The 128,275-nt window shown below is 54.2% G+C and overlaps 8 protein-coding genes and 1 long non-coding RNA gene across 13 annotated transcripts; 2 read left to right on the forward strand and 7 right to left on the reverse strand.

The window, feature by feature from the left end:
- The first annotated feature begins 2,574 nt into the window (after positions 1-2,574).
- IFI30 (IFI30 lysosomal thiol reductase) lies at positions 2,575-7,876 on the forward strand. Its single transcript, XM_060295542.2, has 7 exons — positions 2,575-2,784; positions 3,806-3,988; positions 4,074-4,148; positions 4,398-4,490; positions 5,308-5,460; positions 5,641-5,694; positions 5,779-7,876. The coding sequence occupies exons 1-7, from the start codon at positions 2,668-2,670 to the stop codon at positions 5,839-5,841; spliced, it is 738 nt and encodes a 245-aa protein (XP_060151525.2). The 5' UTR covers positions 2,575-2,667; the 3' UTR covers positions 5,842-7,876.
- Positions 7,877-11,297: 3,421 nt separating this feature from the next.
- On the reverse strand, positions 11,298-15,261 carry LOC132597051 (uncharacterized). Its single transcript, XR_009563329.2, has 3 exons — positions 14,609-15,261; positions 13,717-13,867; positions 11,298-11,768 (listed from the first exon to the last, which is right to left on the reverse strand). It is a non-coding gene; the product is annotated as an uncharacterized lncRNA (long non-coding RNA).
- Positions 15,262-15,424: 163 nt separating this feature from the next.
- Positions 15,425-18,619, forward strand: MPV17L2 (MPV17 mitochondrial inner membrane protein like 2). Its single transcript, XM_030880121.2, has 5 exons — positions 15,425-15,660; positions 16,289-16,459; positions 17,161-17,237; positions 17,398-17,526; positions 17,847-18,619. Exons 1-5 carry the CDS (start codon positions 15,474-15,476, stop codon positions 17,943-17,945), a joined length of 663 nt encoding a protein of 220 aa, XP_030735981.1. The 5' UTR covers positions 15,425-15,473; the 3' UTR covers positions 17,946-18,619.
- RAB3A (RAB3A, member RAS oncogene family) lies at positions 18,422-24,052 on the reverse strand. Its single transcript, XM_030880122.2, has 5 exons — positions 23,893-24,052; positions 22,519-22,746; positions 21,257-21,375; positions 20,503-20,627; positions 18,422-19,262 (listed from the first exon to the last, which is right to left on the reverse strand). Exons 2-5 carry the CDS (start codon positions 22,744-22,746, stop codon positions 19,072-19,074), a joined length of 663 nt encoding a protein of 220 aa, XP_030735982.1. The 5' UTR covers positions 23,893-24,052; the 3' UTR covers positions 18,422-19,071.
- Positions 24,053-27,415: 3,363 nt separating this feature from the next.
- On the reverse strand, positions 27,416-46,538 carry PDE4C (phosphodiesterase 4C). Of its 4 annotated transcripts, none has more exons than XM_060296893.1 (15): positions 45,642-46,538; positions 36,966-37,157; positions 36,241-36,277; positions 36,082-36,155; positions 35,799-35,851; positions 35,387-35,499; positions 35,213-35,306; positions 34,512-34,675; positions 34,214-34,312; positions 33,618-33,782; positions 33,433-33,532; positions 32,645-32,799; positions 30,640-30,762; positions 30,201-30,383; positions 27,416-29,674 (listed from the first exon to the last, which is right to left on the reverse strand). In XM_060296893.1, the coding sequence occupies exons 1-15, from the start codon at positions 45,881-45,883 to the stop codon at positions 29,285-29,287; spliced, it is 2,184 nt and encodes a 727-aa protein (XP_060152876.1). In that variant the 5' UTR covers positions 45,884-46,538; the 3' UTR covers positions 27,416-29,284. The 4 variants fall into 4 exon arrangements, with proteins under 4 accessions (XP_060152876.1, XP_060152878.1, XP_030735979.2 ...); XM_060296895.1 differs by lacking the exon at positions 45,642-46,538 and adding an exon at positions 40,774-40,840; XM_030880119.3 differs by lacking the exon at positions 45,642-46,538 and adding an exon at positions 40,160-40,312.
- Positions 46,539-56,525: 9,987 nt separating this feature from the next.
- On the reverse strand, positions 56,526-60,398 carry CIST1 (colon, intestine and stomach enriched 1). The gene is given in 6 exon segments (XM_060295544.1): positions 56,526-56,709; positions 57,234-57,244; positions 57,777-57,938; positions 57,941-58,042; positions 58,044-58,087; positions 60,311-60,398. Coding segments are annotated over 6 exon segments (591 nt in total).
- A 905-nt stretch (positions 60,399-61,303) lies between these two features.
- IQCN (IQ motif containing N) lies at positions 61,304-86,824 on the reverse strand. Of its 2 annotated transcripts, XM_060296896.1 has the most exons (6): positions 85,800-86,824; positions 82,941-83,042; positions 72,295-72,356; positions 68,841-70,747; positions 67,645-67,803; positions 61,304-62,278 (listed from the first exon to the last, which is right to left on the reverse strand). In XM_060296896.1, exons 3-6 carry the CDS (start codon positions 72,335-72,337, stop codon positions 61,379-61,381), a joined length of 3,009 nt encoding a protein of 1,002 aa, XP_060152879.1. In that variant the 5' UTR covers positions 72,338-72,356; positions 82,941-83,042; positions 85,800-86,824; the 3' UTR covers positions 61,304-61,378. The 2 variants fall into 2 exon arrangements, with proteins under 2 accessions (XP_060152879.1, XP_030735977.2); XM_030880117.2 differs by lacking the exons at positions 82,941-83,042; positions 85,800-86,824 and adding an exon at positions 76,445-76,504.
- A 139-nt stretch (positions 86,825-86,963) lies between these two features.
- On the reverse strand, positions 86,964-88,788 carry JUND (JunD proto-oncogene, AP-1 transcription factor subunit). The gene has a single exon (XM_030880115.3). The coding sequence runs from the start codon at positions 88,663-88,665 to the stop codon at positions 87,628-87,630; it is 1,038 nt and encodes a 345-aa protein (XP_030735975.1). The 5' UTR covers positions 88,666-88,788; the 3' UTR covers positions 86,964-87,627.
- Positions 88,789-104,706: 15,918 nt separating this feature from the next.
- LSM4 (LSM4 homolog, U6 small nuclear RNA and mRNA degradation associated) lies at positions 104,707-116,783 on the reverse strand. Its single transcript, XM_030880114.2, has 5 exons — positions 116,666-116,783; positions 112,582-112,623; positions 110,367-110,465; positions 107,307-107,490; positions 104,707-105,355 (listed from the first exon to the last, which is right to left on the reverse strand). Exons 1-5 carry the CDS (start codon positions 116,666-116,668, stop codon positions 105,264-105,266), a joined length of 420 nt encoding a protein of 139 aa, XP_030735974.1. The 5' UTR covers positions 116,669-116,783; the 3' UTR covers positions 104,707-105,263.
- Between the last annotated feature and the right edge of the window lie 11,492 nt (positions 116,784-128,275).

Raw genomic sequence — 128,275 nt, forward strand, 5'->3', positions numbered from 1 at the left:
TGCTGGGGGGACCCCAGGCAGACCCTGGCCCAGCTCCTCCCTGGCCCCCAAGTTTGAGTTGGAGTTCCGGCAATCAGCCACCAGCCCTACCCTCCAGAAAGTCACCTCCCCTCTGATGTGTAGCTTCATTGCCAGGCAGGCTTAATAGTCACAACCCCTCCCGTGACACCCAGAGGAGTCTGCAGTGCCAGCCCCTCCCTGCTGACCTTCCACTGACCCCCTCTCCACACCTGTCCCTGACGCCGACTGCCATGTCCCAGGGGACACTGAGCTGGGTACTCCTGCTGTCTTTCTTTCTTTATTTACTTATTTACTTTTTGCAGTACGCAGGCCTCTCACTGTTGTGGCCTCTCCCGTCGCGGAGCACAGGCTCCAGACGCGCAGGCTCAGCGGCCACGGCTCACGGGCCCAGCCGCTCCGCAGCATGTGGGATCCTCCCGGACCGGGGCACGAACCCGTGTCCCCTGCATCGGCAGGCGGACTCTCAACCACTGCCCCACCAGGGAAGCCCCCTCATGCTGTCTTTGATGCAGATTCATGTTCACCATCTTCTTCCTCCCAAAGGTCCCTGTCTCTCTATCCTCCCCTCTCACACCCCCGGGGCTGGGAACCTTCTGACCTTTCTTCTCCCCATACAGCACCTGTCAGGGTCCACCATGCCTGAGGCAGCCCCAGGTCGATGAAGGAACCAGGCTGCCTCTGACCCATCTCTCCACTGCGCTCTCAGAGGGACAGGACTTGCTTCCCTTGGCCTCAGAGCTCTGGTCCTTCCCAAGCACTGTCCCCGCTGAGTGGTCAGTCAGGAGGCACCCCATAAATAACTCCAGCCCGGACTCTGCCCCCACTGCGGTCTTCACCCACTGCATGGGTGGACGCAGGGTAAAGCTCACTTTCTCAGTCCCATGAGTCCAGCCGGGTGGAGCCTGGGGGCACAAGAGAACAGCCCACAGAGCCTCTAGCCGGTCCCCACACTCAATCAACTGTGTTTTCTCAGAGACATCACCTCCCCTCTCTGATCCTGCTTCCTCTTACCAAGTAGGGTCAATAGTTTCTACCCCTGCCCCCAGTGGACACCTCTGAGGGTTCCATGATCAAATGGGTGAGGTTACATTTATGAATTCCTCCAATAGGGCTGGTGTTTCATAACCACCGGAAAAATAGTAGCAATTATAGTTATTGCTATTTCTTCTGTCCTGCCCAGTACAGGACCGAGCACACACTAGTTCCCCAAAGTTGTGTTGTTTAGTCTTGCAGAGGTTTCACAAAGGAAATGGGTTTTGTTAAGGGTTCAGAAGAATGGGGTGGGGGGATCATCCCGCAGTGGAGACTTCAGGGGAACTCCAGCTCCCAAACCTGCTGCTATGAATGTGGCCACGTGGGCCAGGGTTTCCCCAGAACTGAAGCGGGACACGGGCTGTGGAGCGGAGGACTGGGTTGTTTTCCTGCTCATGGGTGAGCATTTTCTCTGGTGGGGTCCGAATCTGTGTCGTGTCAAGGCCTTGAAGTCTGAACGTCTCGGTTACTTCCCCCAACACTACCAGCGCCAAGCCCTTATCTGGGCTATTCTCCCTGCCCGCTCCACTGTCCTGTCAACACCTCCCCAGGCTCACCTTGTCACCTCCACACCCAGCCTGGGGCAACTCTCTCTGCTCCGAGCCCTCTATGGTAGCTTTATTCCCCAAACCTCACTTCTCCCGTTTTACAGAATGAGTTGAGGCTTCATCTCTTGAGATGCCCACACCGTCCCAGAGCTGATTCCTGTGGGTTTGGGTCCTACGGGGCCAATCCTCCACCCCTGCTCCACGTACAGAGTACAGGCTTCAGATAATGACTGCTCCAACCCGGGCCTCTTCTGACAAGGGCGCTGGCTGAGGACAGGGGTGGCCCCCTCCTCAAGCCTTTGGATAGTGGAAAGAAGGAACACCAGCTTTTTTCTCTCCCCAGTCCCCAGCCAGGGGTGAGGGAGCCAAGAGAAGTGAGCCCCTCCCTGCTCTGGCTTCTGCTTTCTGGCCCAGCTGTGGCCAAGCCTGAGTCAGCCCCATGGGACCATGCTGGTGGATCTGGAGGGTCTGGGCTCTGGAGCCTGAGAGGGGGAGGGGGTGGAGGTTGAGAATGAGGGGGGCCCGGGCCAGGCTAGGGGAAAGGGCCCGGGCTGCTCAGCTGCTGCCCGCTCCCAGGCCAGGGATCACCTCACCAGAGCATGGGATGGGGAGGCGGGGTTCCCGGGCTAGGACCAGGGGCCTGGAGCACCCTGGCGGCCCCCAGAGGGATCCGTGGACCCATAGAGATCCTCCTATCTCTTGGTCTCTCCGTGTCTCTGTCTCTAAGCCCCCGCCTATCCTGCGCCCAAGGTGCTAAAGCCCCAACCTCACAGGGCTGGACGGGGCTGATTACAGGGAAGTGTCGGGGAAGATCGAAGGGCAGCCCGTTGTCCAGGGGATTGGGGGCCCAGAACCTGGCGGGCGGTGGGATGAGGGTGGGGTCGGGGTGGAAAGAAAGACCCAGAGAGAGAGAGAAAGTAGAGATCCCTGGAGACGTCAGCCCCGGCCCCCGAGAGGCGTGTGCACCGGGAGGCGGGTCCGGCCTGGGGGCTGGGCCACCGCCTGGTTAAAGGCGGCTTCCTCCCCGGAACGCTGCTCCCGCCGTCGCACTTTCGCCCCCACTGTGATGGCCTCGTCGCCTCTCCTGCCGTTCCTGCCTCTCCTGCTGCTGCTGCTGGAGGTCGCCGCTGCGGCGCGGGCGTCCCCGCTGGAAATACTCCCCGAGGGGGCGGCCCCCTGCGAGGTAGAGAAGGCGACGCGGCGGTCGGGCCGGCGGGGACCAGCGCCCGGGCGAGGTGCGCGCGGCTCCTCCCGCACCCCAGACTTCGACGGGGATGACCGGGGTCCGGAGGGGACGCTGCCCGGGTCGGTGCCGGCCGCCCCACCCCCCACCCCCGCTTCAATCCTGACACTTTGGCCATACTTTCCTTTCCCTTTCCGTTCCCTAACTGGAGTCTGAGTCGCTCAGCTGTCCCCCCACCCCATCCCCCCGCAACTCCCCCCGCCCCCCCAGGGTGCATTGAGCACCTACTATGTACATCTGGAGCAGGAATCAGAGTCTCCTCTTTTAGGCCAGGGGAAGCCAGACTAGCTACGCGGCTTGCGCGTGGCCACCGCATTTATTAGGGGCTCCTTATTGGGTGCATTTCGGCCGGGGAAGAGCTCGCGTGCTCCTGGTGCGGAGTAAGCAGATGCCCTGGACGCTGACCGACTCGCTCACAGACGCGACCGCCCGCCACCCCTCAGCTGTAGTCGGAAGTCAACACCTATTAGGCGCCGCCTCTGCAGTAGCCTTGGGAGGGGTTCAGTGGGCCCGTTGAGAGGAAGAATAAATGAGTCAAGCGGGTATGTAGGGCCTTGCTCAGCTCAGGGCCAAGGCTCTAGGGATGAAGTGGAAACGAATGAGCCTGCCTTAGTGGTATGCCTCATGAGAAGGCAGGATTGCGGCAGAGACCAGAAATGTGCATGCCTTGAATTCTTACTGCATGGCGTCCCCTGGGTGAGGAGTTTCACGTCACCTGGAGGAAGAAAGCAAGACTTGTGCATTCATTAACTGCCTACTGTTTGCAAATCTTTGTCACATCCATTCTGCAGACAGACTGACATTTAGGAATATTTAGGAATGCCATAAAGTCTCAGAGTCAGGATTCCACCTGGCAAGGTCTGGAAGGAGTGTGAGATAGAGCACCTACTGTTTGCAGCTCCCTTCCTGCAAGAGAACCAAGCAGAGCTGCATTTGAATCACATCCCTCCCTTCCATGCAGGCCGGTGAGCTGTGCCTGCAGGCGCCCCTCTGGAAGTCTGACCCTCCGCCCATCAACGTGAGCCTCTACTATGAGTCACTGTGCCCCGGCTGCCGGTACTTCCTGATCCGCGAGCTCTACCCGACGTGGCTGATGGTCTGGGAAATCCTCAATGTCACGCTGGTGCCCTACGGAAACGCTCATGTGCGTGGGTACAGGTGAAACTGAGGCCCGTGGCCAGGGGAAGGGGGTCGGGGGGGCAGCCAGCACTCACCCCACTGCTTTTCAGGAACAGAACATCAGCGGCAGGTGGGAGTTCACGTGCCAGCACGGCGAGCAGGAGTGCAAGCTTAACAAGGTGGAGGTGAGCAGCACCCGGAGTTCCCGGGGGGGGGCACGAGGCTGGGGAGACTGCCCACCATAAGGAAAATGGAATCAAGGCTCACAAGGGATGGACTGCAACCAGCTCCGTCCCTTGCCTGTGCGCCTCCACTTAATCACGTCTTCATTCTCCGCTTCATTAGTGGACACTCGTGGTTATTCCCGGAGTGGTCTTGGGGTGCTCTGGGCCACCCTCACATCCTTGCCTGTCCCCCCCCACCCCGCCCACCAGGCCTGCCTGTTGGACCAGCTGGAAAAGAGCGCGGCCTTCCTGACCATTGTCTGCCTAGAGGAAATGGATGACATGGAGACAAATCTGAAGCCGGTGAGCAATGCCCCTCACTCAGCCTGGGTCGGAGGGCCCTGGCCTTCCTGCATCCAGACAGACCCAGGTTCAAGTGCTGGCCACGACTACCACTCTCCGTGCAGCCCCAGGAAAACAGCCTCCCCTCTCGAAGCCTCGATCTCTGAAACGAGAGAACGAAGATCTTCTGGGGTCGTGGGTAGATCAGGGAGGGCTTCCTGGACAAGATGGCTCCGAGCTGGGCTCGGACAAACAGGAATGTGCAGGGACACAGATGGTGACCCTTCTCTGGGGTAAGGAGATGACAGGACAGGCCCACTTAACTCCCTGGGGGGTTATGAAAAAGAACTCCCAAAGGAGTGACTCATCTGCCCTGATTGATTATTCATTTATCAAACATCTGGGCTACCCAAGAGACCTGAGCCACCCTGAGACACCTCCAGGCCCTGCAGAGTCATAGTATGGAGTGCAAAGGATGAGGGGACACTCAGGAGACTCAGGGGAAGGGGAAGGAAAAGTGCTCCTGGCAGAGGGAAGAGCAAGTACGATGCTCTCAGGAAAATAAAACACTATAGGGCTCGGGCTGCGGGTCTGGTCTTATGGGAGACAGGAGCAGCCTGAGCCCCTGCCTTGGGGGCCTCCACTCAGGGATGTATTAAGCACCCATTGTTTATGGGTATTGCTGCGTCCCTGTGAACCCAACTGTCTCCTGTTGCTAGTGAGGAAACAAAAGCTTGGCTTGGGTTGGGGGGTGGTGCTAGTGGGAGGACCGTTGGGGAGATAACAGGGAGGAAGCTGAGACAATACCCCAGCCGGCCAGCTCCCCCTCTGCCCTCAGTGCCTGCAGATCTATGCTCCGGAGGTGTCCCCTGACTCCATCATGGAGTGTGCCACAGGGGACCGTGGCATGCAGCTCTTGCACATCAATGCCCAGCTCACGGACGCTCTGCAGCCACCCCACGAGTATGTGCCCTGGGTCGTCGTCAATGGGGTAAGAACTCTTGCAGCTCTCAGGTCATCCCCCAGGCAGGGACTGGGTTGATGGACGTGACCCCTGGGCTGGGAGGCAGGAGGCAGGGGCCAGACTTGGGGCCATTTGCAGCCCCTTCTGGGCCGAGCACGGGTCGGTTGGGGCAGGTGGGACTTATGACCTCCTGTCTTGCTTGTGCAGAAACCCATGAAAGAGAAGGACCAGCTCTTACACCTCGTCTGCCAGTTGTACCAGGTAAGCTAGACAGGGAGCAGAGGGACTCAGCTGGTGGGGGCAGGGTCTCCTTTCAGGACCCCAACTCGTGGCCATCTCCTCCAGGGCAAGAAGCCGGATGTCTGCCAACTCATAGCCAGCTCCCACAAGGAAGTCTGCTTCAAGTGATGGCCGGTGCCCTGGGAGGGAACTGATGCAGGAAGAACAAGATCCCACCTGCCCTCATTTTTTGATCCCTGACTCAGCAGCCACTACTTATCATCCAGATAACTTCTACACATTCCACGAAGCCGAGACCCAAAATTCTGCCCTGAGGTCAAGAATCTCGCCCCACTGAGAACGGTGCTACACTGAAACTAGTTCAATAAACACTTCTGGATGTTGTGGTTCATTTGATAAGTCAGCAAATCCCCTTTTCCTGGATCTGCACAGTGCTGGAATCCCTGAGAAGCCCCCTGTCCAGGGGATGCAGAGCCAGACAGACATTCCTAGTCCCATGGGGGCAGGGATGGGCTAGAGGGGGAGGCACCAGCACTAGAGAACCCAGAGGAGGAGTGAACGTTCTGCATAGGGAGGAGGGACATTGGGACTGGTGTTTTGAAGGGTGACTAGGAGTTCATTGGGCAGAAAATGTATTTATTAATTCAACAAACATCCCTAGCTCCCCTTTTTTGTTGCCTCACATTGGGTGTTATGGGTTAAGCCAGAGAATGGTAACTGGAGCCAGGCAAGGCCAGAGGATGGGGCAGGGACCTTGTCTGGGGAGTTTGAAAGAATATGTTCACTGGGGGGGAATCATGGCGTTTCAGGGAAGGGGAACCAGTGTAAAAAGGCCCAGACAGCAGCAAAATCAGGAGTTAGAATGGCAGGCTGAGGGACTTCCCTGGTGGCGCAGTGGGAATCTGCCTGCCAATGCAGGGGACACGGGTTCGAGCCCTGGTCCGGGAAGATCGCACATGCCGCAGAGCAACTAAGCCCGTGCACCACAACTACTGAGCCTGTGCTCTAGAGCCCGCGAGCCACAACTACTGAAGCCCACATGCCCTAGAGCCCGTGATCGTCAACAAGAGAAGCCACCACAATGAGAAGACGGCGTACCGCAGCGAAGAGTAGCCCCCGCTCTCCACAACTAGAGAAACCCCACGCGCAGCAACGAAGATCCAACTCAGCCAAAAAATTAAAATAAATAAAAAAATAAAATCTCAAAGAAAGTCCTTCCTTGACAGGTTTCATGGGATTTGCCCTGATTATTTTACACAGGTGCAGCAGGTGTTCAGTTTGCTTTACTGGAAGTTTCTGTAAGGAATCTCAGGGTGGACTTCTAAAAGCCTCTATCATTTGTTAACTGGAGATAACAACTCGAGTTTCACCTGCAGTTTCATCTGTGCCTTTTGGTGAATTTCTCTCTTCTTTGATGTCCTCAAAGTATGGCAAGGATCTTGGTTGGCCAGGCTGGACCTGTAGGGCTGACCCTCAAGCCAGGGACAAGCCAGTTTTCCCGTGAGGGTTTTGTAAGCACTGGCTCCCAAAAGTCCAACTTAGTTTCTTGAAACTGGCTGGTGAAACTGTATCTGGAAACAGTCTGTCTTCCAGGAGGTGGAGCTTAATTCCACCCCCCCCCCCAACACTCTAGCCCTGAGAGTGGACTGGATTTTGGAACTCAATTCCAAAGAGTAGGGAAAGGGAGAAATGGTAACCTGACAGTGGAGTAGAAACACCTGGCAGACGTCCCTTAATCACGTGAGCCAGCTGAGCCTCACGTGACCCTGGTTAACATCATGTGATCCGAGTTAGAGGCACTGGGGTAAATCACGTGATATCACACGCACCATCTGACGCAAGGAGGACACCACCTCTGTGGGATTCTCCCCAAAAACCCAGAACCCCAGTCTAACCACAAGAAAACAACACCCGAACCAAGATGGAGGGACATTCTACAAAATGTCCCACTGGTCCTCTTCAAAAGTGTCAAGGTCATGAAAAACAAGAAAAAACCCAGAAAGAATCACAGACCAGAGGAGCCTGAGGGGATGACTAAACGCAATGTGGTGGGATCGTGGCCAAGTTCACACTTGAATGAGTAACTGGAATTAGGATTGATAATGCTGTCCTGTGGTTCCCTAACATCAGCCAATGCACCTTCAGGAATCTGCCAAATAGAATTGTATCACAGGGACTTCCCTGGTGGTCCAGTGCTTAAGAATCTGCCTTCCAATTCAGGGGATGGGAGTTCGATCCCTGGTCGGGGAACTAAGATCCCACATGCTGCAGGACAACTAAGCCCGCGCACCACAACTACTGAGCCCACGCTCTCTTGAGCCCACACACCACAACGAAAGATCCCACGAGCTGCAACTAAGACCCAAACGCAGCCAAAAATAAAATAAATAAATAAATACTAAAAAAAATTTTTTTTAAAGAAATGTATCACAGAGCTAAAAAATACAACCAAATACTGAATGTAACAAAAAAGAAGCAGAGTGGCATGGACATATATACACTACCAAATGTAAAATAGATAGCTAGTAGGAAGCAGCCACATAGCACAGGGAGATCAGCTCGGTGCTTTGTGACCACCTAGAGGGGTGGGATAGGGAGGGTGGGAGGGAACGCAAGAGGGAGGGGATATAGGGATATATGTGTATGTATAACTGATTCACTTTGTTATGAAGCAGAAACTGACATACAATTGTAAAGCAATTATTCTCCAATAAAGATGTTAAAAAAAAAAAAGCAGACCTCACAGATATAGAGAAGAAGCTAGTGGTTACCAGTGGGGAGGGGGAGGGGAGAGGGGCAATATAGGGGTAGGGGATTAAGAGGTAGAGACTGTTAGGTATAAAATAAGCTACAAGGATATATTCTACAACACGGGGACTATAGCCAATATTCTTTTTAATTGTATTTTATTTATTTTATTTTTGGCTGTGTTGGGTCTTTGTTGCTGCACGTGGGCTTTTCTCTGGTTGTGGAGAGCGGAGGCTACCCTTCGTTGCGGTGCGCAGGCTTCTCATTGCGGTGGCTTCCCTTGTTGCAGAGCACGGGCTCTAGGCGCGCGGGCTTCAGTAGTTGTGGCATGCAGGCTCAGTAGTTGTGGCTCGCGGGCTGTAGAGCACAGGCTCAGTAGTTATGGCGCATCGGCTTAGCTGTTTCGTGGCATGTGGGATCTTCCCGGACCAGGGCTCGAACCCGTGTCACCTGCGTTGGCAGGCGGATTCTTAACCACTGTGCCACCAGGGAAGCCCAATCTTTTTTAAAAAAATATTTATTTATTTGGTAGCACCAGGTCTTAGTTGTGGCAGGTGGGCTCCTTAGTTGTGGCACGCAAACTCTTAGTTGTGGCATGCATGTGGGATCTAGTTCCCTAACCAAGGATCGAACCCAGGCCCCCTGCATTGGGAGCGGGGAGTCTTATCCACTGAGCTGCCAGGGAAGTCCCACCAATATTTTATAATAACTACAAATGGAGTATAACCTTTAAAAGTTGTGAATCACTATATTGTATACCTATAACATATCATATTATACAACTATACTTCAATTAAAAAAAAAGAAATGCATCACAGTGAGGGCACTAACCAAGCTCCTTTTTAATTAACTGACTAGGGTACTTATGCCTACAAAATCCCTTCTAAAAATTAACACAACACTGTAAATCAACTATACTTCAGTAAAATAAGTTTTTAAAAAATCCCTTCTACAATACAACATAACGTCATATTTGCATTTTATCATATTCACAAGTTCTACCTACACTTGAGGAGGATGTACTGGTGTACATCTGAGGCAGAAATCTTGGGGCCATATCTTAGAATCCTGCCTCTCACACCTCCTGGTGTAGAAAAATACAACAAAACATAGTGAGAAGTAAAAGCCTTCTGAATTACAGACCAATAGGTATGCAGACAGAGTTTAGTGGCTCCAAATCTAAAATTCCAACCATGGTTCAAGAGGAAACACGGTGTAGGGGAAATAAAATTTAGAATTTGATTTTGGGAAGTTTGTCCAGAATGTCAAAGATTTGAACACTAGGTTAAATTGAACACTAGGTTAAAGTAACACTAGGTTAAATGAAACAATACTTAGTTACCTATTTAACCAAAGTGACAATAAAAGATGTGACAGGCAAATACAGTAACATAATAAAAGAAAAAGCTCCAGCTCTTTTGAGACGACTCAGTTTTCCTAATTAAAGACTTGATAAAGACAACATTTTGATAAAACAGAATCTTTGTTTTCTATATGAATTACTTAACAGGTAAAGAAAAATCTCTTACAATAATCCAAGAAAATGTTATTCTTTTAACAGAGAAAGAAAGTCAAATTCTAGTTTTGCATAGTCACATTATTGATATTAAAGCTCATTGTTGATAACCAACAAGGACCTACTGTACGGCACAGGGAACTATACTCAATATCTTGTAATAACCTATAATGAAAAAGAATTTAAAAAGGAATAGATAGGTATATATGTATGTATAACTGAATCACTTTGCTGTACACCTGCAACTAATGCAACATTGTAAATCAACTATATTTCAATAAAAACAATTTTAAATAAAGCTCATTTTTTAAATTCTTATAATAATCCATTTAATTTTTGCCAATTTGACCACACAAGATAAGATTTCCTCTTTCTCCCTCTCCAACTTTCTAAATCCATTTAGGTTTTTCTCCTTTATTTTCCTCTTTTGTATTTTGAGACAATCACTAAATACCCTTAAACAAGGACAAAATTACTCTTCTTTTTCCTTCCTAAGAACGCATCCTTGGACTTCCCTGGTGGCTCAGTGGTTAAGAATCCGCCTGCCTATGCAGGGGACAAGGGTTCAATCACTGGTCCAGGAAGATATCACATGCCGTGGAGCAACTAAGCCCGACTGCCACAACTACTGAGCCTGTGTGCCACAACTACTGAAGCCCACGCGCCTAGAGCCTGTGCTCCACAACGAGAAGCCACCACAATGAGAAGCCCGCGCACCGCAACGAAGAGTAGTCCCCGCTCGCCGCAACTAGAGAAAGCCCATGCACAGCAGCGAAGACCCAACGCAGCCAAACATAAATAAATTACATTAAATACTTGCTAATTAAAAAAAAAAAGAGCGCATCCTTCATACCTCATACTCTTTCCTGCAGAAACGCATCTTATTTTCCATGCACACTTCACATACAGAGTTTTTTTTCTGTAACTTTATTATTCCTAGCAGTTTCATTTACTTACATTGATTATAATTCATAACCCTAAGTTCCAGTGAAAACTAGGAAGCAAGCAATTGTAAACTGCCTGTGGCCATACCAACATTCTATAGTAGATTAGCAAATTTATGAATACATCATTTCATAATTTCTAGAAGCATATGCTTCCTTATAATACAATTTTTTGATGTGGCAAAGGACGTGTTTACTAACGGAAACATCACTAGTCCCTTTGTAAAAGTTAAGAAGCCAACGAGATAAACTTATGTTTAGTGATTAATATTTCAGTATTTTCTCATATTTGAAGATTATCTACATATTCAATGAATATCCACCATTTCACTTAACTTAGTATAAGGTTTCAAGTTTCCAAAATGATTCTGGAAACTTTTTTTTTTTTTTTTTTTGCGGTACACAGGCCTCTCACTGTTGTGGCCTCTCCTGTTGCGGAGCACAGGCTCCGGACGCGCAGGCTCAGCGGCCATGGCTCACGGGCCCAGCCGCGCCGCGGCATGTGGGATCTTCCCAGACCGGGGCACGAACCCGTGTCTCCTGCATCGGCAGGCGGACTCTCAACCACTGCGCCACCAGGGAAGCCCTAGAAACATTTTTTTTTTAATTTATTTATTTTTGGCTGTGTTGGGTCTTCGTGGCTGCACGCAGGCTTTCTCTAGTTGTGGCGAGCAGGGGCTACTCTTCGCTGCGGTGCACGGGCTTCTCATTGCGGTAGCTTCTCTTGCTGCGGAGCACGGGCTCTAGAGCGCAGACTCAGTAGTTGTGGCGCACGGGCTTAGTTGCTCCGTGGCATGTGGGATCTTCCTGGACCAGGGATGGAACCCATGTCCCCTGCATTGGCAGGCAGGTTCTTATCCACTGCACCACCAGGGAAGCCCTAGAAACTATTTTTAAGGAGACATTATAAAACAAAATTATTGTTGAGAAGTTCACTTATAAACTTTTATCCTATTTACATTTATTACTTAACTTGTTTTTAACAATTATGCTTAAATTATTCATGAAAATTTCATGAGTCATTAAATAGCTAGCCACAATCTTGTTATTTTTCTTGTTGATAAATCAAGCAAGTATCAAAAATCACAGAAGAATGTAAAAAGTTAAATAGATGACCTCCTTTATTTTAAAATTTACTATTGTGCTTGATATACTTCAAGCAATTAACTTTTATTGTCTGTTTTGTTCTTAGTTTGAATTTACAGTTTTATAATCTAAACATCTAGTAGAGACAGTATGACTAATCAACTTACATAAGCACTTTTTTTAAAGCCAATTAAATAGAGCTCTTTTACAAGTTAATTTTTAGCAATACTTCCCAGAGGTAGAAGAATAGCACATGTATATAGACAAACATAAACCTAGAGACAGAAGCAGAGATCTTATAACTTTTATTTTTAAATTTTAGCCATGAGACAGGTACAAGAATTTTAAACTCATTATTGAAGAAAAAAAAAATTTGGATCCAAAGTGTGTTTCTGGCAGATGGATCAAGTTACTAATATTTGTGAAGAAGCCTTTTTAAACTTTTTTTCTTGCCGGTGTATTTCCAAATAGCCCTCTGAGTACATAGTTCCATTTTAGCTTAGGAAAGAAGAAGGCCTTGAAAATAGTTCCAGTCAGGCTCTGAATGTCTCCAATAAAGCCAATTTCTTACATCGAGTTCCTTTTAAAAAAAAATCCTTTCAATATCTTATCATCAGGTTTCAGCCCAGACAAACAGTAAATTTTCCCGGCAGTATTGAACTCTCTTTTTTTTTTTTTTTAACTTCTTTTTTTAACCAAAAGCATACCAAGTGATTCAAAACCAAAACCAATCAGGCTTCTATGACTAAACCATAGAGGGGTCCCCAAAGAGGGTGCAAAAAAGGCAGCTCTCTCAAGTTCCACAGCCACTCCCAAAGATGGGCAGAAGAGAGAAAGACTTAGACAATTCCCCTCAGAGGCTGGCAACAGTGGTCCAGTAGTCGGTAGGACCCTAGCCACAAATGGGGTGCAACCCACATTTCTTTCTGGCCATCTACATATTCTCAGGGCTCTCACCTGATGGTTGGACATGTAGGACCAAAACCAGCATGGCCTAGCAGACAGAAAGCCAAGCCAAGCTCTCGGCACACAAGTCTCTGGCTGAGACTGACACACAAGACAGATTAACAAGGGAAAAGCATAAAAAATTTATTTACATGTACGTGGGAGTCTTCGCAAGAAAAATGAAGACCCAAAGACTTGTTATTTACTAGGTTAAACAGAGCGTCAACTGCAGAAAAGCAACTAAAATACATGGGGGAGACTAAAGGAAGATAAGAGTTATTTCAACAAGACCTGTTTGTACAGATTTCTCTCAGCTTTGACTCCCTGTCTCTGGGGATAAGAGGGTTTCTTCCTCCCAGTAGAGGGAGGGCACCTTTGCCATGGGAATTTTATTTCCTGCTTTCAGTAAGAAAAAGGAAAGACCAAGAGCCCTTCTTGCATCTTGCAGTCTTACTAATGCCTTTAACTCAAAATAATCAATCTGCCAGAGGAGCTTATTTTGCGGTGGCATGTTCTGAAAACTCCTTCAAGAGAAACACCCAAAATCACAGGTCTAGACGTCAAAAGCTGTTCCTCCTGGTGGGCACTCAATTCTTAATGGATTCTCCATTGCTTTTCAGCCAGTAAACCAGTAATACATTGATAGAGATTGCCAAATGGTCAGACCATAAAGCCAAATTCCCAGTCCCTGATGCCTCTAATGCTGGTGACATTACCCATCATAAAAACATCAAAAACAAGGCACCTATCTAGAGAGAGGAAAACACAGATGAGAAAAATAGAGAATCAGCGAGATTCTCTTACCTCTTGGAGTTGCCAGGGCTTCAGCCACCATGAAATGCACTTCTCTGCTGAAAAAGTTGACCTGACTCTGTTTCGTGAATCATAATTTGACTTTTCCCCCTCTTTTAACCATTTTGGAGGTTTTCCACAAAAATGCAGTAAAATCTGGAACCTGGAATACCAGACTGAGTTACTTGACAGCAGTAGGAAGTGTTGAAGGATAATTTTCCCAAAAAAGGTAAAAATCACGACTCTCATACAGAAATAAAAATGAGCATGTGTTAAAAATTGTTAACTCGTTGTTAATAAAGGGAACTAACTGGTCAGGCGTTAAACCCAATTCAAAGAAGAACCAAACAACAAGACAAAACAAGCACAGTAAAATGCATGTGCAAATGAAGGCAAAAAAATGGGGGGTGGGCGTCTCTCCACTCAGCAGAATTCATTTGCATGTCTATAGGGAAGAATTATTTTTCCCTGTTATCAGTTATAACCACAGGGTTTATAAAATATCTCCCATAGAATCAAAATCAGAAAACCCTGAAGGGTGTCCTCTAACAAAGAGGAAAAAAATTTTTTTGTAAAGAGTCAAATAGTAAATAGTTTAGTTTTTGCAGACCATACAATCTTTGTTGCAACTGCTCATTGTAATGAGAGTAGACAATAAAGAAACAAATGGGCATGACTGTGTTCCAACACAGCTTTATTTATGGATTCGGAAATTTGAATTTCATATAATTTTCACATGTCCCAGAATATTATTTGGATTTTTTCACCGACCAATTTAAAAAGGTAAGAGAATTCTTAGCTCGCGAGCCTCACCAAAACCGGCGCCGACAGGATTTGGCCCACAGGCTACAGTTTGCGACACCCTGTTCCTGTAGGTAACGCATAGATTTCCATTGAAACTCACATTTTCCCCTCCAGGAACACAGGAAATAACAAGGTGATAAAACTGTCCCTGCAGCAACACAAAGTTGCTGTGAAATGTCTTAATGCACGTCATGTGCCCAGAACAGTGCCTAACGTTTTAATTATATTATTCTTGAACTGAGGTCAGATACCCAGCAGTCGTCAGGACCAAGGTCAACGTCTACACAAGGATCCCAGCGGCCTGCGCGCGCCGCAGAACTGTAGCCCCGCCCCCACTTTCTCGAGTCTCTGCGGGATTGGACTTCCGCCCCGGTAGTCATGGCCACAGTCCGATCCCCTTTTCAGGAATTTCGGGAGAATCTGGAAATCTGGAGGGCAACTACAAGAGAGAACTCGGTAGAGTTGTTCAAGATTGGCCATCTCAATGCGGGACGCAGGACGACAGTCAATGATTTGCCAGCCTAACGATAGTCAGCGAGGGTCTCCGATTGGCCAGTTCAGTACTGGGCAGGCAAATAAGGGTGTGGAGGCGGTTACCCATAGGCCAGAGCTGATAGGGGCGGGAAAACGAGGTTAGAACGACAGCAATTGGCATGCGCGGTGTGACGCAAAGCCTATTTGCGATTGGCCCGTAAGGCGCGGAAGGCGGTGTGCGGCTTCGTTCGGCAATTAGCCTCTAGACGGGATACCGACTTTTGATTGGCTAATACCTCTCGGGGCGGGCAAAGTGAAGAGGTAAGCGGTCGGCGATTGGCTGCAGTGACTTGGGGAAGCATGCAAATCACGAAGGCAGCGTGCGATTGGGTAGCACGGCGCGAGGCGGGGATCCGGGACGCGGGGTGACTGGGGATTGGCCGGCATGGGCAGGGCGGCCGGGTGTGCCGGTTCCTAGGTCCCGGCAGGCGATGGCGTCCGGCGGCTGGTGCTGGCTGCGCGGCCTTTGGGCCGCGGGGCAGCCCCTGTTCCAAGGCCGTGCGTTGCTCGTCACCAACACGCTGGGCTGCGGCACTCTCATGGCGGCCGGGGATGGAGCGCGCCAGTCCTGGGAGATCCGCGCCCGGCCCGGCCAGAAGTTTGACATGCGGCGCTCAGGTGAGGGGGCGAGTGCTGCTGGCCTTTGACCCCAGAGGATTTTTGGCCCCAACCTCAATTCGGAGACCTGTGACCCGGACCCGCGTGCCGTGACCCATGACCCGTGACCTCAGTCCCTGGCAAGACCCTTGACCTCAGCGTGCACCCTAGACAGCCCCTCCCTGATCTCTGTCCCCTCCCCCCTCGGAGGTCTTCATCCCCTATCATACGTGGGGTTTCTGTTCGCTCCCATCCTGAGGGTCAGGTCCCCGCCCAACCCCTGGTCCGCTTCCCTCTCTCTTGCACTGAGAGATCTAGCGTTGAGCACAGGATGCTGCACCCGGGGTAGTCAAGGGCGCAGCGTCTGGCCCCAGCCAGCCTAGGATCGCGCCCTGGTCCCACACTTCCCTACCCGCTGTGCCTCTGTTTCCTCCTCTGGAAAGCGGGGCGATGGTAGAACACTCTGCCACGGTGGTGAGGGAATGAGGGAAGAAAATGCAAACGCAGCTCTTGGAATGGTACGTGGCAGTGGGGCTAGTAATGGGTTGGGCTCTGGGAGAGTGTCAGGCTTACCCAGGTCTTAGGGAGGGAGTGAATTGGGGGCTTTGCTGGCCTAACATGCACCCCCTGACTCTTGGACTGCCCACAGCGAGCATGTTTGCTGTGGGCTGCAGCATGGGCCCTTTCCTGCACTACTGGTACCTCTGGCTGGACCGCCTGCTCCCTGCATCTGGCTTCCGTGGCCTCCCAAACGTCCTCAGGAAGGTCCTCGTCGACCAACTGGTGGCCTCTCCCATGCTGGGCGTCTGGTACTTCTTGGGTAAGGAGCCCCGTGAGCTTGGGCTTTGCCCCTCATAGGTCGGGAGGGACAGAGCCAACTTTGTGTTAAGGATGTGTAGACCCATTACTGATGCACCTCCTGAAGGCTGGGGTACAGTGGTGATAGGACAGACTCAGTGGAGGCAAGTGTCAATGGCAGAATCACAGAGAAGGATGCTAAATGTAGGAAGGATGAAGACAGTGTCTGATGGGGCTGCCCTGGGTTGGGAGAACGTCCCAAAGGAGAAGACACTCAGCTGAGACTTGAAGAAGGAGCCAGCAGGCAGGGGGAACAGCCCACGCAAAGGCTCTGAGGCTGGAGGAAGGGGAGCTGAGACTGACGTTGACAGGGCACAAGCATCCTAGGACCGGTAATAAACTAGCCTCAGCCTCAAGAAGGGTGTGTGGCGTACGCATCCCTCAGGGTACGCGATTATTCACGACAGACCTCTCTCCTCTCACTTGCATCCCTCAGGGTACGCGATTATTCACGACAGACCTCTCTCCTCTCACTTCTCCCCGACTTGACTTGTTCTGTTGTTTAGCCACCCTGCTGTGCTGCCCTTCCCACTGCAAGGCTTTTAAATGTCCTGTTTCCTCTGCCTGAGACACTGTTCCTCAGGGGTCCTACCCCACCCGCTCTACTGTCGTACTCCGTACTCCCCAGCCTCTGACACTCTCATCTCTTGGTTTCCTTCCTAGGCCTTGGCTGCCTGGAGGGCCAGACCCTGGGCGAGAGCTGCCAGGAGCTGCGGGACAAGTTCTGGGAATTCTACAAGGTGGGCGTGCCTGCCCAGGCCCCGCCTATCCTTCATCTCCGCCCCCTTGCATCTGTCCCTCCTCTCCCTTTCACAGGCACCCCCTTTCAAAGCCCCACCTCTCACAGCCACCCGGCCCCGCCCGGCCCCGCCTCTCACTGCATTCCACCCCTCCCCGTAGACTGACTGGTGCGTGTGGCCTGCTGCGCAGCTGGTGAACTTCCTCTTCGTGCCCCCCCAGTTCCGAGTCACCTACATCAACGGCCTGACGCTGGGCTGGGACACATACCTCTCCTATCTGAAATACCGGGTAAGCGCAGTGGGCAGACCAAGTACCCAGGGGACTCCTGGGGGGCCACATGTGTGAGCCCCAAATGGCAGTACAACTACGCTCCAGGGTGCGAGTCTCTTGTGCCCGGGACAACCTGCACCCCATGGTGGGTGGGTGGGTTGCTGATCAATAGCGGGGTGAAGACCAAGCCCACGTCTTCTGTCTGATGTGACCTCGGCCAGGTCCCTGCCGCATCTGTCCGGCAAGGCTGACCCCAGCCCTGACGGGTGGAGGAGGGTTCAGTGAGGAGCCCAGAGGGATGAACAAATGCCTGTAACCAGATCCTCTTGTGTGGACAGATCCCAGGCCCCCCAGCGCCCCCAGGCTGTGTGGCCCTGGGCACTGTGCAGACTGAGCTGCCCCACACTGCCACCACATGCCAGCCAGGGCAAGACTGACCCTCAGCTGACCAGCCGCCTGGGCAGGAAGGGGAACGGATTGCTGGGCCCAGTCCTAGGCCCACCCTGATTCCTAGGCATCCGGCTGGGCTGCCCCTTCCAAGCCCACTGCCGGGCCTCCGTTTCTCCATCTGGAACACAACCATGAAGATGGACCGTCATCCCCCAACCCTTCTGGGAGAGCCTCAAGTGACTGGTGACAGACGTTCCACCCTCAGCACTGGGCCTCAGCCAGCCAGCTAGTACCAAGCCCTCAACACTCCTGCGGGCTGGACTCTGGGACCAAGGTGGGGACATCGCCCATACACTTGGAGCAGGGCCCCCAGAATTTGGAGCCTTGGTTGGGGTATGTAGCCTCCAGTCTCATCCTCTGTTCGTGGACTATGGAAGTATAGAGAATTAAATTCTCTTTGTAATTGAAAATCTTGTGGATGAGCAAAGCCAGCACTGGCAGGCCGGCGCTCATAGGGACACTGTGTCGTCCATTCACTTTATTGGGTGTGTGTAGTGTTGTCATGACATCTCCTGGGGGGACTGGGGGGCATGTTTGACACTCATGACATCAGAACAGGTCTGGTGAGAGGTGGTGTCCCAGGGTGGTGAATATCCACAGCAGCCCCCACCCCCCTCCAAAAACAGGTACAACCTTGGGGGCGAGGAGCCAGGCGGGCCATTTCCTGGCTCTGACACACCCCGTGGTCCACGTCGAGATGCCTGCAGTCACCTGGACCTACCGTGTCACAGCCAGGAGGCTGGCAGGTCTGGCTACCTTGCATCATGCAACCAGACTGCGCTGGGGTGTCATCCGGCCCCCACTTAAAAACTGATAACTGTTGATGGGGGTGAATTTATAAAAAGGTGGGGTCTGGAGAGAAGGGTGAGTGGTGAGTTCACGGGGCCACAACACGCCACTGCAGAGCGGGAACAGGGCTCTATGTACAGGGTGGGGCACGGAGCAGGTGGGGTGCCCGAGCCCCTGGGGGACATCTCCAATAAATAAATAAATAAATAGCTACGATAATAAATAGGGTGATGGGCTAAATCAGGGCAGGGGACTCACGCCCATGGCCAGTAGGGGCCCTGGCTCAGGCCCAGAGGGCGGGGCCAGGATGGGGCGGGGCAGCTCTCAGCAGGCGCAGTCCTGGTGCGGGGGCGCCTGCTGGTCCGTGAGCTGTGGGCCCTGCTTGGTGCCCGTGACTGCAGGATCGGCTGTGTCCAATGATTCGGACATCTTCTCGCAGATGACATCCACCAGCCGCTCAAAGGTCTGCTTGACATTAATGTTGTCCTTGGCGCTTGCCTCAAAGAACTCGAACCCTGTGGTCAGGGAAGGGAGGGGTGAGGACCCTGGTTCCCCCACGCCCAGAGACACTTTTCTGAGGGCAGGTAACACCTGGAGATTCCCAGTGCCAACTGCATGTTAAAGGCACTGACAGGTCCCTTGGGGAAGCAACACTGGACTGAGTCAGCCTTTATTTCCTGCACTCCTTTCTTCACCCTAAAACTATCCCCTCTCATTGTCCCCAGAGCCCTGGTAAGACCCACTTCCCTGCTTCCACCATCCAGCCTAGCCCTGGCCCTGGCGGCATCTGACATTCAGACCCAGGCCTTCCCCTGCTCACACACTCTCCATGGCTCCCTATTGCCCTCTGAAAGGTCTGGCTCCTCAGCTCGTGCTTCAGGCCCTGCGAGATCAGCCATATTTCCTCCAAGTGACCCTCATGCTGCAGTCACATAAAACTTTGCCAAAAGGATCTTTCCCATGTCTGGCCTTTGCCCACACTGTTTCTTCTGTCTGAAAGACCTCCTTTTTCTTTAAGTACCAGATCCAAGGCCCACTTCCAGGAAGACTTACCTATGCCAGGCAGAGCCTGGCTCCGCCAGCTGAGGTCCTTTCCTCTCTCACAAAGCTGGAGGCCTCTCAGGGGCCCAGCAACACCCAGCACAAGGCTGAGCAGTGAGAGTATCAGAATGAATCAGAAACTTCCTGCAGAGCAAACTCCTAAGCATCCATCAGACTCAACCTCAAGGGGCTTCCCTGGTGGCGCAGTGGTTAAGAATCCGCCTGCTAATGCAGGGGACATGGGTTCAAGCCCTGGTCAGGGAAGATCCCACATGCTGCGGAGCAACTAAGCCCGTGCGCCGCCACTACTGAGCCTGTGCTCTAGAGCCCGCGAGCCACCACTACTGAGCCTGCGTGCTACAACTACTGAAGCCTGCGTGCCTGGAGCCCGTGCTCCGCAGCAAGAGAAGCCACTGCAATGAGAAGCCCGTGCACCGCAACAAAGAGTAGCCCCCACTTGCCGCAACTAGAGAAAGCCCGCGCACAGCAGTGAAGACCCAATGCAGCCAAAAATAAATAAATAAAATAAATTAATTTCAAAAAAAAGAGACTCACCTCAAATGGCCCCTGGATCAAGGCCAGCTTGCAGAAAGTATGAATCATCTGGACTCGAATCCTGGCTTTGCTGTGAGACTTTGGGTGTGTCTCCTCCCCTTTCAGGGCCTCAGTGTCCCTTTCCTAGCCTGTGGGTGTCCAGCCTCACTGGGTACTCACCCAGGTGGTCAGCCAGCTGCCGACCGCGTTCCGACGACACCACCCGCTCATCCTCCATGTCACACTTGTTCCCCACCAGCAGCACCTGGGCATTGTCCCATGAGTAGGTCTTGATCTGGGTTGACCTGGAGGAGGTGGTGACAGAGGAGGGTTAGGGCTTGGAGAATCTGAGCTCTGCCCCCCTCTCCCCCTTCCCCCCATCCTCCCCCCACTCCAGCCCCCACCTCCCATTAATTCTTTAATTCTTGAGGGAGGCAGGCTCGATCCTCCTCCCTGTCTTTGTCCTGCCAGGAACACTCTGCAGGTGTCTGCTCCCACAGTTCACTGCTCTTGAGAGTCCCTCTTTCAAGCAGCTTTTCCCATCCTTCCCAGATACCCCCCACCCCCAGAGAAGGATTCTCGCTCTTAAACAAATTCAAACATTTTCTCAAAATGTATCATTACTCTAGTCAGAAAATGTCAATGTTTATATCCTCTAACCTATGCAAACTGTCTTCATATTTTCTGTCCCTCCCAGATTTTTTTTCCTGTATGTTTACAGTTTCATTTTTCCACCTGAAACCCTGCTTCCCATTATTTTGAGCTGATGCCACACTGTTTTAATGATTATAGATTGATAGCAGGGCTGGGACCCCAATATTGTTATTTACATTTCTGCCAAGCGGCTGGGGCTCCCTGATCTCTGCCTGTACCCCAGGCTTTACACCAAGCCTAGCTCAGAAGACCATCTGTGAGCAGGTGGGGGCACGCTCACCAGTCCTGCACCGCATTGAAGGACTCCTCGTTGGTGATGTCGTACATGAGGATGAAGCCCATGGCGCCCCGGTAGTAGGCTGTCGTGATGGTCCGATACCGCTCTTGCCCCGCCGTGTCCTGGGGAAGAAGAGACAGGGTGTCAGAGAGGACACACACGGAAACTCCTCAGAGTGGGTATGAACTCTGAGATGGTCAGGTCCAGCGCCCTCGAGGCCCAGAGGAGCAGGGGCTTGCCCAGAGGCACAGTGGGTCAGGGAGAGTGAGCTGGCTGCCTGCACTGGGAATGTGGTACCCAGTCATCCTAAGGTACCTACAGAATCGTTCCCTCATTCAATCAACACATGTGTACCTGTGCCACACCCTGTGCTGGGCACTGGGGACACAGCTGTAAACAAAATGGACCAAAATCGCTGCCCTTGTGAAACTGACAATCCAGTGCAGGAAACAGACAATAAACCTGTGAAAAGGTAGAAAATGTATCGTCAGAGGGTGGCAAGGACTGAGGAGAAAAAAGCCCGACAAGGATGGGCAGCGTGGGCTGCCTTCAATTTTAAACTTGAAGGATGAGGGAGGGAACCATGTGGGGATCAGAGGAAGGACGGTCCAGGCAGAAGGCACAGCCCGGGCAAATGCCCTGAAGTGGGACTGCATTTGGTACATTTGAGGAGCAATGAAGAGGCTGAGACAGAGATGGAAGGAGACATGAGATGGGGTAACAACAGGGGCAGACTAGGCAGGGTCTGGCTGCCTGGAGGGGTGCAGGTTTTACCCGGAGTGAGGTGGGAGCCGCGGAAGGACTGTGGGCAGGGAACGAGCAGTTCTGACTTGGCATTTGGCAGGCTTCCTCAGGCCTCGGGGGCGTTGAAGAAAGTGGCCAGAAGACCCTGACGGAGGAGCCTGCTCCTGTCCCAGGGAATGAGGTTGGGGGTCAAGATCCCTCTCAAACCTGATACAGACACACATGGAGGAACTTGAACACGGGGAAACTGAGGCACCAAGCAAATGATGCATCTGATGATGTCAGGGTCAGGAGAGGACCCAGAATTTGCTCCTTCCCCACCCCTGAAGAGCACTGATTAGGCACTGATGGAAGAACAGGGGCACTCTCTTCAGTGCCTCTAGCCCCTTGTACACAGTAAGTGCTTGATAAATGCCCAGTGTGTAATGAATGAATCTAGACAGGAAAGAAATAGGCAAAGCTGGGGCTGCTATTCTCGGGAGGGAGAGTGATGAAGCCAGAAGCCCCCCAGCTGGACCCACCCAGATTTGCAGCTTGATCCTCTTATCGTTTCGGTAGATGGTCTTGACCTTGAAGTCAATGCCTACAGTGCTGACAAAGGCAGGCGTGAAGGAGTCGTCTGCGTAGCGGAAGAGGAAAGACGTCTTGCCCACGCTGCTATTTCCGATGATGAGGATCTTGAACATATAGTCGAAGTTCTGGTCCGAGGACTCCTTCTGCCCATAGCGAGAGTCTGTGGCGGATGCCATCTGGGGGTGCGGAGCGTAGACGAGCGTGAGGGGTCTCCCTCCACCCCCAAACACTCAAGCCCAGGCTCAGGATGGAGAGCTCCCAGAGGGGGGCGGAGGTTACCCTTATCCCATCAGGAGCCCCAGTAGTAACGGTGCAGCCCACGGCAGAGGGCGGGCCATGACCTTGAAAGGCCCGAGGTTTCAGGGGAGAACCTCAGAACGCAGGGGATGGAGACACCCCTGCAGCCCCCTCCAGCACGCCTGTTCCCCAGGTCCGGCTGTAACCTAAGCACTACAGCTGCGCCTGGAGGGGTGACTACGGCCGGCCCCGCCCCCCATCAATCATTCATGTTCCTCAGAACTGAGCCACGCGGGCGCACGTGCACACGCGTGTACGGTACCACAGGGACGCGTGTCCGCAGTCCTCCTCCCAGACTCCCAGGCTGGGAGAGCTCGGGCTGAGACAGCTACATCACGTGATAGGAGCGGGGCGTGCACACGCTCACGTGCACACAGCAGGGCACACACTCGGACACGCTCGTGCATATCTGAGCGTCGAACACACTCGGTGCACGGGACGGAGCCTGTCTGCTCACCGACATGCATATACAAATATGCAAACCCACCCGTGCGCACTGCGTCCTCCACCCGTGCAGCCGAGTACACGTCACCCACACGGGCACGCATCTCCGTGCACATATGCACATTGCTGTGCACGCACACGCACAGTCCACGCGTCTCCCTCCACATGCCTGAAACACGCACAAACTTGGATCGGGACCTCCAAGGGGTCACACGAGAATACCCTGGTACACAAGCAAGGGTACACACAGATCCGCCCGCACAGGCGGGCGCGCACACGCGTGTGCACACCACACGCACGCGCACGCACGGAGCCTCCCGCGCGCACAGCTTCCCGCAAGGCACTGGTCTCGTCTCCCCTCCCCCTCCGCCGCAGAGCCGGGGGTGGAGGGATGGGGGTGGGGGGTGAGGATAGGGCAGGTAGAGGAAGCCGGGGCCCTACCCCTCCCCAGGCTCGCGACCGCCGCATCCTTCCCCTCATTTAACGCCGGCCAACTTCGTCCCCCTACCCCAGCCCATCAGTCAAATGAAGGTTATGTATGTGCTCCGAGAGGGAGCGCACCGGACCGTCCGGGAGCTCACCTTGCCCTACACTGATGCGGCGGCGACCCTAGCGGCAGCGACTTTTTTGGCAGCGGCGGTGACAGGGCCCCCAGTGCGCTGATGTGGGGCTGCGTGTCAGCGGAGGCGACGGCAGCGGCTCAGGCCCCTGCAGTCCGCGGTGACGTCCTGCACAGAGGGGCGGGGCTTAATATGCAGATGAGGTCGTGACGCCATTCTGGGGAGGAGCCACAGATGGGGAGGTGGTCCACGGTCGCACGCAGAGCCGGGAGGGGCGGGGTTCTCACGCAGATTGACATGAGAATGGGGCGGGGCCCAGCGAGCTCATCCAGTAGCTAGCAGAAGCGGTGCGGGAGGGGTGGAATCGCCTGCCGGCTCCACCTCTCTTCAGCGTTAGGGAGGCGGGGCTACGCGGCGCCTCCTCATTGGCTTAAGTTCTCGAGCGACGGGCTAAGTAGCCAATCAAAGATTGTCACGCCCTCCTCCTGTCCAATGGCGGTTCCCGAGCGGTTGAAGGGACGAGAGGTTGAGGCCTGGGCTGAGCCTGGGTCTTCTGGGGGTGTTCCCCTTCCCCGCCCCCATGCACCCAGGTCGGAGACTCAGGAGGTCCCCTTTCAGTCCAGGGTGCTGTGACCTCTCCTTAAACGCTCCCTATTCCCAATTTCAGAAAAGAGGCACAGAGGTTCGAGAAGATGCTCCACGTCTCCTATTTATTGGGTTCAACATAAGTAGAAAAGAAGAAAAAGCGGAAATAGGGGTCAAGATAGACTCCGTCTAATTTCAGCTGTAAGACCCAAAAAGAAAGAAAAAAAAAAAAAAAGAAAGAAGAAATTGGGATCAAGAGAGTCACCCTTCCCCACCAATTTCCAGAAAAAAGGAAGGGGCTAACGAACGCTCCAGGAACCCCTTTCCTTCCTGCTCCCCATTTTCCAGAGAAAAATTCAACGAAATGCAGGAAGTAGGGCAGAAAAACGGCCTGTCCCTTAAACTCGCAAAGTCTGCGGTAAAAAACCTGGGAAACAGGGAGGATACGAGCGAGGTTCAAAGACCCAACAATAAAGACAAGGGGTGGGAGATGCTTTACTCCTCCCTGGTTCCTGAGTTTAAAAAGACAGGGACAGAGAGTCCTCCTTCCTCCATCCTGGCAAAATGAGACTCAGAGATGGAGACTTTGGAGTCCAAGGTGACCTGTCACATCCGTCTTCATGTGAAAAAGTCAGAATTGGGGGAGGGGAGGAAGAATGAGACCTTGGCCTCCATTCCAGGTCTCTGCCCTGACCCCAACTCCGGTCCCCACACCCGGCAGGGGGCGTGTGGCCCCAGGAAAATTCTGATCTCCCTGATTCCTCCTCAGGAGACGAGGGGCGGGGCTTGTCTTTTTTATAAAAAGCTCGCCAGCTGCAGAGGCGCCTAGAAACCAGAATAACTTAGCGCCTGGAGGCCGCCCACTCCCCCCACCCCCGCCCCCAGCGCCCCGGAAGTGCGGAGACGTCCCTCCAGCTCTCCTTGCAGTTGGGAAATCTATTTTTTTCTAAGGATAACATTTTTGTCCCTCCTCTTCACTCAGACTATAAAAGTATCACAAACCCACTGCGGAGAGCTGGGAAGATTCAGAAAAAGATAATGAATAAATATAAATCCACCTCCAATCTCTCCCCACGGGAAGACCAGCAGTCGAGTTCCCGCTTTGGGGTGGGGGATTGGGGGGGGGGGGGCTCCAGGCGCTGCCCAGGTGGAGGGGAGGGCGTGCAAGGCAGCTAGGCTCCCTGACCTCCCAAATGCATGCTTCCGGGTTTGTACGTGGGTGTCGATCGGAAATACCCACTTATTTTTTTCCCAAAGGGTAAAGGCCCACACCAATGTATACGAGCTTCTGCACAAAGGATTTTGTATTTTATTTTATTTATGTATTTAATCATTTATTTATTTGGCTGCGCTGGGTCTTCGTTGCTACACACGGGCTTTCTCTAGTTCCAGCGAGCAGGGGCTAATCTTCGTCGCGGTGCGCGGGCTTCTCATTGCCGTGGCTTCTCTTGTTGCGGAGCACGGGCTTTAGGCGCGCGGGCTTCAGTAGTTGTGGCACACAGACTCAGTAGTTGTGGCACATGAGTTTAGTTGCTCCACGGCATGTGGGATCTTCCCGGCCAGGGCTCGAACCCGTGTCCCTTGCATTAGCAGACGGTTTCTTAACCACTGCGCCACCAGAGAAGTCCCAGGATTTTGTATTTTAAAATAAAAATAATGGAAGGATTTATTGTTAAGAATAAGCATAAGGCTCTGGAATTAGGGATGGTCGAATTGGAGGTGAGGACTACAGACTTGAGGGGAGATGTTCTGTGTGGTCCGAGCAACAGAGCTGCATAGGAGAAGGGCCCCAAACCCTCTCAGATCCCATCCACTACCTCATCTTTCTCCTCTCCCTCCTCGAGGTTCCAGGTGCAACCTTGCCTCAGGGCCTTTGCACCTGCTGTGTCCTCTTCCCCAGATATTTCTGTGCCTGGCTCTCTCATCCCCTTCAGATCTCCAATCAACACCCACCTCCCTCCAGAAGTTCTGATTTCACCATGTCACCTCCTATCATGTCACCATAGTTTTCCTTCTTGATACCTCCCCATTAGAAATGATCATGTTGACTTATTTATCCAATAGCCAGCTGTGAGCTTTGAAAGGCGGGGATCGGTGTCCCCAGCACCTACACCTTTGGACACAGTAGGTGCCCTGTGATGGTATGACATGAATGAATGAACAAATGAATGATTGGAAGGAGCGTGACTTTGGCCACTGAGGTTAGGGAAGACCTCTCTGAGGAAGTGACATTTGAGCAGGAATCTGAAGGAGGAGAATGAGCTGGCCACTGGGAGAAGTGGGGGAACAGTGCTCCAGACAGCAAGAACAGCAAGTTCAAAGGCCCTGAGGCTGGAACTCACTAAACAAGCTCGAGGGACAACCCCTCTCCAGCTCTGTGAGGAAGGGGGGCCAGGCAACATTTTCTTCCTCAACAGAGGGCAAACTGAGGCCCTACGAGTCACCCTAGGAGTTCACAAGGGCTGAAAGTTCCCAGGGGCCCTAAAGATCTTCTCCCACCCTCCTCTTTGGGTCTAGAGTGGGCCACAAAGGCAAGGATTATGTCCCTCCGGAAGGACCCTAAACGGGAGGAAATGGGAGACCTGGAGCATGTGAGTGACTTCTTCCTCATCCCCTCTGTGAGCCTCAGTTTCTATACCTGTGAAGAAAGAGCTCAGGACATGCTTTCCTCAAACAATACCTGTTGTTACAATTCTGTGATCCTCACGAAGAGCACATTTTACCCGCGAAATGACAAAGGCTCGGGGAGGTTAAGAGATTTGTTGACATTGGCAAAGACTGCCAGAGAGCTTCCACCAGTGCCAGCCTGGGGTGGGAGGGGGAGGGTCAGGAAGGACTTCCTGGAGAAGGGGATGCTGAGCTGAGACCCAAAGCGGGAGGATGAGGGAGAGAAGTATTCCAGGTAGGGGGCACAGCATGTGCCAAGGGCCTGAGGTGGGACTGTGCTTGGGGTGTTAAAAAAACAGTGTGGGTAGCGTGCAGTCAGTAAGGGGAAGAGGGAGGAATACCTGTGGCCCAAAATGAAGGGGGACATATGAGTGTTCTTATGAATGGGTAGAGAAAAAAACAGAGGGAAATAAGGTGAAATGCTGAAGGCAGATGATCTGTGGGTGAGGTTACAGCAGAATTTTATTTTCGTCTTTACATGTTTCCATTATTTTCGGATTCTCTACAGTGACATGTATTACTTGCAAGGTGGAAAGGATAAAATATATATATAAATAAAAATCCCATAAATCTCTGCCTTTTAAAACTCCCATAAATCTCTGCCTTTTAAAAGTGTGGAAGGAAATGCACCAAGTTCATGATCCAGATGCCTTTAATTCTCCCTCTGTGGCATTTGATCATTAATTGTGATGACGATGAATCATCAATGGAATGAAATTATTAATGAAATTATTTAGGAATGAAGCCTGCTGTTCTTGAAGCCAGGGGCTGCTGTGATGACTTGTGCCATGTATAAATCATTAGACACGCGGGGAGGGAGGCTAGGGGGTGGGGGGTGGGGTGGGATGGGGCGATAGTGAGGCCTCCGGAAGCGAGAATTGAATCTGAGACTTGAGCACAGAGCCGCCTCACCTGCTCTGCGCCAGGCCGGCACCCTCAGGGTGAACTCAACCAAGCTGGGTGCGGGAGAGACTTCTGGCAAAGCGAGGAAGGGCCCCGAATTCGCCCCGCCTCCCCGCTGTGCCTCCAGCCACCAGGGGGCGCCGCTGGCTAACGTCTGCCCCCCAGCTACAGGGCCCTGAGCCCTCAGGCCACAGGACCTCTCCGCTCCTGTTTCCCCATCCGTGAAACGGGCACGGTACTAATTATGGGTGATAGAGTTTATTTAAACCCAGAGAATGCCCCATATTTCTAAGATATTTCAGGGAGGTCACAAACACCACCCTCCAACCAAAGTTTACCCAAGTACTAAGGATCAGGCCATGGAGGGGAAACTGAGGCCCAGAAGGGGCTGTGACTCGCAAGAAAGCATCAGAGGCCTCCTTTTCCCTACGGGGAATCTGATACAGCCTCAGAATCAGAAGATCGAGAGACCTTCCCTGGGGGAGAAGTCTGTGTTGCTGTTCTAGAGAGGGAGAAAGTATAAGGGAGCCAGCAGGGGGTCCTGGGACCAGGGAGAACTAGGATCCTTAGACCTGAAGACAGAAACCACAGCAACTTAAAGCAACAGCCAGTGCACAAGCAATGAAGGCTAAATCAGTCTTCAGAGACAGTTCCTGACACACAGCCCTCTCTTTCATGGCCCCCTATCACCCCCCACCAGAGCTCCAGAGCCAGAACTGGGTCTGGATGAAGCTTTGGTGCTGAGAATTCTCCCATTCAAGTTCTTGTTCTCTTGTAATGAGCTGCCTTGCAGATGAAGGGGAGGTGTCTCGGGGAGGGGGGAACTCCTTGAGGCTGACTCCCCACCTCCTTGTGCAGGGCTAACCCAGAGGCACATAAGAGGCACAGGCCTGGCACACAGTAGGTGCCTGGTAAATATCGGATAAAGAATGAAAAAATAAAGTGATTGACGTGGCTGAAGAGTGACCACTGGAGAAGATGCACAAGGGGCCTGGCAGATACTCCCTTTCTACACCAGGGGTTGAAGTCCAGGAGGGAGAACTCAAGGGCCCTGGAAGAGGCTGCCCCCAGCCCAGCTCCTTGGAGAGCTCTCTCAGCTGAGCTCAGGGTCAGAATGGATCCCGCCAGGTGCCTCCAATTCAACCCTGAGACCTGTCTGTAGCTAAAAGCCTGATTGTCTCCCTCAGTGGGTGGGGAAGGCAAAGCAGGGGCCACCTGGGACCTCTTCCTGGAAAGTCTACACACCCTTCAGGGGCCACTAGGTGCCCAAAGGCTCAGCCATCACATTGCCCTCATGGTCCACACAGGGCTTGCCCACGGTCCTCTGGTTGTCCAGGTATAGGGCCCCAGGGTCTGGGCTGGCCTCAGGGGACAGGAGCTCAGTGTCAGGTGACTCTGAGGCCTCCCCACCCAGTGCTCCCTCCTCAACTCCCTCCTCCTCTTCTGCCTCCTGCAGAGTCAGCTGAAACTGGAATCTGTCGGGACCACCCTGCTCGGGGCTGGTGGGCTCCACAGGGCTGCGGGGGATCTTGCTCTGGTACCACTCGCGGTTGTCCTCCAGAGTGTCCAGCAGGTCCTGTGCATCTGGGTGTACCAGGTCAGCCCACGTCTCCCACAGTGGGTGGGCGATGTAGTCAATGAAACCCACCTGTGGGGTGATACAGAATTGGGGGATAGAGGTTGCTGGGTGGTGAGTTACCATGGAACCTAGACCCAGTCCAGCCCCCAGGCCTTTGCCCAGGTTGTTCCCTCTGCCTGGAATGCCATTTCCCAACTCCTACACATCCTTCGAAACCCTCTTCAAATAACCCCTCCTCTTGGAAGACTCCTCTGTCCCTTTTGAGCTCCCCCAACCCCTAAGTCTTTCCCTCTACCTCAGCTCTGACTCCTCAGAGCTGGATGAATGTGTCCCCCAGACTGGGAGCACCTCAAGAATATCCTATGTCACTCAGAACAGATACTTCCAAACTCCACAAGTGAGTGAAGATCTCTCTTTCGACAGCCCAGAGGAAATACATACCAGGCCTGACTCTGCACAGCCCAGTGCAGACCCTTAGGCCACATCCCCTCATTTGCCAGCCAGGGGTCAAGCCAGGACTCGTGGGGTCAGCTCAGCCACTCCTTTCCCTCCCACCTCCCCAGTGCCCACCAGCTCGGCTCATTCACCCTCAGACCTGGGACTTCTCCACTGAGGCCGTGTGCTTATCGCACATAGGGCTGATGTCCAGGCCTGATTCGCGCTCACGGTCGCCCTGCTGGAAGAACTCAGCCATGATGCGGTCTGTCCACTGGCGGTAGAGCGGCAGCGGCTTGGTGGGGTTGCTGAGGTCGGCACAGTGCACCAGGCTCTGCAAGACCTGGTGAGACCGAGGTTCGGGAAGGCTCAGGCCAGGCCACCCCAGGCCTGGTACCCACCCCAGAGGCTGGCGCCATGGACATACCCATCTTACAGGTGGGGAAACTGAGGCTGGGCAGGGGAAAGGGTGGTTAAGGCACAGCCACGTGACCGTATGTGCCTCCATTTCTCCAAGTTGGGCACGCAGTTGGCACTTCATAAATGCAGTTGAATGAGAGTGTGGAAACCAAGACCTTAGGGCTGGCCCAGCCACACACCTGGATGTGGTCGGAGTAGTTGTCTAGCAGCAAGACTCCAAGGCTTGTCACCTTCTTGGTCTCCACCATGGTCTTGAGGTCAGCCAGGATGTTCATGTGTTTGGACATGTCTGTGGCCAGCACCTGGGGGAAGGTGAAGGAGGATGGCAGGTATGAGGATAGCGCCTGCCCCACCCCCACTCCCCACTTCCCAGATGCCACACCCACTTGGATCCACAGCCCTCTGAGCCTCAGTGTCCTCATCTGTCAATGGGGGCATGTATCAAGATTTGCTGTAAACCCAGCTCACAAGAGAAGCTGAGTCAATAGTCCCTTCTCGGGCTTCCCTGGTGGCTCAGTGGTTGAGAGTCCGCCTGCCGATGCAGGGGACACGGGTTCGTGCCCCGGTCCAGGAGGATCCCACATGCCGCGGAGCGGCTGGGCCCGTGAGCCATGGCCGCTGAGCCTGCGCATCCGGAGCCTGTGCTCCGCAACGGGAGAGGTCGCAACAGTGAGAGGCCCGCGTACCAAACACACACACACACACACAAAAAAAGTCCCTTCTCCAAGGTTGCTGGGCTTGTGGGGTGCATCCCACATGTGGGACAGGGCATGAGGGAGGGAGATTAGACCTGGGGGTTGACATGAAACACGCCTGAAGCCCAGCAGATGACTTGGCCAGTGCAAAGGTCCTGAGGCTGAATAAGCTGAGGAACATAGAGGAGAGAGTTGTGGCTAGAACAAACGAGTGCAGGAGCAACATGGGAGCAAGTGAGGGTGACAAGAGTGGGGAGGGCCTCAGGGAGGAGCGGGGGATTTATCCAGAGGGCTGTGGGAGCCACAGGTGGACTGAGTGCTCCCCAAACCTTCCTGTGGCTGCTGCGTGGCCGGGAGGGCTGTTTTTAGCCACCGGAAGGGAAGTTCAGCTCTGAGCACAGCTGCTTAAAAATCATTTAGCTGGACCCATGCGGACCCAGCCCAGGAATGACCCACGGGCTTCTCTGAGAATCAGACCGAAGTCTCAAAACTTCTCCCCAGGGGACTTCCCTGGTGGTCCAGCAGTTAAGACTCCATGTTCCCAATGCAGGGGGTCTGGGTTCGATCCCTGGTCAGGGAACTAGATCCCTCATGCCGCAACTAAGAGCCCGCATGCCACAACTAAAGATCCTGTATGCCACAACTAAAGATCCTGCATGCCGCAACGAAGATCCTGCACACTGCAATGAAGATCCCTCATGCGGCAACTAAGACCCAGCACAGCCAAATAAATAAATAAATATTAAAAAAATACTTCTCCCCAAACCTTCCATCTGGACCAAATGATGCTTCCACTGGGAGTGCCCACTGCCCAGAGCCCCCACTCTCCCTCAGCAAACTTTTAGTTCCTCTTCACTTGGAGCCTGGTTTCCTCTGAGCCCTCCCCACATGCTGTTCCCTCTGCTGGGAACACTCCTCCCCACCCCATGGTCCTCTACACTCTTCAGGCCCTGACTTCAGTGTTCTCTCCTGGGGAAGCCCTCCTCAACCTTGAGCATCTCTCCATCACAGCTCTGTCTACAGGTCCCCCATCATGGTTCTGCTTGTGGGCCCCCCATCATGGCTCCCACCTATGTGTCCATCTCCCCCACAGACTGTGAGTTTCATAAAGGCCAGAATTCTAATGGTCACTGTCACAGGACAAGCACAATGGATGCCCAATAAATGCTTGTTCAATAAATGAGTTGATGCATAAGACCCCAAAACGTACTGGTGTCTCCCAACTTGAAAAATATCAAATGCACAGACTTAAGGGTCAGAAAAGTTGCACCTGAAACCCCAGAAAGTTTCCACATTGTTTGCACGTGAATCACATCCAAGACCTGATTAGCCTGACCAAGGGCCTAGTCACCCCTACCCAAGGCTTGGACAGTCATTGCCCCATTTTACAGACCAGGAAGCTCGGACTCAGAATGGGGACATGCCCTGGTCCAACTGAACCCCCAGCCATATCAAGATCGCCCCACCCCATCCATCGTTGTTGTCTCACCATGTCGATGACCATCCTGCGCAGACTCAGCCGCTGCTTGGTGGTGAGGTTCTGGAAGATGTCACAGTTCTCTGCCTGCAGCAGCTTGAAGCCCACAGCCAGGTGGTGGTTCTCCAGCATGGAGGTATCATTGTACATAAGTGCAAGCTCTGAGTCTGTAGGGGAGGTGGAGCACCTCAAGACCTGCCCACCCAACCCACTCCACCCAAAGGCCGGTTCTGTACATTCTCGGTAAACTCCTACTCATGCATTGAAGCCCCAACTCCAATGCCCCATCCTCCAGGAAGCCTTCTAGGACCCTGTCTCCCCCCGTGGCCCTGCCCTGACTCTGCAGGGCTGGGGGCATCTGTGTTTAGCTCTACCTCCTTGAGACTGGTGACTCCTTGGGGACTTGGCATGGCGGGAGACAGTGCTGTGTGCTGGTTGAGTGAACTACCAAGTCTTTGTCTTATTAGACCCTGGGATCCTCAAGTGAGAGGGCTCCACTCTTATCTCCAGCTCTCCAGGGATGTATATAAGAGGTACCCAATAATTGCTTGTTGACTGAGTTTTTCTGACACCACAAAGGATCCTAAACTTTAAAATCTCAGTGGGCCCAAATCAGCTCTGTCACATTTGTTATTCTCTCATTTACTGAGTATCTACTGTATATCTGGGTCTGCTCTCAGCATCTAAGGGAGGGAAGATTGTGGCAGTCATTTCACAAACAGGGAGACTCAGAGCAGGAACGGGACCACCTAACATCACTTGATTGACAGGTGGCGGCAGGGCCCAGCCCCCTAACTCACTGGTGTTAATGAGAAACTGATTGGAGACCCCAGGATGATCCACATCATGGATGGCGCTTGCAAAGATGGCAGCCAGGACTTCCAGGTCAGTGAACACGGCCTGAGTGGGCACGGAGCATAAGAGGTGAGGGGCAGGCTCTCTGTGCCCTGCACGCACCAGGGCTCCTGCAGCTGTAGGGCCCTACCTCAAGCGCAGGTGTGGCCAGCAGCACATGTGTAGACTGGGCCACGTCAGCGGCGTGTAGGCTATTGTGGTAGGCCACGTCGTTGTGGTAGTGACCCTCCAGTGTCAGTAGGTAGGTGGCAAGTGTGTCTGCTGGGATCCGAAATGTCTTGAGCAGGTCCCGTTCCTGGTGCATCACAGGGCCCCAGTCAGGGCCTCGGCCTCTGGGTGGCAGCACACACTATTCCTATGCCTTCTCTCCTTCTGAATCCCTATCCATCTCTCAAGTGCCCCCTCTTCCAGGATGCCCTCCCTGCTCTCCCTCTGAACTCCCCTGGTCTCTGTCCTTCCCCTCTGGCTCATCTCTGACCCCACAGTTGTTCCCTACAGACTGGGTCTCTTCAGGCCTGGCCCAAGGCTGAGGCTTGAGTCTTGTTGCCAATCAGCAGTGAACTTTTAAACCTAACAAATGCCTATCCATCCTTCAGTGCCCCTGCTCAAATGACCCCATTCAGGGATGTTAGGGAGGATTTGAAGAATATGTGTCCCCTGAGGTCCTGAGGTAGGAAGGAGTGCAGGAAACACAAGGGTATTAGAAGCCAAGGGCAGGGGAGGTACCTGAAAGATGCTGAACATGATAGCTGTGAGGGGCCGGTTCCCACTTAGCTCTGCCACCTTGAACACATCAAGCCCCCACTTCTTGGTGTCTTCCAGCTCCTAAAATGTGAAGGACTGGAGCTTAACTGCAACCCAACTTCCCCAGACTCTGGAGCCTCAACCCCCATCCCCAGGCCTCAGGTCCTACGCTGAGCCCCACCTGGTCAGTATATAGGTGGGCAAACTGAGGCCCCAAATAGGGTAGCCACACAGAGCCAGGATTCAAACCTGGGTCTCAGCATTCCTATTGTAAACCCACCTTGGCCAGTTGTCCCTCCTGATCAGTCTGGACCCCAAAGCGTGGGACAGTGGCTGCAGAAAGGCTGGTACTGTGGGGGAGTCCACGCAGGCCGCTGATCTGGGACATGGGCCTTGGGGGCTCCGTGGGGGTCACCCTGGGCAACTCCACCTCAGTCTGCTGGTCTGTAGATGGGGCAGGGTAGGGCTCAGAGAAGTCAATTCACCTGCTAGGGTTGGCCTGCGTGGCCTCAAGTACTGGACCTTGCCAAGCCTCAAGATCAACCTATTTCCTTTTTACCTGGACCAAAGTAATCTCAGAGTAAAGTCCTTTCTGGCCTGTAGATACCCTTCTCCTCTGTTCAAGGCTGATCTCAGTGACCTCTTCTGCTGGACATGGCCCCTGGGCACCTGGAGCTTAGTATTTTTCCCAAAACAGTCAAATGTCCTTTCCGTCTCCCAAGCTGGAGACCCAGCTCTGTCGTTCCCTCTATCTCCTCCTTGGCAAACTTCTACTCACGCTTCAAAACCCTAACTTTAATGTCCCCCTCCTCCTGGAAGATCCTTCTGTCCCTCCCTCTGGTCCAGCCCTGCCTCATGGGGCTGGGGGTGTCCGTGTCTGGTTCTATCTTCCTCAGTTGAAGTCTGTAGCAGAAGTCTTTCCTTCCCTTCCCTCTTCCTACCTCTGTAATGTGGCCTAGTCAGTGACCCACCATAGCTCACCCAGGAAGGTTCGGGATATGTACTCAGACACTTGGTTCCCAGAGCTGCTGGCTTCAGACAGGTGAGTCAACTCCCGGTTCAGCATCCACTTGAACTGCAGGGGAAGGTGATGTCAGTGATGATGGGGGCACTGTGGACATAGGCAAGTGATCTCAGTTATCTGGCCCTACTAACCTTGTTGGAGGCCATCTCCCCCACCGAGTGCCGCGCCTGCAGTGTCTCCAGTTGATCCAAACACCAATCCAGCTCGTCCAGTGTCTCCAAAGCCAGCTTCTTCCCAGTGTCCTCTGGGGGCCAAGCTGGTCAGGGGCCTGCCCCACCCCTACTTGGGAACCCTGTGTCCCTCCTGCTCCCATCTGTGCATCTGGACCCTGGATGCCTTCCCAATGAGAATGAGGCCACTCAGGACCCCAGGATCTCCGCATCCCCAAGGGTGTTTGGGCGGGGTGGGGGGGTGGCGGGGTGGGGTGGGGGGGAGGTTTACAATTAGCACAGCCCAAGGATTCATGGGCTGGGGAGGTCCCCATAGAGAGGAAGTTCACAGCTGTCCCACAGTGGAAGGAGGGGATAGCAGCAGGCGCATTACCTGTTGGTGGAGGGGGCTGACTGCCAGATGGGGTGTTCCCGACGCATGCCTGCCTGCAGTACAATCGGCTCAGGAGCGGCCTGCCCCACCCATAGGGCCCCGCCCCCCAAGACCTCCTGGCCCCTGCCCCTCCTCCTCTTCCCCCATCCCCGAATTGCCAGCCGCGCCCCTTCCGCCCGTGCCCCGCCTCTGCTTCGCCCACCTTGTCTTCTGATCCCGCCCCTCTCCGCCAGGCCCTGCCCTTCTCTCCGCCAGGCCCCGCCCAGCCCCGCCCCCTGCGTACTTGGCTGCCCCGCGGCCTTGCAGGTGGGCAAGGGTCGCAACGTTGCTCCGAACCGTCCTCAGACTGGCCAGGACCTGCGAGGGGGGGTGGCCAGCGTTGGGAAAGAAGGGTCGGCTCTACCTGCCCGGCACACGGGAGAAAGGAGAGGTGGGTACCCACCTGGGCAAAGGGTGTCACAATCACGTCTTCTCCGTGTCTGCGGGGAGACCAGACATCGAAGGGCGGTCAGAGGGAGCCCTCCCACACGTTCCCATCTTCCAGTTTTTTCTGGGTTTTTTTTTTTTTTTCCTTTTTTGCTCCACGCGGCATGCGGGATCTTAGTTATTGAACCCGTGCCCCCTGCAGTGGAAGCGCAGAGTCTTAAGCACTGGACCGCCAGGGAAGTCCCCCATCTTTCAGCTTTTACCCACACTGTGCCCTCAGCTGAGGGCATCCTCCTGTCCCGACTCCCTCTTTTGGGTGTCTTCCTAGTAGTTCCTGGACTCCCCTCACCTGACTCTTCTCTGAAAGCAGCCACAGCCCCTCTGACCAATCACTCACTTTATCCCCACCTCACAAATGGAGAATCTGAGTCCCAGGGGCAACAGGAGTCTTAGTAGAGGCAGGAAATTATTGCTACCAGAAAGCTCAAATCAAAGTGTACGTTCGGTTGCTGTTAATTGGACTTAATGTCACTGGATTGCCACCCAACCCCAGCCTAAAGTGAAGCACAGAGGATCACTGGATATCATTCTTAGCATGTCCTACTGAACAAGCAAATAGGCAAACTCCTACATAAACTTTAAGGCCCACCTCAAACGGTCATTTGAAGGAGGTGTGCCGAATGGAGGAATAAAGGAAGGAAGGAAGTAGAAAGCGGTATTATCCCCCAGCCTCAGACTCACAGGTCGCTAGCCACAGAGGAGTTCCGGGACATGGTCTTGGACGAGAGTTCGTAGTCACTGTCTGAGCGGTACAGGAAGGACTCCCGCCTCTGGCTGTGCTGGGCAGGGGCTTGGATGACCCGGCCAAGGCCAGACCCAGCCTGATGGTCCAGGGCGCTTCTTCCGCATGATAGCCCATTTTCCAGGTCCAAGCTGAAGGAAAAGGAGTCACAGTCAGAGCCGAGGGTCCTGGCATATGGATGCTGGGTCATGGCCTATATCAGTTTTGTCACATCCTCCCTGGGGCCACGCGGTGGGCTGGGCAGGAGTGGCCTGCAGCTTGTCCATCTGTCCCACGGTCACACCCCCACTCAGGGACACTGCCGCGTCCCTCACGCCTCCATCTCCACCTCTGTACCCCAGAGTCTTTTCCACTGGGACTAATCTGGACTCCAGGACGTGAGGTTCAGATCTGTCTCCAAGTGGCTGTTGTGACCATGGGTAGGTCTCAGCTTTTCTATGGACATCAACAACTTTGTTTCTAATATGGGTGTGGTAGTCTTCATCCCCAGGGTGCTTTTAGGGAGCTTTTTAGGGTGCTTTTACCGAGCACCTGAGGAGAGCGACAGGGCTCCCGTATTACTAAGGAGTAAACTGAGGTCCAAGTCGCAGGGTAAGTTCATGGGGATTGGAAACGACTTCCTGGGCTTTCCTCTCTGGAGGGGACCTGGGCCCCGCCTAGACGGGGCACACACGAAGGCTCCTCACAGCCAGGAGAGGCCCCATCCCCAGCCAGCTTTGGCTACGCCCTGGACCACCTGTCCCCTTTCCCCAGCTCCAGCCCATATGGCCCCACCCCAATCTCACCAACCATGCCTCCAGCTCGCTCTGGCCCTATCCTTAGCTCCCCAGTTCTTCTGCTTTATTTTTGGCCTGAACGCTCTGCCTGTTCTCTTCCACCTCTGGGCCTTTGCACAGGATGTGTCCTCTCCCCAGAGCACCGTCCTCCTCCTGTTCCAGGCAATCCCCAATCGCCCCTCCCATCCCTCCCTCCAGCCACACTCTGACGGAATAAGGGGGATCTACTACTCTCATCCTTCGAGTCAGAGGTCAGAGAAAGAGTGGCAGGGGGCATGGGGCTAGAACAGAAGTGTGGGAGGGCGAGTTAGCAACCAGGGAGAGGGGCTGCAAGTGAGTCACAGGTTTCTGAGAAGGGAGCGGGCAGGAAAGACGGAGACAGGAAGACGCCAGGGGCCGCCCCTAGACACGCCCCTCCTGGCCGAGGGCCAGTGTCCACCTGGTCCCCCTCTAGGTCACCCCATCCCAGTCCACGGATGGGATCGGCGCCTGCCGGAAGATTCCGAGCAGGGAATTCGGCTCAGACCGGGTTGGGGGTGGGGAATTCGGCAGGATTCTGTCCGGTTCAGCTGGATTCGGTCCGGCTCGGTCAAGTACGGCCAGGTTTGACTAAGCTGGGTCTGATCGTACAGGATTGGACCTCTTCCCCTGAGTTCTGTCGGGTGAGTTCGGTAGAATTCGGCTACAACCGACCGCATTCGGGTAGGTTCGGATGCGTTCGGGCGTGTTCGGCTACGTCCAGTCGCGCCAGGTTTTCGAGCAAGTCCGGGTGGCACTCGGGCCAGGTCGGGCATATTCGGCTTAGTCCGGCCTCACTCGGGTGTTCGGCTATGTCCGACCGCTCTCGGTCTGTTCGGGTTCTGGGTCTCCTGGAGAAGCCCCTCAAGTCCAGCGTTTCTGAGTTCCCGCTTCGTGACGTCACCCGGAGGGGCGGGACTTCTTAGCTCTTACCCGGCCTCCGAGTGTGCCCGGTGACTGGAGGAGAGACACTCTTGGGGGCGGGCTAGTGGCGGTGGATACCCTAAACCTGTGCTCAGAGGGGGAGGCCTGGGAGTGGCTACCACCTACCCCTCCCTCTCATCTCCCCAAAAGTTCTGGGAAAAGCACACCTATGGATGAATAGGGAAACTGAGGCCGGGAGAGGCCACAGCGTGCTGGGTTCGAATCCAAGTAGCGAGCACGGAGAGTTAAGGGCTGAGCCGGGGTTTTGTCGCTACGGGGGAAGCTGTTTTTCTTTCTGCTCTAAACTTAGCCGAGAGCTGCTGGGTCAGGCCGTGGTTCCATGACGCGGGCAGCGGGGAGGAGCTCGCACCGACTGTGGGAACGGCGCGTCTGTCCATCTGTTAGACAGGTAAACTGAAGCACAGGGGCCTCGGAGAGACCTGCCCTCGCCCAGCCTCACGCCCTCGACGTCCTCGACGCCCCTGTGCTCACTCCGGAGCCCTCGGCGGGGACCCCTCTTCGCAAGCTTCTGGTGCCCTGGGGGCGCTCTCCCGGACCCGGGACCCCAGTCTCGGCCTGAAATGGCCCATCAGGGACCACCGTCACAACTGCCCCCCTCTCCACCAGCTGCCACTGGCCGTGTGACCTTGGAGAAGGGACCTTTAGTCTCTGAGCCGCAAGATGCCAAATTACCAAGTGAGAAAACCGCACGAGCCAAGCGCAAGGTATGAGACCCAGTCGGCGCCCACCAGCCCCACCTCCAACCCCAGCCTCTGCCCTGCGACCCACGATGTGACAGTCGCTTCCTGAAGGGCCGGAATTCGAACCTAAAGCGGCGGAACGAGTCCTTGGAGAACGCAGCCGAGTGGGGCTGCGCAGAGGCGGCGCTCTGCGCGGGTGCGCAACAAGCTCTCTTACACCGCGAACACCCTGCCTCAAAGGCCTCCATCAAATCACTTCTTCCTCCGCGGAGATCGAGGGCTTAGTGTGAGGCCACCAGGCCATCCCGTTGCTGGCGCCAGAACGGATGGCGGGGGCAGACCAAGGGGAGGAGTGACCCTCTTCCCTCCACCTCCAGGACTCTCAGCCCGCCTGCCCCGGGTTGGCGAGGGTCAGAAGGAGACGTGAGCCTCAGCCCGTCCTGCTCCAGGCCGCACAGCTGGAGAGGGACAGACGGCTGGTCCCCTGGGCGTGTGTCCAGGCGGTGGGTGGAGGGAAACAGAGATGGAGAGAGACAGTCATCAACTAAAAGAGACAGAGATAGGACAGAGGGAGAGAGATACCGAGAAAGGGCAAAGAGGCAGAGCCTTTATGCCCTGACCCCCAACCTGGCCCCAGCTGTCCTTGACTCTGCCCTTCCCACCACCAGCCCGGCTGTTCCCATGAGCCCTGCGAGGCCCACTGTCTCGCCTCACCACAGCGGATGGGCCACGGTGAAGCGCCGCTGCAGGCGGATGCTCTGGTTCACCAGGAGCTTCCTGAAGAGCCCGGGGGAGCCGCGCGGGGAGCCCCGGGGGGAGCTGGGCACAGGGGCCGGGGCGGACGCAGGGGGACCCTGCATCGCCAAGACCGCGTGGAGGCTGGACGGAGTACAGGCTGCGCGGGACCTTTTCTGGACAACCACGGGGGCGGGGCCCGGCGGGGAGAGGGCAGGAGGCGCACCCGCCCCGCCTTCGCCGCAGGACCGCTCAGGGACGCCCTCACCGGGACAAATGGGGAAACCGAGGCACTGAGCTAGACGGGACACTCTCTGCTTCCCCTTTGGGGGAGCCCAGAAACCGCATCTTATACCACTTCCCTCTGCCACCATGGCACCCAGTAGTGCAGCTTGCTCAACTGATAACTCGGCTGAAAAGAGATACAGAAGTCAAAAAAGGAAGCGCTCTCCATTATCAGGGAGTCACCGAGACACAGAGTTTGCCGAGGGGCTGCCCAGATCCCACACAGTGCTTGCAATACCCCTCTACCCATTTTCCAGATGGAGAAACGGAGGACTGAGCCACCAAGGGGCTGCTCAGAAACTACAAACCCTTAATCCTCTGTCAGGTGGGGAACTGAGGCTTGGAGAAAAGCGGTAACAGACGCGTCTTCACGGCAAGGCAGCTCCCCCTCTTCCTGTCCCCCTCCACAAGTCCCCACATGACCTCCACCTGCTCTGACATTCCCCAGGCCCTGTCTCTGGATCGTTTCCCCTCTCCCGCTGTCTCTACTGGACAAACATCCGTACTCCACTCCTGCCAGGCCTTCCGGTCCTGTGAAGCTTCAGCTGCCACCGCCCACCCCAGGAAGGACCCTTGGAAAGGGAAGCCTTGCCCCTGGTATCAGGCGGGGCTGTTCAGGGGTCTGTACCAGCTGGCCTACCCTCAGAATGCTGGGGTTGGGTGGTCTTGCCCCATTCTTCAGAAAAGGAAACCAAGTCTCGGAGAATGTCACACTTGGAGGCAAGACCCAGGACACCCACCTCTCAGGCAGAAGCAACCGAGGCCCACCTGAGGCCACACAGAAGCTATGGGCCTGACTGTGTCCTGCTGTGGGATAACAAGCCCCCTGCCTGGGCCTTGCCCCAGGGGACGGCACTAGTTTTGGGAGTCCCAGACAAATGCCACCCAGGTTTCTGGCAATCCTGGGGGGATGTGAGATACTATTTCGGGAGATCAGGGCTTCCGTGGTGAGACCCTGACCCTCCCCTGACATCTCAATCATACTATGGTCCCCGTTGCATAGATGAGAAAACGGAGGCTCACAGAGGAGTCACACTGGGGCTCAGAAGGACAGAGAGTCTCAAGGGTCTGGCTGGGAACCCCCTTCTGTCCCTGTGGCCCTGCAACCGGACACCTGGTGGGAATCAGACTCTCTGTCCCCAAGACAAAAATACCATCTGTAGCTGCTGTGGCTATACCTAATTATAGCTTGTCCCCAGGGGATAGAGGCCGCCAGGATCAGTCTAGTGGAGAGACTGGGGCTGGGTCCAAGGAGCCTTGACACCACCTCAGCCCCATGGGGGAGACTCACAGCGTTCTCATATCCCCAAGGAGAGACTGAGGAGATGCAGTCCTTCTCCTGAATTCACAAACATAAAATGGAAGGTTAAGGCTAAACACATGGGTACGAACTGAGCACTCCTTGCTCTCCCGGTGCTGAGCCAAGGGCTGTGCATGTAAAAGTCATTTTATTTTCAGAGCAACTCTATAAAGTGGGGACTATTATTCCCATTTTGTGGATGGGGAAACCGAGGCACAGAGAGGTGTGCTCATTGCCTGAGGTCATTCAAGCCTAGGTTGGCAGCCTCCCCAGCCTCTCCCAATGGCTCCATCTCCTCTGCAGTCCCAGGTGCTACTCTGACATTAATGCTTTATCAATAGTTTTAATATTAATGTTTCATTAATAGATTCAACTTTAAATACTTTATAACCAGTTTTAACGGTAATGCATTATCAATAGCTTTTTGGATGGAGAAACTGAGCCACACAGCCAAGATTCAGCATTCAAAACCTGGCCTGCCTGACGCTGGGAGATGACCCCAAGCTTCACTCAAGAAGGGGCAGAGGCCAAAGGAGGGGTTGACGTGACTTTGTTTCACTCTAACTTTGTCCCTGCACGCTATGTGACCTGAGGAGGTGCCCAGCAGCCTCTAATGTCCTTAACATTTCGGTGTCTCAATTTCCCCTATTTGAGCCTCTTCCCTGGGCAAGCACTTGTCTCCTCTGCCACCAGGTGGCCCCCGTGAGACAGGAGGTGGGTGCTGTTACACCCATTTTATGGACAAGTATACCATAAGTCTGACGCTTTGCACATTCTGTTCCTTCTGCTTGGCATACCCTTCCCTGCACTCCTCCCGGCTGACTTCTCTTTACCCTTCAGGCTAAGCTTAGATGTCACCTCTTCCGAGCAGTCCTTCCTCACCCCCTACCTCCAAAAGCTGGGTCAGAAGCCTCCTCTGGGCCCCACGGCACCCTGATCTCTCTCCATCACAGCACAGATCACTCTGTGTTGTCTCCAGCTGGTATGAGTCTGTCTGGAGAGGAGAGATGACTTGCCCACGTCCGCCTGAAGAATCTAGTTATCTTTTTCTGTTTTTCTAAAAAAAAAAAAAAAGTTTTGGCCCCACTCCAGGACATGTGAGATCTTAGTTTCCTGACCACGTATCAAACCCGCACCCCCTGCCTCGGAAGCGCAGAGTCTTAACCACTGGACAACCGGGAAAGTCTCCCTTTGAAGAATCTAGATAGAGAGAGGAGGGTGGAGGCTGAGTCACATGTGCAGATGGTCACATGGGTCAGATCTCACCCTCCTCTGCTCCAGGTCCTCCTGTGGCTCTCCATTGCCCTCACTTCCGAATCCATACCTCCCTGGACGCCTGTGTGGCCTCACTCCTGCCGGCCTCCCCAGCACACTCCTCTTGGCTCACTCTGCTTCAGTTTCATCATCCCCTCCCCACTTGCTGTTTTTCAAAGCATCCAGGCTCATTCCTATCCCATGCCCTTGCCTGAAGGCTCTTCCCCTGCTAACTTTTTTTTAAATTTATTTGGTTGCACCGGGTCCTTAGTTGCGGTTCACGGGCTCCTTAGTTGTGGCATGCGAACTCTGAGTTGTGGCATGCATGTGGGATCTAGTTCCCTGACCAGGGATCGAACCCAGGCTCCCTGCACTGGGAGTGCGGAGTCTTAACCACTGCGCCTCCAGGGAAGTCCCCCCTGCTAACTTTTTTGTCTTTCAGGTCACAGTTGAAGCGTCACCCCCTGCAGGAAGCCCTCCGTGACCAGCCAAGTAAAATAAATATTCTCAGAACACCCTCCTCTCATGGGTACAATTTCACATTTACTGTCCTGATTATTTGATCTGTGTCTGCCTCACCTGCCAGCCCCTTGAGGGCAGGACCAGGTCTGCCTTGCTCCCAGTTGTGCCCTCAGTGCCCAGCACTCAGTAGGTGCTCAGTAAATGTTTGTGAGATGAATAAGAGCCTCCCCTCGCACCCTCCAGCCACACTGATCTGTGTTCATGTCCTCATATATCTGATCCTCTTGAGTCTGACGCTTTGCACATTCTGTTCCTTCTGCTTGGCATACCCTTCCCTGCACTCCTCCCGGCTGACTTCTCTTTACCCTTCAGGCTAAGCTTAAATGTCTTCTTCTTCCGAGCAGTCCTTCCTCACCCCCTACCTCCAAAAGCTGGGTCAGAAGCCTCCTCTGGGCCCCACGGCACCCTGATCTCTCTCCATCACAGCACAGATCACTCTGTGTTGTCTCCAGCTGGTATAAGTCTGTCTCTACCTTTAGCCTATGAGCACCTGCTTGCCCTTGGGCTGTGGCCCCAGTACAGGGCCTGGTACATGGTAGCTGCTAAATAAATGCTTGCTGAACAAGATGCTCAGACCCTCCCAGACCCATGTGATCCACCCGGGGTACTGGGGAGGAGGGCCACAGCTGAGGACCGTGCTCTGGCACAGACCGTGCATGACAAAATGCAGAAATTACGGGTTTGTGTTTGCATCTCACTGATGACACAGGCTCAGGGAAGCACCACCGCTTGCTTGGCAGTGCACAGAACATTGGCCTTGAACCTAGCTTCCCTGAAGGCTGAGCCTCTCCCACCACATCAGCACGTATATGCATGGGCAGGACACACACACACACTCACAGGAACACAACCCACCACTCCTGCCTTCCAGAGCCACGTGGTTCTCCCCCGAGATGGGCCCAAACCTAGTCTCTGTTTGTTCTTTCTTGAAGATGGAAAGTCATGAGTCACGGGGAGAGAGGGGAGGAGAAGCTGAGGGCTGGAGGGTGGAGGCAAGGGGCCTGCTGGGTCACCTAGGAAAGCTCCAACCCTTCTGGGCTGTGGGGCCCTTCTGCCCCAGACACCAGCCAGGGCTGCTGGAGGGCCAGGCTGGGGTGTTAGGCCAGGCTTGTTGATCAAGAAGTCTGTGGCCCCGGGAGGTCCAGGGACCAAGGCAGGAGAAAAGTCCAGAGAGGAAAGAAAGCGACTCACCCAAGGTCGCTCAGCCTGGCCTCAAACCCAGGGCTCTAGATCTGGCCTGATTTAGCTCCCCCTCCCATCCAAGGAGGGCCTGGGACTCCTGGATCCTGCTCTTTGGTGGCACTGAGGCCCCTCTGACCCCACTAAGGCCCTTGTTTTTCTGTGTTTCTATTCTGTCTTTGTCTTATTCTGCCCCCCTCCCTCAGTTTATATGAAACGGGAGCAGCCCCTCCCCCACCTCTACTCCCCTCTTCTCCACCTCATTCTTGTGTGGAAGAAACATCCTGTGCTCAGGCTTCCCAAGAGGCTTCCCTCTGACAGCAGGGGACACGTGAGTGTGTGCGTGTGTGTGTGTGGACACGCCACAGAGGAGGCTCCTCCCCCAGCACAGCAGACAGCCTGCCCTGGCCCTCTCATATACCCAACCCAAGCTCCCCTGAAATGCTTGCCGTGGCCACAAACCCACAAACACCCGAGGACACTCCAGGGTCTGGAGGGCCCTTGGACACCGAACTGGATCAGAGCGAGGACAGTCGCGCCCAGCCACACACACGGGCACCACAAGGGGAAACACCCAAGCACGTAGGTAACTGGTATACACACACCTGAACACATCCCCATCACCCACAGACACACAGCCAGCTGTGGACACTCACACAACAGATAGGAGCACACACGGGGTCGCAACTGCTCAGATTCACACGCATTCGGATGCAACGGCACTTGGGCACACCAGGTCACACAGACCCATAAGCGATCATGGCACTGCCACCCCCCAGCTCCACCCTCCTCTAAAGCGCCAGCCTCAGCCAAGAGGCAGAGACCCCCGCCCCTGGAAAAGCAAAGACCCTCCCCTACTCCCGCCAGGCCCTGCGCGCCCCTCCCCCACTCCGCGGGAGGGGCCTGCCCCCGCCCACCTACCGCCTGTGGAAGGAGGAGGGCCAGGAGCGCAGCGACTTCTCGAGCGCCGGCCGCGGGCTCAGGTCCCGCTCCCTGCGGCCCACAGACTTGTCCGGGTCTGAGTGGAAGCGCCGCTGGATGAGGATGGGGTGCCGGGGCTGCCGCCACAGGTGCATCGGAGCCCTGGCTATGCCTTGGCGGCTGCGAGCGCGGTTCAGCTCGCGGGATGTCTCTACCCCTTCTTGGACCCCTGGGGTCTCCATGCGACCGAGCGGGGGAGCAGGCAGAGAGCAGGGCGCGGGAGCGGTCCCCGGGAACGAAGTGTCTGAGCCCGGGTCCGGCCAGAGCCGGGGGTGGAGAAGACAGAGAGGAGCTGTCCGCGCCGGAGGTGCTGAGGCGGGAGAAGGTAGACCCAGGGGCTCAAGGTGGGGCTGACACCGAGGAGCTGTCCTTGTTGAGAGGGTGCTGAAGGATAGATAGCAGGGGAAGAAGAACTTGGGAGTGAGGGTTGAAGACAGGATCTGGGGAGATCCCCAGCGCCAAGGATGGCCTGAGGTCCCTTCTGGTGCTGAACGAAATAGGATCAAGACATGGACTTGGAGTGAAGACAGAAATTGTCCTCCCGATTGCTGCTGAATGGAGAGCGGGAAAACAGGGGCTCTGGAGACCCCCAACACCAAGGCACTGCCCCGACTCCTGATGCCGAAAGGAAAGAAGGCAGTAGATTCAGGAGCTCCGGGTGGCTGAGACAGAGAGGAGCTGTCCGCGACCTGTCGGTTCTGAAAGGCAGGGTAGACTGCCCAGGAGGTGCTGAAAGCAGTGGTGGGTCCTCAACCCTCCCCCATGACTGTAGCAAAGACGAGTCTGGAAGCAGAGTCAAGGGCTCAGGTCTTCAGTGGTAGGCACAGATGTCAGCCTCTGCTGAGGAAGGTAGGCTTAGTGGTTCAGCCCCAGATGGGGTCTCTCTGGGACCTTAAAACGCCCATACACGCAGGGCAGGAATCCGGGATGTAAAGAGAGACGGGGGAGGGCTGTGGCAGGGCTCTCCAATGCCTGGGATGGGCACACAGAAGCTGCCTCTGGTTGGGATTGCCAACAGTGGGGGTGGGTAGAGAGGGGCACTTATTTATAGCCACACTGACACTCAGATCCTCAGCAGACATGGTAGGATTTCATTTGCCCTGTGACACCCTGGGCCCCACCTCACAGTCACAATTCCTGCCCTCAAATCCCAGGCCTGCCCCTCCCTTCCACAGTTCTAGAAACTCAAGGCCCTGCCCACAAGGCATTCTAATCTCAGGGGTAATTTCCTGGGAAGTGGCAAAGGGAGGGCGAGAATATTTTAGATCACGGTTAACAGAAATAGACATGGACAAGAGCAGGGCTGAGAAGGTGGGTGTGGCTGGGGAAGGGAAGCATTTGCAGCCATTTGGGAGCAGAGAGCTCACAAGGACATCTCAAGGATATTTCCCATGAAGACTGTCTACCCTCTACCCCAGTTCTCAAGGCTGTTTCCCATGAAGACTGTCTACCCTCTACCCCAGTTATGTCCCCAAGTTGGAGGAATGGAAAATGCTTGGGCCAGGGATTCAAGCAGACTGAGCTCCAGCCCCAGTACTACCACATCTTGCTGGGTGATGCGAAACAAACTGCTTATCTCTGTCCATTACATATGGCTCAGTCCCCTACCCTCCAAAGCTGACAGTGGGAGACAACTGGGTCCAGTGGTGGGAGATGTGGGCTCTGTCACTGGCTGGCTAGCACTTTCCCTCCACAACCCTGTTTTCTATTCCAGAAAATGGGGATAATGATGGTGTTCCCACCTCTTGGCATTGTTGCGAGGATGAAAAGAAATGTCCCATGTGAAGGGTCAACGACCAAGAGCTGCCCATACCAGTCCCCGCTCTCTCTCACCCCCTGCTGGTGTCCACCAATGCCTGATGTGTCTACTTCAAAAATAACCTACTTCTCTCTAGCCCATGGCTCCTGTCCTGGTCCAAGCACCACTGCCCAGGCCTCTTCGTTGGGCTCCAGCTATTTCCACTCCTGTTCCTGACACTTCTTCCTACAGCAGTCACAGGGAAGTTTTTTAAATGCCAATCTCACACCCCTGAAAACCCACCCATGTCTCCCCATTACACCCCATGAAGTCTTGTGTGGTCAAGCCCCTGCCCACCTCCCCAGGCTCCCCTCCTACCCTCCAGCCGCAGTGCACCTGATCTTCTTGAGTCCAAGACCTTGCACATCCTGTTTCTTCTAATTGGCACACACTTCCCTGTGCTCCTCCTGGCTGACTTCTCTTCATCCTTTAGGCTAAGCCTAGATGTCACTTCTTCCAACCAGTCCTTCCCCCACCCCTGCACCCCCCCGCGCTGGGTCAGAAGCCTCCTCTGGGTTTCCACAATGCCCTGATCTCTCCAGCTAGTGTGAGTCTATCTCCACCATCTCCCTGTGAACACCTACTTGCCCACGGCTGTGTTCCCAGTACAGAGCCTGGCTCACAGTAGGTGCTTAATAAATGCTTGCTGAACAAGTTAAAGAAAGGTTCAGCTAGACAGAGTACTCTCCCTCTCCTGGGACAGGGCCTCTTGACCCCCCACATGCCTCCTCACCTGCCTGGGGCCAGGCTGTGGCTTTGCTCATTCCCTCCAGCCTCGATGTTGAACACCACACAGGCACTGGGCTCCACGTCTCCAGTGGTCCCGAGACGGCTCGACAGTGGTGGCAGCAATGGGGTCCCTGAGAAGCACCTCCGGATGACACCACTGCCAAGGGGATTCATGGGGGCCAAGCCAGAATCCGCCGACTCCCAGACTGACTGGGGAGAGAGTGACAAGATATGAGCCAGTTCCCAGGCATGAGACCTCTCTGGGACCCTGGGGACCATGAGACTCTGAGACGCCCTCACCCAGATTCCTGGACTGACCCGGAGAGTTGTGTATCTCAGTCCTACTTATTCCCTGAATGAATTTCCTTCTCTGAGCCACAGTTTCCTCATCTATGAAATGGGGATGTGGATCTCACCTTTGCAGGATATGAAGAATGCCTGGCCCACAGTAGGCTTTGCAAAAATACTTATTTATCAATCAATTAATACACAGTATATTCATTGTTTATAACATTATATAATATATGGCCAGTTATTATAATAATACGCACTGTAATTGTATTCTAGCATAGTATATTATTTATTAAAATATAAAAATAAGATATGCAATAAGTAAACAAGTGAATAATGGCAGTACCAATAGGTAATCTTTCTTGTACACTCACTCCAGATAAGTGGTGTTCTAAGGGTCCCTCATGGGTCAGCTCACAAGAACACAACGAGACCATTTTATACAATTATCCTCATCGTACAAACAAGAAATACCGAGGCTCAGAAGTTAAGTAACTTGCTCAAGGTTGCCGTTGGTAAGTAAATGGTGGAGATGGGATTCTGAATTCTGAGCTTTGGTGACTCATTTCTTGAAGGAAGGACTTAACAGGAAAAATTAAATGAGATGGTGTTTGCAAGCATGTGCTGGGTAAACACTTGGGACATTTAAAACTCAAACAGAATCGGGATGAGTTGATGAGTCGGGAGTGTGCGCTCTCCAGCCCAACAGATCTGGATTCAATCCATGCCATGTGGTCTAGACCAAGAATGCCTCAGTGTCCCCATCTGTGAACCAGTGATGAAATCCAAACAGATTCCTTGGGGTTGTTGATAAGAAAAGGATTCGGCCGGCATGGGCCAGTCGTAGGCTGGGAGCTGTCCGCAGTGCTGACCCCAGGCAGTGGCACCAAAACTGGAACCCACAGCCATGGGGGTAGGAATGGGAGTCAAAGGAACAAACATGGGAGAGGCAGAGCTCAGAGCCAGCCTTCTCCTGCTCTGCCCCTGCACCTCACAAGTGAGTCTGTCTCCATCAGACTCAACATTCAGATGGGGAAACTGAGGTCCAAGACCACAAGGCTAATCAGGGAAGAGCCAGGGTAGGGGGGTGGGGAAGAAGATGAGAGAAGGGGACATCAGTTGAACCTCTACTATGTTTATTTCCTTCCTTGTGAGGTGGATCTTCTTATTCCCATATCACAGAGGTGGATGTTAAAGCTCAGAGAGGAAATGACCTGCTGAGGGTCACACAGCTGGGGGCGGCTCATGTTCCCCCTCTCCCTTCAAATCTTTGCACGAATCTTCTCCTCCTAGGACCTAGGATACCTGACTGTTCCCTGACACACACCCCATTCGAGCACTACCGTCACCACCCTCTCCCAAGGGCGCCTGAATTCTAACGCGAAAATCGAAGTGTTCCATCTTAGACCTCCCCAGGGAGGATTCCTGGCAGCCGGGAGGATGTGCAGGGAAAGCTGAGGGTGGGGTGTATGGAGACAGTGGGCCCCTCCCAGAACAGGAGGCTCACTGAGATGTCAGCTGTCTGTTTTCTTCTTGAGGAAACTGAGTTCCAGATGGGAAAACCACTTGCCCACATGTATATTCATTCATTTATGCATTCAGTACAAAAAGATAATTCGTATGGTGCTGGAAAGAAAATTAAACTATGTTAGAGCCTGGAGAGTGATTGGGGGAGGGGCCAGTAATATTGCTCAGGGGTAGTTAGGGGCCCTTCTGAGGAGATGACTTTGAGCTGAGACTGGAAAGAGGAGAAGGAGCTGGCCAGGAGAGAACTAGGAAAAAGCATACCTGGCAGAGGGAACAGAATGTGCAAAGGCCCCGAAGTGGGAACAAGCTGGTGTGGTTTGATGAACAGTGAGGGGAGGCCGGAGCGGAGTGCGGGGAGGTGGGTTGGTGGGGAATTGATGTGGGACCTCAGGGGTGGTTCTGGGAGTGGATTGAGAGCTTTCAAGAGATGCCACTTGTGGGACTTCCCTGGTGGCGCAGTGGTTAAGAATCCGCCTGCCAATGCAGGGGACACGGGTTCGAGTTCTGGTCCCGGAAGATCCCACATGCCGCGGAGCAATTAAGCCCATGCGCCACATTAGCCTGCACTCTAGAGCCTGAGAGCCACTACTACTGAGCCCGTGTGCCACAACTACTGAAGCCCACGCGCCTAGAGCCCGTGCTCAACAAGAGAACAAGAGAAGCTGCCGCAGTGAGAAGCCCGCGCATCATAACGAGGAGTAGCCCCCAGTCACCGCAACTAGAGAAAGCCTGCACGCAGCAACGAAGACCCAATGCAACCAAAAACAAGTAAGTAAATAAACACCGATGAGTTTTGTTTTGGTTTTTTTTTATATAAATTTATTTATTTTTTGGCTGTGTTGGGTCTTCATTGCTGCGCGTGGGCTTTCTCTAGTTGCAGCGAGCTGGGACTACTGTTCTTTTTCTTTTTCTTTTTTTTTTTTTTTGCGATACGCGGGCCTCTCACTGTTGTGGCCTCTCCGGTTACGGAGCACAGGCTCCGGACGCGCAGGCTCAGCGGCTATGGCTCACGGGCCCAGCCGCTCCGCGGCATGTGGGATCTTCCCGGACCGGGACACGAACCCGTGTCCCCTGCATCGGCAGGCGGACTCTCAACCACTGCGCCACCAGGGAAGCCCTGGGGCTACTCTTCATTGCGGTGAGCAGGCTTCCCATTGCGGTGGCTTCTCTTGCTGCAGAGCAGGGGCTCTAGGCGCGTGGGCTTCAGTAGTTGTGGCACGTGGGCTCGGTAGTTGTGGCTCGCGGGCTCTAGAGCGCAGGCTCAGTAGTTGTGGCGCACGGGCTTAGTTGCTCCGCGGCATGTGGGATCTTCCCGGACCAGGGCTCGAACCCGTGTGCCCTGCATTGGCAGGCGGATTCTTAACCACTGAGCCACCAGGGAAGCCCCCGATGAGTTTTTAAAAATTAAAAAAAAAAAGGGGGCTTCCCTGGTGGCGCAGTGGTTGGGAGTCCACTTGCCGATGCAGGGGACATGGATTCGTGCCCCGGTCTGGGAGGATCCCACATGCCGCGGAGCGGCTGGGCCTGTGAGCCATGGCCGCTGAGCCTGCGCGTCCGGAGCCTGTGCTCCACAGCGGGAGAGGCCAGAACGGTGAGAGGCCCGTGTAGCGCAAATAATAATAATAATAATAAAATTAAATTAAAAAAAAAAGAGATTCCACTTGCTTTATGATTTTAAGAAGCCTCCTGTGTCTGCATCAGGGACCATTGGGGGAGGATAGAGGCTGGGGCAGCATCTGGGTGGGACATGGGCCAAGGTCGGGCCCATGAGTGGATGCGGGACGTGTTTTGGTGGCTGAGAGATGGGCCATAGCCATAGCGTGTTCAAGAAGATTCAAGGGTAACTCGTGATTATGATGGGTGACTTGTCACACAGTTCTCTGGATGGGTGGGGCCACCATGACCTAGATGGGGAAGATTTGGCAGGAAGCACCACGATCTGGTGAATTCAGGTTCCACATGGCCTCCAGGGGGAGCCAGAGGAGGCAGTTTGATGTTTGGGTCTGGGCTTGTGGGGAGCCTGGCTAGTTTTGGGGTGAAACAGACAAGACAGGCCCTAGGGGGAGCAGTCGACAGCATCTGCAGGGGCTTGGGTGGTGGATTCTTCAGCAGGCCCCGACTCCCAGGATCTAGCCCAGCTGCTCCCCCACCCCCGGGGTAGTGTAAGGTAAGGATGGGGGCTCTCAGAGCTGCAGGTGGGGAGTGGAGGGTCCTCCGGACCTCTCAGCTGCAGCGTTAATCAACCTGCCACCCCAGACTAATTGCTTTCCTCCTTGAGAGTCTGGAGTGGGGACAGAAGGCCTGGCGGGATGGGTGGGGAAGGGATTGCAGGGAGGCTGAGAAGCTGTCTTTGGATTTGTCCATCTCTCCTGTCTCTGAGATCCTGATATGAGCTAGCTCTGGCTGCAACCCCAAGTCCTGCCTCTAAGACAAACCCTAAATCTGTCCCTTGACTGATCCTAACCCTCCCGTGGCCTCCAGCACCCCTAGATCACAATCCACACCCCTCACCGCAGCCCCCAAGACCCCACGTGCCCTAGTCCCTGCCCTCCATCACCTCTCATCTTCCTCTTCTCCCCTCACTCAACCTGCCTCAGCCTCACCAACCTTGTCGTAGCTGCTCCTTAAACCTGCCTCAGGGCCTTTGCACAGGCTGTGCCTTCTGTAGGAAATTCCCTTCCCCCAGCTCTCCCCATGGCTGGCTGCTCGTTTTCATCCATTCTTCAGCTCAAAAGTCACCTCCACAGAGAAGCCCTCTCTGCCCGGCCTGGGCAGCCTTACTCACATTCACCCACCTCCAGAGGTTATCCTTTTTCTTGGTTTAATTTCTGTCTGCCCAGCCTGTGAGCCTCCATGTTCCCAGGCCCAGCACAGTAGGCACTCCATGTGCAAGTGGAAGGACTGATGCTGTAAACTGAGTGTTTGGAGGAGCATAATGTGGTCCCCACTTTGCAGAGGAGGAAGGTGCGACTTGGAGAGGGAGTCAGCTGCCTGGTCACACACCACATTAAACAGGGGGGCCAGGGCTTGTCCTGGGTGGTTGGAGCAGTTGGGGGCTCAGCTCAATGGCAGGGGTTCAGAGCACAGACAAGGGTCCCAAAGACTCAGGTTCAAATCTTGCTCAACCATTCACCTTAAGGGAGAGGTAGCCTCTCTGGGCCTCAGTTTCCTCATCTATAAACTGGGACTACCCTTATCTTTCTCCTCCTTCCACAGACAGCTGGGGCGTGACTCAATGAGTTAAAAGCATGTGGGACCTTGCCTGTTGCCGGGGCCCACCTCACCCTGACTTCTCTCCAGCCACAAAATTTTAGCCCCCACCTTTTTTTACACAAGCATATAGAGTCCCAGAGAAGTTAGCAGCCACTCAGGCATCAGCCTGGGATTCAGATCCAGCTCCTGCCCAGTTCCCCACTCACTACTGTCATTTTCTTCTGCCTCAGTTTCCCTGCCCCGAATGTCTGGCCTCACACCCTCCCCACCCTGGACTGAGGGCATCCAGGCCCCCTTTCCCTGCGCAATCAAAAACCTTGCATCCATACCCAAAGGGTCCCTAGCGCCCTCCCTCCCCCATGCCCCCCACCCCGGTCCCCTGCTCCCAAAGCAATGGCTGCAGCCCGGGACTGGATACTTGGATCGAGGCTTAGTGGCCTTTATGGGCCTCAGTTCCCCCATCTGTAAGTGGGTTTCCAGGCAGCTCTGGGTGTTTCCAAGTACTGGAACCCCCCCTCCCCCATGGCCTGGACAAGAGCACCCCACTTCAGTCACAGCCCTCTCCCCACTGCTCACCTCGTTTAGCGGGAAGGAGAGCGCTGTTCTGCTGCGCCTCATGGCAGCACGAGTTGTCTCTGAACCTGGGGAGATGGACGTGAGACCTCTGGGCTCTGAGAGCCCTGCTGTACTCCTGTGAGAGCCCCCCCCTAGACAGGGAGCCCACTCCCATACCCTGCATCCTCTCCTGGAGCCCGCAGACACTCAGTCAAGGTAACCTGGGCCAGACCACAGGCACCAGTGTGGGGCAGCCACCCGGTCCTCTGCAGGGGCTTCCGTCTAAGGGCAGTGGGCTCGGTGCCCAGACATACTCCCCAAGCCCCCTCCCAGCTCCCTGCCCAAGTCAGCAGCTTTGGAGCATCCGGACCCTCAGGAGGAAGTCCCCTGCCCCCATGGGGGATCCATTTAGCTCCCAGCCAAGCTCTGGAGGGTGCAGAGACCCCAGCCCACTACTTGAGAACCCCCCAAACTCACACCAGCTCTGCGAGGCCTGGGTAGGCCTGACGCTCACTGCCACCACTGAGTCCTGCCTGAGTCCTGTGACCTCGCAGGCAGCGGGGGAGGGGAGGACTTAGCCTGCCCAAGTGGCGGCCCAGGGTCCCCGCCCAAGTGGAGCCCCTTAACTGTCTGAGCGCCAGGCCTGAGCAGGATACACCCAGCCGGGAGGTGGGGGGCAGAGCGACTGGGAGGGTGTGAGGGTGTCACCAAGAAGGTGTGAGAGAGAGTGGCCAGGAGCGAGTGACCACGTGTGTTTGCAGGGGGAGGGAGGGTGGGGCGAGGGGCGGGCCCAGAGTGGGCAGGTGTTAAGTTGAATTGATCTAGCGTTTGCTTATGAGAGATGGAGGGAGCCAGAGAGAGAAGAGGAGAGACGGGGAGAGAGATGGAGAGAGACAGAAAGATGGAGACAGAGACAGAGAAAGAGAAGCAGAGAGACAGAGAGGCAGAGAGAGGTGCAGTTTTGAGGTCAGAAGAGGAGGATTTTACCAGCTTGGGGTCTGGGACATGGGCTTCACAGCCAGAGCCCATGAGGTATGTCTTCAGGAGTTTGAAGATGGCCTTCAGGAGGTCCCTGGAGGCTCCGGGAAAGTTGCCCACCGTGCTCTGCTGCCCCAGGCAGATTGATGACACTCTCTGGTCCTCTGGTCAACACTCTCTACAAACAGTGGGGGCTGGAGCTGCAGCAGGAACCTGGGGCCCCCAGGAGGGGTTGTGGGGTGAGGAGGGCTGTGGCCAGGGGAAAAGGGTTCATGTGACATTGCCACTTCCCAAGCTGCCATGAGTTAATGTTTCACCAGACCTGCTGCCTGCCTGGGAGGCCCTGCTGTCCCCTCTGCCCCCAAGAATCATCAGAGCATGACCCTCCCCTGGGCGGGCTTCACCTCGATGTGCTGGGTAACTTTGACCCCCAGCCTCTCTGACCACCCATCTCACTGTGGGTTAAACTCAGCCTTGAGGGGGCAGCTCCAGGCCGGAGTCATGGCCAAGGCACACGGTCGAGACCCAGCCTGCAGCCTCGGTGTCCCAATCTGCTAGAGACGCCTGGAAAATCCCTGGGGGCGGAGTGGGTAGAAAGAAGAACCCACAGACCCACCAGGGTCCCCAGTCCCAGGCCTGCCCCTCCCCAAACTCAGTTTTCCATCCTGTACAATGGGAGGGAAGAGAGTGGACGCCCATGCTCAGACCCTGGGAAACAGAACTGAGACAGTGGGAGTCGAGGAGGGGAGGGCATTTTGACTCCCTGTTCTCTGCATGCTTCTGGCCCTTTCCAGTGTCTAAGCGTTTGCACAGGCTGTCCCTGCCTCCTGGTTACCCCTGCTGATCTGCCCTCCTAAAGACTTGAAAGAAGACCGGTCAGATTCTGGAACTTGCTGGCTGGAGACTCCCCCATGGTGTTCTGGCTAAAACTCACACTTCTTCCCATAGCCCACCTGGTGCCCCACAGATCCCTCCCTCACCCAGCTCTGACCCTGCTCACCTCTTTGTTGTTTCCCAAACACCCCTAGTTTTTCCTACCACAGGGCCTTTGTACTTGCCGTGCCTGCTTCCTGGGACACCTTCCCTGGTTTTCCCCAGGGTGGCTCCTTCGCCCTTTCAGGTCTTGGCACAAATATCACCTTCCAGGGACTTCCCTGGGCGGTCCAGGGGTTAGGACTCTGCGTTCTCACTGCCGAAGGCCCGGGTTCAATCCCTGGTCAGGGAACTAAGATCCCACAAGCCTCGTGGTGCACCTTCCAGAGAGACCTCCTTACCCTCTCTGCAAACCTGGACACATGGGACCCTGGGATCCAGCCACAACCCCAATCTGTGACTTTCTGGCCCTCAGCCATCTGAAATTATGTCACTTGATCCCCTGGCTGTCGTCAGTCTTTCCCCTTGAGACCGTTGGCTCCGTAAGGGTGGAGAAATGGTCCCCGCTGTGACCCCAGCACATAGTACACACTCAAGAATGTTTGTCAAATGAATCCATGATTCAGGATGCCTCAGAGGAACAGCAGGGGCTTTATTCCCAAAAGCCTTGCCCCTCTCCAGACACCCCAGCCCCATCCAAGCCCCCCATCCCAGCCTCTTGAGGATCACTCGTGTGTGACAGGCAGAGGATGACCTTCAGCTCACAGCCCCTGAAGGAGGAACACACACAGGAGGTTGTTCAGGCACCAGTGGGCTTTGCAGCAGGGGCCTGCCCTGCTTGGGAGGGCCATCCCCCCAGCCTAGCCTCCCCCCAACCCCATGGATACCTCATCCAGCTTCTGGAACTCAGACACGCCTTTGTGGCAGCACCTCACGGCCATTATCACACATCAGATGAGCAAAACACACACCAGCAGACACACGGCCACCACCACACCTGGGTTCCTGTGCAACTCGGGGGCTCCAGTGTCACCTGGAGGGGAGCTCTGAGTCAGCCCTAGACCCCATCCCTTCTAAGGCTGAGACACCCACCAGGGCCCAGTGCCTTTTAAGTCCCCTCTCAGGAAGCTGTGCTTAATTCCCTCTCCAGTCTCTGCTGTAACCATTTTTTCAAGCACATTTTTATTCTTTTACTTTTGTTTTTCTTTTCCTTTCTTTTCTTTTTGCTTTTTCTTTTGAATATATTTGTCTACAAGCAATCAATTTTGTTCACTGTGTTTCCACAGCCATTGTTGGCCACTTCTGGGAGTTCTTGCAAAGTGAAAAAAATAATCCAACCTAGAACTCTGTTCCCAAATGCAGCGACTTTCTGAGGATACGTGCAAAATTTGACACTTCGTGAAGATGGTTTATATCCTGTGACTTTAAGCAAAATGTTATTACGCTTCGTGTTTGCATTCTTCTTTGCATGTTTTGGAGACAATGTATTATTTTGAACGACAGATTTTTCTAGACCCTCTGAAAATGCTTGGCCTCTATTGGACCCCTGGGGCCCTGTATGATCACACCCTGCAACTTCCTCACCCTCACTGCTCCCCACTAGTACCCCCACTCGCCCCATTCCAGCCATCTCACTCTTCTTCAGATGCACCAGGCGCAGTCCTACCTCAGGGCCTTTGCACTTGCTGTGCTCACTGCCTGGGCTGTTCTCTCCCTAGCTACCTGCGTGGTTCCCTCCTTTGCCTCCTTCAAACCAAGACCTTGGCTGAATAGTGTTTAAAAATTTCAAAACCTTTGCACTCACGTTCCAACCCCTTATCCTGCTCTACTTTGTTCTTTTATAAACAAATATGTAATTTACTTATAACCTGTCTCCCAACATAACTGTGTCTCACAGGGCCCGACACAGGATAGGTGCTTAATAAAACGTGCTTGGAATGAAGAAGGTCTGAAGAGGTTTAGGTGATGCTGGGGTGGGAGAAGAGGCCCTTCCCAGCATATTCTTAGGACTGTGTCTCCCCCTGGTGGCCAACCTCAGAACTGCACCCTGGTATCCGCAACCATCCCCCATCTGCCCAAATGTCCCAATACTCACCAAGGTCAGAGGCCACGGATGTCCCGTCAGTGGTGGCCGGGGACACGGAGGAAGGCACCGTGCTGGGATTGGGGTGAGTGGGGCTCCGATGCAGGGTGGTCAAGGAGATGGAACTCAGGGGGCTAGAGTGGGAGGTGACGGTGTGCTCTGAACTGGGAGAGCCGGAGCTGGAGTGGGTGACTGTCTCTCTGCTTGTGAGGAGATGGGCTGCATGGTGGAGGTTGCCCCTGAATTTGAGGGGGTTATGGAACCTGCCTCTGAACTAGGGGTGCTAGGGTGAGGGGGTGGAGCCTGTCTCTGGGCTCTCTCGGCTGTTGTGGTTTTCCACTGAAGTAGGGGAGGGGTGGCTGGACGGAGAAGTCAGAGATTAGGAAGTCAAGTTCTCCATCTCTGAGATTGTAACGCCTGAAAAGAAAACACCATTGGGGCGCAGGGAGAAGCTGATTAGGAACAAGGGCTTGTGACCCTGGCCCAGACTCCCCTCTGGACGCCTCTTTCCCTATTATGTCAGATAAAGATGATTAGGAACAAGGGCTTGTGACCCTGGCCCAGACTCCCCTCTGGATGCCTCTTTCCCTATTACGTCAGATAGACGACACCCACCGCTTAGGGAGACTTGGAGCATTTAGTGCCCCACGTGAGTGCTCGGTGGGAAACTGAGGTGCCCTCGTCTGAATTTCCTTATCTGAACTCCCACAGCCAGGGTTCCAGTTCAGGGTGGACCCTCCCTGCCCCTTACTCTTGCTTCAGGGGTCTAGAAATCTCTGGATATGGGGAATGGCTGCAACCCAAGCAGCATGCTGAGCAACTCTTTTAAAACCTCTGGGACTCAGATTCCTTGTCTGTAAAATGGACATCACAGGAAGTCAGAGTCTCTGAGAGCTCACGCAGGTCTGGTACAAGGTGATGTTTGACGGCAGAGATCCACCTCTGAGCTCCCAAGGAGGATCAGCCCTAATCTGCTTCCCCAGGCACCTGGAAGGTCCCCATGGGGGGGCACAGAGGCCTGGGCTCTCAGACTCTGGAACCCCCACTACCTTGCTCCAGCTGCTCCCTAGCTTCTACCCCATCCTAGACACGGAGGCCAGAGGCCAGGCTGAGGGTAGGTAAAGACTTCATGGGCTGCCCCCCCACAATTACTTCCTTCCCAGTTCCAGGCTGCTGGGCACCTTAACTGCTTGCAAGTTCATTCATCAACCACTCCCTGCCCCACTCCATCCACTCTGCCCTGGACCAATCTTTGTGCTTCCTCCCCTGCCTCACCCCAAGCAGCAGAAATGCAGAAATAATATCTGGCACTGGCCCCAGGAAGGGGCAGGGTCCGCATGCAGACCCTGTTTCTCTGTCCAGTTTCCCAGGCCCCACGGGGATGACAGATGAGTCTAGAAGAGGCATGGTGCGCTGGCCTGACTTCATCCCCATTTTACTGGTGGGGAACTGAGGCTCAGAATGGTAGAGAGTCTGGCCCCAGGTGACTGGAAAGTGGGAAGAAGGCCCCTCAAAGACCTCCGAGGAGTCAAGGACTAAGAGTTCAGCCTCCCCAAAAGGCCTCCCACCATTATTTGAGTAAGAATACAGATGAGAAGAGTTATCTGCTGAAATGAAGATGACTCAGGGGCCACAGTGGACCCCAAGCCAAGCTAGACCTCTGAGGAGTTGAACTTCTAAAGCAAACTGAGGAAAACTAGTGGGCCTGCAAGGAGGAGGTTGTTGAGGACATAAACTCTACTGAGTGCCTGGCACAGAGCAGACACTCATGAGCGGCTGGAGAGTTGACCAGAAGGTAAAATGGGGCTGTTTCTATGCACTGTGCCAGGAGTTTGCTTTGCCCAGAGACTCCTAGACCAGGAGACTGGCATGAGCCAAGTCAGCTGGTTCTAATCTGGGTCTGGCACAGGCTGGGAGGCTCGGCTTGCCTGAGCCTCAGTTTCCAGAGCTATGAAATGGGGATAAACGTGGTGCCTTCTGAGTGAAGCCCTTGTCTGCTATAAGAGTCTCACGTGTGGTGGCCTCCACTCTGATATTCCAGGTTTGGGGCTGGGACATGGGTCAGAGAGAGCGATGACTTCTCCACCCTGGGAACTGTCTTATAGGGGAGCAGAAAGAAATTAAGTCAGGCGCCAAGAACTTCTTCTGGGAGCCATCGATGCTCAGTGACCAGGAAGTGAGCCCTTCTCCCGCCCGCACCCCCATGGTCCTGGGGACCTCACACTTCTCCCTTTGGGGTCTGGCTAAGAAAAACTGAGATTTGAAACGGAACCTCAAACTGGGTATGAGGCATTCACCAGCCTCTCGCTGGCTCAGGCTATGCTGGGGTGGCCGAACTGGCAGCCTCAGGGCTGGGGGTGGGGGTGGAAGGGTGGTGGTGCTCCCACTGTTCTCACGACCTCCCCACCTTGCTTCTGGGAGAAGGAGCAGCCCTTTTGGGGGGAGGGATGGAGTGCCAGAGCAGCGTGGCCTAAGGGAGGAGTCCAGATGCCAGGTGTGTGGCTAGGCCATATGCCCCCTCCAGCTTCCTGGAAGCTGGATCTCCTTCTTACCTGTTCTTACCTGTAGAGGTGACACTGGCAGTTCCGGAACTCCCACCAGGTTTCAGCAGCAGCAACAGAAGCGGCTGCGGCAGCTGGGAGCCCGTCATTCCTGCGTGGGGAGGGGGGACTGCGGGCTCCGTGCAGGTGTGTGGCCAGGTGCCTGCTCTTTACACCTGTGCGCCCCCTGCTGGCGGCACGCGGAGCTGCTTAGGGGCGAGGCGGAGGCGGGGCTTCCGGACGCAGGGCCTCTGGGAGGCGCTACGGTTCACCAGGGGCGACATTCCTGACCCCCTCTCCACTTGGACCCCTCCACCTCTCCTAACAAACCCTCCTGATTCATGACCCTGAAGCCTTTACACTCTGCCTATCCCCTCAGGATACCCTCTGCCCATCCCCTCAGGATACCCTCTGCCCCTTCTAGTTCCCCCTGGAGCCCCCATCTCTCTGTGCCCCCTCTATGGCTGCCCCACACCCACGCTGTCACCCCCCTCTACCCCTCCTCTTGGCCAGGCTGCCCCCTCTCTCCCTCTCTGCCCTGTCCCTGATCCCACCAGCTGGGGATGTCTATGTACGGCTCTCTCTCACCCAGATTGGGGCCCCTTGGGGCTGGGCCCAGCATCCCCCCAAATCTGGATGTGGCTGGAACCCTCTAGTAATTCCTGAATGAGGCACCCATGCATGCACCTGTAGGATTTTCCAAGGCCAAGGGACCCATGGTGGCCATTCTAGGCCAGGTCCCCAGACACTGGCTTCTGGAGTACCTCCATCTGGAACCGACGACGCTGCCCTGCTAGCCGTGGATGAATATGATGGTACGTATGAGGCCACGCTGGCAGCCCTGACCTCTGGGAAAGGCTTGGGGTCCCCATCCCAGCCACAGACCCTAGGTGCCAACTGCATGGTTGGAAGTTTGGGGCCCCTCCTGTCCAGGATGTTCCATATCCCTCTCATTTTCCCTCGCACCATGCCCGAGACACCCCCGTAAGCACAGGTAGACCAAGACCCAGACTGTGGAGGGCTTTATTCATTAGACCCAGAGAGCCACATGGCTCCTCCCCTGGTGTTCCCCCACTGGTAAGCCAAGGTCCTAGACACCTAGCCACGGCATGTGCTGTGAGTTGTCCCACGCCGCTGGTCCCAAGAGCGCATCCGTGGTGAGAGAGGCCCGGGTGCAATGGCCGCGCCAGGTGGCTTGAAGCACCTTGGCTGCTAACCGCCGCTGCTTCAGCTGGCAGCGTACAGCGAAGCCCCTCCAGGCTGACTGAATGGCCGTGGCTGCCTTGCTCTGGCTCTGGTGATGGGGTTGCCAGGGGCTCTGGGGGTTTGACCGGGTGAGGCAGCCCCGTGGCATGCCGGCCTGGCCCGCAGCACCCTGGCCCGTGCCATGCAGCACCCTGGTGGGCAGGGTATGGCTGCATATGTGGCATGTGCGGGAGCTGGAACCCACAAGCATCACCACGATGGGTGGGCTCCCCAGTCCGGAGCTCAGTGACTGGCAGAGACTACAGACACGTGGGTGGCAGGACTGGAAGCAGCGGTGATCAAACGTGGTCCTGGCCCTGCTGCCCGTCTCAGCCCACATGCCTGGGAGCAGCATCTGCTGGGTGCAGCTCCGGCGGATGCAGAAGCCTCGCCACGCAGCCTGGATGACTGTGGCGGCTCTGCAGAGCTGGGCCAGGTCCCGCCGTAGACGGTAGCCACGCCAGGCAGCCTGGATGGGGATGGCCCACTGATGCCACACCTTGATGGTACGGCGCACCAGGAAGCCACGTGTACACGCCTGGAGGATGACCACCGCATGCACGATTATCTCCTCCACAGCCTGCGCCGACGACGTCACCAGCTCCCCCGGCTGTCTGGGATCCACCGCCGCCATGACATCCCACGCGCCCCCAGGGGCCGCAGTGCCGTCTCTGGGCCCGACCGCTACGCTGGGGACAGCAGAGTTCCACGCTTGGCTGCCAGACACGCCACTGTCCTCAGGACCCTGGAGTACAGCGGGAGTCAGGGATGCCCCGTGACTGTCTGCAGGAGCCACGGAGCTAAGGGAATTCCGAGACACCGGCGGCGACTCCTGGTTAAAGAGGGGCCGCCGGGAACCACTCGGTGAAGGCTCAGAGCCCAGAGGCACGCTCCGAACCCCCGGATTCAGCCTAGGGAAGACCATCCGTGGTGCCACCTCACCAGTGTAGACTGTTGGCGCTAGGGCCAGCGGTGCGCCTGTGGAAGGTTTAGGAACTTCCTGTGAGGACCTGGGGGCATCCTTCTGCTCCTGATGGGCGGGGCCCGTCCCAGCCACAGAATTGTCCGGCATTTGTGGGAAAGGGACATCATGCGTGGCCCCGAAGGATTTTCTAGGGCCGAGGGACTCACGGCCATCCTGCATCAGACCCCCAGACACTGGCTTCTGGAGCGTGCTGGATGCCACCCCTCTCACCAGGGGTGGATGAAGTGGCACGTGTGAGGCCACGCTGGTGGCCCCTGACTTCCGGGAAGTGCTTGGGGTCCCCATCCCAGCCACAGATCCTGGGTGTAAACCGGTTGCCAATAGTACTGCCATGGGCCAGCTTGGGTGACCCTGAGATGACAGTAGAAGCCATCGTCCCACGGGAATGGCTCCGGGACATGTGAGCCGCCGAGGGGCTCTGGGGCACAACATAAACCATGGAGGGGCTCCGGGGTACAGCGTGAGACACTGATGTCTGCTGATGAGCCAAAGTGCCCTTGACAGACCCTGTCTGCGCACCAGGGACCCCACTAGCAGCCACAAGGTGGGAACTGGGGGCCCCCCAATTGCTGGCTGACCTCTGATGCAGAGTTGGGGTGCCACCACTGGCCACGGAGTGCTTGGCAAACCTCGGGGACTGTGGAGGGACAGAGGCCATGCCACTGGTCATAGACATAGCTTAGCTGGGAGCCACCTCCTCCAAGAGCGGCATTTGGTCTTTGGGAAGAGTCTGCAGGGAATTCTTGACTGTGGTCGATGTCAGTTGCCAGGGGACTATGGGACATCCACGGGTTGCCTCAAGGACCTCGGGCTCCCAGTTGGATATGGACCCCTGGGGCAAAGCCTCGTCCAGGTCCTCTGGCTTTATCACAGTCTGGTGGCCTGTGGTCTCAAACAGCATCATCCCAAGAGCTTGGCTCAACTCTGAGGCTCTTTGCAGAACTGTAGGCACTTGGTACACTCCCTTGGCTGTGCCATTAGCTTCCTGGAGGTAAGCTTGGGCCAGGCCAGGGGCACGGGATGCCTGGAAGGAGGCTGTGGACGCTTCTCCTGCCAGGGCTCCGTGATATTGATGAGGAGAGAGCCCAATCAGCATGGACCCTTGGGGCAGGCTCTGGGCCACGCCTCCAACTGTGGAGGGTGGACCAGCTGTCCTAGCCATGGACTCCAGAACTAGGTTCTGATCCAGTCCCCCAGGCATAGATGCTGGGTCCACCCTAGAGGCCACAGGACGAGGAGGGGTACTTGAGCCCACCCCACTTGCCACTGAACCTAGGAGCAGGCTTGGAGCAGTTAGACTAGCTGACGGTCTTACAGAGAGACCTTGCCTCTTCCCACCAGCACCGGATGCTGCATTCAGGCTGGGGGACACTGCAGTTGTGACAGAACTCAGAGGCAGGGTTCTGGCCATGCCATTGGACCCAGAACCTGGAGGAAGGCCCTGACCCATGCCACTGATCATGGACCCTGGGGGAAGGGTCTGAACCACACCACTGACCATATAACCTGGTGGAAGGCTGGGGCCACACAACTCATCATGGACCCTTGAGGAAGGCTCTGGCCCACACCCCTGATCACGGACCCTGGGGAAAGACTAGGGGTCATACCACCGGCCCTAGTACCTGAGGCCACAGCTGTGGTCATCCTACTGGCTACAGAACCTGGCAGCACACCACTGGCCATGCCCATCCCAGGCTCCTGGCTGACAGCATCTGCTTGTTGGTAACTGGATTTGGAGATTGGAAGCACAGAAGGACACTGTTGGTCCAAAGATATTGGGAGATCGACATTGACCTGAGATATGCCGGGGCCCACATTGGTGAGGGAAAACTTGGATGAACTCACATCCAATCCACCGGGCACTGAAGCTGGAGAGAAGCCAGGTCCCGCCTCTGAGGCTGGTTCGTGAATCAAGGGGGCACCAGCCGCAGAGGCCCAGGATGTAATGGGGGCCACGCCCCCGGTCACCTGAGATTGGCTTGGGCCCATACCAGTCACCACACTTCTCCACCCCATACTCCCTGACATGCCAGGGGATACAGGTACCCGAGACATACTTAGGAACACACGAGCAGCTTCCAAATGTGGAAGCATGCCAGCAGCCACGGTGCCCTGGGACATGCTTGTAGCCCTGCCCCTGAACAGAATCCCCTGAGATATACTAGTTCCCTGGCCCAGACGAGAGTCCTCTCCACGGGCCACAGATGCCTGGTAGAGACTTGGAGCTGAAACAGTGACAGCAGACTGTTCAGTTATGCTTGGGTGTCTCCCACTGATACTGGATGGCTGATGGAACCCAAGGGCCACCTTGCGGAGCTCAGGGGCCTGGGGATGTGGGCTCACCCCACTAACCATCAGAGGATCTTGACACGGGTCCACCCTAGTAGACACAGCTGGCTGGCTCAGACCCCGGCCCACGCTGTTAGCCACTGATGGACATGGTGCACACGAGCTGACTTCAATGGCAAAAGAGGAAGGACGCTGACGGGGAGCCACTGCACTCACCCTTGAGGACAGTAGATTTGAACCCATGCTACGGGCCCAACTTGGCTGACAGAGTGCACAACCGATACACTAATCACAGACGACTGGGCCAGGCTGGGCATCCCCCTCCCAGCCACAGATGGCTGGCCTAGGCTGGGGGCCACCACATAAGCCATGGGAGGTTGGCCTAAGCTAGGAGCCATCCCACTGGCGAAGGATGGCTGGGCTAGGCAGGGGTTTACTCCAATGGTCATAGATGGTTGGCCTAGGCTAGGGGCCACCCCAATGGTCATAGGTGACTGGGCTAGACTGGGGGCCACCCCACCAACCCTACATGTCTGGCCTAGGCTGGGGGTCATCCCATCAGTCATAGGTGGCTGGCTTGGGCTAGGGGCCCTGCCATGAGTCACAGGCAGCTGGGCTAAGCTGGGGGCCACCCCACTGGTCACAGGTGGCTGCGCAAGGCTGGGGGCCACCCTGGTGGTCATAGATGGCTGGGCTAGGCTCAGGGCCACCCCACTGGTCACAGGTGTCTGGGCAAGGCTGGGGGCCACCCCACTGGTCACACGTGGCTGGGCTAGGTTGGGGGTCCCCCCACAAGTCACAGGCAGCTGGGCTAAGCTAGGGGCCACCCCACTGTTCACAGGTGGCTGGGCAAGGCTGGGGGCCACCCCAGTGGTCATAGATGGCTGGGCTAGGCCCAGGGCCACCCCACCAGTCACAGGTGGTTGGGCTAAGCTGGGGGCCACCACACCGGCCATGGATGGCTGGGCTAGGCTGAGAGCCACCCTACAGGCCATCAATGGCTGTGCAAAGCTGGGGACCCATCAGTCACCAATGGCTGAGCTAGGCTAGGGGCCACCCTATTGGTCCTGGATGTCTGGCTTAGGGTGGGAGTCATCTTACTGGCCACAGATGGCCCAGATAGGCTGGCGATCACTCTACTGGCCACAGAGAGCTGGTCTGGATCTGAGGAGACCTTACTGGCTACTGTAGGCTGGGATAGGCATGGGGTCAACCTACCGGCCACAGATGGCCGCCAATAGACCATAGGGACCACATTACTCAAAGACAGACTGAGGGTCAACCCAGTCCTATAGGGTTTCTGGGACAAGCTCTCCTTCAGATTCATGGAGCTTTGGCCTGAGGACATATCTCCCTCATCATCTGAGCCCCAGTGGACACTCTAGGTCATGCGACTGGCCACTGAACTGTGACGCAGAAGGGGGATCAGTTCTGAAGCTGCAGAAGACTGGTCGTGGAGGTTTGGGGTCATGTGCCCATGGCCTGCTCTCTCAGACTCTTCCATGCTCCCAGGTCCCTGGGACCTCTCCACAGGCGCCCCAGAGAGGAGAGGATCTAGATGAAGCTCCCTGTCCAAGCTGGCTTCCCAGGACTACTCCTCCACCAGGTCAACAGCGGTCATGCTGGCCACAGACTTGGAGGAAAGGCTGAGTGAACTGCAGTTGCGCAGTGAGCTCTGGGAATTGCTCACGTTGGAGCCATAGTCTGTGGAGCCCTGGGAGAAGCTTCTGGCCAGGTCACTGTCTGGACCCTGTGGCAAAGTGGACACCAGTTCATTAAGTATATGGCTAGTCACCAGCTCCTGTGGGCAGTGAACACTGGAAATGGTACCCCGTGCTTGATTTTTCTCCTGCCCAGGGATGGCTGTACGGGGAAGGGTGGGCGCCAGCCTATTGCCTGGGGAGGCTTGGAACAGACTGGGATCAACCTGAGTCTTGAGTGCCCAGCGATGACCAGGAGCTACGGAGCCGGGCCAGAGATCTGGGGTTATGACACAGGCCTTGGGGGCCTGTGGTTGTGCTTTGCTCACCGTGGAGGCATGTGGTGGACTTGGGGTCACCTTGTTGGTCATCTCCCTAGTGCCCATGGAGGCTCGTTTAGGATCTGGGGACCGAGTTCTCTGCATGGTCTCCTCAGGGACCATAGATGACTGTTGCAGACCTCTGGCCACTGAGGGTCGACACACACCGGGAGGTACCCTGCTGACCCCGGAGGGTTGACACCCGCAAGCCGACCCCACATAGGCAGCGGCACACTGGTGGGAGTGGGTGCCCCTCCCACGACCTGCAGTGACGGGAAGCTTGCCCGGTGCCACTACCCTGCCCTCCCCCGACGACGCCCATGGACGTGGGGCCGCCCTGCTGACCTCGTGTGGATTGTGGGTGCTTGGGGTCATGCTGCCACTGGCCAATGACGGCCGGCTCATGCTTGGGCCCACGCCATTGGCAATGAGTGGCTGCCACAGACTGGGGGGCGGCTGCTGGTGGGGCGAGTTGGGCAAATTGGGGTCCACATCACTCACCATGGGACTGAGATCTGAGGCCAGTTCACTAGCCCTTGGGTGCAGGCACACATTGGCCTCACGGACCTTGGGGGTCAGGTACAGATTTAGGGTGTCTCTGCTGGGTCCCATCTCCTGTGACAGAGTGGGGTCCAGGGCAGCAATCAGGGGATACTGATGAATGGTCAAGGGGTCCAGCAGTCAAGGAGGCGCCCACAGAGACCACCGAGGAGCAGGGTGACCCCCCGAGCATGGCTCCATCCCCCACCTCTTCCAAGAGCCTGGAGGGCCAGCCTGTGATGAAACCCTCCGAGGCCCCACCCCAGTGAACCCTGACCTTGCTGGGCTGTAGTCTCATGGGGCCCAGGGTGGGACCCCATGCAGCCGACGGGCTCCTCCTGCAGTCCACCTCCACCAGGGTCGGCATCACAGTCACCCCGCTTCCCGCCGTTTTCGCGGCAGCCTTGGGGAGGACGACTCCAGACCTCAGGGCCACCTGAGAAAAAGACTGGCTGAGGACTGTGCCCAGCTCACCCTGACACAGGGCCTGGTTCAAGGTGGCCCGCTCCCCCTCCATCAGGGCCTTGCTGAGCACGTCCGCCAGTCTGCCCTGAATGGCCTTAGGGAGCTCTGCCCGCAGCTCGCCCCGGGCCAGGGCGCAGGACAGGCTGGTGGCCAGCTTGCCCCAGGACAGCGCCTTCACCAGCGCCGTGCCCAGGATGCCCTGGGGCAGGGCCTTGGCCATCGTGGCTCCCGAGACCTCTTTGGATAGGGCCTGGTCCAGGGCCGCCCTCACTTTCCCCTGGGAGAGGGCTTTTGCCAGCAGGGCGCGGAGAGGTTCTCCTGGGAGCCCAGCAGGGCAGCCAGCTCAGCACATAGGGAAGCGAGCTGGGAGGCTGCCAGCTCCTCCTGGCAGGGCGAGGCTGGGCTGCTTGTTGACAGCTGGGCCCTGTCCCCCCAGGATTCGACATTGCACGTGGTGTGCCCAGCAGAGGCCAGCAGAGGCACCAGCGTGTTCTGGCTCTCAGAGGCCCCCTGGCGTGGGCCCTGGGTGGCCTTGCCCTGCACGTAGATGTGGGACAGGAGCTGGGTCAATCTGTCCTCTGGCTTGGCTCGGGGCAGGGCGCCAACGTGCTGGCAGGGCTGGGTGGAGGCCTTGAACTCGACTAGGAGTGGTTGGGACTGGGTCTTCCTGTTGAGCTCAGCGGCCTGGCGGGCTGCATGGAAGCTCTTGGCCGTTTCTGTGGCCAGATGTGCCTGGGACGGTGCCTGGGTCAGCGTGGTGGGCAGATGTGCCTGGGACTGCACCTTGGACAGATGTGATTGGGCTAGGGCTGTGGTCCGCTCAGGGGGTGGATGTCCTTGGGACGGGCCCTTGGTCAGCTCGGTAGAAACATGTGCCTGGGATGGGGGCTTGGTCAGCTCGGCCGGCAGACGTGCCTGAGGCGAGCCTGTGGTCGAACACGGGGCCGGTTGTGCCTGAGGCAGACAGGTACCCAGATGTGCCACAGCTGTTTCTATAGGCTCACATACCTGGGATAGGGCCTTCACGACATCCGTCCTCAGGTGTGCCTGCTTGCTCCCATCCTCAGCCACTTTTGACCAGGACGACACCACGGGCACTTCCATGGCCTCACTGATGTTAGACGCTGTTTCTGTTTTCACCCGTTTCTGGGAGAAGTCCTTGATTTTCTCACCTTCCGAAGGAGGCCTGGCTGTAGGCTTGGGATCCCCAGCCCCCAGATGTGATGGGGGGAAGCATTTCATTTTTCCCTTAGTCAAGTACGGGTGGGGTGAGACCTTGGTCACCCCTGCTGCCTGCCTCGCGTTCACCACAGCCTTGGCCTTCAGTCCACTTAGACATGTGTGGGATGAGGTGTCGGGAATTCCAGCTGCCGCCAATGCTGAAGGTGGAGGTTTGAGATTTTCAGCTGCTGGAGGGGGCAGGCACAGGGTCCTGAGGATGGCGGCTACTGAGCGTAACTGAGCTGGGGTCTTGGTTACCATGGCCGCCAGGCGTGTCTGGGCAGGAGGACCTTTGGTCACCGAGACGCCTTGGAGTGTCTGATGAGATGGGGTCTTGGTCATCGTGGCTGCCAGGCGCACCTGGGGTGGGGTCTTGGCCGTCACGAGCGCTGCACACGTCTGGGGTGGGGCCTTGGTCATCGTGGCTGCTGGTCGTGTCCGGGGTGAAGTGTTGGTCATCGAGGCTGATGGTCTCATTTGAACTGAGGTCTTGGTCACCGGGGTCGCTGGGCAGGGCTGGGGTGGGGTTTTGGTTATTGTTATCACGGGCACTGGGCACGGCTGGGATTGGATTTTGTTCATCGTGGCCGCTAGGCATGACTGGAGTAGGGTCTTGGTCACTGTGGCTTGTGGGCACGTCTGGGCTGGGGTCTTGGTTATCACGGGTGCTGGGCCTGTCTGTGGTGGCCCTTCGAGGACCTCTGCTTCCATGTGGGCCTGGGTCTGGCTCTTGAGTTGTCCTTGAACTGCCTGGGCACGTCTTCCGGATGGTGGTGGCCCCGGGCCTCCTGCCTTGTTAGCTCTGGCAGTAACTTGCTTGGTCTTCATCATGTCCCCCTCTCCGTGGACAAGGCAGGCATTTCTGATGGTTCTTGTCAGCAGGCATGGGAGGCACTTCGCCTCTGGACTCACAGGACACGGAAGTCTGATGGCAGCGGTCTGGTGTGGAAGAAAGGCGACGCTGGGGCCTCCGACAGAGCACGTACCCGGCTGTGACATGCCCTGGGACTGCAGCAAGGCCAGCTGGTGGGTACAAGCGGCCAGGCCGTTGGAGGAAGGAAACTGGGTCTCCTTGCTCACCATGGTGGGCTGGGCCAGAAGGGACTTGCCCTCTTCCAGATGCTGGAACCGCACCTGCCGGGGCGAGTGGTAAGGGATGTCCCTCTCCTCCACCTTCGCTTTTTTCTCCACCGTCTTGCCAGACTGGAGGAGGCACCTGGTGCTGAAGCGTCGCCAGGCCTCCTGGATGGCCTTGGTCACCATCACCTGAGAGATTACCTTCTGCCGGAGCCGGTAGCCCCTCCAGTTGGCTTGGATGAGGGTGGCTGCGTGGGACAGCATCATGTCCATTTCGTCCACCAGGACATTCTTGAAGGTCTGGCTCTCCACCGCAGCCCGGAGGCATGGGACATGATGAGCCACCGTCTCGTCCTTGTCTGGCTGTTGCACAAGGGTCTCCTCGGATGCAGGCGGCTCATGCCGGGGCCGTGGATGCAGTGTCCCTGCTTTGCCTTGGAGATTGGGGACGGGCTGATAGGAGCTCTTCCCGCTGGGTGACACCTGTAGCTGCAGACGCAGTGTCCCCACTTTGTCTTGAAGGTTGGGGACGGCTGATAGGAGCTCTGCCCACTGGGTGACACCTGTAGCTGTGTTGCTTGCTGCCTTGCTTTGGCTCCTAGGCGGCTCAGCTCTGCCTGTGGGGGGTTACAGGGAAGTAAGCGGTCAGGGAGCAGTGTAATGTACACACGAGGCCTCCTGGCTGGGGCGGGTACTCACCCCAGAACCTACATCTTCTTGCTCCTGGCACCTTGCCATCTTCCTCCTCTCCTTGGCAGGCCCTCTCTCTCCCAGCCACATGCCCAGGTGGCCTTTGGCACCCATGTCTCCCTCATCACCCTGTGGCTACTTCAACACCAGCACACATGGCACGTTCTCACCTGAATGTCTGACCACCTGCTTTTCGACCTTCCTCTGTATCTGGAACATACTGTGAGTACAGCACTGATCACAGTATTTTGGAAATATCCTGTTTGTGTGTGTATGCGCCTGGTGTTATTATTTGCTTTCCTCCATCGACTGTGAATTCCTAGAGGGTGGGAACCAAGTCTGAGTCACTTCTGTGGCCCTATCTCAGTCACAGGGCTGGGCTCCAAGCTTTGAACAGGTATTGGCTGGGTGGCTAGCTTGACCAATAAATGAGTGGATGAGTGGACTGAAAGTTGGATGGATAGATGGTCTCATGGCTAGATACTGAATGGATAAATCAGGGGACGCATGAATGCTGGATGGGTTGGAGGAATGGATGAAGGGTAGGGCTGCAAATGGATGAGTAAATGAAGTTGACGAATGAATTGATGAACAGATAAGTAAATAAGGAAATGGACACATGGATGGATGGATGAACGGATGGATGAGTGAGTAAACAGATAAATGGATGGATGTGTGGGTGGATGGAGGAATGGATGGCTAGAGGAATGGATGGATGGATAGATGAGTAGGTGGGTGGATGGATAGATGCGTGGATGGGTGGGTGGGTGGCGGGATATATGGATAGATGGAGGGAGGGAGGAGAGATGAGTGGGCAGATGGATGGATGAAACCTGAGTAGATAAATGTGTGTGAATGAAGAAAGCTGAAGGAATTGGTAAAGAGATCAATGAATAGGAGGTGGACTGATGAATGGCTGGATGGATCAGTGAATGAATGGGGGATAACGTAGATGATGGATAGATCAATGACAGATGGAAGGGTGGTAGAGGGAAGAATGAGGGCATGACTGGCTTTCAGAAGTACTTTGACTACCTGCTGAAGACAGAACCAACTGACCTTCCTGATGACTCATGAGGAAACAGTCCTTAGTACAATCTAGCTCTCTCTTACTCATGAGCAGTTAGGGCTGTCTCCCAGTGGGAACGAGGCCAAGGCTGTCTTATCTTTAGATTGTCTCAGTTTTATGGCAGAGCCTAGCCTAGGTTGGAGGCCTGGCACAGATCTTCACGCCACCTCCAGAATGGCGCTGGGATCTTTCTTGTCTCTGGATTTCAAGTGTTTTAATAGTACACTCAATTGTCTTTCAAGTTGCTGAGATAAATGAAATCTTTTTAAATGTTAATGTTAAGTAAATAAATAAATCTTAGTCCATCTGCTCTTAAAAAAAAAAAAAAAGAAGTACTTTGATGCAGAGAGAGTTCAGACACTGTCAAGCAGCCCTGATGTATAACCTGGAGCATAAGACACTTACTTTGCAGAAGTATCCCCTTCTGGCTGGACCAGTCAGACTTCATACCTTGGAGGGTCACAGACCTGGAGGAAAAGCAGGAAGAGAAGGCGCAATCTCAGAAGCCAGCTTGCAAGAGGAAGCAGCCTTCATCCCTTCAGCCCATGCATTATGCAGCTACACTGCCCTGGGTTGGCTCTGTCCCCAAGACCAAAACGAAAAGAGATGTTAAAAGCAAAAAAACTAAATTCTCTTTAAAAAAAAAAAAAAAACACAACTTTTTTTTTTTTTCTCTTTGCAAATCTCGCTCATTCAGAGGTAAAACTAGAGAAATACCAGTTAGGCCAAAGGGTAGGATAAAGCCACCATCAAAAATTGGCACTTCTGGGGCTTCCCTGGTGGCGCAGTGGTTGAGAATCTGCCTGCTGAGGCAGGGGACACGGGTTCGAGCCCTGGTCTGGGAGGATCCCACATGGCACGGAGCAACTGGGCCCGTAAGCCACAACTACTGAGCCTGCGCGTCTGGAGCCTGTGCTCCGCAACAGGAGAGGCCGCCATAGTGAGAGGCCTGCGCACCGCGATGAAGAGTGGCCCCCGCCTGCCACAACTAGAGAGAGTCCTCGCACAGAAACGAAGACGCAACACAGCAAAAATAAATTAATTAATTAATAAACTCCTACCCACAACATCTTCTTTAAAAAAAAAAAAAAAAAAGGTACTTCTGGGCTTCCCTGGTGGCACAGTGGTTAAGAATCTGCCTGCCAATGCAGGAGACATGGGTTCGAGCCCTGGTCCGGGAAGATCCCACATGCCACGGAGCAACTAAGCCCGTACACCACAACTACTGAGTCTGCGCTCTAGAGCCCGCGAGCCACAACTACTGAGCCCACATGCCACAGCTACTGAAGCCCGTGTGCCTAGAACCCATGCTCCACAACAAGAGAAGCCATCGCAGTGAGAAGCCTGCACACCGCAACAAAGAGTAGACCCCGCTTGCCACAATTAGAGAAAGCCCGTGCGCAGTAACTAAGACCCAATGCAGCCAAAAATAAATAACTTAATTAATTTTTTTTAAGAATTGGCACTTCTGCTACAATTGTCAGTGAATCTCCTCCACACACACGTTTTTGGATTTAAAAAAAAAAAAAGATGAATGTGCAAGGAAGTCTATTCCAGTGGGGTTTTTAAAAAATTTTTATTGAAATATAGTTGATTTACAATGCTGTCTTAGTTTCGGGTGTATAGAGAAGTGATTCAGTTATACATACCTAAATATATATACATATATGTTCTTTTTTTACATTCTCTTCCATTATAGGTTATTACAAGGTATTCAGTATAGTTCCCTGTGCTATACTGTAGGCCCTTGTTGGTTATCTATTTTACATATATCCAGTGTTATTTTGTACCTAAATACAAAACTGGAAATAACCAAAAAGGTGATTGCTAGGGGGCAGTTACAAGTGCATAAAGAAAAGTACTCAAGGATGTTCATCTCTATACTTTTGAGAAGAGTCAAAACTGGAAACAAGCCAAATGGTGGTTTAAATTAATCAGTTGAATATTCATACAGTGGTATACTATCCAGCCATTAGAAATGGTGTCCAGACCCACAAGAATGGCTAAAATTTAAAAGGTGAATATGTCACAACCACTTGCAGAAACGATCCATATCTTGACAGGAACTCCACAATTCCACCCTGACATATATACTCAAGAGGTCCAAGTGTTTATACTCACCCCAAACCAGAAAGCACCCAAATGCCCATCAACAGAATAATGAATATCAAGTGTATATTCATCAATATATTAATATGAACGAATAGGAATAGAAATACTGACTTATTTATACCCGTTCAACACATCAATGAGAATGAGGTCAGCACTATAGAGAAATCTCACATACATTGTTTTGAGTGAAAGGAGCTGAACATAAAAGAGGACAGATTGGTTATTCCAATTATAGGACATTTAAAAGGGAACAGAAGAAATTAAGGTCTGCTATTAAAAGTCTGGCCAGGGCTTCCCTGGTGGCGCCGTGGTTGAGAGTCCGCCTGCCGATGCAGGGGGCACGGGTTCGCGCCCCGGTCCGGGAACACCCCACATGCCGCGGAGCGGCTGGACCTGTGAGCCACGGCCGCTAAACCTGCGCGTCCGGAGCCTGTGCTCTGCAACGGGAGAGGCCACAACAGTGAGAGGCCCGCGTACCGCAAAAAAAAAAAAAAGAGTAGCCCCCGCTCACCACAACTAGAGAAAGCCCACGCACGGCAACGAAGACCCAGTGCAGCCTAAATTAATTCATTAATTTAAAAAATAATCATAAAAAATAAAAAAAAAGCCCAGGACTTCCCTGGTGGCGCAGTGGTTAAGAATTCACCTGCTAATGCAGGGGACACGGGTTCAATCCCTGGCCCAGGAAGATCCCACATGCCGTGGAGCAACTAAGCCCATTTGCCACAACTACTGAAGCCCGTGCGCCTAGAGACAATGCTCTGCAACAAGAGAAGCTGCCTCAATGAGAAGCCTGGGCACCGCAAAGAAGAGTAGCCCCTGCTCACAGCAACTAGAGAAAGCCCGCATGCAGCAACGAAGACCCAACGCAGGCCCAAAAAAGGATATAGAAAAAATGAGGGAGTTTGGCCTTTTAGTCAAGGTGGCAGAATGATGTGATGTGGGAACCTGACCCCCTTCACTCCAACATAGAAATAACAGATAGAATATTTTAAAACAATGTTACCACACGGTGATCCTTTTTTAATGTATAGAAATATCAGATCACTACATTGTACGCCAGCAACTAATGTAGGTCAATTATACTGCAAAAACAAACAAACAAACCCATAGAAAAAGAGATCAGATTGTGGTCACCAGAAGGGGTAGGAATGGGGGCAGGGGAATTGCATGAAGGCAGTCAAAAGGTACACACTTCCAGTTATAAGATAAATAGGTACTAGGGATATAATGTACAACATGATTAAAATAATTCAAGCTGGGGCTTCCCTGGTGGCGCAGTGGTTGAGAGTCCGCCTGCCGATGCAGGGGACACGGGTTCGCGCCCCGGTCCGGGAAGACCCCACATGCCACGGAGCGGCTGGGCCCGTGAGCCATGGCCGCTGAGCCTGTGCGTCCGGAGCCTGTGCTCCGCAACGGGAGAGGCCACAACAGTGAGAGGCCCGCATACCACAAAAAAATAAATAAATAAATAAAATAAAATAATAATAATTCAAACTGCTGTATGTCATATGTGCCATATGTTTAAGAGAGTAAATTCTGAGTTATCATCACAAGGAAACAATTTTTTTCTTTTTCTTAAATTTTGGATCTATATGACATGATGAATGTTCACTAAACTTATCGCAGTCATCGTTTTATGATATACCTAAGTCAAGTCATGCTGTACATACACCTTAAACTTATACAGTGCTGTATGTCAATTATATCTCAATACAACTGGGGAAAAACGTTTTTGAAAAAAGAAAAGAATGAGACTTCAAAAACAAACTCGTAGAAAAAGAATAAAACCCTTGTAATTTCCTTTTTAAAAAAGAAAAAAAGGAAGGAAAAAAGGAAAATGTTACCACAATCTAGCTCTCACCGACAGATAAGATGCAAACATACTAAAAACGTGACCACTTATCAGAAGAATACTACTATACCCAAGTGCTATTTATTCCAAAGATGTAAAAATAGTTCAATTTCTAAATATTCCCAAGGTAATTCATTACACCTAGAAATCTAGAAGATAGCCATATGATTTTTCAAAAAGGGCCAAAGCATTTTGGCCAAAGCATTTTATCAAATCCAATAGCTATTTCTAATAAACATTTTTAAAAATAGATAGGATAGTAACTAAAATTGGTAAGTCTAACTACAAAACCACAGCAAATGTCATTTTAAACGGTGAAATACTGAAGTCATTTTTGTTAAAGGAAGGAGAAAGATGTTGCCCCACCCTTGCTGCGGGTATCATTATTTTTGGTGGTTACAGCAAAACAAGATGACAAGGACTTGAATAATCAGTGTAAATGTTTGAAAAGAGCAGCTCAGCAGGAATTGTCAACCTAGAAGACCCAAGAGATTCTAATTTCCTAAGGCACATGGCTGCATACAGAAACCCATAGCTCTTCTGTATTTAAGGTAAAACCAGCTGGAAATGGAAATGAGAAAAAAATACCATTCATTCATAGTGATGTCCAAAACTATACAATTCAGGGAATTCCCTGGCGGTCCAGTAGTTCGGACTTCATGCTCTCACTGCTGAGGGCCCAGGTTCAATCCCTGGTCGGGGAACTAAGATCCCACATGCTGTGTGGTATGACCAAAAAAGAAAAAAAAAAAAAATATATATATATATATGTATATACAATTCATAGGAACAAATATTACACAAAAGCCAAAGGGGTTATATGAAGGCCAGGAAAAGAGACAAAAACCATCTGAAAGATGTACCATGTGCTTAGGAAGAAAGAATTCCTATAAATTATTACACAGTATCACAATTCATAGAGTGTAATTCATGCCCAATTAGAATCCCAATGGGGAGTTTTTTGAACATGGAATGATTTCAATGTTCAGAAGGAAGAGTAAATGAGAGTAGCCAAGAAGATCATGAAGAGTAGTAGTTGGGACTTCCCTGGTGGCACAGTGGTTAAGAATCTGCCTGCCAATGCAGGGGACATGAGTTCGAGCCTGGTCCGGGAAGATCCCACATGCTGCGGAGCAACTAAGCCCGTGCACTACAACTACTGAGCCTGCGCCCTAGAGCCCGCGAGCCACAACTGCTGAAGCCCTCACACTAGAGGCCGTGCTCTACAACAAGAGAAGCCACCGCAATGAGAAGCCTGTGCACCACAACAGAGTAGCCCCCGCTCGCCACAACTAGAGAAAGCCCGCGCGCAGCAACGAAGACCCAACGCAGCCAACAATAAATAAATAAATTTATATATTAAAAAAAAGAAGAGTAGTAAAGAGGACTTTGACTTGCCAGATTATAGACATACTCAAAAGCCATCATAGGGCTTCCCTGGTGGCGCAGTGGTTGAGAGTCCGCCTGCTGATGCAGGGGACACGGGTTCGTGCCCCGGTCCGGGAAGATCCCACATGCCGCAGAGCGGCTGGGCCCGTGAGCCATGGCCGCTGAGCCTGTGCGTCCGGAGCCTGTGCTCCGCAACGGGAGAGGCCACAACAGTGAGAGGCCCGCGTACCGCAAAAAAAAAAAAAAAAAAAAAGCCATCATAATCACAGTATGGTTCCCATCCAGGACTAGACAAAGAGACCAGTGTGACAGAAGAGTGAAACCAGGAATTAACACCAATGTACCAAGGATACATTGTATTTCAATTCAGGAGGGGAAAGTTCTGTGTTTAAACAAGTGGTACAAGGCAATCTATTTGGAAGAACAGAAGTTTGGACCTCTATCTCAAACCATATTCTAAAAAATTCCAGATGGATTGAAAAATGATAAGAACATTTATTAGTATGGGAGTATAACCTGTAAATCACTGAGCTGTTGTAAAACTAAACAGGAAACCCAGAAGCTTTGAAAAAGGTAAACATATTTGACATCATAAAGACCAAAAACAATATTATGGCCAGTGATGCCATAAATACGGCCAAAGTACAAAAGACTGGGGGAAATGTTTGCAGTGAATGTGTTAAAAAGTCCGAGTTAATTGCCTGCTAAAATAAAAATACCCATACTTTTTGGAAGATTATGACAGCATCCGGTCTCTGCATCTTAACATTCACAATGTCTAGGTATAATCCAAATTGACTAGAAATATGAATAAACTCAAAAAAATGTAACTCATTCTCCTGAGAAAAATTTATCAATGGAGTATGACCCCAAGATGCCCCAAATGTTGGAATTATCAGTCAAGGATTTTAGAGCAGCTATTATAATTATGCTAAATAGAAAAATATACTCGTAATGAGTGAAGAGGTGGGACATCTCAGTAGAGAAATAGAAAAATAAAGATATTAGAAAAGAACCAGGTGGAAATTCTAAAACTGAAAATATACAATGTCTGGAATTCAAAAATTCTCTGGATGGGCTAAACAGCAGAGCGTAGATGACAGAAGAGTCAGTGAGTTTGAATATAAATAGAAATTATCCAATCTGAAGAACACAGAGGGGATAAAGAATGGGCCATAGAGCAAGCATTAGGGACCTGTGGGACAAGATCAAAAGGTCTAACATAGATGTAATTGGGGTCCCAGAAAAAAGAGGAGGGTATAAAAAGTATGTAAAGAAATAACAGCCAAAAGTCTGTTGGAAAAAAATTTATAGGTTTAAAAAGCTCAGAAAACCCTACGCAAGATAAGCACAAAGAAACACACACCTGGCTCAACACAGTCAACATCCTGAAAAGCCAAGATCAAATCTTGAAACCAGTCAGAGAAAAATATTACATAACATACAGTGGAGCCATGATTCAGCCAGCTTCTCATCCAGAAGACACTGCAGCAGTCTGGGCTCAATCAGGAGATCGAAACCACAACACAGATTAAATGAGGGAAGTTTAATACAAAGAATTGTTTATGATGATAAAACAGTAACTATGGACTTCCCTGGTGGTGCAGTGGTTAAGAATCCACCTGCCAATGCAGGGGACACAGGTTCGAGCCCTGGTCCGGGAAGATCTCACATGCAGCGGAGCAACTAAGCCTGTGTGCCACGACTACTGAGCCTGCGCTCTAGAGCCTGTGAGCCACAGCTACTGAGCCAGCGTGCCACAACTACTGAAGCCCGCACACCTAGAGTCCATGATCCGCAGCAAGAGAGGCCACCGCAATGAGAAGCCCGCGAACCGCAACAAAGAGTAGCCCCTGCTCACCGCAATTAGAGAAAGCCCGCGCGCAGCAACGAAGACCCAGCACAGCCTAAAGGAAACTCTCATGTGGTTTCCTAGGGAGTATCCCCAAGGAAGGGCAAATTTGGAAGAGGTTAAGCCCCCTTGGAGAAGATGTGGTTTGACCCACCAGATGGCAGAGATATTTGCTGGTTTGGCCAGACCGAAGCAGAGCTGGAGTTGCCAGGCAAGCAAAAGGCCACCCCCTGAAGTGCACGTGGAGGAACAGGTGATCAGTAACTGGTGATATGAGCACACGTCAGGAGTCCAGTTGCTGGTGTGGGCAGAAGGCCTGCAGAGTGTGTGGGCCACCGTGGGGGTTTTGGGTTTTGGGTCAAGAAGCCTACAGAAAGATTTTCACCAGGTCATGTCTGCAAAGTCACAAAGGGATGACGTTCTAGACCCATGAGTGGGGCAGGTTCACCAGGAATCTTCACACCTCTACCACTGACACTTCCTGGCAATGTTTCACCAGTACCCTCTACTCACTTGAAAGGAGACAATGAAAGGAACTCCTTGGTATATTACAGAGTAATGGACATATTGAAAGGTACATTTGGAGGCAAGATGTAATAAATTGAGAACTGACATGCACCCTAAGTGATGAAAGAACAAAAAAACCTGCCAACTGATAATTCTATACCTAGCAAAAATGTCCTTTGAGAGTAAAGTTAAAGACATTTTACAGAAAACAGAAGCTGGTCCTCCTTGAGTTGCATCTTTTATTTTTTTTTTTAATTTATTTTTGGCTGTGTTGGGTCTTCATTGCTGCGTGTGGGCTTTCCCTAGTTGCGGCGAGCAGGGGCTACTCTTCGTTGCGGTGCACGGGCTTCTCATTGCGGGTGGCTTCTCTTGTTGCTGAGCACAGGCTCTAGGCGCACAGGCTTCAGTAGCTGTGGCACGCGGGCTCAGCAGTCATGGCTCGTGGGCTCTAGAGCTCAGGCTCAGTAGTTGTGGCACACGGGCTTAATTGCTCCGTGGCATGTGGGATCTTCCCGGACCAGGGCTTGAACCCACGTCCCCTGCATAGGCAGGCGGATTCTTAACCACTGCACCATCAGGGAAATCCTTGAGTTGCATCTTGAATTGCCGCCTAGTTTTGGTCAATTTACCCCGGGGAAGTCCTGCAAGCCAGAACAGAGATGACTGTATGACACAAAGCATCACTGAAATTTTTCAAAATGGATAGGCTTTGTGGAATTCCCCCGCTCAATGTGGGGTTGGTGGGCTAGGCGCTGAAAGAAATCTCACGCACACCTTTCTCTGTAGACTCTATGAAGTAACAGCTGCGAACGGAGATACTCAGAGATTTCAAGCTGCATAAAAAGGTTTTAAACTCCTCAGAAACAAAAGTGGTTCTCTAAGCAGTATGCAAAGAATGAGAATCAATTCTGCCTCAGAGAGGAAGTAAAAGCAGCAAGATGATCAATATCTTGTAATAAACTCTAATGGGAAAGAAACTGGAAAAGAATATATATATATATATATATATATATCTGAATCACTTTGCTGAAATTAACACATTATAAATCAACTATACTTTGATAAGAAAGAAAGAAAGGGAGAGAGAAAGAGAAAGAAAGAAAGAGAAGCAAGATGACACGTGACTGGTCGTCTCTGCTTGGTCCAAAATGTGCAAAGAACCTGGTTTATGTGGCTTGTGTAGCTCCTATGCCCTGAGAGATGCTTTGTGCCCGGACGGCAGGATTACCTCCAAGACGACCATGCTAACTGGAGAGCAAGGGCTGTACTGCTGTGTCCCCAGCTCTATTGCCAGCCTGGCACATAATCAACCAACATAGATTGCTTGTTGGGTAAGTGCTTGTGGATGTGTCTTGTTATTAATCAGTTAGAGGGTCTGATGCCACCATACCTTCTCAGGTGTGTCCCTTTAGCTTTCTAAGAATCTAGGCGTAGGGGATTAAGAGGTACAAATTATTATGTACAAAATAATCTACAAGGATGTATTATATAGCACAGGGAACATAGCCAATATTTTATAATAACGATACATGCAGCATAACTTTTAAAAATTGTGAATCACTATACTGTATACCTATAACTTATTTAATATTGTACATCAACTATACTTCAATAAAAAAATTATTTTTGAAAAAAAATAAATAAATAAAGACATTTTCAGGTAAAAAAAAAACTAAAAGAGTTTGTCACCTGCACACCTGCATTACAATAAATGCTACTAAGAAAGTTCTTCAAGCTGAAGGAGATTTACACTTGAGGGAAACAGATCTTTGGGGAGAAATGAAGAACACATAAGAGATGATAAATACCTGCATAAATAAAAAAGACTATTATTTTCCTCTTTTAAAGAACACATATAACTGTATTAGCAAAAACTAAAACATTGTCTTGTGGCATTTATAATCTAGGTAGATGTCATTCATATGACAAAGAGAATAAAGGACAATGGTGAGGGTAAAAAGACCTCTACAGTTGGAAGATTTTTACATTTTAGGTGAAGTAGAACAATAGTAAGTCCAAGTCAATTGTGACTTAAGGATATATGTTAAGGATTGCAGTTCCTTGAGCAGCCCCTAAAAAGGAAAAAAAAAAAAGGCAGTAGTTAATTTAAAAGAGAATTCTGAAAAAGATTCAAATAATCCAAAAGAAGGCAGAAGAGGGGGAACAGAGGAATAAAATTCGGAGACCACAGAAAGAAAAGTAGTAAAATGGTAGATTTAAATTCAATCATATTAATCATTGATATGATAATGGACTAAACATCTCAAGACAGAGATGATCACAGTCGATTTGTTTTCAAGAATATCTGGCCCCAAGATGAGCCAGGCCCCAGGCACAACGGGCATCAATGTGAACTAAATTGTAACAGCAAACTGGCCTGAAGCTGGCTCCCTGGAGGCAGGCACAGTCACTGTCCCCATGTCAGAGGAGGCAACACAGTGCGTCTTTTTTTCTTTTTTTTAAAAATCTATTTAGTTATTTGGCTGTGTCGGGTCTTAGTTGTGGCATGCGGGGCTCTTAACTTGCGGCATGCAGGATCTAGCTCCCTGACCAGGGATCGAACCCAGGCCCCCTGCATTGAGAGCGCGGAGTCTTAACCACTGGACCACCAGGGAAGTACCAACGTACTGTGTCTTACTTCTTTATATCGTTTCCTATTTGCCTCCTCCGTTAGGCTGTGAGCTGCCCACCAGGGAGGACCCTTTGTTTGCCCTTGTCCCAGTGTCTAGAACAGTACACATAGTATGTGCTCAAGAGATATTTATGGATAAATGGAAGGATGAAAGGAAGGATAAATAAATGGATGGATCGATGGATGGATGGATGAACGTGGCCCAGGATTCAGAACTTGGTGACGGCCGCTTCAGGATCCAAATTGGTCCATCCCAGGTTCTGAGGTTTTCTCAACCACACGGCTCAGCCCTTTCGATAAACTCAATCAGAATAAGGAGACAAAGGAAGGACAGAGTGAGAGAAACAGGATGGCAGGAAATGCGAAGAAGGAATAGGAGCCGCGGACACATAAGCTCAGTGGGCAGCTAGGCAATTTTGAGCAAACCCCTCTGAGCCTTCCACATGCGTCACGTGAGCTGAGACCACTTTCCCAGCTTCCCAAGAAGACATGATAGGCTCTCCAGGCTGGGCCCCCAAGGCAGACAAACCCACCATCAGGCCTCTGGGGGCCCCTAGCACCCCTGCTGTGAGAGGCTGTGGAGCTGTTCCACCTCTCAAAGCAGTCTGGAGGGCCCAGGAGGACTGAAGGCACTGGGGGCCAGGGGAGAATGACCAGGTCTCCATGTACTGCCCCCCACCAAACGTGCCACCAGCCTCACTCACCTGCCTTTGAAGCTGAACCCACCAGGCAGATGGCCGGCCTTGGGGCACTGGTGTCACGGTGGCTTTGTGACTCACAGCCAGGTTCCTGGCCAATCCCATCTCCTGGGGGGAGGGGGTATTAGAAGGCTGACTCAGTAGGGTGGGGGAGGGGGCAGGACCCAGGTCCGGGTCAGGGTTGAGGGCATGGTGATTGCTACATCTTGCCTGCCCATCCTGAGTAGAAAGTTAGGGCTCTGAGCACAGAGGGGACCCCAAAATCTCCCCCTCCATGTGTCTGGAGGTGGCCTCAGTCTCATCCCTTGGGTTTTTGCTGAGCACTTACTTTGTGCTGGGACCTGATCTGGACCTGGGGACACAAACAACTCAAATAATCTAGGGGTGTGAAACTGTTACGACGGAACCAAAGTGGGGGTGGGATGGGCTGAGCCCCACAGAGAGAAAAAAAGAGTTGGCTGGGGGTGTGCTGTGGGAAGGGCATCCCAGGTGGACAGCAAAGCATATGCAAAGGCCCTGTGGTGGGAACAAGCTGGGTATGTTTAGGGGATATGGAGGAGGCTAAAGTCATTGGAGAGAGGGAGAAGAGGGCAGGGAGGGTGACTGTATAGGTAAGGCTTCAGAGAGGACTATATAGGAGTTTGGGTTTTGTTGAGAAGGTGAGGGGTAAGCCATGGCTCTTGTGCTCTGACTTACATCCTAAAGGGTTTAGAGTGTCTGGCTTTGAGGATGGGGGCTCCTTAGGGTAGTGCCAGGCCCAGGGCCCCTTGGGATCTTCCCCACTGCCTGGCAAAAATGGGCACTGACCCTGAGCCACAGTCCTGGAAGGGGAAGTGAGGCCACCATCCCCGGTCACCTCCTGGGGCTGGGCCAAGGCCTCGTGTGAATCACTGCTGGCTGGGCCACGGCTGACACACTCTTTGGCCTCAGCTCAGCAGTGTCCTGCCAAAGCCACACAGCCTGGCCCAGAGGCCTCTGCCTGGCCTCCCTGGGAAGCCACTGGGGGGCATCAGAGCAAGAGGCCAACAGGGACGCCCAGCCTCCCTCTGCAAAGATCCTCTGTCTTCTCCACCCTGTGGGTGTGGCTTTGGGCAAAACTAGGGATATGGGAGTTGGACAAGACTTATGTCCTTTGTTTCAGCAGTGACCAGGACAGTTCCCATTCATGACCTGAGTAAGCCAAACACAAATCCAGGGTGATCAGGGCGATAATAGTGGAAGCACAGAGCACTGATGGAGCCCAATAAGGGCATCTGCAGCAGAGCTTGAGAGGTGAAGCTCAGCTGGGTGCCTGAGGGAAGAGGGGTATCAGGCTTGCAGCTGTGCCAAGGTCCCGAGGCCAGAAGGACAGTGGGGAGCTGCCTAGAAAGAGACACTGACCTGCCCAGGGCCAGGTGCAGTCAAGGCCTTTTTTCCAGAAAAGTGGCAAGTAGGGGCCAGATCTATGGTTTCCAAAAAGCCCTTCAGGTCACATGCTAGTGAAAAGACAGGGCCTCCACCTAGCCCCAAGGCTCCTTTTAGGCAGGTAAAAGGCTTGGGTTTGAGCCCCTGTGCTGCAATCATTTAGCAGGATCTTTGTCCCTGGTTCCTAGCACACAGCTCCTAAAATTTCTGTAAACTCCAGAGTGGTGCGGCCAGGGTCCTTAGATAGCTTCAGGATGGGGGCTGGTCTCCAAAAAGACCAAGGCATGATCAGAGGGTTGTAACTTTCTGCCACACCTCCCAGACCTCCTGGGAAGGGAGACGGGCTGGATATCGAGTTAATCACCAAACGCTAGGGATTTCATCAATCCTGCCCAAGCATTGGTGAACTCATGGGGTGCTGGGAAGATGAGGTGCCCAGAGAGGGCATGGAAGTTCCCTGCCCTTCCCCCATTTGCCCTTCCCCCATACCTTGCCCTATGCATCTCTTCCATTTGGTTGCCCCTAAGTTGTATTCTTTAAAATAAACTGGAAAGAGTGAGTCAAGTGCTTTCCTGGGCCCTGTGAGCTGTTATAGCAAATTATTGAACCTAAGGAGGGGTTGGTGGGAACCCTCGGGTTTATAGCCAGTGTTTAAGAAGTACCGGGGTGGGGGCAGGGGGGGGCAGAATTCCCGCGGAGTGGTTAAGACTCGGCGCTTTCACTGCAGGGGTCACGGGTTCGATCCCTGATGGGGGAACTAATCCCTGCATGCCCATGCCGCCCAGGGCCAAAAATAAATTAAATAATTTTTTTAATAAAAAGCAGCACAGGTGGCAACCTGGGACCTGTGATCGGCATCTGAAGTGGGGCAGTTTTGAACTCTTCACCTGTGTGGTCCGTGCTAACTCCAGGTAGAGTGTCAGAATTGAATTGTAGGATACCCAGTTGGTGTCTGCAGTTGGAAAACTGGTTAGTGTGGGGGGAAAAAAAAAACCCACTCATTTGGTGTCGGAAGTGCTGTGAGTAAAAACCTTTCAGGGGGTATCCGGTAGATCTCGTAACCTCCCTGGGCTTCCCCTTCTCTATAGGTTAGGGGCTGCACAGTGTACGCCTCGCCTGAATACTATTTCACTGCTGTTCATCTCCCAAGCACTTCCAACTTCTGACCTGAGACGTTACCTGGACACGGGAAACACATCCTTTTCACAGCACAGTAGGTAAAGGCCAGAACCGGGAGGGAACTTGGCTGAGGTTACAGCGGCAAATTGGGCAAATTGGCACCCAAGTTGGGACTCAAGCCTCCTGAAGAGTGAAGCTCTGACCCCCAAGCATGGTTCTTGGTCTCCTCTGTGTGGACACCCCAACCTCAGCATCAGCCCTCTTTTCACTTCAAACCCCTCTCCTGAAACATCTGCCTGAAGGTGGTACCAAAGAGAGGTCACATAGTTTAAAAAAACAAACCCCAAAGCAGCTCTTAAAGCCTTGAAAGGTGGGCAGCCAGGTGATCCGGAGGAAGAGGGAACTTGTATGTGGTGAAGCCCCACTCTTTCGATGGCTGAGGGACTGTGGGCACAAGGCGTTTCTTCTCTGCACCTCTCTGCACCTCAGTTTCCTCATCTGTAAAACAGGCATGATTTGCCCACCTTCCCTATCTGGGTTGGGTACACAACTGGAGTTCAAAGCTCACTTGCCCTCTTGCCCTGTGTCCTTGGCCACCAATGCTTATGTCCCTCGGGCCCCAAGTGAGGCAGAAGCCCAAGGTCCAGGGTCTTTTGCCCCCACAGTAGCAAAAGCCAAAGCAGGCAGGGGACGAGGGTAACCTGGCAGTCAAGGCGCTGGAAGTGAGAAACCCAAGGTGCAAAATGTCCCTGCACGGTCTCCTAAAAAAGGCTGTGTGACCTGAAGCCTGTCACTCAACCTCTCTGAACCTTAGTTTCTTCAAAATGGGAGAATAGGATGTTGGGGGAGGAGTGTTTCAGACAGTACTTGAAAAATCCTGGATTCCAAGTCAGTGGTCCCACAGAACCTAACCACACCTCCAGTCCCGGAGGCAGACTGCCTGGGTCAGATCCTACCTGTGCCAACCTTCCTTCTGTTCCGGAAACTCACGCTCCCCATCCGACAAACGATAATACAAGCTTACACTGAGCACCACCCGTAAGCCAAGAACTGCTCTGTAAACGAACTGTCTTAATCCTCACAACTTTAGGGAACAAGTTTACCATTGCTCTGCCTATTTTACAGACAGGCAAACAGAAGCCCGGAAAGTTAGTTTCTGCCTTTTCCTCCCTGCCTCGGGCTGAAGTTGTCCCCCTTCCCTCCCGCAGTCCCTCCTCGGCAAAGGGGAGACAAAGGGGACACCCTCGGGCTGGCTAGTTCCAAACTCAGGTTGGAAACCCCAATGTCCCCCGCCCAACCCGGACAGGAGTCGGCCCAGCGCCCAGGCGCTCCTAGATGGCGCTCTCTGAGCGCCAGATGTGCAGGTTCTTCCGGACGCCGACTCCCTCCTCCTCTGAGCAGGGGCGGAGGGAGGAGGCGAAGGAGGCAGGAGGGGACGGGGACCGGGCCAGGCCCCGCCCACCCCGTCAGGCCCCGGCAGGAGAAGAAGGAGGCGAAGAGCCGAGCTGGCGTAACGAGACTTTACTGAAAACAGAACACCGGGCGAACCAAGGATTACAAACAGGAATGTGGACTCGTAGCAAAACGGAACAAAAAAACAGAAGAAAAACGGCGGGACGAGGGGGCGCCGGAGGAATGGAAGGGGAAGGGAAGCGAGAGCGAGGAAAGGGAAGGAGGGAGTTTTTTTTTTCTTCTTCCCATTTCTTTAAAAAACCCACACAAGAAAACACACACACACACAACCAACGTTTGTTCCCGAGTAGAAACATAAATAGGGCAGAATCGAACACTCTGTTCTTCTCTCTTCCAAAGTCAAAAAAAAAGTAAAAGAAGAGAAAACGCAGGGCTTGAGCCTGCGCCCCCTCGGAGCCTCCTTCGGCGGCGGTGTGTACAAAGGGGCGGCCAGAACGCGCGGGTTTGTGCAACACTGGGTGGCCGCGCGCCCGGGACAGAGGCAGCGCGAGGGCGGGGGAGGTGGGGGTCATGCGCTCGCCCCCCGGCAGCAGGGGGTCCAGCTTGTCAAGTCTGAGGCGCCCTCTCCGACTCCTGGCACCCTCAAGGGGGGGATCCCGGGGCCGCGCCCTCTGCGAGTCCGGGGCGCCCACGCCCCCCCCAACCACGCGAGCCCGCCTCTCTGGGAGGAGGCCGCGCATGCGCCCCGCGCGCGAGCTCAGTACGCGGGCACCTGGTGCTGGGGCAGCAGCTGGCAGCCGCTGTTGACGTGGCTGAGGACCTTCTGCTTGAGCTGCGCCACCTGCTCGCGCAGCAGGCTCGCCGTGGACGCCAGCTCCGTGTTCTGACTCTTGAGCGTCTTCACTTTCTCCTCGAGGCGCGAGATGCGCTCCAGCTTGCGCTTGCGGCACTTGGAGGCAGCGATGCGGTTGCGCAGCCGCTTGCGCTCCGCCTTAATGCGCTCCTGCGTGTCCATGTCGATGGGCGACAGCGGCGGGCTCTCGCCGAAGCTCGGCACGTCGGGCACCGTCTGCGGCTCATCCTTGAGCGCGGCCAGGCGCGGAGGCCCCAGCGCGCCTGGGGGTGGCGGCGGCGGGAAGGGCACGGGCTCCGCGGCGAAGGCGACCGTCGCAGCACCCCCCGCACCCCCGGTACCGCCCGCGTAGCTGCTCAGGTTCGCGTAGACGGGCGCCTCGGGCGTGGCCGCTGCCGGGGCCAGCTCGCTGGGAGGCGCGGCGCCCGCAGCCATGCCAGAGGGTCCCCCGGCGGCGGCGGCAGCGGAGGCCGCGCCCGCGCCCAGCTGGTTTTGCTTGTGTAAGTCCTCTAGGGCTTTGACGAAGCCCTCGGCGAACTCCTGCTCCTCGCTGGCCGCCACCTTGGGGTAGAGGAACTGCGTGCTTGTCGGCGTGGTGGTGACCAGCCCGTTGGACTGGATGATAAGGCGCTCGAGCTCAGGCGAAGCGAGCTTGAGCAGCCCCAGGTCGGGCGAGGCAAGCAAACCGTCTTGGGGCGCCGCGCCAGGGGCGCCGTCGGTGCGCAGAGGGGCCGGGGGCGGCGCGGCCGCGGGCTTGAGCGCTGCCGCCACCTGCTCGCTCAAGCTCAGCGTCAGCGCGTCCTTCTTCATCATGCTGCCGGCCGCCGCCGTCGGGGGCGCCCCGGGAAACAGACGACCCGGGGACGCGAAGCTGCCGTCACTACCACTGCCGCCGCCGCCCAGGCCGCTCAGCGCCTCATCGCCGTAGAAGGGTGTTTCCATCCTCCGCCTCCCCCGCCGCGCCGGCCCGGGGGGGAGGAGTGGCCGCGGCCGCCCGGGGGGCCCGCGCCCCCCCGTCCGCTCGGCCCTGCTCCCGCCGCGGCCGCTGCGCCCGGCCCTCCGCTGGCGGCGGCTCCTGAGCCGCGCGTCCCGCGCGCCCCCTTATAGCCTCGGCCGGGCGCGATGAGCTCACTGTCCCTGCTCGCCATTGGGCACGAGTGACGTTGCTCATTTGCATGGCGGGGCGGGGCCAAGTCACCAACGCCCCCCTCAACCCCCACCGACTGCCGTTGTCCGGGTGACGCGCGGTAAACGGCACAACAGCGCGTTGCCTTATGGGTTGACGTCATGGGGGCAAGCAGAGCGCCCGGCCCGGTCACTCCGCCCCAGGAGTGCTGTGTACGGCCAATGCCCCCAGTGCCGCCTCCCGCCAAGGCACGTTCCGGGTGGCGTGATGGGCCCGGCCACCCGGCGCCCGCCCGCCCCGAGGCCCGGCCCCGCCCCGCGTCCGCGAGTGGGGCCCCGGCCGGGCGGGGGCGGTGCCGACCTCCGGAGCCCGGAGGGGGATGGGGCTCCGGATGGATAAATAACTCCCTGTCGCCTCCCGCTCCACTGTGCCGACTGTACCTTCCTTAGCGCACCTCTATCTAGGCTTTGTGCGGGCCTGAGGGAGCTGTGCCGGGTGGCTCGCCGGGGGCGTGCGTCAGGTCTGTCTCCACGTCACCGCCACCCCCACCCCAGTCCCCGGTGGTGTGTTTGCCCCAGGAAGACGGGGGAGGGCAGAGGAGGTTTCAGCCAGAAGTTGCTGGAAATGCTTTGATCCTGCTATTCTTCACTGGGTGGGGTCTAAAGCGCGGGAGTCCGACTTCCTGACTTTACAGACGGGAAATTAAGGCTCTGCGAGGTGGAGTGACCTGCCCTCGGGGCCAGAGCTGTGACCAGGCCTGAACTCTTATCCATCTGGTAGAACCCGGGCGTCCGTGCCCCTGGGCAGCCGCCTACGTTGTATCTCTGCTTCTGCCAGGGCCTCCTGTGGGTACCCCGGTGACTCCCGGACTGGGTTGTTAAGGCAGGAATCCAAGCTGGTAATTATTACCTGTTTATTACTACTATCATGACTGTCAGGTCAGGCTTAATGGGCCTCCATAAAGGCTGGCTGGCGATGGGATCTGAGGGAGGTGAGAGGGGCCCTTCCCCACACTCCCAAGAGATCCTGGGGACATTTGGATCCGACCTACAGCCCCTGCACAGAACCCCTCCATGGCTCTCACCACACTCGGGATGACGCTCAATCCATAAGCAGTTGGTGGAGGCCCCATACGCTCCTTTGCTCTTTCGGGTGACCCCCTCTAACCTTTCACCCTCAACCTCTCTGAGCTTTGTCTTCCCAACTCATTGCTGCCTCATCGATAGGTGCTATGCCCTCAGCCTGGTGCTCCCTTCCTCCCCCCACCATGCTTACACTTGTCCTCAGAGAGGCCCCTCCCACTCACCTTGTTTCTGTTATATTCTCAGAACCATCCAGAATGATGGGACGGACCATAAGGCCCAGGAGGGCAGGGACCTTGTCTATCTTGAGCCTGCTGGATCCCCAGCTTCCTGCATAGGGCCTAGCATCCAACAGCCAGTGTTAAAGGAGAACACAGGCTGGTGGGGTGGCTGTGGCAGTTTCTGGCCTCAGTTTGTCTGACTGGCCTATGGACATGAGCACCCTTTCTTCTATTTCCCTTCCTCACCTGGCCTTGCCCCTAACTGGGCTGTGGAGCAAGAAGGCCATGAGGGAGGTTGTCATCACAAGCAAGAAGCCTGGCCTGGCTGGCAGAGGGTTGGGGGTATGGGTTTGTGTCTACATACACACAAATGTCTGTTTGTGCCCACATGTGCCTGTGTGTGTTCATGCGTGGGTCAGTGTACCCAGATGTGTTCACACATGGGAGTGGGTGTCTGTGCCCGTGTGGATCCGTGCACATGGATCTATGTACCCGTGTGTGTGTATAGGTGTATGTGTCTGTGTTTCCAGGAATGTGGGTCTCTGTGCCCTCCAGACCTGTCCTCTTGGGTACCAGCCTGAGCAAAGGGACCCCTAAATGGAGTGGATGCAGCCCCCAGCCTGTAACCAGCCCTGCCCTAGGACCCTTCTCTGGGCCTGTGCAGTGGGGCTAGACTGAAGGAGATGGGATCATGCTTCTCCCCAAGGCAGGAGGGTGAGTGGGCGGCCTAGGGAGGCTCCACCCTGACCTTGGGCCTTGACTTTGATAGGTAGGGATGGTCTGGTAAGCTGTGGGCAGGGCCAGCTTGAGCTGAGCGGTCACCCAACAGACAGGCTTTGGGAAATGGAGGCACAGGAAGGCCAAGGCATGTTACATCTCTGAGTGTGTTTACTGCTTATGAAAATGGAGCAAATAATCCACCTACTTCATGGAGTATTGTGACTTTTATTGGAAGTATTTGAACAAATAGTAAGGGCTCAATAAATGTTCTCTATAATTGTTTTACTTTATTATCATTTGGCCAAACTTAACTGCAGTTCTTTGGAATACCCTCAGCCTGGAGTGCCCTTCTTTAGCCTCCTGGCAAACTCCTACTCATCCTTCAAAAACCACCTCCAGTATTCCCTCCTCCAAGAAGTCTTCCTTAACCATGCCTCCAGGGACTCCCCTAAACCCTTCCATCTGACTGAGCCCTGTCCACTCTGTGTTTCTGATTCTCTCTGCCCCAGGAGGGTCCTTGGAGCTAGGTGGGGAAGACCTGTCTTGGCCTCTAAGTGTGGGGAGTTGCCCTTGGCAGCCTCTGCCATCCCTACTCTCCAATATCGACCCCCCTCAGGCTCCTCTGCTGTGCACTTGCTGTTCCCTGTGACCCAGTACCCTTCCCCATCCTCTCATTCCTCCCTCTGGGACACTCCAGCCCTGCTCCTCCATTTGGACCAGCGCTGACCCCATAGAGCTGGGGGATAGCTGTGTCCAGCTTTAGTCCTCCCAGACTGGGGACTTCTCAGGCAGGTCAAGGGGGGGGCCTGAAATCCATCAACAGTCCCATGCAGTGAACTAGGGAAAACTCCCATTCATTCATTCATTCCACATACAATGATTGAGCACCTACTGTGAACCTAGTGATGGGGACTCACATGGGTGACACAAACACCGGCAACCTCTCAGACACACAGTGTGAAGGAGGGACCTGACAAGCACAGCTTCAAGGAAAATAAATGGTACTTCCTTCACGGAGGATGAACGGGGTAGTGTTTTACTTTTTTTTTTTTTTTTTTTGCGGTATGCAGGCCTCTCACTGTTGTGGCCTCTCCCGTTGTGGACCACAGGCTCTGGACGCACAGGCTCAGCGGCCATGGCTCACGGGCCCAGCCGCTCCGCGGCATGTGGGATCTTCCCGGAGCGGGGCACGAACCCGTGTCCCCTGCATCGGCAGGCGGACTCTCAACCACTGCACCACCAGGGAAGCCCAAGGGGTAGTGTTTTAGAGTGTGGTACTCTGGGAGGGTCACCCCAGGAGGTGATGTTGAATACAGGAGGAGCTGGAGCAAATCATGAGATAATTCATTTGAGGGCAGTGTCCCAGCGAGAACAGCAAGTGCAAAAGCCCTGGGGTAGAACCTGCTGGCCACACCGATGGAGAGTAGAGAAGCAAGTGAGGCTGGATTCACTGAGCCAAGGGGAGCCAGAGCGAGAGAAGGCAGGCAAGGGGGGCAGTGGAGGTACCTCCCCTGAAACCTAGGTGGTATTTGTCTCAAGGGCAGCAGAAGTGGCAGATAGGATTGAGGGACCAGAGGGTAACAGGGCTAGGTCGGGACTCTTTATTTTCGACTTTACTCTCCCTGCAGCTTCTTAAGTCTTGGGACATTATCTCACTTCCCAGAGCAGCGTCCAGAGAGGGTGCGCGACCTGCCCTGGGTCACACAGCCAAGGCCTCAGCCCCATTCCCACCCCAGCCTTCCAAATGGAGGCTGAACGTAACGCCCCCTCGCCGGCGTTCAAATCTCCGCAGCTCTGCCCTCTCCCCAGCGCGAAGAGATTTGCTTTCTTGTTTAAAGCAACCTGCAATTCGATTTAATGTTTAGTCTTTATTTGAAGCTCCAGAGACCTAAAATCTACTTAATAAAACGGAAAGCCCCAAAGAAAAAGAGCTAAGCAGGAAGCCGAAGGGAGTGAAGCGGAGGGGGTCCTGGGGCAGAGGCTCTTGCCAAGGATGGTCCCGGCGTGCTCAGATCACCGCGGGGTTGGATGGGGCTTCTGCGGACAGTCCCCCGGCGCTTAGGACCCAAGGGCTGGTGGGGGTGGAACTTGCGGAGACCGTCCCCGGGTGGCAGAACCCCGCGGGTGGGCCGGGGGAAGGGCGCCGGGCTCGGGCTGGGGGCGCTTCTGGCCCCGGCGCATTCCTGAGGATCGGGTTACTGGCGCAGGCGGCGGCCCCTCCCCTCCTATCCCGCCTCCGCCCTCGCCTGGAGCAGGAACCGCCCTCCTCCCTCGTCCAGCGCAGGTGTTCGTCAGGCCTCTGGGAGAGGACTCAGCCCCTGCCCTCTGGCTCTTTCCAGTCTCACGAGACCATTTTACAGACGAGGAAGCTGATGCGCCGGCAGCCACCTTCAGCACCAGATGGACACCGGGCAGAGCCTGCTTTATGACCGGTGGCCCTGTTGACTCTTTCCCGAGGTTGTGGTGTCCCGAGGCTCCCGCAGGCTCAGAAGAGTCACTAGGTCCAATACTTGATTGATTGAATGAGTCCAGAAGGGCTGTGGGACAAGAAAATAATGTCTTATGCTATCCTGACCTCCACCCCCCAGGACAGGCAGGACTCCTGCACTCATCCAGTGCACATTTTGTGTACACTTGCTGTATACCCAGACCCAGGTTAGGTCTTTTCACAGGCCGACGTTGGGGAACCAGAAGATTTGGGGGTCAGAGGGCGGTGAGCTCGATTTCACAAGACCAGCTTCAGAAGTTGATTTGGTTTTGTTTTTTGCTTTTGGTCAAGTGCAAGCACCCTCATTCATCCATTCTACCACCCTCTACTGAACACCTGCTGTATGCCCAGGCCTGTGTGCTGGGGGAGGGTTTGGGGCCATCTCTCATCACCTCTGAGCTGACCAAACTCTCACACGGGATGGGAAACCACCACCATAACATAGAAGCCCGCTTTAGGTCAATGTCACAATTTTTTCCTTTAAGTCGACCCCTTTTCTGTTTCTACTTCAGTAAATAAATTTCAAGAGGGAAGCTTCGAGTCACCACCAGGAATGGAAAACCAGTTTCTCTTGCCATAAATAGAAAGAAACCGAAAAACGATGAAATGAGAGCAAAACTCAGGCATTCACTCCTCAGGGACACTCTGGGCCAGTCCTGGACCCCGAATGTTCCAGTATCCAGAAAGCATTAAAAGCAGGGAAGCCCCAAACCAACAAGAGTGGGGCATGTGCGTCCACAGGGCAGGAGGAGCCACAGGGACCCACCCAGCATTCCTGTCCCCAAGGGAAGGACCCCAGCACGCAGTAGGAGCTCAATAATGTGCCCAGCCTTGGTGATGAGCACCTATGACGTGGGGTTTGCCTGCAGCAGCCGGAATCCTCCCAAGGCCCTGAGAGGTACCGACCTGTCTGGGGGAACAGGTGGAGGCTGCAGTGGCAGGCAGAGGCCTCTCTGAGGAGGCTTCAGGTTGGTTAAGTGGAAGCTCCCATTTCTGCCTCAAGACCCTGGGGTTGTCCCCACCCACAGTCCTGTGGACCCCTGAGGTCGCTCCCAAGCTGCCTGGGATTGGGGAGGGTGTGTGTGTGAATCAATGGACACATTAATAAATAATTAAATGAATAAGTGGATGAGTGAGTGAAGTAATGAGCAGATGCTTCCGTGCTGCCAAGATGGGAAACTCACTCTCGACGTTGTTCCTTTAAAACCCCACAGCAGCACCGTGAAGAGTGACACCTGTCCCCATTTTTCACATGAACAAACTGAGGCTCTGAGCAAGGCATGGGTCCAATCTTTGGAGGGAAGACTGGAATCCAGGTGAATCTCTACAGGTAGACAAGGCTCAGGGAGTTGGGCTGATGCAGAGAGAAGACGGGGCTGGACCTCGGGCCTGCGGGGGGCGGGGCGGGGGAGGACCTTGTGGGCCGGCAGCTGGTCGGCAGCCCTACAGATCAGGCTCCTGTAGGGGAGTAGATCGAATGGGGGTGAAGCAAGCGGCCGAGGGAGCAGGGAGGAGGCGGCGGGGGCCCCCAGGGTGGGGAGGAGCAGGCAGAGTCCGGGTCGCTTGGGAAGGGGCCCCCCGGGAAGGAGCAGATTGCGGGGGGTGGATGCCTGCGAGGTATATATTAACGCCAGTCGTGCCCTTCCTGGGCGCGGGGCCAGGGAGACCCCCCCACACTCTGAACCTGAGCCCGTTCCTCTGAACTCCCTCGCCCGTCGCCTCCCACCCTTCCCCCATGCCCCCTCCGCCACCGCCTCTCCCCGGGAGGAAGTGGTGAGGATGTGGGGGAGGGCCCCCCATTCTCACTTCCCCTGGGGCAGGGCGGGGCCTGCAGGGTTCCCTCCCCCGTCGAGGGAATCGAGCCCCCGCCCCCTCAGGGGTGGGGCAGGGGAGCCGCAAGAGCTGGGGCTCGGCCAGGGTTACACGGCCCACCTCTGGGTGACTTACAAGTTCTCTAGGCTTCGACGGTTCTCATGTTAAAAATGGGTATAAGAAACTCGACCTTGAAACAGCGAATCGCTGGGTGACAGGTCCCCGCCCCGGGCCTGAGGAGCGCCCCCCATCCGGGGCGGGGAGACACAGCCGGACAAGGACACGCCCAGCCCTGGAGGGGTCAGGGCCGGGCCGGAGGGAGGGATGTCGCAGTAAACAAGGACTTGGGTTGGGGAGGAGGCACATTCCAGGCGCAGGCAAAGACCTGGATGCCGATCGGGGCCTCTCGCCTCTCCTGGCGGCTGGGCTGCCCAGGACCTGTCCCACGTCGGTCCCGGCAGCCTGGCCCCTCCTCTGGCGGGGGTGGGGGAGAGAAAGGTTACTGGGTGGTGGTGGGGGGGAGGTCTCGGCGCAGCGGGTGGCAGGGCAAGAGTTAACCCCGCGCGGCGACCGGACTTTGTGGCTGCGAGGGGTGCGGGTGGCGTCAGCACCGACGTCAAGGCGAGGCGGAGCGGCGTAGACTCGGATGGTCTGGCCGCCCGGCCCGCGCCCCTGTAGCGCAGGAGACCGTGGGTGTGGTGGTGGGTAGGGTCCGGCCCTCCAATTTCCCCGACGTTGCGCAAATAGACTGGGAAACTGAGGCACGAGAGGCGTGGCCTAGGTGGGAAAACCCTGGGCCTCTGGGCTCCAGGTTCCTGCCCCTCTGCCCCAGCCCGCCCCTATCCCACCGGGTCACCGTCTCCCAAGCCGAGACCGCCCCCCGGGGTCGCCTGGCTGGGACGAACTGGTGTTTTGGTTTTGTTGTCCAGCACGCAGACAAACGCGGATAAACGCTAGGCAGCCCCGAGCTGTGTCCTAGTTTAGTCGCCACATCTACGTGGGCCTCAGTTTCCTCCACCGGACAATGGGAAGAGAGCTGACATTTACTGCGGGCGCCCGGCTCGGCCTTCGGGAGGGGGGGTGGGAGGGGATTCCCACCCCGAGGGGCGGGGAAGGGAACCGAGAGCCCTGAGGTACGAGCTGGGGACACTAGCCAGGCAGGATTCGAATCCCCGGTTGGTTCCCGGCACCCCCTCCTTACCTCCAGCCCCCTTTCGTCCCTCTCCCTCCGTTTCTACTCCCCTCCACTTCTCCCCCGCCTCCTCTCCTCCCTCCCTCCCTTCCCGGCCCGGCCCCCCTCGCCCCACGCCCAGTTCGGCAGCCCCGCGGGGCTGCTAATTAAATGCAGGGCTGGGGGAAGGGGGACGGCACGCGGTTAACCCCTCCCTGCCGGGCCGTGAAGTGCTGTTGCAGCCGGGGAGGGAGGGACATGTCCGCTGCCAAACTCCCCTCCGCCCAGGACTTCAGGTCCTAGGACAAGCCCATTTGATGAATGGGTAGATAGAGGCTAAGGGGCCGGCCCCAAGGTTCTGGGCAAGGCCGGATTTATCAGGGCCTCCTAACAGGGGGGGTTGGAGCGGGCACATAGTGGAAGGGAAAAGGGAATTATAGTGAGTGAGAAATAAACAAAGGGAGAAAGGCAGAGATGGAGGGAGAGAGGGGAGAGGGAGGGAAGCAAAGTCTGGTGGAGAAACACAGAGACAGAGACCAGAGAGAAAGGAGGTGGGAAGAGAGACCAGCTTGAGAAGGCAGGAGACACAGGAAGAGACAAATGACTGTTTTTAAATCAAGCCACATTTTTTCACTGGGATGCAGGGCCCTTGGCTGGGGACTGGACCCAGTCTTCTGTCTCGCTGGCATGAAGAGAAGGTGACATTATAAATCTGTACAAGGAAAATACAGTGACTGTCTCCTAGGGATGATCAGTATGTGTGGTGATAAGGAACTCACAGGCCACCCCGGGAGCTGGAGGCCCCAACTGTCCTGGAGGCTCACAGGGCAGGATCCCTGATGCTGGCTGCGGCCCCAGCCTGGCTCACCCACTGCTCACTGACCTCGGACAGGGCTTTGTGGCCTGAAATGCCCAGGGAGCTGTAGGTCACTCCAAGTCCCCACCATGCCCCTGCAGCTCTGGGTCAGGTGGAGAGGACCCAGACACTGGTATTTCACTGCCTGTCTTCCCCTTCCCTCCGCACACTGGCTACTGCCATTGTCAAGCTGGGTAAACTGAGGTTCTGAGAGGGGCCCCCATTCTTGGGGTGGAAATAAGTGAAAACATAGATAATACAATATCTGGCAGTGACAAGAGCTATGAAGAAATCTCACTGGGAGGAGGGGAGTGGTGAATACACAGGGTCCTTGACACCTGAAGACAAAGGGGGCTCCAAGAGGAGGCACCTGGGAAGGATGTGCCTGAAAGCTGGATCAACGAATGCAAAGGCCCTGAGGTAGGGCTGCAAGGTGTGTTGGAAGAGACTCAAGGAAGAGGCCTGGAGTGGGGTGAGGAAAGGGGAGATGGGAGAAGGTAAGGGGGGTGGGAATCGCAGGGGTATCCATGTTGTCAGCAGCTGGAGTGGGTGATAGTTGGAGTCCTTGCCAGCCCAGGTAGGGCCCGTGACTACCCTCCCTGCCTCTGTTTCCCCACCAGTGTCCATGTTCCAGAGGATGCAGGGGAGGCACAGGGGGCATAGGGACTGCCAAGGGTCACAGGGGTCCATCTTCTGCCCTCTGTGAGTGCCACCCTGGCCTCCTCACACTCTCTGTGGCTCCCTGCCCATCTCCCTGCCACCCCTTAGCTCTCTGCCCACTGCTGCCATCGAGCCACCCAACCCTTGCCCATGATGTTCCCTCACCAGTGCCCACCTCAGGAGACACCCTGCAGCTCCCCTACCGAGCAGAGCCCAGAGACTCTCCCTTGGCTGGCTCCCCAACGCCCCTGGGCCCCTCACTCAGCCTCCTCACCCCCAGTTTGGCTGCAAGCTCTGTAGGGAGGGGGTGGCTTAGGAGACAGAGAGGCTGATGGAAATGGGAGAAGGTGGGCATCAGGGTCCTTGAGCCTGGGTAAAAATAGCTGTCCCCTCTGCCCCTGCCCCCTGTGAGGAGGCGGTAGTGATGGTGGCTGCAGTGATGGGGGATGTGCCCAGAGGAGCATCCGGCAGGGCCCGTGTTGCCATGGTGATACTGACTCAGAGGCAGAGGCAGGTAGCGGCATCTGGTACCCAGCCGGCCCGCCTCTGCACTCACAGCACCCTCCCCAACCCCCACCCTGTAGCCTCCACTCCACTCCACTCATTTTCTGAGACTAGAGAGGAGTGGGTGAGGCCTGTGGCAGCTGGATAAGTTCCTCCACAACCCCCATCCAATCACCTGCTGGAAGGTGGGGGACAATGTTCTCACTGCACTGACTTGGGTACCAGGTCTTCCTCCCTCCATTCACCTGTCATCCTGCCCATCTGTCTGTCTGTCTGTCCATCCCTCATTCATACATCCGCCTAACATTTATGGACCACCTCCCGTGTGCCCACATCATTCTCAGCCCAGGGCAGTTACCTCATGCCCGTGCAGTCAAGGTATCAGAGAGGGGTCTGGGCTGGGAGGATGTGGGTGAAGACCCCCAGGCCACTTGGGTCCAGGCCTCAAGATGCTGAGGCCCCCTTCTCTCCCTCCTGCTCTCAGTCTCTCCCCCTCTTCCTGCGTCTTTCAGTCTCTCTCTCTGTCTCTTCATCTCAAGGTACAGCCCAGACACTTCCCCACACTCCGCAGGCCCCACAGCTGCTGCCCACCTCCCTCCACCCTCTTTACTTATTCCACTCCAGCCACACCAGCCTCTGCACTTTTCCTCCAGCACACCAGCTCATTCCCACCTCAGGGCCTTTGCACATGCTGCTCTCCCTGCCTGGAAGACCCTTAGGGTCTTCACCTGCGTATTTATCTTGTTTAATTCTTGGTTTCCCAATTATCTCTCTACCCCCCAGGGTATGCCTTCACTTCTCCAACTGTGAAATTGGCATGGTGAGCACAGTATGACTTTACAGTGGGGGGTGGGGATTATGTGCTTAGAACTGTGCCCAAGGCAGAGTAAAAACTCAACAAACAGCTCAGATGTCCAAGAGCTGATGAAGGATAATCAAAGTGTGATCCATGCATACAACGGAATATTATTCAGCCAAAGAAAGGAATGAAGCACTGATACACACTGCAACATGTATGAACCCTAAAAATATTACGCTGAGTGAAAGAAGCCAGACACAAAAGGCTGCATAGTGTGTGATTCCGTTTATGTGAAATGTTCAGAACAGGCAAATCCATAGAGACAGAAAGCAGAGTAGTGGTTGCCAGGGGCTGAGGAGGAGGGAGGGGGTGTGGGGTTTCTTTTTGGGGTGATGAAAATGTTCTGGAACTAGATACAGGTGGTGGTTGCACAACATTGTGAATGTACTAAATGCCACTGAATTGCTCACTTTAAAATGGTTGATTTTATGTTAGTCAATGTTACCTCCATTTTTTTTTTTTTAAAGGACATTAGGTAAAAACTAAGGAAATCTGAATAAAGGGTGGACTTTAGGCAATAATGGTCAACCTCCTGTGTCTCCAAGACACCCAGCATGCACCTTCCCCAGGGCCTTTGTGCCTGCAGTTCCCTCTAGCTGGAGGTTTCAAGTGACAGAGAAGCTGGATCAGACCCCAGGGGGCCAAGGCACAGTCTGACTCCAATTGCTTCCCTCGCCTTCCTGTGGCCACAAGAAAGGTTAAGGGGCTCTGTGGTTAGGATGGAGTGTGCCCGGGAGGCTGAGTGGTTGGGATGACATCAAAGATATTTGGGTCCCTTGGAGGGGACGGTCTGTTCCCCTGGGGGAGGGAGAAGGATCTGTAACCTATGTGGGGTCCCGAAGCAAGGGGGCAGGGAAGGCAATGGAATTCAGTCCAGCTGGGGGCCCCGTCCTAGGGGCCTGCTTCTAGCAGCCTCATGAACACAAACAGCAAGATCCATTTTCTAATTTTTAAGGAAAACTGCTGAGTAATGAAGATCTCCCTGGACAGTGTTGCTGCGCCTGGGCCTCCCCATCCAGGAACCGAGACTTCTGGGGGTTGTGGAAAAGGCTTCGCCCTTCCAGAGAGTTCTGGGGAACCTTGTCGAGTCTCTCTATGGCAACAGGGAGGGAGGGAGACCACGTCGCCACCCTTCACACAGACTTGGGCACTTGGGGACGTCCCACAGCCCTGCTGGCCTTGGACGCTTAACGTGCTGGAGGGGTGCAGCATGGAGGGACAGGTCCTGGGGGTGCTTACAGGGACAGTCTTCAAAGGAACAGAGAAGGGAATGAGGGAGGGGAAGATGCATGAGGACTCGCCAAGTATTTTTAGGCACTGAATGCAGCCCTGAAATATTTCCATGGCCACTCCCGGAGAATGAGCTGGGTGACTATTTCGGTGCCTGGTTCCAGCGGGGGCAGAGTAGGGGTGAGTCACTGCTGGGTGGCTGGGCAAAGACCAGGAGGGGGCTCTCAGGGCAGGACCTTGGGCCTGTAAGGTGACGGCTCCCTAGCCCGGGGCCAGGCGTCTGGTGCTGGGCTCCAGGGTACAAAGGACAGTGGCCTGGCCACTCCCTGTAGCGTGGCACCACTGCCCAGGTCCCCCCTGGACAGCAAGCCAATCACATTGACCCCACGGCTTATGGAGGTAAAGAGGGTCCTCGGTGAGGTTTCAGACACTCCACAGGTGCTCGGTGAAGCGCCTCTCCTATGTTTTCAGGCACGTATGAGGGACTTCCCTGGAGGGCCAGTGGTTAAGACTCTGCGCTTCCACTACAGGGGGCACGGGTTTGATCCCTGCTGGGGGAAAAAAAAAGCACATATGGAGCACTGGCTGTATGTCTACCAACCACCCTCCCTTCATGTAATCCTCCCAACAATCCCTGTGAGGTGGAGTCCCCTACTATCCCTGCTGACCAGTGAGGAAACTGAAGCACAGTGGGGTTACACTTGCTGGCCCTCTGTGTGTTTCAAACTCTGTCCCTCAACTGAGGCTATAGCCAGGGGAGTGAATTTTAAAGCAGGTGCCGAGGGACTTCCCTGGTGGTCCAGTGGGTAAGACTCCATGCTCCCAGTGCAGGGGGCCCAGGTTCTATCCCTGGTTGGGGAACTAGATCCCACACGCATGCCGCAACTAAGCAGTCCACATGCCGCAAGTAAAGACCCCGCACACTGCAATGAAGATCCCGTGTGCTGCAACTAAGACCCAGTGCAGCCAAAAATAATAAATAAATAAATAAATAAATATTTGTTAAAAAAAAAAACAGGTGCCGACTTCACCTGCCCCCATTCCTAATTCTACACCTGACACAACTGACCTGAGAGAAGGTAAATGGATCCTCCAAGTTCAAGGAGGGGACAGAGGGAGGAGCTCAGAGGAGGCTCTGGAGCGGTGTGTCCTGGGGGCTGTGTGTCCTGGGGAGGGTCGCTCACCCTCTCTGTGTCTGCGCCTAGGCACTGCCTGGCACATGTTAGACTGTTGTTAGTTCACGGCCCTGGGTCTCTTCATCCTCTCTGCCCTTCCCAAGCAGGCCATGGAAGCTCAGGGGATTTGCACTTGCTGTTCCCTCTACCTGTTGTTCCCTGCTCTCTTTCCGAGGCCAGAGGCTTCTCGTTGTTCGGGAATTGGTTTGACCATGTCCTCCTTCGACTCTTTGGAAAGGACCCACCCCAGCATCCTGAGCTTCCTGCAGAACAACAGCCTGTCTGCCTGGGCCCTCATGGCACCCCTGCCCCTTCTCCTGTCACCTCTACAGCCTCTACCTTGGGCTGAGCCCCCAGCACTGCCTACTCTTGGTCTCTTGGCTTTCACCCTTGCCTCAGTCTGTTCCAGAACGTTCTGCGGCTTCCCATTTCGCTCAGGGCCTGCACCCGCCCCATTTCCTGTCCTCTCACTTTGCTCCGGTCACCACTTGGCACAGGACCTTTGCACAGGCTGTTTCCCTGTCAGGAACGCTCTTCCCCCAGATGGCTGGCTCCTCTGCCTCCCTCAAACCCTTTTCTCGAATGTCACCCCCTGGCCTGCCCAGACCACCTCTCTCCCCCACCCTTGCTTTCTACTCTGAATTTATGCATTCGGCTTGTTTGTTGCCAGCTCACCCCTGTGGAAGGTAAGGGCCACCATGGTGGGGACTCTCTGCCTAATTCACAGCTGAGTCTCCAGTGCCTGGGATGGAGCTGTGGCCCCAGTTCCTCCGCCCCCGGCCAGCCCTCTTCTCCCGTTGTGGCGGGCAGCTTCCCCCACTGAGATCGTTTAAGTGGACGTCAGACCATTTCCCACAGGCCAAGCGGCCCTTTGTCCACAGAGAGATGTCAGAGGACACCAAAGCACATGCTGAGCCGGTAGGGGCACACATGCTGCTGATGCCAGGACACGCGGACCCCAGGGTCCAGTTGAATGGGTGGGGAGGACAGCGGCCGTCAAGCCTGCCTGGAGGACGTGGGAGGCAGCAGTCTGGGGGCAGGGCTTCCCGGGGGAGGTGCTCTTGGAGCAGCAGGTGAGGCCCAGGAGAGGAGGAATCCGCGCAGAAGTGTGTGCAGGCGGGAAAGCAAGAGACACCCTCCCACCCACCACCAGCTTGCGGGGCTGCTGCTTGAGGCTGCCCACTGAATCCAGGTCTCTGAAATGGACTCATGGCCCCAGGGTGAGGCAGCAGGGCCATCCAGGCTGGCGCTGGCCCCAGGCTGAGTCACACCCTGGGTGTGTGGGTCTCCCTGACCTGTAGCAGCTGGAGCAAACTCCAAGGGGAGGAGGTCGGGGCTTACAGGAACCACCTACACTTAACCACCTACACTTAAGGTAGCCCGCAGGCTGCAGGTCATGCAGCAGTCAGCTGATGGGGGTGAAAATCCCTGGGGACAGACCATCAGAAGGGCAGAAAGAAGGAGGCCGAGTTGTGGGAACCAGGCCAGCACTTTTGGTTTCTCTTCTTGTTGAAGGGGTTGAGGCTGGTTTCTTGAAACCAACCAGGAAGAAGACTGGAAAACGGGCCTGTCCCGACACCCAGCTCAGGAGGACGACGCCTTCCGGAAGCCCACGGCATCTATGCGGCCAGGGCCGGGGAAGCGGCTCATATCACCAGCGGGCAAGGAGAGAAATGAGAGCCCGGACTGCCCGGCTGGAAAGGTCAGGGTTGCCTGGCGCGGCTGGCGGCGCGGGCGGGAAGCCGCGCTTACGCACGCCGAGGATGCGCCCCCGCGCGGAGACGGGGCGCGTCCGGGACCCACGACCCTGAGCTGCGAATGGGCCCTTGGGAACGTCTGAACACGTTCCTGGTCCAGAGCCGGGTAAGGGAAGAAAAACCAAACTGCGGAGAGCAGGAAGGGGCGGGGCTCCTAAAGGGCTTCCCATTCACAGCCGCGCAGGACACCAGAGCCCCACGGATTTCATCAAAGCCTGACTGGAGACGACCCGCGCCCGGCAGGGGGGAGACTTAGCCCCCCAGACCAAGGCCCTGGAGGCCATAATGGGACTCTGCGTCCAGGGCCATGGGGGAGGGGAGTTGTGAACACGGCCCCCTCCCTCCCCAACTGTCCTTCTCTTCTTGAGCCTTCATGTCAGCCGGGCCCCTGCACAGCCCACGTCTGTGATGAGGGAGGTGGGTTCTCAGGGCCCAGGTCACACTCAGACCCCACACCCCTGTCCTCAACCTACGCCAAAGTGTTGCTTTGTCACCAGGCAGGGATTCAGGCAGCCGCAGGTCCCTGGAGGGGGGCCCGGGGAAGAAGCAATGATGGGGGTGAGAGTGGCGGCAGGGTATGGCACTCTGCAGATAGGATGGGGCTGTGAAATCTTAGAGGTCTTCGAGCTAGCTAGGCCAGCACTTTGCAGACCTGATAAGTGGCAGTTCTACAGGCACCACCACCTTTTCTTCCGATCACCCCTCAGAACCGGTCTCAACCCCGTGACAGGTAGAACCCGCACCCACAGGAACCGGCCTCCTAACACCAGCCTGTCTCTGCGGTTCCCAGGAATATCGGTCAGCAGACCATGTCACCGGAAACATTTTCAAAAGTGCTGGCTCAGCGTCTCAAGCAAATCACCGGGTTGTGGAGAGGCAGTGCCCTGACTTGAAGAAAGAGGTAAAAGGTTCACGAAAACCTTCCTCACGTGTTCCTCGAAGCAGCCGCCTGTCATGGCTTCTCTCTCGGTGAACTCTGGTGTGAATGGTGCTTGCAAAACAGGGACGGAGGGCAGAACACTGGTGGCAACGCCAGGCGGTGTAGGTGTCCCGCTGGCTCCCACCTGGGACTTTCCTCCCCCCACCTCCCCACAAAGAGAAGAGGGGGTCGCCTACTGCCCAGAGCCCAGTCTTGCCTTCCACCTTTTGTTAAGAGGCTGCTGAGGGACATGGGAACCAGTGTCCCAACAAATTGCTTCCCCTCAGTGAGAGGCCACAGGGTACAAAAGACAACTTCTTGCATGGGGCTGTGATTTCCTGAGGACACTACCTACTAGATGCACCCAGTGGTTCAAAAGGAATTAATGGATTTACAGTTTGTAGTTGTATTTGTTTTTATTTTTGTAACACAAAGAGGGAGAGAGGAAGTGAAGGGACAGGGCCCAGCGTCGTCCCCCAGAACAGCTTCTGAGGCATACGTTCGCCTGGATTCGTTTTGAAAAGGCAATTTTGGGGTCCGTGTTTTAGGAAACTCTCCAGGCTGTCAATCTCAGCGCAAACAGCTTAAAATAAAAACCTCCCGTCTGTTCGCCACACAGGGATCTAACACAAAATGCAAAACAAACCTGTTTGGAAAATGCCTGCCCTTAAGACAAGAGTGAGGGCTTTAAAGATTCATTAAACACAGAATCTTCAGGAATCAAGTTGGCTGCGACTTCACAAAACCAGAAGCACAGAATAACGTTTCCAACTGTAGAACTGCTGGCTGACAAAAAAAGAGGAGGATCACAAGATGACAGGCAGGGGGGTCCTCCCCCAACACCTGCCTCTTCTTTTTGTTCTGAACAGACTCATAAACTGGAGAGTAGAAACGCGGCCTTGCGGGTGGAAGCAGATGCCCGGTGGCGGTGGCTCAATCTCTGGGGAACAGAGGGGCGGCTCACTGTTTGCCCGCCTGTCTGCCTGGCTTCTTTTCTGGTTGACCTCTGCCGGTGCCTGGGATTCCACCTCGGCCCCGGCCCCCAAACACACCTGTGAGACAGGGGAAACGGGCTTTAGCAAAGCCGGGCTGGGAGGCCCACTGTGGACTGGGACCAGGAACTGGAATCCTTAGACTGTGGCCAAGTTGTTTAATCCCTCTGGGTCTCAGCTTCCACTTCTATAAAGTGAGGGCAGTGATCCTACCTCTGGCGGGAAGGGCAGGCTGAGAATCTGAGATGGAGTGTCGACCAGGGCTGGGCATGGGTAGTGCTCCAGAACATTCTCAGTGTGACAAGGGACCAGACCAGGCCCCCCAGGGGTGTAAAGGATGCCAGGGAGGACAAAGGTTGGCACCAAGTCACACTGGGGCTTGGGGCGGGCTTCCTGGAAGAGAGGGCTGGGGGCCAAGGTGGAGGGCAGTCACCAGGACAAAGCCAGAAGGGCTTCCAGGAGGAGGAGGGGGGGCACGAACTAAGACAAGGCCTGGACTCAGTCCAGGGATGGGGCAATGACCCCCAGCTGTGAGGCTGGGAGCTGCACCAGGGGACCTGGACCTTCCTTGCTCTGGCACCACCCGCATCTGGCCCAGGAGAGAAACGACTGGGTGGTTTGTGTGTGTCCAGCCTGGAGAAGGGGCAGGGGAGCCTCCTGAGCCCTGACCTCTGCAGTCAGTGGTGGCGCTGTTTCCAAAATACATTTTACGTGGAACAATGGCACTGCTGTTGGGGGAGGTGAGTAGTTGGAGGGAGGGCATGCCCCCGGCCCAGGGAGGTCCCAGAAGGATCAGGGCAGCATGGGGACATAGAAATGTACACACAGGCCCCCTTCCTCCACAGACATGCAGGGGGCCCTCTGGGGACAGAAGCCAATGCTGGCAGGGTCTGCCTAACCTCACGTCTCATGGGGCAAGACCAGCTTTGCCAAGGGGAGCCTGGCTATGCGGGGACCCCTGTGAGAGTCCCACTGGCTGTGGAAGGCCCCGTGGCCTCCGTTCGGAGCCGCCCGAGCAAGCCGCTCTCCCCGTCCTCCCTGCTCCTTCAGGCAGTTTACTTGACAGTGGTGGCCTCCAGTGAAGGGTCTAGCCCCGGGGACAGGTCCTGGGACCCCTGGGACCCTGCTCACCCCCATCCTAGGCTACTCTCCACCTGGGGTGCCCTCCTGCCCTCTTCCATCTGGCTCCTTTCTGATTGTCACGTGAGCCTCAGCTCATGGCTGGCTCCTGTGCCCTTCCCAGCCCTGCCCATGAGCCCCCAAGGTGGGCCCCGGGCCTGGCACACAGGAGGCCCCTCCAGATGCAAGAGACAAAGCCAGGTCCCTCCAAGAACAGGAGCCGGGCGGGGGAGGCGGGAAGGGCAGGGTCTGCAGATGGCCTCTGGGCTCAGGCCCCAGCTGACTGCACAAGTTTAATTTTATGCCAGATTTATAATCTCAGGGTGGTGTGCTGGGATCTATCCAAAAGGCATGACCTTGGCTTTGTATAAAGGAGTCATAGCAGGGAAGGGTTCCATGAGTACTGCGCTGGGGTACTCACCCGCAGTCTAGTGAGGCGGGCACTGTGGGACCCTCTCTGCAGAGGGGAAACTGAGCCTTGGCGAGGTGCCCAGAGCACCTGCCAGGAAACACAGGCAGGGCTCAAGTCCCAGGTCTATGTGGGCCTGGACCCAGACCTAAGGGAGCACTGAGAGCCACTGTGGGGCAGGAGGGCCCAGGTGGGTGAGGGTCAGCACTGACCACCAGGACTCAGCTGGGCTCCCCGGGTTGGGCTCCTGCGGTGGGGACAGGCGGCAACCAGCAGCATCAGCTGTTCTGCAGAGGAGCCCCATGAGTCACAGCCCCCCAGCTCCATGTAGGAGGGGCTCAGAGCCAGGCCCTCGGCACCATGACGGCACCAGCCAAGAATGTCAACACTGGGCCGGGACGGATGCCACGTGCTAGAGTCACCCCCGCCAATGGGGAGGCCCCAGCAGCCTGCTAGGGAGGAAGCAGGGAGAGAAGGGCATACCTCGCCCAGCGCCCCCCATTCCGCGGCCCTTCTGCTGCTTCTGCTGCTGCAGGCCACCGCGGCCGCGGCCCTTGGCCACCACCTCCTCCTTGACCATGTCGATGATCTCATCAGGGATGCGCAGGTACTTGATGGTGCTGCCGCGGATGTAGCACTCGGGCATCCGCCAGAATTTGTCCCCGTCCTGTGAGAGAGGGTGTGTGTGTCAGATCTCTTGGGGGGGTGGTAGGGTCCCTGCAGAGCAGGTGCAGATGGCCGGGGCAGCATCTGTCCCCTCAGGCCGCCTGCACCTGGCATCGCCCCCGCAGGCCCCGCAGGCTGCAAAGTTCTTCGTCCTGGACGGGACACTGGAGGGGCCGCACTCCAGCAGGATCTCTCCAGATCCTTGGCAGCCCTTCACACATGAGAGAGGGTGGGGCAGGGCCTCGTGAGAAGCCTCCGTGTCCTCAGCCTGTCCTCCAGTGGGGGATGCAGCCCGAAGCCTGGAGAGGGGTGAGGCTGTCCCACGCGCCAGGTGCTGCCACAGCCCAGCTCCTCCCCCTCCTGCCCCCAGCCTTCCAGAATTCACCTTCTGGAACCCTCTCTATGCACCCTGACTCATTCATTCACACAAGTATCTCGTGGCAGGGTCTGAGCTGGGCATGGGACACAAGTGAGCAGGACAGAGACCCTGTGTGATGGGTGAAGAGGGCCAGGACGGGGGTGGGGAGCCAGGTCTGGGGCCAGCCAGGGGCAGCTCCCAGTGATGCCAGTTTTCAGGAGAGCTATTGGAGGCTAGAGAGACAAGGGGCTTGTAAAGTTGCAGACTCCTGAGCAACACCAACCCTGCAGTTCTTAGGATGCTGACTGTTTCCTCCCCACCACCATATACCCTGCGACCAGCAAAAGGCCTTCCCTCCACGCTACCTCCTACTGCCCTTGGGCGGGAGCCCGGGGCCTCATCCATCAGATGAATTCTCCGGCCCCATCCCTGTTGCCCAGGCCAGAAGCCTGGTAACCCTCCCCCGCCACGCCTAGAAATCAGACCAAGACACCTCCCTGCTTAGATCCCAATCAGCGCCCCGTTGGCCCAAGGACGAGGTCCAAACTCCTCAGTGTGGTTCCAGAGGGCCTGAGATCCAGCCCCACCCTGGCTGCCCTCTCTCGGCACTCGATGTGCCTTCCAGATGGAACTTTCTGGAACACACACGGTGGGCTTCCGGGCCCCAGCACTTTGCACACGCTGTTCCCACCTTTTCACGTCTGGCTAACTCCAGTCCTCAACAGGCCTTGCTTCCAGCCTCCCTGCAAGCCCCAGTCCTGCATGACACTCATCAGCGGTGCCTGGGCCGATCTGGCCCAGCCCAGTGGAGGTACTCGGCAGGGACAAATGGAATGTTTGCGGGCCAACTCTTCCCAGGAACACACACGAGAGCCCCCGACCCATACAGGAACCCCAAGAGGCCTCAGAGCATTCCTTTCCCAGAAATGGTAGGCAAGGGGCCAAGTCCGTGGGGATGCAAAGTACAGCCAGACAGAAACAATGATTGTGTGGAAGCTCAGGGCCGGGGCTGGGGCTGGGGCCGGGGCCGGTGGCTCAGCGCGAGGCTTTCCCTCAGCCAAGGGCAGGCCGAGCCCAGCGCGCTCCCTGTAGGAACAGGGTTTACTGTGCTTTCCATGGAGGCAGCTAAATGCCTCCCGACCCTTGCTCTCCCGTGCTTTCTCAGCCCCTGGGATCTCTGTTCAGCCACCTGCTACCCAAGGGAAGGAGGGGCTGCCATCACCTGTTTACAGATGAGGACTCTGGGTGGCCTGCGTGAGACGGTACCTCCCACCAGCCTCTCCTCCCAACCGCTGGGTCACAGAGGGGGACTCCCCAGGGGGAGCCACGTGTCCAGTCTCGGCTGGCCATGGAGGCCGGACGGACCTTGCCCTGAGACCCAGCGATTGGTTCTAGGTCCCAGAAGTGGACACAGACGTAACAGCGGCATGCAGAAGGACAAGCGCTCAGCTGTGCACTGTGGCATCGTCTGCCACAGGCACACTGGAAACGCCTGCCACCAGGAGTTCGGTCCTAAGAAGCAGGTCACAGAGCCAAGCAGGTGAGGGTAGGGGGTCACAGCCCTCTGTCTGCCTTTTGGGGTGTGAACTGTCCAGGAGCACAGACCGGGGTGAGAGTGGCTGCCTTGTGCTCTGCCGTATGCTGGCGTGGTGAGCCCTGGGGCACACTGCCTGTGGCTCAAGACAGCCGGGCCCTGCCTGGGCCCTCCAGGAGCTTCCTCCCTGTAACATGAGGGGCTATCTTGGGCAGGGGGACAGAGACTGGAATCAAGGTGAAAGGAAAGCTCTAGCAGAACCCAGTGCAGATTAGGGGGAGGGAGTCCTGCCTTCATCACCGTCCTCAGCACTCTGTGGATCATCCCAAGGCGGGGATGACCCTGGGGAACATTCTCCCCCACCCCGGCCCTGCACTTCCTGGTTTCAGGCCTCAGGGGAAACAAGCCCCGTGGTGGCCTGCACATCCCACAGTCACGCCACCACGGCCCACATGGTGGGCAATGCCCACAGCCAGGACCAAAGGCAGCAGAGGCTAACAAGGACGGTGGGGCCTGCCCTGGAGCCCACCCCCTCCCTGTAGAGCAGGGATTTATGGCCAGAAGCACCCCCCAGGCCTAAGTCCTTCTTGGTCAGGGGTGGCACCCGGGGATGCAGGAGCAGCTCAGTGCCTGCTGGGCAGCATCCCCGCAGGTGCAAAGTCCAGGGCACTAGAGAGACTTGGAGCCTTGTCCGGCTGTTCCCCCCAACATCCTGACTAGTCCCTCGGGCCCCGCCCCTGCAAGAGGCCCCGCCCCTGGCAGGATGACTGGTGGTATAGGCTGCGGTAGGCACCCTCCCACTCCTCCCACACGTCCAGGGAAGGGCTTTTACCCCACTTGGAGGCGAGGATGCTGAGGCTCTGTAAAGCCCCGGGTCCCAGTGCGCATTCCTGGCCACACGACCCCCACTCGCTCTGCCCACCAGACCGGAGCTGCCCCAAGGCCCCCAGGCAGCGAGAGCAGACTCGGGGTGGAGGGCACTCACCCTGGACGTGCAGATCACTTCACGCAAGTTGATGTTCATCCAGTTGTCGCAGCTCACCAGGTGCCCATTGTACGTCTCCCCATTTTTGAGCTCCACCAACTGGAGAGAAAACGGGTCCCACATCAGTCTCAGGCCCTAAGAGGGGTGCAGACTTACCCCGAAGAGCAGGCCACCACCACCAGGCCTCATTCAGACACATCCTCGTGTCTTCTTCGGACCCACTGGCCACAGCACACGGTGCCCAGGCCCCCAGGGGCCCACCTTACAGGAGACACGCTCTGCTTTCTCGCTACGCTTTGCTGGGCATTGTAGACTTTCTACGATGAAACCATTTTTTTGTGTGCGGAAGAAAGAAACAGACAAACCCCCCCCCCCCCACATCTTTAAAGGAATGAGTAAGGGTGGCCGGGGGCCGGGCAGGTGCCCGGTGATGGCACACATGTGATCCTTGGTGGTCTGGAAAAACTGTTTTTCATTGCAATAACTACTTGCTTATTTTGATGTGTTTCTGGAAAAGCGCGTCATGCAGAAGACAGGCTTTTGCTAGGAAAAGGCTGAGACTTAAAAAAGAATCAATTTAGAGAATGAACTTATGGTTACCAGAGGGGATTGGTGGGGGGAAGGGATAGTTAGGGAATTTGGGATTGACATGTACACAGGACTATATTTAAAATGGATAACCAACAAGGAAGTACTGTATAGCACAGGGAACTCCGCTCAATATTATGTAACAACCTAAATGGGAAAAGAATTTGAAAAAGAATAGACACATGTATATGTGTAACCGAATCACTTTGCTGTACACCTGAAACTAACAACATTGTTAATCAACTATACTCCAACATAAAATAAAAAGTTAAAAAAAAAAATCAACTCTCAGGGCTGGAGAGGCACTGGGCTCACAGCCGCCACCTCTGTATTGTTCCATGGGCTGGGCATGGGTGCAGGCGCCGGCATAATGAGCGCCAGCGGCAGCCTGGTCCGTGCCTATGACTTCCTGCTGAAGTTCCTGCTGGTAGGTGACAGTGACGTGGCGAGGGTGAGATCTTGGCGAGCCTGCAGGACGATACAGCCGAGTCCCCGTACGGCCACCTGGCAGACATCATGCGCTCTCCTGCTGCCTTCTGCAGTGCTGCAGACATTTTCCAGCTACTCTGCCCGTTTCCCTTGGCAACCACTTTAAGATTTAAAATATGATTTGTAAAGTCATCACTTTCAAGTTTGGAAAAAAAAAAAGAAATAAAAGGAATGAACTCAGCTATCTGCCCAAGAGAAACGAAGACATACATCCATGGAAAAATGTGTTCACGGATGTTCCCAGCAGCTAAAATCTTCAGGAATAGCCAAAAAGTGGTAACAACCCAAATGTCCATCATCAGTGGACAAATGGATAAATAAAATGTGGTGTATCCACACAATGGAATATCACCTGGCCGTAAGGAATGAAGCTTTGACACATGCTACAATGTGGACAAACCCCAAGAACATCATGCTAAGTGAAGGAAGCCAGACATGAAAAGCCACATGTTGTGTGATCCCACTTACAGGAAATGTCCAGAACAGACAAATCCACAGAGACAGAAAGCAGATTCGTGGTTGCCCGGGGCTGGGGCGGGGGGCGGGTGGAGGGGGAGGGGAGCAGCTGCTAATGGAGACTGGATCACCTTTTGGGGTGACAGGATTGCTCTGGAACTACATAGAGGTGGTGGTTGCACAAAACTGTGAATGTACTGAACGTCCCTAAACTGTACTTCGAAAGGTTGAATTGTATGGTATGTGAATAACGTCTGAATTTAAAAAAAAAGAAAAGACAACAGAACATATTGACAGATACTACACTTTATCACGAAAGGACAAAGCAGCTTAGGGAATGAGCATCGCATGAACCTATCCATATTTTAAAAACTCATTCACGCTTACACACATGTTAAAAGTGCAGATGTGTATATATCAAAGAATAGTTAAATAGTTGGGAAGATGAACGAAGAGGAGCTTCCACTTTCTCTGAATCTCTAGTATTTGACACTTTTAATAAGCATGTATTACTTTGATCAGGAGCAGAAATGACACAGGTCCTGACGCACGTGGGAGGGAAAAGAGGACAGGCAGGAAGTGACTTTGGCTGGAGGCACCTCACCCTTTGCCCAGTGTCCCTGTCCCTGTGCTGAGGCTGGTCCCCGCTGAAATGTGCCATCCCAGACCAGCAAGTACTCACCATTGGGTGATTCTGAGCCGTTTTCAGCAGTGACAAAGGAAGCTGAAAGGCAAACAAAAGCACATGACTTGTTTCATCAGCCAGTGCTGTGGAGCCCTGGCCTCTGGGCAGGGCTGAGACTCCAGGAGCACACATTCCCCGACAGAAATGCAGCTTCTGAACTCTGCCCAAGCCCAGGACACATACCTGCCTCCTAGCTTAGGACAGAAAAGTCTCAGGAACACCCCCACCCCTGCAATTGCAGAGGCATCTGCCCTCTGGTCTTGGCGCTGACCATTCCGGGCATTTCTTTGTAGCTCAGGCTGCATATAGTCCCACCCCTGACAGGACCAGGTGTAGCCCTCCATGCTTATCAACAGCATCACAGCACACAGGTTCTGCTGCTGCTTGAATTTTTTGCTCCACTGATGTTTCTGAGATACATCCAGGCTAATACATGCAGCTCTAGCTAGGCCTTTCATTGTCGGCATGGTAGGTGGTTATCATCACACCCACTTTATGGACGGAGATACTGCAGCTTAGAGACTGAGGAACTTGCCCGGCACCAGTGAGCTAGTGAGAGACGGAGCTTGACTTGACCCCATCTGTCAGAAGCCAGCTCACGCTGAGCCCACAGGGGGCTCAGGGGGCAGCTCTGATTGAACCAAGAGTGATTTGGCCAGGCGCAACTGGCCTCCCAATCAGAGGCCACATCTGAGCTGGGTGTTCATAGAGGAATTCACCAGGTGAGAGGAAGAAACATTTCAGAAGAAGCCTGTGGTCACTCCAAGTGAGAGCAGATAAAGGATGGGATTTAAAAACGCCCCCTGATAAGGTGAACTTTCAAGATAGTTCTTTTCCCATTATTGCTGAATTTCTTTTTTATAAAAAACATATAGTGTAACTGGGGAAAATAAGTCAGTTCTTTTCATTTTAGGTACACAAATCACAACCCATACACTGGGGCCTGTCTCTGGGTCTCCAGAACAGTGACTCAGGTGGCAGTGCTTGGGTCCAGGGTCCAGTGACAGCCTATCCAGTATAGTCAGGTGAAGGTTCTAGACCAAGGGCCCCACAAGATGGGAAACTGCCTCAGCAAGGATCACACCTTGCCCGAGCAACTTTGCAATCCTAAGTTGGCCTGAGCCCCAGGACTTCTTGGCAGGGGAGTCCCAGCCCACCCTCACCCTCCAATAGGAGGCAGCTGCTTCTCCAGGTGGTGGGGACTGTGTGGCCTCTCTCAGGAGGCCACAAGGGGCCCTCAACCCCCAGAGGATGGCTCCCTATGGAAGGGCTTGGTGGGGGGATATCTCACATCCCACGGGCCTTCCCTAAGAGCCACCCAGGGAAGATCCAGGGGCGGCAGGAAGCCAGGCCCAAGCCCACTTCCTGCACTGGCTTCCTGGAAGGGCACGATAAGGAGGAAGAAGGAGCCACGTGGAGAGGAGGTGGCTGCTCCGAGGAGGGTGGGCAGGCAGGCTGGGGTCCCAATGTGGCCAACCTGCAGCTCTTGCCCTCTCCTCCGGAATGCATCTGTGTGATGCTGCCGGGTGCGGAGAGCTGGAGGCTCAGCCGCGCGTGCACGAGCCACACACCCAGGGGGTATTTTACAACGGAGAAGCCTCACGCTTTGTTGGGCAAGCCTGTTCTCTGTGCCCACAATGGGAATCTGGACCAGGGCGATGACACACCTAGGTCCTCCTCCCAGATCAGCAGAGAGGGGACAGGACCAGCTTAGCCCTGGAAGGCGAGAATGAAGATGGACTCAGTGCTGAGAGGTGGAGGGAGGGTCACAGCAGTACAGTCAAGGCCCCTCTAGATGAGGCACCAGCGGTAGAGCAGATGGGACCTGCCCAGGGACATGGAGCAAGATCCCGCTAAAGCCGGGGAAAGTAGGCTGATGCCTGCCAGCAGGGGACCCACAGACGTCCTTCAGTGGCATACAGAGCCTCTATGCCAGTCCCTCTCAGGTTGCCACCCTGTCCCAGCTACCGGCAGCACAGCCCTGAAGGACCCACAACCTCCTTAGCTGTTGCTGGCAGTGTGCCCTCAGAATACGGCTGCAACACAGATGGGTCCAGCACCTGCTCACAACCCTCGCCTGCGCAGCCGCCCCCTAGGCGAGCCAGAGCCAGGCCTGACACGGTCCAGCAAACTGGCCCACTCAGCGCCTCACACACCATGCCCGGTGCTGCTGGCCAAGCTTTGTTCCTCGGTTCCCTCTGCCTGGGGTGCCCTTCCCCAGGCTGGCGGCTGCTCCCTCGGCCAGGCCCTCATTATAACCCCATGGAGGGAACACGGTTTCCACCTGGGCCACCCTCTGCTGTTTCTATTATAGGACGTAGCCAGTCTCTAATTAACTTGTTTATTTATTATGTCTCCCTGGCTAGACTGGAAGTGCCACAAGCCTCCTGCTAGACTGGAAAATTCAGAGGATGTGGACTTTGTCCAGCACTGAACACCAGGGCCAGGCACACGTGAAGGACTCAGTAAATATTTTCTGAACAAATACAGCACACACCACCAAGGGAGGCACTTGGGGCAGGGGGGATTCTTGCTCAAAGGAGAGGCTCAAAGGAGAGGTGGCACTGGGATAGCAATGCCAAGCAGTGGTCACATCTTGCCATCTTCTACGTCCTTGTCCCCAAACTGTGCTGGAGACAGAGGCGAACGGAAGGGGAGGATCCTCGGTGAACTTAAAAGCCAAGGGGAAGGGGCGGCGGCAGGGGTGTGGGGATGGAAGACACTTGAAGGTGCCAGGGAGACAGGAAAGGGCCAAACACCCAGTTCAGGGGGAGACAGGGTCATCTGGAGTCGGGAAAGTCATAAAAGAGCTTTAGGCATGAGAACTCCTTTTTCTGGCCTTTCTCAGAACGCCTGGGGTCTGACCCTCAGGCCTGGACCAATCCAGGACTAGACCTAATAGTATCCTGAGGCTCCCAACTCAGGAAGCTGGTTGCAGACCACCCACTCCCTCGCCCACACCTCTGCTTCCGGCCCTGCCCTGCCCTGACCACAGGGAACAGGCAGTGTGTCATGCCTTGTCCACTCCTGAACACTCCTCAGAAGGCGCGAACAGGTTGAATGAATGAATCTGTACTTCACACAGACACTGTTCTAGGCTCTGGGACTATATGAAGATAAAAGACAAAGATCCTGTCTCCATGCCCAGTCCCTCAGACCAACTCTACCCTCCAGCAGAGAGGAACCTGCTTCCTTCTCTCCATCCTTACACTGACCAGGAGAATTTAGCGAGCCCTCACGGTCGGCTCTGAAAAATGTGCAACCATCTCAGAGCAACTCAGGTGCTGATGGGCCAGGTACTCTCCCAAGAAGCTCTCAGCTCTCAATTCCTCTGTGTGGACCTCCGTTTCCCTGTCATACGCTGGGGGCACAGACACTCTCTGGGTTAGATCTACAACTTCCACAACTTGTGAGCGCCATGGCCCTGGGGAGGCTTCCTGTCAGGGCCTCAATTTTTCTTTTTGTGAACTGGGAGGGTGCAGTTAGTCCATCCTTAGCTCAAAATACCCCCTCTCCCTCTGAACGACATACTGTGTGACACAGGAAGAAGCAAACCCTTCTCGGGGTCTGTTTGTCAGCCTGAAAAAGAGAGGCACAGGAAGTTGTGCGGCTAGCATTCTAAGGGCCTTACAAGCCCTGAAATTCCCTAAATTGGTTTAATTTGAGAACGCACACCGGCCCCCTACTTCTTGGCGCTCTAGCTTTACAATCTATGAGGTTAGCCTGGGTCGGATGCACTCGGAGTCACTTCCCTGCCCGAAAAGTCACTCTGCGGCATTCACCGGGCCCTTCGGTGGGTCCCTTTCCTCTCCGGCCTGTTTCCCCACCTGAAAAATGGGAAGACTGCGGCTACACCGCTATACTATGATTACACGTTCGGTCAGTCCCAAGTTCCCCTGAGACCGACATGCTGGGTGTCCTGAAAGAAGCCCCTGCCGTCCCCGGTCTCAGTTACCACCCCCTCGGGCCGGGGGTGGGAGGACTCGAGGCCCGGATGGCACGCTCGCTCCGCATCACCCCCTGCCCCAGCACCCGCCCCGAGGGCCCTTGGCGGCCGGCTCCCCCGTCGTCTTGCCCTCACCATGGTGTCGGCGGGGACCGGGCTCGCCGGCCACTTCCGCCACCGCCGCCGCCGCTCACGTTCCCGCCGGTAGCAGCCCCGCTGCGCGCCACTAGGCTGAAATGGAGTGGCAGCGACGCGAGCCAGTCAGAGAGGGGCTCGTGGGAAGGACAACCAATCCACGCAGAGTAAGGCGAGGCCTACTAAGCACGAGGGCGGGGCGGGCCGTGTTCTCACAGGAGAAATGAGGGACAGACTCGTAAAGTGCCGCCGTGAGTGCTGCAAAAGGGGGCGGAGCAATGTGCGCAGGCGCAGGAGGCCTTGTGGGCAAAAGCGCATGCGCAGGCGAAACCCTCGCGGATCTCGGCTCCACGCCGTGGGCGAAGGCGGTTATTACCTCCAGTTTCGAGAGAGAGAAATGGAAGCTGTTTGGTTGTTATTGGGATGTGCTTATGTCTCCCTTCGGGCCCCTCCTCTCCTGAGTCTCATGATTGTAGTTGACCATTATCCAGGGCATGTCTTTTGGTAGGTTGGAATCCCGGCTGTGCCCTTTGAGCCTCAGTTTGCCTCCCTTTGAAATGGCCGTAATAATAGTGTATGCGCTAGAAGGTTGCAGTGAGGACAGAACGAGTTAAGCCACGGAAGAGCACGTAGAACAGAATCTGGCACATACTGAGCACTTGATACACGGGTGTGCAACATTGAGCACCTACTATGGACCCGCTCATAGAAACACATAAGTGAATAAACCAGACAAAACTCCAGGCCCTCCTGAGGCTTAGGAGCCCACTGAGGAGACAGCCGGTAAACAAAATAATTAGGAAAAGGTATTAGTTTCCTTGGGCTACCGTAACAGAGGGATCAAACTGGGTGACTTTAAACCATAAAACTTGACCCAGAAGTTGAAATCAAGGTGTTGGCAGGGTTGGTTCCTTCTGAAGGATCTGAGGCACAATTCATCCTATGCCTCTCTCCCAGCAATCCTTGTAGTCTTTGGTTTATTTATTTCTTTTTATCTTTTTATAAATGTATTTATATTTATTTTTGGCTGTGTTGGGTCTTCGTTGCTGCGTGCGGGCTTTCTCTAGTTGTGGCGAGCAGGAGCCACTCCAGTCTCTGACTCTGACATCACATGGCTTTTCTCTGTCTCAGATCTTCCTCTTCATTTCTATGAGGACACTCCTTTCTCTTATTAGACCCACCCTAAATCTAGGATAAATTTCATCTGAGATCCTTAATTATATCTGCAAAAAGACTTTATTTCAAATAAGGTCATATTCACAGATATGGAGGTTAGAACTTATCTATGTTATCCAAGATATGCTAGAACATTTCTTTTTAGGGACAATACTCAACCCACTACATCAAGTATTAGCTATGATTCCTTTGAACATAGACATTTATTTGAATAGTTCATGTCTCCTAGGTGACCATGCATGTACTTTCACACACTCATGAGCATATCTGCAGCCTAAATTTCCAGGAAAGGTCCAGCTGGATGACCATCGAGGGTTCCTTCCTCTGCCTTGACTTTCACAGATGTCTTGACCTTCAGGTCTGTAAATGAGACATAGGTGTTCTCCTCCAGTGACTACCCTTTTCCAGGCCTCCTTAGTGTCAGCGCTGGCCCGAGAGCTTTTTCTTTTCTTTTTAATTTTTTGACTGCACCACGTGGCTTGTGGAATCTTAGTTCCACGACCAGGGATTGAACCCGCCCTGGCAGTGTCACTGACAAGTCCTAACCACTGGACGGCCAGGGAATTCCCGAGAGCTTTTTCTTACCAAGCCCAGAGCCAAGCTCTTCCAGCTGTAAAGTCCCTATTCCTCTCAGAGCCAGCTCAGGGAGCCCCTGATGCTCAGCTTCTCAATAAAAGATTCCGCTGCATCAGGTCTACCCTGATCTACCCTCCAGGACCTGGTGAGGGGAAAGGGGTCTGGGGACCAGCTTTGCTATGAAGGGACTGAGTGACTCAGGCATGTTTCTCCCTCTCCCTTCTCGTTAAAAACAGGAATACAGGAGCTTCCCTGGTGGCGCAGTGGTTGAGAGTCCGCCTGCTGTTGCAGGGGACATGGGTTTGTGCCCCGGTCCAGGAAGATCCCACATGCCGCGGAGCGGCTGGGCCCGTGAGCCATGGCCGCTGAGCCTGCGCGTCCGGAGCCTGTGCTCCGCAACGGGAGAGGCCACAACAGTGAGAGGCCCACGTACCGCAAAAAAAAAAAAAAAACAGGAATACAGATCTTCCTGGACTTACGATGGGGTTACGTCCCAATAAACCCATCATACGTTGAAAATATTGTAAATTGAAAAGACATTTAATACATTTAGCCTACTAAACATCGTACCTTAAACGTACTCAGAACACTCACATTAGCCTATAGTGGAGCAAAATCATCAAACACAAACCTATTTGATAAAATGTTGAATATCTTACGTAATGTGTTGAACACTGTACTGAAAGTAAAAACCAGAATAGTTTTAAGTGTATCAGTTGTTTACCATTGTAACCATATGACTGACTGGGAGCTGAGGCTCACTGCCAGCTGCCCAGCATCACGAGAGTGTATGTCTAGCCCTGGAAAAGATCAAAATTCAAAGTTCAGTTTCTACTGAATGATTGCTTTTGCACATCATGAAGTTGAAAAATCTGAAGTCAAACCATCATAAGTCGGGGACAGTCTGTGATCATCTCTGCAAATCAGGGTTACTGTGTGGAGTGATCACATGTGAAACCCATATAGAGTGCCAAGCACCTGGTAGCCTTGGACCCACAGTTGTCCTTCATGTCTTAGTTTGGGGTCTGCCCTCCCCCAGAAGCTGACCCTGAGATGAGGACTCAAGGACACATGGAGTATTCAGGGGGTGACTCCAGGAAGTCCCCACTGGGGATGGAGACCTGAGACAGGGAGGGAAGGATCCCTGCAGTGGATGCCAATGAACAGGTGACAAAGTGGGCACCTGAGGGTTAGTCCAGCTGTGGACCTTAGGGAGACAGCATAAGAGCTTGTGTCTCAAAGTGGTCCCACCCAGGGTCAGGGCAGAGTTTATTTTCCCCTCTATCATTGGCTTGGGGATGCTCCCAGGGTTGCTGGTGAGGTCAGGGAAGTGTGCAGGATGCTAGTAAGTGGCCAACAGTGATATGCCGATTGGGCTAGAGGAATCAGTGTGACCAGCGGAGACTTATTTGCCAAGGGTAAAGGCCGCTTTGATGTAAACAACATAAACTGGGCTACATGAAGTGCTCCAGCGTCAACATGGTGGTGGAAGTAGGAAGAAAATTGCATGCTGGTTCACCTCGTTCTGACTTTTCTAGACTTTTCTATGTTCAGTCCTTCTCCTTTTGCATAACTGACAAACTCCTGTTCATCCTTGAAAATTCTGCTTGGGTGACCCCGTGTGGCGGACTATGGTTACTGCAGATTTGGTCAGCTCTTTCAACACAGGGGTGGCCAATCGGAGTTCTCCGTCCACCTGGGCATAGTCGTTGGCCAAAGAGGAGTAAGTGACCAACCAAAGCCAATTAGACTCACCCTTGGGACGGATACTGAGGGCCAGAAGGGAGAAAAGTGCTTTTCATAGAGGTTTTTTAAAGTGCAATAGTGAAAGCCCAGTGCCATCCCGATTGATCTTCTGGAAGAAGCTCTCTGCAGGTTGAATCTAACATAGAACTCCTCTGTGGAAAAGAGGCACAGTTTGAGCCCCTGGATCTAGCTATATCTGAAGTCATAAGGTGCGACTTTCCACTTATATGAGCCCAACAAGTTGTCTTTTTTTTTTTTTTTTTTTTTTTGCTGTACGCGGGCCTCTCGCTGTTGTGGCCTCTCCCGTTGCGGAGCACAGGCTCCAGACGCGCAGGCTCAGCGGCCATGGCTCACGGGCCCAGCTGCTCCGCGGCATGTGGGATCTTCCCGGACCGGGGCACGAACCCGCGTCCCCTGCAGCATCAGCAGACGTACTCTCAACCACTGCACCACCAGGGAAGCCCCAACAAGTTGTCTTTTATTGCTTAATTCACTTGGAGTGTGGACTCTGTCCCTAGCAGTTGGCAGGCCCTTCACTAATGCATAGCTGCTCTGTGAATTCTTCAATGACTGCCCCCCCCCCAAATCTAATCATTCCTTCTCTTATACTTTGAACTTCAGTACCTTGCATTGATTTTCATCATTACCTGGTTTGTAATTGTACCACGCTGTAATTGCTCATTTGCACACTTAAGCCTTCTTGACCCTGACTTGTAGGAGCAACGTGAGAGTTTGCATGGGCCGCTATTTTAGGCTGTCAGCACAGTTTTTCCTTCCCCCCCATCATGGACACATGACCCGGGCTCAACCAATCAGAGGTCTTCCCTGGAAGTCTCCTGGAATTGCAGAGCTGGAGTAATGTGAGTCAGACATGGCCATCTTTTCATTTTAGAGTCTTGGCCGTGTTTAATCCTGGATCCAGCTGTACCTGATGCTTCAGAAGATCGTCATCCTTTCCTATCCCTTGAAAATACTCCTCTATTTTTTTCGAGTCCAGTTTAAATTGTATTTCTGACAGCGGAAACCTGAAGACTGTGAACCAAGATACCTATCAAATTTAAAAAGATACACTATCCTCCACTTAAAAAAAAGGGGGGGAGGGGGATCATAAAACTCAGTGCTGGTGGGGGATCATAAAACTCAGTGCTGGCAAGGTTGTCGTGAAACTGGTAGACATATATTTTCTTTTAAGTGGGGGAGAAATGGCATTATGTTTCAAAATCCATAAAAGTGTCACACCCTGCAACTCAGTAATTCACTTCTGAAATTTTATACTAAGGCGGTCTTGCAAATGAAGGGAACTGCTCCATACCAAGACCTTGCAACAATGTTGCCAATTCTAAAACAGCAGAAAGGATATAAATGTCTAACAGCAGTGGACTGGTTGAGTAAGCTATGTTTCCTCCACTAGACAGAATATTTTCCATTCATTAAAAAATTATATGTAAATCCTCCCCCACCCCCACCCCCCGGGAGCAGGCAGTGGGCTGAGCTTAGTGGTTAGATTCTAAAAAAGAGAGAGAAGGGGGGGCTTCCCTGGTGGCGCAGTGGTTGAGAGTCCGCCTGGTGATGCAAAGGACACGGGTTCGTGGCCCTCTCCAGGAGGATCCCACATGCCGCCAAGCCGCTGGGTCCGTGAGCCATGGTCGCTGAGACTGCGCGTCCGGAGCCTGTGCTCCGCAACGGGAGAAGCCCTAACAGTGAGAGGCCCGCGTACCGCAAAAAACCTTGGTTAGGGAACTAAGATCGCACATGCTTCGGGGCAACTAAGCCCGCACGCACCACAACTAGAGAGAGCCTGTGTGCCGCAACGAAGATCCAATGCAGCCAAATAAACAAATAATTTTTTAAAAATGTAAGTTCTTAAAAAAAAATTTATCTTCCTTAATTTTGTTTTCTTCTGTTTTAAGTTGCAGGTGGAAACTGCTTCCCCCATCTCCCCCTCCTGCCACTACATTCATAGCCTCTGAGGATTACCAGAACCCACTTCGCAAAAGGAGTACTCTACCGGAAAAAAAGAAAATTGCTAGAAAACTATACGCATCTTTTTTTTTTCTTATTCTTTGTTTCTCTGTTTCTTTCTTTTTAAAATTTTGGCCACGTGGCTTGAAGGATCTTAGTTCCCTGATCAGACCTGCGCCCTCATCAGTGAAAGCACGGAATCCTAACTACTGGACCGCCAGGGATCAGCACAAGCTGATCACATATCCTGCGACCCACCTCCCTCACTTGGCCTTGAAAAATGCTTTGCTGAAACCTTTCTGGGTGTTTGGGGTTTTTGAGCACGAGCCACCGGAGCCACCCTTCTCCTTGGATGGCACCTTACAATAAACCCTGCACTTTCCTTCACCACAACCTGGTGTCAGTAGATTGGCTTTACTGCACGTGGGTGAGCAGACCCAAGTTTGGTTCAGTAACAAAAGCACCCGCTCCATCTTCTAGTCTGAGCCCCTGAAAGTACTCACACGTCTCAAGACCGCCTGGAGAAAAAGGGGCATTCACCCTTTGAAATGCGCATGTCTACCCAGATGTCACTCTGCCTAACTCGGCCAAAAGGCCCATCCAGTCCCTGAACTGGCAGAGCCAAAAGGAAGGAGCCCCAAGAAGGCGCCATGGGGTCCCATGGGCTTCCACTCTCTCCCACCTCCCCCAAGGCCACACCCAGCAGGAGCTGGCAATGTGAAGAGTCTTGGAGATCCTAGGGGTGGGATCTGAATCCAGCTCCAGTTCTAGCCTCCCCCACCTGGCTCTCTGTGGCTGTGAGCCCCTAATCTCCCAGGGCTGTCAGGGTGGGGGCCCACAGAGAAATGCATCTTCTTTCCCAAGCCAACCTCCAGCATGGTGGGTTCTGCTCTACTTAGCATATTTATTGAGCACCGATTCGTGCTGGGCCCTATGCACAGCGGTGACCAAGTCAGATCAGGTCCTTGCCCTCCCATGCTCACAGTCCAGAGGGAGACAGTCGGCAGCTGCACAACTGTATGAATAAAAGTGAAATTACAGCAGTGACACGTGTTAGGAGAGATTGGAGTTGGCATGGAGAGAGAGCATGTGGAAGAAACTGGATAGACTGTGGGTTTGTTGATTGACTAAGCAATACATCACACTCATCTTTCCATATGCAAACAGCGCATTCTATTTAAAAAATACTGTATAGTGCAGGTAATAAATTCAATATCCTGTGATAAACCATAATGGAAAAGAATATGAAAAAGAATGTATATATATGTATAACTGAATCACTTTGCTGTACAGTAGAAATTGACACATCATTGTCAATCAACTATACATCAATAAAAAAAAAAGATGCTCCATGAAGACATTCTGTGTGACCACATTGTTATCTATGTTAATACTCCTATTATATACTTTACCTTCCTTCCCAGGACTCACTGGGGCCCCAGTACTCTTTGATCCCCATTTTACAGATGAGGAAACTGAGGTTTGGAATGGGAAAATAACTCATCTGAGAGCAGGCACCACGTGAGGAGCCAGGCAGAATTTGAACCCAGGCGATCTGGCTCTAACCACCACACTTGCTGCCCTCCATTCTCTCCCTAAGAATATTGCATAGAAATTTTAAAAGGAAAAATTCTTCACAAATGAAATGTTTTTATTTGTTTGTTTTGTTTCTTTGTTTGTTTTTACAACTCCAGGAAATAAGGTGTGGTACCTGAGTCCATTACATCGTACCGTCAATTTCCTGTTTTTTTAAAAAAAAATTATTTATTTATTTATTTATTGGCTGCGTGGGGTCTTCGTTGCTGCACCCGGGCTTTCTCTAGTTGCAGCGAGCAGGGGCTACTCTTCGTTGCAGTGCACTGGCTTCTCACTGCGTTGGCTTCTCTTGTTGCGGAGCATGGACTCTAGGCGTGTGGGCTTCAGTAGTTGTGGCACGCGGGCTCAGTAGTTGTGGCTCGCGGGCTCTAGAGTGCAGGCTCAGTAGTTGCAGCGCATGGGCTTAGTTGCTTTGCCGTGTGTGGGATCTTCCTGGACCAGGGCTTGAACCTGTGTCGCCTGCATTGGCAGGAAGATTCTTAACCACTGTGCCACCAAGGAAGCCCCAATATCCTGGTTTTGACAATGGTTTAGTTAAGTGTCCACGGAGAGGGAACTGGTTTAGTTAAGTGTCCATGGAGAGGGAACTATTTTTGCAACTTTGTCAGTCTTAAAATATTTCCAGATAGGAAGTTAGAAAAGTTGAATGGTCTAAAGAATTGAAAGCAGGATCTCAAAAAGATACTTGTGTATCCATGTTCACAGCAGCATTACTCAGGATGGCCAAAAAGTGGAAGCAACCCAAGTGTCCACTGATGGATAGATGGATAAACAAAATGTGGCCCATTCATACAGTGGAATATTATTCAGCCTTAAAAAGGAAGGACATTCTGGCACATGCTACTACATGGATGAACCCTGAGAACATTATGCTAAGTGAAATGAGCCAGTCACAAAAGGACAAATACTGTATGATTCGGCTCATATGAGATGCCTAGAAGTATTGAAATTCACAGTGAAAGAAAATAGAATGGTGGGTGCCAGGGGCTGGGGGGGGGAATGGAGAGTTGTTTCATGGGTACAGTTTCAGTTTTGCAAGATGAAAAGAGTTCTGAAGGTTGGTTGCACGACAATGTGAAGAATGTACTTTTAACATTGCTGAACTGTACACTTGAAAATGGTCCATTTTATGGTTTTACCACAATTTAAAAAAATTGAGTGTGTTTTTTAAAAAGGAGAGTGTATCATCTTTATTTCTTTTTTAAAAAAATTTATTTATTATTTATTTTTGGCTGTGTTGGTTCTTCGTTGCTTTGTGCAGGCTTTCTCTATTTGCGGTGAGCAGGGGCTACTCTTTGTTTTGTTGCGCGGGCTTCTCATTGCGGTGGCTTCTCTTGTTGCGGAGCATGGGCTCTAGGCATGTGGGCTTCAGTAGTTGTGGATCATGAGTTCTAGAGCACAGGCTCACTACTTGTGGCTCACGGGCTTAGTTGCTCCGCGGCATGTGGGATCTTCCCGGAACCCGTGGACCCTCCTTGGCAGGTGGATTCTTAACCACTGCACCACCAGGGAAGCCCTCATCTTTTATTTCTGAGTAGTCCATGTATGTACACAGTGGAAGAAATGCTGAGGGTGTCTCCCCTCCACCCCCACTTTCACCTCCCCCATATTCTGGTTCCCTCCCCAAAGCCCCCACTGTTATCATGTTATCAATTTCTTACTCTTCCTTCCTCAGATATTTTCTGCATTTGCAAACACATTTTTCTTACTCTGACATTTGTTTTTCATTCCATCAGTGCTTCCACGCTGTTTTTTTTTTTAATCATTGTGATAAAATACACATAACACTTACCACTTCAACCATTTTAAAGTGTATGATCCAGGGACTTCCCGGTGGCGCAGTGGTTAAGAGTCTGCCTGCCAATGCAGGGGACACGGGTTCGAGCCCTAGTCTGGGAAGATCCCACATGCTGTGGAGCAACTAAGCCTGTGCGGCACAACTACTGAGCCTGTGCTTTACAGCCCACAAGCCACAACTTCTGAAGCCCGTACTCCTAGAGCCTGTGCTCCACAACAAGAGAAGCCATCACAATGAGAAGCCCGCGCACTGCAATGAAGAGTAGCCCCTCGTTCGCCACAGCTAGAGAAAGTCCACATGCAGCAATGAAGACCCAACGCAGCCAATAAATTAATAAAAATAAAATTAAAAAAATAAAGTATATGATCCAGTGGCATTAAATACATTCACCATGCTGTGCAACCATTGCCTCTTATCTAGTTTCAGAACACTTCCATCACCCCCAAAAGAAACTCTGTCCCCATTAGCAGTCACTTCCCATCTCCCCTCCTGCAGCCCCTGGCAACCACTAGTCTGCTTTCTGTCTCTGAATTTTCCTGTTCTGGACATTTCATATCAATGGAATCATACAGTATGTGGCCTTATGAGTCTGGCTTCTTTCACTCAGCCTGGTGTTTTAAGGTTCATCCGCGCAGCAGCATGTGTCAGTGCTTCATTCCTCTTCACTGTTGAGTAATATTCCATTGTAGGAATGGACCACGGTTTATTTCTTTAACTGTTGATGAACATTTGTTTTCTTTTCTTCTGGCGATTGTGAATAGTGCTGTCATGAACTTTCACCTATAATATTTGGACACCTATTTAATTATTTTGGCGTTATCCCTAGGAGTGGAATTGCTGGGGCCTATGGTAACCATGTTTAACTTCTTGAGGAACTGCCAAACTTTTCCACAGTAGCTGCACCACTTTACTGTACTTGGCTTTCCAATGTAACCATCTTGGTTTTTTAAATAAAGAGCTCTCCATCCCTCACCCTCCCTTCACCTCACCCCTCACAGGCACTGAGCTACTTGTTACACTGTTGCAAAGCCAGACTGTGTCTCTCTCTGTGAACACATAACTTAGCCCCATCTAGCCAGCTTTCTTTGGCCCTTCTTGTGCTTCCTTAAGGACTTTGGTCCTGCTTTTCCTTCCCTAAGGACTCACCCACTTATTTCTGATCCAAATCCCAGCCCCTTCCATGTGTGACTTGGGACGAGCGGCTTAGCTGCTCTGGGTCCCTTTTCCTTACTTGCAAAATGGGAGAAGAATAGTTCCTCTCTCCGAAGATTTGTGATATTAAAAAAGAGAACATCAGTGATGTGCTTAAACAGGGCCTGCATCCAGTGAATACTAACTTTTACCCCCGTAACTCTCGGCAGTAGCATGTGACTCAGTTTTTCTGATCACGGCTAACTCAGTGTCATCAATTTCCTTTTTTTCTTTTTTTCCCATTGCGATGGGGGGGAAAATGAAACCCTCTGTGGTTTCCCTCTCTTCACATCACCAGCTTCTAGCAATACATGCACTTTGTACCAGACACTTATTACATGTTTGAGTTATAAAACCAGATTCTTGGTGAGATTTTTCTTCTGTTCTTTTCTTCTACTTGGCTGAGGTCTCGCTCCCACAGCTGGCCCAGGCTGGATTTCAGATTTTCTGAATTCTACCTGAAACTGCCAGAGACCAAAATAGCCACTGAGTGTGTGACCTCTGGTCTGAGCTTGCAAACAAGGCTGCCGGGCAGTTCAGAGAACATTGCTTTGGATATTCTGAGGCCTGGGCCAGAGGCAGACGGTCCTTGTTCAGCACCCTAACTAATCTGGGCCAAGGCTGCTTGGAATGAGATGTCAGTGACCCACGTCCAAGGTCCAGTCCTGTTTCTAAGGATGTGGCCAGAAACTCAGCCGTATTTTTTGGCTATATTTGGAAGAATGCTGGCCTCTGCTGAATGTGGGTTGGGGACCTACTGTGTGCCAGGCACAAGGCTCTAATGGAGACATAACCCTTTTCTGGAAGTCAGGGCAGGAAAAGGGAAATGAACCAGAAAAGCAGTGTCGGGCTTCCCTGGTGGCCCAGTGGTTAAGAATCTCCCTGCCAATGCAGGGGACACGGGTTCGAGCCCTGGTCCAGGAAGATCCCACATGCTGGGGAGCAACTAAGCCCGCAAGCCACAACTACTGAGCCCGCGTGCCTAGAGCCGGTGCTCCGCAACAAGAGAAGCCCCCGCAATGAGAAGCCCGCGCACCACAATGAAGAGTAGCCCCCACTCACCGCAACTAGAGAAAAGCCCACGACGCGCAGCGAAAAATAAATAAATAAATAAAAAAAAAAAAAGAAAAGCAGTGCCTATAAAGGAATGATTTCTGAATGTGATTGCTGCTCTGAAGAGGATGAAACAAGGAAATGAGACGGACCTACTGGGGTGGTGGTGAGTTGGGGTGGGGGATTTCAGCCAGGGTGAGGAGGACCCCTAGGAGGAGGTGATGTTCCAGCTAAGCCCTGAAGAAGCAACTAGTTTTGCAGGAACCTGTAGGGTATGTTCCAGGCAGAAGAAACAGCAAGTGGTGCAAAGGCCCTAAGGTGGGACTGTGTTGGGTGGGCCCTTGGAGGACTGCTGGGTCTAGAGCAGCTGTGTTTGGGGAGAAGGAGGGAGGGGAGGCCCAGGTATCTGGGGCCACGTCAGCCTCCTTAGCAATACAGGAGCCTGCTTTGGGCACCACCCAGCTGTGGGTGCCCGGTTTTCACCTTATTTCATCCCTCCCTCCAACTCCTGG

Source organism: Globicephala melas, chromosome 3, assembly GCF_963455315.2.
Source record: "Globicephala melas chromosome 3, mGloMel1.2, whole genome shotgun sequence".
In the NCBI taxonomy this organism is placed as follows: Eukaryota; Metazoa; Chordata; class Mammalia; order Artiodactyla; family Delphinidae; genus Globicephala; species Globicephala melas.

What these genes read in the sequence shown, in the direction of transcription:
- IFI30 (XM_060295542.2), top strand. Translation starts at nt 2,668, where the DNA reads ATGGCCTCGTCGCCTCTCCTGCCGTTCCTGCCTCTCCTGCTGCTGCTG. An exon ending in TGGAGACAAATCTGAAGCCG is followed by an intron (nt 4,491 to 5,307) that starts GTGAGCAATGCC and finishes CTCTGCCCTCAG; the next exon opens with TGCCTGCAGATCTATGCTCC. An exon ending in TCGTCTGCCAGTTGTACCAG is followed by an intron (nt 5,695 to 5,778) that starts GTAAGCTAGACA and finishes CATCTCCTCCAG; the next exon opens with GGCAAGAAGCCGGATGTCTG.
- MPV17L2 (XM_030880121.2), top strand. Translation starts at nt 15,474, where the DNA reads ATGGCGTCCGGCGGCTGGTGCTGGCTGCGCGGCCTTTGGGCCGCGGGG. An exon ending in GTTTGACATGCGGCGCTCAG is followed by an intron (nt 15,661 to 16,288) that starts GTGAGGGGGCGA and finishes GACTGCCCACAG; the next exon opens with CGAGCATGTTTGCTGTGGGC. An exon ending in GGGCGTCTGGTACTTCTTGG is followed by an intron (nt 16,460 to 17,160) that starts GTAAGGAGCCCC and finishes TTTCCTTCCTAG; the next exon opens with GCCTTGGCTGCCTGGAGGGC.
- RAB3A (XM_030880122.2), bottom strand. Translation starts at nt 22,746, where the DNA reads ATGGCATCCGCCACAGACTCTCGCTATGGGCAGAAGGAGTCCTCGGAC. An exon ending in GGATCAAGCTGCAAATCTGG is followed by an intron (nt 21,376 to 22,518) that starts GTGGGTCCAGCT and finishes CTTCTTCCCCAG; the next exon opens with GACACGGCGGGGCAAGAGCG. An exon ending in TTCAATGCGGTGCAGGACTG is followed by an intron (nt 20,628 to 21,256) that starts GTGAGCGTGCCC and finishes CACCTCCTCCAG; the next exon opens with GTCAACCCAGATCAAGACCT.
- PDE4C (XM_060296893.1), bottom strand. Translation starts at nt 45,883, where the DNA reads ATGGAGACCCCAGGGGTCCAAGAAGGGGTAGAGACATCCCGCGAGCTG. An exon ending in TCAGCCCCCTCCACCAACAG is followed by an intron (nt 35,500 to 35,798) that starts GTAATGCGCCTG and finishes CTTGGCCCCCAG; the next exon opens with AGGACACTGGGAAGAAGCTG. An exon ending in TCAGTTTCTCATTAACACCA is followed by an intron (nt 32,800 to 33,432) that starts GTGAGTTAGGGG and finishes CCTCCCCTACAG; the next exon opens with ACTCAGAGCTTGCACTTATG.
- IQCN (XM_030880117.2), bottom strand. An exon ending in GAAGGGGATACTTCTGCAAA is followed by an intron (nt 70,748 to 72,294) that starts GTAAGTGTCTTA and finishes AACCCCCCACAG; the next exon opens with GCAGAGCTGAGCCGCCTAGG. An exon ending in TGAGACTACAGCCCAGCAAG is followed by an intron (nt 62,279 to 67,644) that starts GTCAGGGTTCAC and finishes GCTGTACTCCAG; the next exon opens with GGTCCTGAGGACAGTGGCGT.
- JUND (XM_030880115.3), bottom strand. Translation starts at nt 88,665, where the DNA reads ATGGAAACACCCTTCTACGGCGATGAGGCGCTGAGCGGCCTGGGCGGC.
- LSM4 (XM_030880114.2), bottom strand. An exon ending in CGGCTCAGAATCACCCAATG is followed by an intron (nt 110,466 to 112,581) that starts GTGAGTACTTGC and finishes TTTTCTCTCCAG; the next exon opens with TTGGTGGAGCTCAAAAATGG. An exon ending in AAGTGATCTGCACGTCCAGG is followed by an intron (nt 107,491 to 110,366) that starts GTGAGTGCCCTC and finishes CCTCTCTCACAG; the next exon opens with GACGGGGACAAATTCTGGCG.